The sequence below is a fragment of the Excalfactoria chinensis genome, chromosome Z (genome assembly GCF_039878825.1).
Source record: "Excalfactoria chinensis isolate bCotChi1 chromosome Z, bCotChi1.hap2, whole genome shotgun sequence".
In the NCBI taxonomy this organism is placed as follows: Eukaryota; Metazoa; Chordata; class Aves; order Galliformes; family Phasianidae; genus Excalfactoria; species Excalfactoria chinensis.
The window spans coordinates 18880147-19024325 of record NC_092857.1 but is presented as its reverse complement, the minus strand read 5'-3'; the positions used below and the strand labels follow the sequence as shown (position 1 = coordinate 19024325).

Below are 144179 nucleotides of genomic sequence, written 5' to 3'. Positions count from 1 at the left end.
CTTACTGCTCCATGTTACAATGACATTTTGGCAGATAGGTTCACATGCATTTGTGAAATCCTTTATTTCCTAACTGTATTAAAAAATATTTGCAATGTAAAACAGAAATTTATTCATCTGCACTCTCAAGTAGAGACCACATGCAAATTTCCTGTTCATCTCCTCTTTGTACGGTATTGAATCAGCAGTGTTTCAGCATTAAAGGAATTCTCTCTTTTCCTGATTGCTAAGGTGACTGGCTGTACTCTATTCTTTCTTTAAAATGTATATTATTTTTATATGTCATTATTTACTGTTACAGGAACTGTATAGTACTTTATAGACAAAAGACAAATGGCAATGTTCATAGGAAATAATAGGATGTGCAAACCATTCTGTTCTGTGTTGCTAAATACACATATCCAGAGAAGACAAGACAAGTAGAAGTCAATTTACCTCTACTTAACCTCAAAATTTTAATTAGAACAGTTTTCATTTTCCCAGAGCTCTTACAGTTATTTATCTAGTTGTTAGTAAGAATGTACATGGGGAAACACGTAACTATGTAGTGAAGGTTCTTAAAGCTTTTTACAAAGTTTTATCTAAGTTCTATCAAGATTGAGTTTCATGCTCAGCGAAATAACTTAAAACACTTAAAATCAACGTTACTTGTTGGAAACATTTGTAAGTAACTGCTATCTGGCTGAGCTTAGGGCTGTTTAGTTTACTTGACCAAAAACTACTTGGCTGTCTGGGATGGTGGTAACAGAAGGGAACTCATGACCTGAAGCTAGAAATATCTTCAGGACCTAGTGATGTGAACTCTTAGCTGTTAAACTGAGATTTTGGTTTAATTCTTGTTTCAGATCCTCTGAAAATTTCCAGCCACTCTGTCCTGCAAAAATTCTGTCAGGTTTAACTTCAAGAGAGGTTACTGCAGAATGGACAATGACTTATCTTTCTCTGGTTTCCAACAAAGTCAGAAAAGGACTTTCATGATGATAGCAGTTTCACCCTTTCTTTACATATTTATGAAAAAAAAAAAAAAAAAAAAAAAAAAAGGTGACTCGGGGTTCCTCTATCAAAATCATGCAGTGGATGGCTTCATGAACACAGCCACTTTAATAAAACACCGGTGTATTTACAATCTCTAGTTTCTTTCTTGGTGATGGTTGGTTTCGGGATCAGGTTTTTGTGTGTCTATGTGTATACTGTTTTTGTTTCTTGTTTGTTTGTTTGTTTGTTTTAAAAATAATTTATTATCATGACTGTGTACCTATCGTGCATTAGACATCTTCATAATCAAAAGATTGGGGATCCCAGCTCTTTCCAAGAATTACACAAAGCCACTACCTAAACAAAGCCCACTGGAATCGGCACTGCCAGCAGTTATCTGCACAGAATGGGGCTGAAACACTGAATGCAGTGTTATAAATCTTCCTCCTACTTTAAAACCATTAGTGGGAGTTACTGAACACAGACTCCCGCTTATTTCAGAGTTGACATTTCTTATGAAGAAAAAACCAAAAAAGCAGAAGACAGAGAGACTGATTAAGTATTTAGAGCAACATCTCCTACAAACTCTCCTCTTTCTCCATACTTCTAAAAAACAAGTAAGCTTTTTCTTACCAGTTCTTTCTTTTGGGATCTTGGCACGTGTTAAAATTAGGGCTGTAGTTTCTGAACAAATACTAATTTCATTGCAATTTATACAGTTGTATCCCCCAGATATTTTCCCACAGAAAATAGTTCGGTGAAAGTGAGGATGATAAGAGTACCAAGAAAATATTTCTTGTGTGTTTTTCTGATTAAGAAATGACAGTTGTGTTTACTTCAAATAAATTTCAGCCCATCGGCTTTTAATTGTCCTCACTATTGTTATTTCTGTAATTTGGTGTTGTACAAAAATACCTGCCTACCACAGGGCTCTTTTCCTAGTCCAAGCTGAAGATTTCAGGCTCCAGATGCAATGTTGGTGTCACTTGTTAAACTCCTGCCTGCACCATCTACATCGTAGAAGGCAGGTTTCATACCTGTAATGAGAACAAATGAACAATTTGGGCTCAGAAGAAGAAGAACAAAAAAAAGAGCTGCTGCTCCTGATCCTTGGAGACATGAAGTAATTTGCAATTTAGATGCAACTTTTTCAAAAGGGTTATTTATTTTATTGCAGGAGGTCAGGCACCTGTTTTAAGCTCCAAGGCATCTACTTTTTATTGGAAATACATGCTCACCTATAAAATAAAACAAAACCCAACATATGTCTACCATCCATATACCCATAATGAGAATTTTTCTCTTTTCCCTAACATTTTTATCCTCTCAAATTTACAAACACTTGTGTCTGGAACTTTTAAAGTGCCGCAAGGATCAAAAATAAAAGATTGGAGGAAGATAAACCAAAGAAAGGGATAGAGAACATCCCAAAAGCACAGCAGCAGGTTCAGATTGATTGTCTCCTGACTTCAGCTGTTCCTACCTTGCACAGAAAGAGACTCTGTGTAATAAGTAAGCTCCAGGGATGCATTGCAAGAAAGAATAAGAGAAAAAAAAAAAAAAAGGAAAAAAAAAAAAAAGGAAAAAAAAAAAAAAAAAAAAAAAAAAGCTCACAAAGCTCACAGTAAAATTATAATGCTATGTGATGATGTAAAATTTATACATGAAAAATCCAATTTCTAATAAAGCATAGGTTAGTTAAACTCGGTCTTTATTCCATTATTCTGTTGTCTTAGCTGATAGCTGAAGCAAAGATGGAGGCCATTATGGTCAAGTTTTCCTCAGATGGACCATTGCACATCATTACTACATTACTACAGGCATTATCTGTTTCTTAGCACTGAGGCAAGAAAAGCCATTATTTACTGTTGCTTACAGCAGGAACAGGAGCTAAACCATACAACAGCTGAATTTCTGATTCTCCCTTCAGCTCCTTGAACAGTAAATAGCATGTTTTTTTCCTTATTCATATAAAAACATGACATAGCAAATAAGTTAATGTTGAGACATTTTTTATAAAATGTTTTTATGCACTTTATCTAACATTATAAAAAGGGCCTCGGTTTACAATCTTTAGGTGGAATACTGGAATACTGGAATAAATGGGCTGAAACTTCAGCATAGGAAGTTCCTCACGAATGTGTGCAAGAACTTCTTTACAGTGAGGGTGACGGAGCACTGGAACAGGCTGCCCAGGGAGGTGGTGGAGTCTCCTTCTCTGGAGATATTCAAGACCCGCCTGGATGCCTACCTGTGCAACGTGTTGTAGGGAGCCTGCTTTGGCAGAGGGGTTGGACTCGATGATCTCTAGAGGTCCCTTCCAACCCCTACAATTCTGTGTGTGATTCTGTGTGTGATTCAATATTATTTACTTTTTTACATATTATCACAGTATCAGAAAAAGTTGGATAACACCCTGGAAACCTATCCCACTAACAAAAATGGGAAATCTTAAAACAGCCATTCAGGTTGTTATCATTATGGTGCTCATTACTGTTATCCCTTAAATAAGTTCTTTTCTGCATAACTGAACAGCCGAAAAACCACATCCTGTATTTACCAAGCTGATTCTATGAGAGATATACTGCTTCCTTGAAACAGAACAATGGAGACATCCAATGGACCCTCTTGTTTATTACAGCTGATTATTTCTTTCTCTTAACACTTTTGTCCATTTCATATTACATTTTAACTACACTTCTTGATCACACTCACCTTCTATATCTGCTGTGACCACACACAGTACCTGAAGGCAATGCTGTCATCATCAGAAGCCACTAGCATCTCTGGCACACTGTCTTCCTCTTTTCTCCTGTCAGTCAGTGTACCCTGCACATTTCACATTTCATTCTATACAATACATACATTCCTATTAGAAAAAAATCTTAGTTCCATCAGTAACATCTGCTACACCATAGCTTATTAGTCCTTCTTCTAAGAATCATCTTCTACAGTCATTGCAAACTGCTGTGATTTTTTTTAGCTGACCAGAAAATTATAGTTGCTTCTGTAAGCAATTCCCATTTTTATTATGAATGTAAGTATTTCATAAATACAATACATAGAACTTAAAAACACTTTTTTCCATTTCTAAATTCCTCTGGAGAAGCACAAGAAAGGAGTGCAGTGAAAACACCTCCTGTGTTGCTGTTTGTTATATTTAAAGAATAACTGCTTGAGAAATCTCTTTTGGTCTTTGTTCAAGTAATGCTCTCGATTGTTTTATTGTCTAAAAGCAGATTAAAATTTGGATGTGTGGTTGCTGCTGTGTAGAGGCATGAATTCTTGTCGGGTATCTTACTCCAAAAAGGCCTTCTAGCTGTTTTGGGCATCTCACTGGTTGAAACACAGAAAAAAAGGAAAAAAAAACAAACAAACCAGAATATGACCAAAAATTAGCCAGTGGAGGACTGCAGGTACACTCAAATGAGAAACAGATACAACACAACAGGCAACAGGCAACAAAGGATATGCAGAGCAAAGCAATGGCTTAACTTAAATCTGATACACAGGATAGTGGAGGATTTCAGTACGTAGGTGGGTCTTTGTTCCTATGATGCTACTGTTTCAATTTCACTGCTCTGCCATTAACCTCAAAGAAAATTAACCTTCACCAAAAACATATGTATAAAATTATTGCGCTGTTGACCCAAAACAATTGTTCCACTACTGTATAATTGCAATATAAGAATTTCACTCAGTTTCTGCTCAATCAATACTCAAGGAGAAGTTCATGGTAACTCAAGTGGAAAGGTTTACCTTTTTGAAGATAAATAGAAAACAGATATCTAGAAGTGGATTTTAATGATTTCTAATTCACTGCTCCAAAACTTAGATAGGTCCCTGCAGGCAAATTATTCCTGCAGTTTTTCTGAAAAGCCAGCCACTGATTCAAATAATTTCTAAAAATACAGATACAGAGCACATGAAAACCTAAAGGGCAAAATACATCAAAAACATAGAAATACAAAAGGGAAAATCCATTTCTAGTGAATTACATATCTGAGTGATGAGCCATTCCTGGTCAATGTATCTAACACATAGGTTGCTGGACACATTCTCAAAAAAACTACAAACCCTCTCCCCCCAAAAAAAACAACAAATGTCACCACTAGAAAACTTCTACAAATAGGAAAATATGCTTGTTAAGTAACATTTGTTCTTTGTCATGATATTGAGATAATGACAGGAAATTTTGGGAATCCACATTGGCACGTAAAATCAGCTGCCAGAAGAGTGGCTAGGCCCTGCAACTAAATGAAAGCATGCTTTCATAGAGAGGTGAAGTCAATTATTCTACAAAGAATTGGTTGACTATGTTTGGAATAAGATTCTAAATTCGGGTCACACTTCCATGCTAAAGGATAAAGCTCAATCACTTCCCTTACACTATGGAAACAGGTTGTGGAAGAAAACCATCAGCCTTGCTTTTTCCCCTCACACTATATGACAGGAAGTTTACAAGAAAGATAGTGATTTATAGAAACTGTTTGTACCACATGCCAAGGTGAACACAGTAAATTCGCAGGCACCTAAAAATATTTGCATTTTTATCATAAATTCACTTTGAAATAGGAGCATCTTTTCAACTTTATTGACATTTTACATGGCACTACAAGTATTTAATACAAATATCCCATAAAATCTAAGCAAACGGAAGAGGAAAAAACACTCAGCTAAAATGTCTTACTGTTCTCAGTTTTTGTGCTGAAGTAACAAAAACCTGACTTACAGAGCTAGCAAGCAGATCCCAAGGTAATCGTATCTCGCTTTAGCAGTGAGAGAAGAATTTATTTATACTCATCAGTAACCAAGGGCTATTTTTTAATTCTTCTTCCCTGGTGATAAGTGTGACAGTGCTTTTCATAGGCACAAATTCTTCTACTCTTATTCTTCTTCTCAAATATCACTACATTATGATCCTCCTCAGTGACAAACAGCTTCAGCAAGTCAGCACACCTCTCCTGAACACAATAGTGTGTTCAGCTCTTTTTTTGTTACTGGACAGTAGGAAAGAAAAAATAAATGCATCTCAGGCATGAGAAGCAGGCCAATTTCATAGAAACATAACTACATTTGTTAATAGCAAGACTTAAAAAACAAAAACCACCAATTACAAACCTAGAGTTCATCTGAATATGCTGCTGATAAATAAACCTGCAATAAATAAAGGACTGAAAATAATGTACGCAGCTGGGATTTCAGCAGTTTGCAAATGTTCCTCTCCAAGCAATGCTACTTCATCTCTCTCTCTCCTTTCCACTGCCATGATCTTCCTTTTTCTTCCTCCATCCTTTTAGATTTTGATATTGCCTCACTTTTAAGCTCACAAGAAACTAGGATTTTTCATAACTGAACTCCTCACATCATGGCTTTATGAGTGGCATAAGACTATACAAAGAAACAATATATAGATACTAAATTGTCAGGGATTACTGTCATTTTGGCATACAAATATACTTAAGAAGAGCAAAATTTCTTCCTAGTACCATTCCTTTGTTCTGGAGAGCACCCGCTGGTATTAAATCACATAAAGTTTTGTGATCCCTTCCCATATTTATGAGATGTGAGCAGTCAGAAAATTCATCACTTCTCCATGTTCTCTTTGCCCCCCTGTTTTTCTCTTTACGCCACAACTGATTCTTCAGCTGGCTTTCTTCTACACTTAGTTTCTGGCCTCTGGAAACTATGGTCAAAAAATAAAAATAAAAAATCGAGGAATGGGAACATGCATATATAGGAGATATTAATATAGCTGCCTCAGGGAGCCATGAGCATCAACTGAGACAAAAACTGAAGTGCAAGAAAAATAGTGTAGGGGGGAATGAGTGAAATTTGGTTAGGGCACAAAATCTTCCCAAGAAGGTGCCTTTTGGCAAATATGTTTAATACTCTCTGCTCTTCATTTATTGGTGGTATTTGGGTTTAGCATATGCATCAATATCTAATCCAGTAAAAAAGAGAAAAAATCACGAAAGGCTTTCTTTCTTTCTCAGAGAGGCTACAAGACATTAATATTTTCTACATTCAAAATACTTACTTTATATCACCAGCAGCATTCAAAGTGTATTTGCATAAATATTAAATCTATTTGTCTTAAATGATCCTCCAGGTATGCAAGTGCTTTTCATTTCCAATACAAGTGGAACATTTCCATGACATAACATATTCTTTGTGTGACTTTCAAACTTACTCAGTTTAATAATAAGTAGCCTTTTACTGCTTTCAGCCCTACAGTATAAATACTGACATTAGAAAAATGAGTTACAACATTTCTGCTACATTCTTCTTTCCCAACAGATCAGTCTGGCATCTGTGCCTGCTCTCACCTTTCTATTGTGAAACAGACTTTTAAAATTTGTTTTCTTACTACAAATTCTTTGCTTTGCACATAGTGGGTACCAAGAAGAGAAAGCTCACAGTTGTATAATGGTGTCATAGCAGTCATCACTCCAAAGAGCTTAAGCTTCAGCTGAAGGTGGTTCTATGGTTGCTTGTCTTACCCTGACCACTGAACTCAAACAGGTCTGCTATCTGTCCATATTAACCACTCAGAACCAACCATGAAGAACCCCCAGCAACTGGATGAGTAAGCAACTAAGTACAATATTGCTAGCTAACTTAAAACAATGTGTAACCAAGCTCATAAACAACAGATTTAACTTAGAGGGAAAAGCAATCCAAGCAGTGATATAGAACAACTTTAAAATCTGTAAATTTAAATCAGCAAGGAAGAAGACCTAGAAAAAGCAGATGTTTTTTAAAAAATTACTCCTAACCAGAGAAATGTGATGCATGTAACCATACCATCAGAAAAATCCTTTTAGATTCTGAATTTTCCAAGAGATTGCAGAGACAAAATTTCGCAAAGGAGCACCACAAAAGTGGATTTCCTCACATGTGCAGGCTAGTCAGGAACATCAGCATTTTTTTATTAAAAAATGAAGGTTAGGAGGAAATTTTTCTGTAACACCTAAGAAAGAAACTGAGGATAAGAAAGAATGAATGAGTCTGCTGAGCAATTTCCTTGAGAAAGGATAATTAACACTTGTTCAGAATGATCAGACTACCTTTTTGTATGGTTCATTTCAGTGAAGATGACATTCACCAACATGTACAGCATTTGAGCATCCTATGCACTAGTTTATTTGCACATTGCCTTAGGAATATTAAAGCAACAGATGGAAAATGAAATCAATACCATGGTGAACCTTCATGAGACTGGAATTATATTTAATATTTTTAATTCTTTAATGGATTAGAGAGCCAGATTGTTAAAAGAGGAAAGTTAGGAGAGAAAAATAATAAAAATAGTAATAATAAATTACTATAAGCTTTACGCTCCTGCTACTACTTACGTTTTCATATCTTCTAAATCATAGCTGTCCAACACTTTGGCTTGCTTCAGCTGCATTGAGTGAACAGGAATTTCCATGGACTGCATATAAGATATATAATAAACTTCATGTATATACTTAACAAAAGAGGGAGCAAGAGAAACATAAAACTAGTGGGATATTTTACCTTGTTTTTGAAAAATTAATGTATCAGGCTGATTCAGTGTGAGTGGTTGCCACTCTTCATGAGTTCTCAAGGCATTCATCAGAGATTTTTGATGAAATATTTCTCTGCCTGTGCTTCATCCTTGACAATAATTGTTCACAAATATACATACTGTCAAGAAGTAATGACACGAATAAGGTGTGACTGTGAAGTGAGGGATATTTTTCTTTAGTAAGAGGCAGGTTATAAATGTCTAGTAAAGAGATACGACCAAGTTTTTCTTTGAGTTAAATATTTGGTTGCAATTCTATGTATTTGCAAGTGAGGTAATTATGTCTACTGAAAATGGAGTGGCAGATACACAAAAAATAATGATTTTTTTGAAATCTTGAAGCCTCTTCTCAATGTTTTTTATCAAAATGGAAAGTACAGCTGCATACTTTTCACTGTTCCCAAGTCAGTTTAGTCAGTATATCAAAATGCATGAATTTATTTACCATAATTTGAGCCTGACAAAATTTCAGTTATTTTCTGAAACACAGCGTAGATAAGGTGATTTTCACTTTCACTTGACTTTCACATCTTTAACTCACTTAAATGAGTGGTCAAATCCACCAAAGATGCTAAATCTGAAAGCTATTTTTAATCTTCATGCTCTGACACAAATTTTCATTTAGATTCCATAGAGGACTTGATTTGTCTATTCAAAGTTCTTTTAGTGTTTTACCCAGATTTAGTCACCTTCCTTCAGAAAAGTAAACAACGACCCTATAATCAGCATCCTTACTTTCAAGGAAGTCCTAGAACTGGCTATTCAGTCCTTTGGACTTCACAGAATTTATAGCTTTGATGACAACTCACATGACATTATCCATTATCCATTTTTAAAGCTTTTGCATGTAAATTATCTTGATACCTGATGCACTGATATTTCATCAAATGTGAATTATCGTTGTTAACTGTATCATCTTCTATTAATTTTATAAATAAGTCCCCAGGGCACCATCAGTATCCACACCACATATGTTGATAAAGGTTAAAGAAAATCACTTTAATATGTTGTTTTACTGATTCATAAAAATCAAGAGATTTTATTGTGTCTTCATGTTATATGATTAAATCATAAAATCACAGAACTGTTAGGTTGGAAGAGACCTCTGGAGCTCAACTGGTCCAATCCATGTCAAGCAGGGACACCCAGATCATGACATCCAAGACATGTCTGGGCAGCCTTTGGAGATGAGCTCTTTTTAGAGCTTTTAGGAGGAGACATTCCCAGGTGTTTATATACCCTAAGAGAGAAAAAGTATTTCCGGACATTCAGATAGAACCTCCTTTACTGCAGTCTGTGCCCACTGCCCCTTCTCCTGACACTGGGCACCAGTAACAAGAACCTTATTTTGTTTTCTCTGCCCACCTCCTTCAGGCTTTCACAGATCCGTCAACTTAGATTCTTGTATCTCAAAAAACTGTGTCCATATGGAGCTTCTTGGTACAGCAGGTGTTGCCACAACTATTGCAGATGGCTGTCTTGATACCATCACAGAGGAACTTGGGAAAATGCTGGAAAATAACCCACAGCTTCAGCACAGTCAGTCAGCCCACTCAGATTTACATCACTTAAAGTATACATCTCAAATATCCCTGAGAAGTAAACCTTTCTTTCACTAAAAAGATACAGATGAAATAAAACAGATCTACTCTTCAAGGTATTGGGTTCAAATGCTGTTTGTTTATTTCAAAATTTTCTAATGAAACATGAATATATCATCTGTGGTGGGCGGCTAGAGAAATCTTTGTAAATGGTCTGAAGAACACATCTCTGTCTCCTGTATCAGCCAACAGTCATTCATAGTTTTCTGGTTGGCTTCAATTCGAGTTAGACTCTTCTGCTTGTTCCCCTTGTGAAGAAAGTCTGACAAGTTTTAGAAATGCCCTACAGTGAATGAACAAGGTACAGCTCACTACTTCCACAGATATTCTTAAAATGTATCACATATTCAGGCTGAGCATCCAGCAGCATCTAAATGATGGAAATCCACAGAAGTTTCTCAATAAGCACAAAAAAGATGTCTGTCAACCTAGCAAAAAATGGAAGTAAACTACAGATTGTTACAGATACTTTTGCTTACTTGTCCTTGGCTTTGTGACCTCAGAATTCACAGAGTATACAGGCACATGTTTTCCATGTTCACCATAATTCCTTAGGGGTTTTGTTTGCTTACTGTTGATTGTTTGGTTTTTTTTCTGTTTGTTTGTTTGTTTTTTAACTATTCCCACAGTGTCTTCCAGCAATAGAAGTGCTGCTTTTTAGAGAGAATTTCTCATCAGTTCTGAGTTGGAGTTACAGTTCTGCAGGACATAATTTCCCTCTGCACTTTCCCACACATAGAGAATTAAATTAATTAGAGAATTAAAATCATTATGGGGAATAAACACTTATTTAATGTTTCCCCCCTGAAGGCTTGCATCCTACTCTGAAGAAACTTCCTAAAATTTTAATTAGCCACCTATGAAGATAACCTACACACATATCACTACTGTGTAGAAATGCCTACATACCATGTAATTCCTCAAGACACAGATGTTATATGAGAGTCTGACATACTTCTACCTGATGCTAAGGCTACTGAAAAACTCCAGAGCTCTTCAACATGAAGCCCAGTGTACCTTTCAGCAAAGTATACCACAAAGATCTCATTTACACTTGCCAGGGTCTCTCATTAGTCCTTCCTTATACAGTACCTCAATCAGCTGAGGGTATTTTGTATTTTAAATGGACCTTACAAAAATACTCCAATGGCAGCTTTCATGGAAAACTTACAGGAAGTGCTTAATATAGAATTCCACGGTATACCTAATATGCTTGGAAAATATCTCCATATAATTTTTTAAAAATGTGTTTCAACACTCACACAGAACCAGAATAATCTACCAGACCACTGCTCATTGGTCTCACCTCTAAAATGCCACTTAAATACCCCCAAATATTTGATGGGTACTTTTGTAGCTAAAGTAATCAGTTTTGCATAAAATTGAAGAAAGTAACTATAGTCTAGTCCTTCTCTTAAATAAAATTAAATACTCCTTAATTAAAACCTAATGCAGCCTTTAATTTCCCATTAGAATTGCTCATCAGGGCTGTCAGTAATTGCTTTCTATGAGAAGCCTTTCAAAGGCTTACTCCTTAAATCTGAAATTGCATTTTAGTTGATAGAAAAGCTTTTTTCGTATAATAGAATTTCTTCTAAATAAGTTCACCTGAGACTTCCTCTTTTACTTTTTCCTCTTTCATCCCAGTATGTTCACAGATGCATCACGGAGCATAGAAGAAAATTCATTTTAATTATTCCACTTCTAAAGCACTTATTTTGTAGAGCCATAGTAATGCAATCTTTATCAGCATGTATGAAAGCACCACCTGTAGAACTGCTTGGTAGGTAACTTCATAGTTTTGACTCCTGTTACACACAAATTCACTGAAAGAAAAATAAAAAAGTTAAAATAATACATCGGAGTGACTAAATAAGTAAAAGGTTATATAATTTTGAAAAGTGTATTTGAACACCATTGTGCAGATACAAAGTTGAAGAAAAATCTTAATTATTCATAATTAGCAAAAGAAAGACTCAAATTTTTGGAATCAGTAAAACTCAGTTGCTTTCTGTAGAATAACCATCCTTTCACTGTATAAATAGCACAGCTCCATGTTTTTCTTGTGTTGGAGAACCCAGGTCTGGATGCAATACTCCAAATGAGAGTATGAGAAGAGGGTAAAGGGGCACAATCATTTCCCTCACATTTTTCAGTCCAGGATACATCTGGATTTCTTGGTTGCAAGTGCATGCCTCCTGCTCAAATTCAAGTTTTCATCCACCAGAATTCTCTGCTGAGCACTATATCTACTCATCACTCAGCTAATATTAATGCTTGGGATTGCTCTGATAGAGGTTCAGAACCCTACACTTGACCTTGTTGAACCACGTATTTTTCTCACAAGTCCATCTCTCAAACCTTGATGTTGTCCACAAACTCGTGGATTAAAGCATTCTGATGGAATAAATTTAAACTCATAAGTACCCAGCAAAGTACATATTTTAAGATATCTGTATCCTGGATTAAAGAGGGGAAAATCATATTTCTTCAAAGAAGTTGATTATTTTTCACATATTTATATGCATCCACTGCATAGCTGGTTAATGGAAACCTGTTACAAAGCTTAAATTGTAACAGAGAATTCCACACCTTTCTGAGCTTAAAAGAAAAATGTTAAGTTACACTCTTTAAATTACATTGCCCCTGAATATATTAACAATCCAAAATCAGAGTAATGGTGCAATGTTAGGAAAAAAAAAAAAAAGCATCTTGAGGATTTGATTACTACCATGTGAAGATGAAGTTTTCATTACTCTGAAGCTAATGGGGTGTCTTTCTTACATCTTTCTTCATAAATGTAAGAATTTATATCAGTTGAACTAAAGATAATACTGACCTCTTAGTGGTTTTCGTAGCTAAATGATCTGTACATGCCTTGTGCTATAACATTATTTAAGAAGGCTATTCAATAAACCTAGCCAACGAACATACATTTCCTTCCCTCGTGTACCTTTCCATACTCTCTTCCAAGCAATTTCCTCTTTTGGAAACCCAATCTGCCATCTTCTATCCTCAGTTCTCTTAAATCCCCCTTCAGAATGGCCTTACTTGATCAGATCTGAAAATGCCATCTGCCCTCTTGAGCTATATCATAATTCCTACTTCTGTTAAACCCATAATTTATAAATATGGTTCGTATATGTTGCATCCTGAGATTTATCCTTTTCTCACTTCCAAGAAGAGTCATAGTTAATTCAGTTCTCCCAGTTTTCAATTGGATTTTGTAATGGAATGCAGTGCAGTAAATTCCAGTTATAAGAAAGAGAAGCAAACCTCCACAATCATCCCTCCTACCCTCCCCCCAAAAATGAGTGAATCTATAAATATATAGAATCTATAAATACAATATATATAAAATCTATACTTTAATAATCTCTGAGCAGTACCTAAGCAAAACTTCTACAGAGGCCTGCTCAGAGAATGATGATGGCTCAACAGCTCATGCAAGCAGCAGTAGAAATATTCACATTCAAGAATTCATGCAAACCACAAATAAAGGCATGAAGATTATTCAGATCATTACCTAATTGTCGCCTCCCAATCCGGCGACAAGTTAAGGCTGCCGTGTGAAAGTACCGTGCCTCAGCGCACGGGGAACAGACGGGACTCACACACAGTGCGTAACGCCGAAAGTACAAGTTTAATGTCTCACAACAAACCCTATATAGTGGTACAGGTGACCGCCCCTGTGTGACACTCGTGACCTCCCTGACTCCACCCCAGGTGCCTGCAGGCACCACCTACCCAATACCCAACACCTAATAAACTGCAACACATTGTCTGGAAACCATTTTCTGAGTGCCTAAATTGACTAGGTTTACAATGATTGTCCGTTTTTGAAAAAACAACAACAACAAAAAAAAAACCAAACACATACTTTAGATACAATTTTTTCATAATATTGCATGCACATCATAGGTGCAAGGACACCCCAGGCTTGCTTTCTAGCTTTGCCTGCTATAAAGTACACGTTTATGAAGGATTTAAATGTACATTTTTCCATGAGATCTTTAAGATCTTTATGTAATAGAGATGATTTCTAACAGAAAAACAACACAGACAAGGCAGTTCAAATGGTTGTCAACAAAAATTTCCCCTTGTCTTCATCCAAATCATGAAACCATTTTCCCATGTTTAGAATCTAATCTCTTTCCTTGCAGTCATAGGCAAACAAGGCACAGGAGCCTTGTTTTTAAATAAAATACCTTTGTTCTGAAAAGTTGGTATTGGAGGTGAGAAAAGATATTAGCTAAGGCCCTTCTAGAGCAATGTATTGTTTAACACGTCTATCTGAAGACCTCCATAGTACTACAAGTGGTACACAGTGTGCCAAAATGTGCCAGCAATCCTATTGCAATGCCCTTTCAAGTCCTTCGTTTATTACCTATCCTTACGTTCCATAAGATATAGCCATTTACAAGAGAGAATATTAAACTGTAATTTGTTCTGTCCCACAGAACTGCTGATTTATCACAGTCTACAGCAATTGTCAAGTTCAGTTTCTCCACAGATTCAGTCCTTGCTCCGGTTCCTCTTATATGCCAATAGGTAGAATTCATGAATGACTCTTACGCTGCTGTGTTAGCTTTGTTGTCCTTAAGACACCCCCAGATTTTTGTATTTATTTTATTCAAAGTAGAGTGTTAAAGATATGAAGTTTCAGATGTAAATAGAGACTGTCTTACTGTGCTTCATGGCATTCAAATGACAATCATTATTCATTTTAAAGACAGAATCTAGCACACCCGGAACAACAACAATATCAGCTACTAACAGAAGGTAGTGCTTGGACTTGGATCAGCAATGTTTCCAATGGCTATTTTTAAATTGAGACTAATGTATGCACTGTGATGTTATAAACTAAAACACATTAACATAGTGTAAACATATCTACATTATAAATTATTCAAAAATTAAACCATTCACCCACTTTCCTCTTACATGATGGTTATTTCAATACAGTTACACAAAACTGTGTACCAAACGCATATCTGCACCATCTAGACCTTTACTCAATGCATGTTCTCTTGACAAGTAATCCTCTGTAATTGTATAACTGGTCAACTTCTAAACTCTCTTAACTGGTCAACTTCTGCAACATTAGGTAAAGATAAGCCAGCAATTCTGCTTTTACCAAGAAACAGGACAAGTTTCCAATGTTATTATCTCAGATGTCTCAGTCTGTTAGTTCTGAGGTACTTCTGGCTGAGTTAATACAAAATAACTCCTCCTCCTTGTTCCTTGTTAGGTTATTTTAAGTCAGTTTTCATATTGCATCCTCAGGGATCATCAGCAACAAAGGGATATATCAATCACTAGACACTCTGCAAAGTTAATAACATGGATGTTTTTCCAGTCCTGAATGTTCTCAGAAGATTTGCATAATAGTGTAATGAAAATGAATGATGAGTTGCCATTAATTATTAGAGATCCTATCATTCTGAATAGTGCAATTGGTAGGACAGAAGGAGGGGATGCCATCCTGGGGGACTTGGACAAGCTTGAATAATGGGCCTACATGAACTGAATGAGTTTTAATAAGGCCAAGTGGAAGCTTTTGTGCTCAAGTCAGGGCAATAACAGAGGTGTAGTACAGACTGGGAGAATAATTCATTAAGAGCAGCCCTGTGGAGGGTCCCAGTGGACAAAAAGCTTGACATGAGCCAGCAGCATGCACTTGCAGCTCAGAAGACCAATTGTATCTTGGGCTGCAACAGAAGAGGGGTGGCCAGCAGGGAGAGGGAGAGAATTATCCTCTTCTGCTGTGCCCTCATGATGCCCCACCTGCAGCACTGCATCCAGGGCTGGGGCACCCAATGAAAGAAAGATGAGGAGCTGTTGAAGGGGTCCACAGAAGAGCTGGAGCATCTCTCCTAAAAGAGGGGATGAGGGAGCTGGGCTTGTTCAGCTTGGAGATAAATACGGGGAAGCCTCATTTTAACCTTTCAGTACTTAAATGGAGCCTATAATCAGGAAGGACAGCAACTTTATACACAGGTCAATAGTGATAGGACAACAGCAAATGGTTTTAAACTAAAAGAGTAGAGATGTCGATTAGATATTAGGGGAAAATACTTTATGGGGAATGGGTGTTGAAGCACAGGCAAAGGCTGTCCAGAGAAGCTATGGGTGTACCATTCTTAGAGGTGTTCAAGGCCAGGCTGGGCAACCTGAGCTGGTGGGTGGCAGGCTTGTGCATGGCAGGGGGTTAAAAGTAGGAGGTCTTTGTGGAAGATGAGAAGAAAATCTTCCCTTCCCAAGCTAATAAAAGAGAGGCATGAGGATCCTTCAGTATGAGAAGAGGTGTGAACTGCACTTCATCACTAAGAAAAAAGGAAGAAAAAAAAAAAAAAAAAAAAGCAGATCTTGCTTTTTGCTAAGCATGGAGATGGAGGGCACAAGGTTCTGCCAATCACATGCTTCCCAGGATATGATATTCATAGTGCACATGGAATCTTGTGCCGTACTGTCCCTCATTATGTATTGTGTTCATTGATATTAAAATGTTTTTTAAGCAGAGTAAATAATTCTTTAAATACCTGTTTTTATTGAAATTAAGCTAAGATTAGCATTTTTCTCAGTACTCATGCAAAAGGAAGATATAGAAGAATCCCCTAATACTTACAGATTACAGATTGAGGAAATTCATTATAGTACTTTTCTATACGTGACAACAAATAAATCTATCAGTACTTAGAATCATAGAATCACAAGGTTGGAAAGGACCTATAAGATCATCTAGTCCAACCATCCTCCCATTACCATAGCTACCACAAGCCACTAAACCAGATCTCATAGCTTCTCATCCAGATGCCTCATTAACACTGCCAGGGACGGTGACTCCACTGCCTCCCTGGGCAGCCATTCCAGTGCCTGATCACTCTCTAAGAGAAAAAGTTTTTCCTTATGTCTAACCTAAACTTCCTCTGGTACAACTTGCGGCCATTTCCTTGGGTCCTGTTTGTTGCCTGGGAGAAGAGGCCAAACCCCTCCTCCTCACAACCTCCCTTCAGGAAGTCGTAGAGTACAATACAGACTAAACAATCCCAGTTCCGTCAACTGCTCCTCATAAGACTTGTGCTCCAAACCCCTCACCAGTTTCATTGCCCTTCTCTGGACAGGTTCCAGGATCTCAATGTCTTTCTTGCAGTGAGGGGCCCAAAACTGAACACAGTACTCAAGGTGCGACCTCACCAGTGCTGAGCCCAGGGGGATGATCACCTCTCTGCTCCTGCTGGCCACACTATTTCTTATACAGGCCAGGATGCTATTGGCCTTCTTGGTCACCTGAGCACACTGTCAGCTCATGTTTAGCCAAGCATCAACCAACACCCCCAGGTCCCTTTCCTCTTCACAGTCATCCAGTCACTCTGCCCCAAACCTGTAACACTGGGTTATTGTGGACAAAGTGTAGGACCTGACACTTGGCCTTGTTGAACCTCATCCCATTTACCTCAGCCCAGCAATCCAGCTTATTTAGATCCCTCTGAAGGACTCCCCTAACATCAGGCAGATCAACACCACCTCCCAACTTGGTGTCATCTGCAAACTTACTGAGGGCACACTCAATCCCCTAATCTAGTTCATCAATAGAGATATTAAACAAGATGGGCCCCAGCACTGACTCCCGGAGGACACCACTTGTAATGGGTCACCAGCTGGACTTAACTCCATTAATCACTACCCACTGGGCACGGCCCTCTAGCCAGTTCCTTACCCAAAGAAGGGTGTACCTGTCCAGGCCACGGGCAGCCAGTTTTCCCCAGGAGAATACTGTGAGAGACCATGTCAAAGGCTTTGCTGAAGTCTAGGTAGACTACATCAACAGTCTGTCCCTCATCTGCCAGTCTGGTTACCCAGTCATAGAAGGAGATAAGGTTGGTCAAGCATGACCTGCCTTTCATGAATCCGTGCTGGCTGGACCTGATCCCCCAGATGCCACTCATGTGCTATGTGTTCTCACCCATGATTAATTGCTACAGAACTTTCCCTGGTACCAAGGTCAGGCTGGCAGGCCTGTAGTGCCCCAGACACTCCTTACAGCCCTTCTTGCAGATGGGAGTCACATCAGCAAGTGAAAAGTGTAAAATGCCCTGATGATAACTGATCTGACACTTAAAGGCAGATGTAAAGAAGGCGTTGAGGATCTCAGCCTTCATCTTATCCTCAGTGGTCATGTTTCCCCCTGCATCAACTAAAGGATGGAAATTCTCCTTGGTTCTTCTCTTACCACTGATATATTTGTAAAAGGATTTCTTGTTCTCTTTTACTGCAGTAGCCAATCTGAGTTCAAGATGGGCTTTTGCCTTCCTAACTTCCTCCCTGCATACCTTAGCAACTTCCTTGTAATCTCCCCAGGTAGCCTGTTCCTCCTTCTACTTCTATCTACTTCCACTAATGCTTTATGATTTGTATTCTTGCGGAAGAGCTAACCTACCACAACGGCTCACATGTCAATTTTTATTTTTGTTTAATATAAATTTGAAGCTTGACTTATTAATTGACTTAACATGGAATGAAAATCAAAAATGTGATCAAAACCTGGCTTGAAAGCAAGGGAAAGGAGCTGCACTCTGTGTTTCCCGGAATATGCCCACCATCCTTCTGTAAGCTTTGGAGGCTGGTAGGACATGGCAGTTCCTCCTGAACACACAGTTACTAAGAACACTTGTCATTTTGTGAGAAAGGAAGAAATGTTTTGTAGGAAGCTGGAGATCAAATGCAACACTACTGGAAACCAAATCTTCAAACACAAGCAGCTTTGCACAAATTTTGCAAATCTGGGCTGTCTCAGATAGGAGATCAAGTTACCCTGATCAGGAGGAAAGTGGGAGTTATAAAGCCAAAGAGTAACAGGCAAAGCAGAAAATTGATTAAATAAGCTGACATACAGGGAAATGGTGGGCCATCAGCGGGTCGTTAACTCTCAACAGTTCCTCACACATTGGTGTTGAGACAGACTGTTACAAAGAACAACTGCTCCCAGTTCCACAGCAATCAAAATAATTGACTTACCCATTTAGGATTTTTAGGATAGTAATAGGGAACAGAAGCACAAAATGTAATTGTGTCTGTACAAATTCATTACTTGAATAAAATACGTTGAATACGTTGAGCTGCCTTTATTCCCAGCCCTTCAAAGGAAATGTGCTAGGACTGGAAAGTTTTTGAATACAAGCATCAAAGACACTAAAAATTGTGAAAATGCCTTCATGAGAGGAATAGTTAAACAGGCTGAATTCAAAGTCTTGAAAAATAAGTAATCTTGAGGACATCATCAGGGCCTTTTAAGATCACAGTCACCATAAAGGGAATGGACAGGGACTGACTGTTCCTTCTGTTAATGTAAATGAAATGAGACCATAAAAGGAAGGTGGATGGAGCAGAGTTCAGAAGAAGCAGGAGTGAAAGGTGTCTGCTCAGAAAGCAGATCCTAAATAGAATCATAGAATCATCTTGAAGGGCACTGGATCCAAGAGAGACCCCTGGGGCACACCATTTGTCACTGGCATCCACCTGGATTGGCCAAGCCACACTTTTACTACCGTGCTCAGTATTCCCTGTAAGAAGACTTGTAAGAAAGGTATCAAAGCCCTGGAGTATGTCCAGAGAAGGACAATGAAGCTGTGAGAGGTCTGGGGGACAGATATCGTGGGAGTGGCTGAGGGAACTGGGATTGTTAGTCTGGGAAGAGAAGGCTCAGGGACCACATTACCGCTCTAATATGACTTGAAAACAGGTTGTAGTGAGGTGGAAGTTGTCTTCTTTTCCCAAGTAACTAGTGATAGGACGAGAGGTAATGGCCTTAAGTTGTACCAGGTGAAGTTAAAGTTGGATATTAGGAAAAATTTATTCTCAGAATGTGGCAATTCATCAGAACAGTCTGCCCAGGGATGTGGTAGAGCCGCCTATCCTGGAGGTGTTCAAGAAATGTGTAGATGTAGATGGACATCATTTAGTGAGCTTGACGATGATGGGTCAGTGTTTGGATCAGATAATCTTAGCGGTCTTTTCCAACCTTCCTGATTCTGTGATTCTATGGACACAGAGCTGTTGGAGATCTTTGCTGTAGGATGCCATGAATGCAGGAGTATTAGGTGGCTTCAGGTAGTACCTGAACAATCGTCACCATATATATTGCCTACTACATAAACATAACATTCAGAGGAGATCCTTTGAACACAATTATAGAAGTTGAAAGTGTGTAATGAGAAAGCATAAAGTATCTATACTGTTCTTAGACTTTGCCAGGCATTCACTTGAACAAAGAACTGAAGGTTGGATCTGTAGACAATGGAGTAAAAATTTAAGTTGAAAGCTGTACATAAGAATAATTGGAAAGAATATTAAGAGCTAAACTGAAATCTGCTTTGTTAATTTTGCAAGTGCCTCTGAGCAGTAACGATGGTAGTAGGGCAAACTGCAACCAAATTCCTCTTGGTTGGTCTTCTTGAATCCCAGCCAATAATATGAAAAAATATTTTAAAAACCTACATTCCACTGTCATGTATTCATCCAACTTGTTGGTGTCCCTTAATCGTAAATCTACCCAAGTATTTAAAACCCTTAAAACATCTGAAAGGGTTGTTTTTTTATTTATTAATTATATGGCCTAGTGGGTGAATCAGACAACCATGGTATCAGCCATGCCAACAATTGGTATCTGCCAACCTTGCTCCTCCTTAAGTTTGATAGATTGGCACATACTTGTCCCTCTCTTTACCATGTGCTGTAAGGACTTCAGATATCTGGATGTGCTCTAAAAATTTGAGTTCAATTCTCAAATTCAGTATTTCTCCCCCAGTAGCTCAGTGTAAAAACAGTAGCTACCAGAGACTGGAAACCTGCCAAAAGTTCAGCTTTATACTTTTGAAATGCATCCTCATGGACGAAAGCAAGGAGTAAGCCCAGTTTAAGGTCATGAAGAACACACAGAACTAGAAAAGACTTATGGAAGTAAGAAGGAAAGAGCCTGAAGACACTGTGTATGGAAAAAGATGCAAAGGGGTGCCAGAGGAACACAAACCAGTAACTTGCTGTTACTGGTCAGTCTGGCAAATGCCATGTAAGGAATAAAATATGCCAAGTGACTCCTGACATGACAAACCTCAGACACTGCATTCACTTGGCTATTTGTCAGGTACCTTTGCAGAGAGAACTGCTATGACATACTGTCATTCACAGTGTTATCTACAGTACTTCATTTCTCTTGTCTACCGAGTCCATTGTTCAAATTATCTCTTGTACCTTCCACATGTATAATCTGAGGAAGAGAACAGACCAAATTAAAGAAGCAGTTAGCTCCTCCTTACCATTTTTGAATAAATGACAGTTCTGCCTGGCAATATCAGAACCAAAATCTATATTAAAGTTTCACCAATATCTCTTGGGGTAGCAGTTTCATATACTGAACAAAAAGGAGAGGAAATCAAAGGAGAAAACTGTTATACAGGTTATGAGATTTGCTTTCTTACTGCAAGAGGCTGCCTTTCAAAACAACACAGCCATAAAGTGCAGAAAGATTTGCAAGCTATTTTGTGGATGGAGAACACTTCAGGAATACATGCAGTGTGGAATGCAATTACAGACATTGTCAAACATTTCTGTAAGGGATTTACACTGTTAAATCTTTATATTTTTTTACATCATACCTTAAACACTTTAACAAAATATCTTTTTTTTTTTTTTTTTTTTTTTTTTTTTTTTTTTTTTTTTTTCCTGAGCATTATTTACTTTAAGGTTCTATATTAAAACCTAAGGACAAGAGAACATAAGAAAGGAACATTCATCCAGAAGAGAAAATGTATCATTATTAAGCAGCAAAAGCTTTCGGAGATATTTACAAAACTAAATTAGAGCATGTAATCATTAGACGACAGCAATGGTGAGAGCATGAAATAAGGCTTTTTAAAAATTAAGCCACAGCCAAGGACAAGTATTAACACTTTTCTCTATTCACAACAATCAAAAATTGAATTCTTTTCTTGTATTTGAATATAATTTTTTTTTTTTTTGCTTGAAAGATTTTAGTGAATTTTCCACCCTGCTCCAGTTCCTGGCCACTCCTCTTGAAAGCTTTTTCCTAACATCCAGCCTGAAAAAGGGAAGAGGCAGATTCTTCTACTGTATCAGAATGAGGTTAGCTTATAAAATACATCTACATTTTATTAAAAGAAAAAAAAAATAAGTTTAACTGAAAAGTAAGAATGCTTTCTTACTTTCTTACTTAATGAGATGTCGTAGATGATACTCAATATACCTACTTATCTGTATCACTTAAATTCATGACATCTGTCAACTAGAATCTATTTCAAGAACTTAATTGAAAATAAGGAGGGTTTATTTTTGCAGCCTACTTTCAGGTAAGCTTAAGAGAGTGGAAATAATAACCATGACCTGTATAAGAAACAGTGGGAATTTTCCTCAAGTGACAGGATTTAACAGAATGATCTGTAAGACAGCACATGAAATTGGGCACCTTGAATTAATTGGAGGAGTCTTTCTCTTGACTAAAAATGCAACCCTCTGCTTCCTCTATCATACTTTCTCTAGTAATCCTGATATCACAAATCCACTTCTTTTTCCTCCTTATTATTCTCATAATAAGGGAAATTCATCCTTACTTAGTCAACTTCTGATATACACCAAGTTTAGAATTCTATTTTTGGATTTATGTGTTGTAGCTTCATTAACAAGAATAGATTTTGTCTGCAATTTCGTTGAATCATTCTATCATTAAATAATATCATGGTTTAAGTTGGAAAGGGTCTAAAAGATCATTTAGTTCCAGGCTCCCTCACATAGGCACCTCCCACCAGCTCAGGCTGCCCAGGGCTCCATCCAGCCTGGCCCTGATCAGCCCCAGGGATGAGGCACCCACAGCTTCTCTGGGCAGCCTGTGCCAGTTCTCACTGCCCTCTGGGTAAAGAATTCTTTCCTAAAATGCATTTCTCCTTAAGATGCAGGTTTTCCCCTATAATATGTATTTTCATTTTTAAGATTTTTATGTTAGGTGGTCTAGTTTTGCTCCTGCTTTTGTGTTGTATTTATTTTTCTTATTGATCATGGGAGGAAGGACATAATCTTCTGAGATCTTTAGCTGGCTGACTGCACTCTGCCTTTAAGCTGAAACAACAGCAGGCATGAGTAAACTTATCATTAGTGTCACAATAATATTATGTAACCTCACCAAAATTACATGCTTGAAGAGAGCGTGAAATACCGTATTCTGCATTTAAATTCTGCTGACTTCTAATCAGCCAGTGTAAGACATGCTGTAGAGAGAGAAAAGAAAAACACCCTCAGAGAAACACTATTTTTTTCTAGCTTTTCCCCATCAGCGTTACAATTTGTGTAATCACAAGATAAGTTGCTAGACTGACTGTTTAGCTGCCCTTGTTTAAAAATTTCACTTTCAATTTTATATAAGATGAATTTTTCTTTACATCAGATTTTTTTTTATAAAGATAGTTACATATCTGTCTCAATTATAGTTTCTCGCTCTTATCTCTAATCACTTTTTGACAGTGCTTTTATACAGTAAATGGATATATTTTATATGCAAAGCTCTTAAATAATCCCATCCTTTCCAAGCAAATGACAAAAATAGATTTCCCAGAACTTTCTTTTTCTTGAATCAAACTGATTTTTTTCCTGTTCGTGACTTCAGTCTAACTATCATGAAACCTTTATTGCATGAAAAAACTGCAAAAAGGCTTCCAATTTAGCAGAAGATACTGGGGACAGTTGAAAAAATAGCATTCTGCATAAAAAAATGCAGTAAGGGAAAAGATCCTGCTGCTGCAGGGAGTCACTTGGAGGCAACTTTCACAGAGGAAGAGGAGATAATTCATGTCAGAAGCAAATGAGAAGAGCCTTGTTGGCTGGACAGGAAGTACAATAAGGAGAAACCCATCCTGTCTTACCACAAAACATAAGGCACACTACACACTTTCCTTCCTGCTACCAACCAGGTCTCACACTACTCACCGTTCCTCCACCAGCAGTTGCTTATCCTGAGCTGCTGAGGTGCCACTCTCACGCCAATCATCTTGCACTGTTTTATTTTGAAATGAAGGTTTCAAAGTCCCACCATAGGAAACTTAAGTGTGAATTACTGAGAAAAGAAAAGCATACCCAAGTTCAAATCCCCTGGGAAGAAAGATTTCAGTCTTTATCTCCAATTCTGAGAGAGAAGCTGCCTAGGTAGGACATAAAGGAGGTGGCAGCTGAGCTCTTGGTGGTTGGGGGACATGGTGCATGCACTCTGAACATGTTGCTTTGGAAGTCAGATCTTGATGCCGAGGGAAGGTCATCTCCTCCCTGGATGCTACACTTCCTTCCCAGGTTTAGTTCCCTTCAGAGTGGGAGGTATCAGCCAGCCCCATCAACTACCTCAGAGCCTTGCCATTTCAGTTTCCCCACATTTCCTGATGCATCCTTGCACAGCCTTCATTTCAGCAGCTGTTATGGGCAGTAGTTTTGGAAATCTCACATCTGGCAAAGCACATGGAAAAATAACAGCCTCATGCAAGGAATATTGTTCATTCTGAGGCTGAACCAATCTTCTAGTTCCTCCTGAAATCAAATTGACTAGTAGTGTTGTGTTCTCTGTCATATTCTTGCTGCCAGGTAAGACCTCCTGGACAGTCCTTGTTAATGTCAAGAGGCAGCTGACATGTGGCCAGACACACTTCTGTACAACACCAAACTGCTGTAAAACCAAGAGCTACTGAATGTGACAGTAGGCCATACCTGTTTCTTTCCAGTTCCTTCCAAAATACAGCTGAAGGAACAACAGTACCCTTGACTGGGGAAAGCAATAGGGATCTTGTAATTACCTCTGTGCTGAATGTATTTCAGGGGAGAAAAATGATGTGTTTCATATACACAGCAATTCTGTGGTGAAATTATTTGGTAAAGTAACACTTCAGTGATCAGCTGGCAATCAATTTAGTTGAGTAGTATTGAAAAAAATAAAATAAAATAAAATAATAAAAAAAAAGTTATTAATTGATTTGGCAGTTCCTTCATTAGTTCATTCTCTAAGAATTTCCTTGTAAACTAGCACTGGGCAAAGGATGCGCACAGCATTATGAATGTGTACATGGCTGCAGATCCATTGTTATGATACAGAACAGATAAGGAACAGTTATCTAATTTTGGCAAAGCTTCCTTTTATTTTTTCTTATTTATTGTTTCAAATGTACTTATTCTCCATCAGTCCTGTTTGTTTTCATTAGAAAAGAAAACTATGAAGCTTTTCTAATTAAGTCATTGGACAATCTTTTATTTTAACAACTACAGTAATTTACTATGAAAACAACAAGTCCAGATGGAATTGCATCTTATGATCATGCAGATGTTTGGCACACCCAGTTAGTTTTCATTCTCACTGTTCCTACTCACTGAGTACCATGATGCACAGCCACAGAAATTAAGCTATGCTTACACAAAGATGAATATGTTATTGATGGAATCTATGCTATTGTAACTCTGCTTAATTGGACAACCTGCACATGTTGATATTTTTTAAAGATTGCCACTGAAAAATCCAATTGAACCTCTAAATTATAGTTCTTCATAGAAAACTAACTCTATATTTGCATTTATTAAAGTAAATTAATCACCTTTTGTAGATTCTTCTTTTGAAACTCAGCTCAAACCAGGACAAGCTGAAAATTTTCAACTGTCTTTCATTAATACCATGAAATTTAAGAATTAACAAGCTGTATAAGCTTCAAGATATCAAATAAAATTTCCTCTAATTGTGATCACCAGTACCTTCCTTCTTTCAAAAACTCTTACATGAAGTCAAAAGTCAGATTTTCTACATTAAATACTTATCAGCCTTCTTTCTTGCCTGATAAATTTCAGCAGATTAAATGTTTTGGAATTACATTGTCATATTGTGAAGAAAGCTCAAAATTAAAATTACTGCTCTCACACTTTCTAGAATTTCCCTCTCCTGATTTGGGTCTTTTTCCATTTCTTTCTTTGAAGGTCTTCTTTTTGTTTTGTAGTTTGCCTTCATGCCCATCAACACAGTCCTAATGAGTACTGACTGGCTGCATCCAGTAATAATGTGTCTTGTAGGCTAGGCACAGAGGTAGCTGAAGACAGTTGTGTGATGATATATCCCAAGCATTACAAACGAGTATGTCACTGAGTTCAAACAATTTTCAGTGAGAAAATATTGAGATCTCTCTGAGCTAGACTTGGCCAATAATTATAGCTGCTCTGAAAGTAATGATTGCTGCTTTAAGATGTTGGCACACAACACCTAAGGAGGGTGTTAGTGGTATGGAAGCAGAGGTTGAACCTTACTGAAAATATACTGTTATATTTTGTTGCCACAGATAGCAAGATAGTAGCAAAGGCAAAATGATGTCTGGCATGGAAGTGCATATGAAGCACAGATGTGTCATTGTATTCCTCCACAGGGAGAAAAAGGTACTCTTCAGCATTCACTGATGCTTGCTAAATATTTGAAGAGACCAAACAGTAGATGAGAGTGCAGTGAGAGAGTGGGTGGTGCAACTCAAGAGTGACAATAACAGTGTGAAAGATGAGCCTTGTTCCAGATGGCCATTCACAGCTGTTACACCACAAAACGAAAAGCATCTCCATCAACTCATCCATGTACATCAAAAGATTATGACCAGAGAACTGTGTATCGAGCTGAAAATTGGCTCCAGTGTGTTGGAAATGGTAGCAACAATATTGGAATACTGCAAAGTTTGCACCAGGTGGGCCCCATCAATACTAACATAGCAAAAGAAAGAACATCTTATGCATGTTTATCAGGACTTGCTGAACAAATGTCAGGCTGAAGGTGACAGTTTATTGGATCTCATATTTCCTAGTCACAAAATGTGGAATCAACACTGAACCAGAGTCAAAGTGGCAGTCAAGTTGTTACATGAATTCCCCATTGAAGAAAAAGTTCAAGATACAGCCCTCAGCAGTTAACAGATATGCACTATCTTTGGGGATAAGAAAAGGGTGATCCTTCTGGATTGCCAGAAACCTGGATAAACAAATGACTCTGACTATTGCATTGTGACACTAAACTGAAGTCTCAAACTTCAAGAGTCAGAGCAGAGAAAAAGTCCTTTACGTTTACAATCACAGGTCCTTTACTAATTGGTCTTCACAGAAAGACTATCCTAAAAGTTAACCTTCTATTAAATTTTCATTGTGTGTTGTCTTGTTTTACTTCCAGTCACTGACACTAAGCAGCCATTAGTGCTGAGCTGCTATTGATTCATATATGTTCTCCCATATTTCTAAACAGGAAATATGACATGTTCTGCTTTGAAGAGATCACCGTTCATAAATTAGTTCATATCTTCATAATCTTCATTGGTTGGTTATGCATACTTATAAGCCATTCCACTATCTGCAGCAAAATTTGTTCTAATACTCACTGCCTATAAAATCCTGACGCACAAAAAAGTTCTGAGATTTCGCAAGGAGAAGTGAATGTGGCTGGAATGAATTGCATAATTACAAAAATATTCATAGAAATTTGGTTTCATTATTCAGATGCTATGGTCAGCATCTTCACGCAAATAACTTCTAAAATCCAAGGAGATCACATTAATCAAAAAAGGAGTTGAATATTTTTCCTTTAAGCTCTGCCTTTCTGAATACAGTGTTGACTTTTCCATTCTGAAATTTAAAATCCTAGCTGACAAAAATGTTATTCCTCAATACTAGTTCTATATTTTCCTTCAAGAGTAGAGTTATGAGCCCCTCAAATGCACATGTTCATAGATCAGAACAAAATGCAGTGGAATTATGTCAACATGTTTGTCTTTTTTCTAAATCTTTAATTAAATTTCCATATTTTATAGATTTGCTAAAGTTCCATATTAAGATCAAGAATCTGGTAATGCTTTGTTTCACATATGTTATTGCACATATGTCATACAACAACAACAACAAAAAAAAAAAAAAAAGAAATTCAGGCATATCACATTTATTTGTTTTTTTGGGCTGCTTGCAGTTTCTGAGGGATTTCTAAAGGGATCTTGGGAAATCAATAACACAACTGGCACACATCCCCAGGTTGCATTTCTGCTATTGTAACAAAGGCCCCAGATTATTACAGCACAGCTCAGCAACCCTTGCTTAGCATTATTGAAATAATAGTTATTGAGCTGTGAAAAACTATCATAAAGCTAAAACCAGGCAAGACAAGAAGTGTGCCCTCTGCACACTTGTTCCTGTGTACCTCTCGAGGTCTGTTTTGATGCCATCAAAAGGTTTTAGCTCTCATTTTTATTGCTATTAATTGGTGAAGTCCAAGGAATACAAGAATGGACATTTTTGCTCTCTGAAACACTGTAGAAGCCACATTCTTCTGTAACAAAAAAGATAAGAAAACTCAGACTAAACAGCACTCTATTCAAAATAAATAAAAGCAGATTGCTTCATTTCAGCTGATGGTGACCTACTAAAGTTCAGAGGAATCAGTCAACAATAAAATTTTTCATTATTCATTTTTAAAAGAAATGACTCCATGTTTAATTGGAGCTTAGGCAAGGCCTAGATCCTGTGTCAATGTGCAAGATCAAATCACATGAAAATGATCTTTTCTGAGTTTATGTTTTATGAGAACAGAGAAAAATAAATCAATAATTAAATAAACACATTCTCAGTAAGGAGGTGAGGCTTCTGATTTCAACAGAATTTTTTAAATCTTGGCAACTTCAGCAAACACTGCAGGAAAGGTTCCCTACCAGTGGTCTCGTTCCCTCATCCAAATGGTGTTCTATGTTTTCTGATTCAAGAAAGAGGGCAATTGTAATTCAATGTTTCATCATCACTGTTAATTAAATATATAAATACACAGAGAAGAAATAACTCGCTCCTTTCATATGCTTATTCCTACTGCTGCTGGGAGTGACAGTAATGATCTTTTCCTGAAATTCTCTTTTAAAATATACAAAATCAGGAGGAGGAGACAACCAAGAGGATTTCAATATTATGAATTTCCAAATGAGGTAAAAAAAAGAGGAAAAAAGATAAAATGTGATGAAATCCTCTGAATCTATTATAGGCTGTATGTAATTCTACATTCTTTGGAAAGAACCCTGCAATGGACACAGGGTTAATTTTTCAGTCTAACTACGTACCAAGCTGTCTCTCTCAAACACTATCAAAATTATTTATTATTTTGTGAAGAAATATTTAAAATTTTCTAAAGATATTTTCAGTGCTGATTTCATCAGAATAAGAGGCTTGCAAAAAAAAAAGAAAGAAAAAAAAAAAAAGAAAGAAAACTTCAGAATTTACATTTTTGTCAGTGAGGATTAATATGTATGGGAATAGATCTTCAGTACCTTCTTTTAGCTGATGCAGAGGTGTTTACACTGCATTTTAAGGTGACAATAAGATTAGCTAAAACCCTCACAAATGTCTGTAGGAGCTTTTTCCACACACATTTCAGGTTTTATCCCATTTAATTATGAACTTCAGCAGCCATGCTGGCACTTCAGAATAATTTGTGTATGTTTTCATTAAAACTAAGTTTCAAGGCAGGCTTGAGCCTTGAAAAAAATCCTACAAGATGAGCAGAAGTGATGATCCACAGTTGGAAAAAACAGTCTGTGAAGGATAGTCTGGTGTTCTACAAAACATCCTCTCTAAGTTGTTCCATAACAATTTGGTGTGTTTTGTTACTTTCATTAACTTCTTAATATTTCTTTCTATCTATACAGGCATAATAAATGCAGCAATATTGAAAGCAAACTGTTTAGGAAAAAAGACTGCATCTGAAAAACGGAACTCTTCTAATGACAAATATAGCTCTGTGATGGCCTTGACGTAAACAGAGGGCAGTATTCTACTCAGCTTTCTGTTGTATCCTTTTATCTTCACATCTGAAAACCATGCACATTTTCATATTCAATCTTTCCTTACTTTAAATAGATCATAAGTAAAACAAAGAATTCCTACAATATCTATAACTTTTTTACTTGGCATATTAACAAAGAATAAATGTTCCACTTGGCCAATATTTGAAATATGTGCCTCATAGAAACTTGTTATTACAAAAATTATGTTTCTGTTCCAGGATGCTTAATGAGGTGTTGCCCACAAGTTCATCATTAGGAGTAGTTTAATCAGTTCCCAATTTGCCACGTGAAACAGTTTAGAAGTGAGCCTTTTCAGAACATACATTTGTTTCATTGCATTAGGTTTTACATATGTGCTAGTACCTCTAATTTCTTCAGCCAGTTTTTCCCCAGTGCTAAGGCAAATCCTATTTCCTAAAGAAATAAGAAAAACAACTTCAGAAAACATCAAGAAATTCTTATTAAAACTGAAAATGAGGACTGATAATGGTTAATTTGATGTGTAGGTATCCAAAGGTTTCCTTCCAAATTTACTATAGACATAATGTCAAAAGAAGAGAGCTTTACCAGTGTTTTCATAATGGTTTGGTTCTGGTTTTATTGGCAAAAGGAGTCTCTGAAGCTCTGATTTCACAGATCTGCCGTGACAAGGTCATCAGTCCTTTTTCCACGAGAATATTTATATATTTATATATAAATAAATAAATATTTATATACGAAAAGGTATGATCACTTCATTACCTGACATGGATAACTGAACACAGAAATGCACTTAAAACTTTGACAACTGCCTTTATCAGGACAAGTACAACATATTGCCTGATCATTAACACACAGCAAGGAGTGACCAGTCTTTGAGACTGAAGAAAATTAGTGACAACGTATATCTCCTCCTTAGCATAGAACTTCAGGTATGTGAAGTGCTTTCCATTAATATTACAATTTCCCTGCCCCAAGACCTGAGAGGACAGAATGCCAGGGTGTCAGGGGATGACAGTTGGAACAGGATGGACACTGACAGAAGGCGTTATCTCTATAGAAGATACTTCATGAACAGAAGTAGCCCAGAATTGTTGGCCACTGCTAATCAGGATTTCTCCTTCATGCTTTTCTCTTGCCTTAGGATCTTTAGGTTTCAAGCATAGATCCAGGAGTGATGAGACCCACTGAAAACTGTTTCCTGAGCCTTAGCGATCTTTCTTCCAGCCACCTCATTTCACTAGTTCAGTTGTGTTCTCTTGGAGTGATACTGAGCAGAAGCAAAAAGACAAGCAAAGCTTTCTTCCCAGAAGGATAGGATACATTCATGTGAACGTTTGATAAAAAAAAAAAAAAAAAAAAAAAAAAAAAAAAAAAAAGAACTCTCAGAGAAAAGTAAATGACAAAGCTTTGTTAGCAAAACAGGATGAACATTTTGGGAAGTGATGATTTAAGAAGGCATTTCATTCATCTGTCATCCTTTCTTTTCATTCATTAAATGGGATTTACGTTCTTAAATAATGTCTTACAATTTCTGCATTAAAATGGAGAACACAGATCAAGCTCCCAAGTGATTATTCTCAAAACTTCATTACAATCTTTTGATCCTTGATCAAATTTATGCTGATTTCTTTTCTGTGGTATAAATCAGCTGAGCCCTGCCTAAGTCAAAATCTCAGTAGCTCAGTTTCATGGAAGTTGTTTTATTAGAGAAAGCCAAGGAAGATATGATCTTGAGATAAAGGATCTAGATAAATCTCTGATCTGAAATTACTCCTTCTCAATACTTCACACTGACAGTGAGGCTTTATATATTGTAGAAAACAGTACAAAAATTCTGGACTTGATGATCAGCAGGCTGGAGCACCTCCCCTGCAAGGACAGGCTGAGAGAGCTGGGGCCCTTCAGCCTGGCAAAGAGAAATCTATGAGGAGACCTTATAGCCACTTTCTGGTACCCGAAGGGGGACTACAGAAAAGCTGAGGAGGGTCTTTTTTTAAAGGTATGCAGTGACAAGATGAGGGGAAAGACTTTTAAACTGGAAGAGGGTAGATTTAGACTAGGTATTAGGGAGAAATTCTTTTCTGTGAGGATGATGAGACATTGGGACAGGCTGCACAGAGAGACTGCATGCTCCCTCCCTGGAAGCATTCAAGGCCAGGCTGGATGGGGCTTTGAGCAACCTGGTGTAGAGGGAGGTGTCCTTGCCTATAGCAGGGAGGCTGGAACTACATTATCTTAAAGGTCCCTTCCAACCCAGCTCATTCTATGACTCTGTGATTTGGACTTAATCACTTTGAGGCATTCCTTCAAAACAAAAGGCAAGAGCTGAGAGTCCTTTCATATTCTGCTGCTAAGTACTACCCCAGTATTAACTGTCAACCCAACATAAGGCATGCTTTTAGGGTGTCTAGATTTACTAGCCATCTGCTTTATTAGAATAATATGACAAACATTGCTACGCAAGATAATGTTAATATATAATATAAAATATTAAGCCTTAACATCAAACAAACTGAATCCAATTATGACAGTTCAGAACATTGCTTTGTTTTATGATAGGCTTGAGAACCATCAGCATCTATTGGCTTTTTAGGAAGACAAAGAAGTCAACATTGTCATGATCTGCAGGATACTGATATGTTTCAACCTTTGAATCCCCTTAAATACTAACAAATTTAGAACAGACATCACAAAATATGTTGACTATTAAAAAAAAATAATAAAAATAGCATTTTCTCAAACTCAGTTGTCTTCTATCTCCAACTTTCTCTCTGTGAAGAAGGACTTCAAAAGATGCCCTTGAAAGTTATTCTTTTAGTACCTTGAAATAAATGAGCCATGCTGACAGGACAGCAAAGCAGAAACTGCACCTCCTCCTCCTGTGCTTCACTGTATTTATAAATAAAGTTTCATTACCAGAACTGCATACTTACTCATTTTTATCTAGTATGAAATAAGCAGTGAGTTATCATGTACCAAGAAGACAGTTTAGAAGACAACAGAACCTCCCATCTGACCTGCTGCAAGATGGTGTTTTGTAATGCAGTTTCATTTCTATTCACCCCGTGTGCTCTTTGAAGTCACTGGCCACTATCCCAAGTGTTCTTTTAGCAGTGCAAGACTACTGCTAGTAGCTGAGGGATTTAATGTTGACTACTCAAAGATTTTAATACCTGTATATAGGGATTTTAAAAGCTTAGTATCAAGGTAAGCTTAGCAACATCTGCAATATCTACCTACCATGATAATTTCTACAAATTAAAAGCTCACTGTGATAACCTGGGATGAAATTGGATGTGAAGTCCTGAAGCAATACTGTGCACTAAGTGTAACCTACTCTAGCTTCACCTAAAATCCCACAGGTTACATTATACAGGCCTGTTTACTTTATAGAGAACTCCCCATCCTACTACACATTTTATGAATAAATATGATTGTATTTTTCTTCTGAGAATTTTCACTGAGAGCTAAGTAAACACACAGATTCATTCTGCACTCCCCAGCTAAGGAAAGGACAGAGATGGAGGTAGTCCAGCAAAGGGCTACAGAAATGATAAAAGGCCTAGAGCATCTCCACTATGAGGAAAGGCTGAGTAACCTGGATCTGTTCAGCCTGGGGAACGGAAGTCTGAGGGAGGACATGATTAATGTTTATAAATATCTTAAGGGAGCTGATAGGCAAATGGATGTGGCCAGGCTCTTCTTGGTGGTGTGTAGTAACAGGACAAAGAGTAATAGCCCAGAACTTGAACACTGGAAGTTCCATACAAACATATAGAAGAACTTCTTTGCAGTAAGGGTAATGGAGCACTGGAACAGGTTCCTCATGGAGGTTATGGAGTCTCTTTCTATGGAGACATTCAAGACCCAGCTGGCTGTCTACCTGTGTGAACTGTTGTAGCAAACTTGCTTTCGCAAGGAATGGCCAGATTTGATGACTGTGGTTCCTTCCAACCCCTGTGATTCTGTGAAAAGTAGAGGCTTGTTTAGTATTTCTATATAGTTGCATCACTTGTGATAATTTGAAAGAAATCTTGTCTATACACCAAAAAAATGAAAGAGACAAACGTCTGGAGTGTAAACCTTCCCCTTGACCACTTCAGTTAGAACCATCTTTGATATATCACTCAAAAAGCCTGTGGGACTGCCTCAGCAGACAGCTTGTACCTTCCTCTGAGCTCTATATTTTTCCAAGCACCCAAATACAAAATGGAGTTAAAGAAATTACATCCCCCATTTTATTGGAATTTGACTCCCTAGACAAGATAAAGTTTTGTTAATGATAGCTACTTTTGCTTTTTTTAAGCACATAAATCAATGTCTGTGTTGAGATATCATCTCACAGTAATGACTAGGTCTATACAATTTCCATCAGACCTCAGATAAAATCAAATACAACATTACCAAGCAGGAAAAAATGAACAAGGCAAAATTTCCCAAAGTTTCCTGACTTACCTCAGTTTTGCTTGTACCTGTTCCCTTCCATCAGTTAGATAAGACTTAATCTGTTTTTTGATTGGATTCTGTATACACCTGATTTGTAATACATCACAGGAAACCAAGTAATCATTTAGCACTGACACAAATACTATTTATTTAACTACTTTTAAGAACAAAGGTTTTGCAGACCTTTGAAACTAAAGTTGCTGGTTCAGAAAATACAAATAGATTTTAACTATTTTTTTTTCTCATAGAATCAGAATGGCAACCCAGTCTACCTTGGTCCACAGTAAATGTTAAGTAGCTTTGTTGTCTTGCAGGCTGTCAATTTTGTGAATAAAGAGGACAACTAAGGCCATAGAAGGGCCAACTAACGTTGACTGAGAAATGTCAGAAGGGCAAGGAACTCATGAAGCCTCATAACCCCCAGCACACAGTTCACATCAGAGTTCCCATTAGCTGGGAATTCAACAGTTTGACCTCAGAAGGTGCAGATGAACGCTCAAGAGAGAAAAAAATTCCTTTAAGTGCTTTGCACTGAAAATGGATAAAAGTGAGGAAATTCGGGTCCTTAAGGAGTCAATTACAAAGATTTCCAGGATGAAGAAATACTGAAGTAGGGTTTTTATTTGCCCCTTTAAGTTTTAATTTTTGCATTTATTTTTTATTCGTGATATATCTCAGTATTGGATAAATTACTTATCTAAAAGTGCTTTTCCTAGCACATCATGTACCAAGTGTAGTTTTAAAGAGTTCCTGTTCTCTTTTGTGCCCGTTTATTAGCATAATCTTCTTTAAGCCAGTTGGATACCATATATGCACGACCTTCATTAAGTGTACCAGCCCATGAAGAGACTTAAAGAGATTTGTATTCAGTGGATAGATCATAAGACAATGAAATGTCAACAATCATTTTTCAAGAAAGACAAAGTATTTTATTATACAGCTCAACAATGTGCCATGCAATAATCTTCTCATTATCTTCCTATGAAGGACACTGATGTGTTCTCATTTTTCTCACCGAGATGCATCTTCACACCAAAAAATCCTGAAAGCTCTCCTACATATAGCCATCTGCTGATGAAGCACTTACTTTGAAGTCTCTTTCTGTGAGTGCTTTTGGTTTGCATTTAATGTTTCTTTAATTATTTTAATGTATTATATTTAAACACATGAGTAATATCAACAAGCCAACTCAGGTGTCCTCTTTACTTGGGATTAAGCCTGCAGTTTGGAAGAATGGGCTTAATTTTACCCTCCTATGGGAGAGAAAATTTGTGAAACTGAGAGCAACAATCCTCAAAATGCTCAGAATAATTTCAAACCATAACCAAACAGCAGTGACAAGTTTTCTGTACTGCAAATAAAAGGTGCACCTAATAAACTACTTTTTTTTCTTCTGTTTTTCCCTAAGAAAAAGCCCTTGTCTCCATAAGAAGACATTTAGATGTTAAAATGATCCTTTAAGGAATTCTTTCATTTACACCCATACTTGTTCTTTTGGACTGACTCCTTGGCTTAATCTCTTCAATCCAGGATAGGATTCGAGAAGCCTTCCCAGAATGTTTCTTCCCATTAACAGTTAGGTTTGAGGGGAACTCTTACATAATTATGGAGTCTGTTAGGTTGTATTTCTGTGCAGATTTTTTAAAAATCTTCCAAGATCATATAAAGAAAACAGTAGTATTTTTCATGCAGCTACTATGAAAACGATTCTCCAGTTCTTCAGTGTGTGAATGAGAATGGAAAGTCAAAGCAGAATTTTTTACTCTGTTAAGGACAATAAAGCAATTAATGTCATTTGGAGAGAAAGCACTTCACTGGTCTTTATTTAAGTGAATATTTCTTTGGAAGAAGGCTATACCCTTGTAAGAGCTACTTCTGCACATTGCACTGTGGGGATTTTGTCATCGTCAGAAACATCATATTTCTCAGATGTTTCCTTTAGCTGCACTATGTTCACTATGGGTCAGAACTGTTAAAAGACAACATCCAACAAATCAGCTTCACTGTGAGATTCAAGCGTTACTGCCTTCTCACCTCAGACAGGGTAGTTTACACATTAAGCCTTTGCTTCTACATAAACAAGAAAAATACATTTTCAGAATCTAATTGCATGTGTGTATATACATATATATATATATATGTATTTAGGTATTTGGAAACTCTGTGTTTCCAAGAATATCTACTCAGTTTTCCACAAACAAAAAAAGCTAGTAACATCACTGAGAATTGGTTTTGAAATTCTGCAGTATAGTGTGAATTTTAAATTTGGTGGATTTTTCTTTCAAGTTATTACTGAATGCATCTACACAGAGCAGTCACAACTTTAGCCCTCCAGCAAAAAACAATATATGTGGTATTTAGTAATTAATTCCTGTTCTACCAAAGGAAAAGTTTTTAAGCAGTTGTTTGGTTTTTTTGTTTGTTTTCTGCTATGTCTTCATTACGCATAGCATGATGAAGACAAAACTACATTTGCAATGTGTTTAATGCAAATCTATCAACAACAAATACTGAGATAGTTCAGAATTGTCCTCACCATAATTCTTAGTTTGTATTCTAAACAATCTCTGCACTTCAAGTTGACTTGTTTCAATTGCATAGGACCACTCTGTACTATAGCATGAGGATTATATGAACAAGAAAAACATCTTACTAAATCTATCTTGCATACATCAAGATCTAACAAAATAAAAATACTCTCTGCTCTGTGGTCTGTGCATTAGAAATGAATGCCAATGCATTTTACTCAAGAGTCCACTTAGGTAGTTTGAGAAGGGAGGTTGGACTACCTCTCTCCACTCAAAAGTCTTGCTTACCTACTGGCTACCTCCCAGACTACTATGTTCTCCACTTGGCAGAAAGCTCTTGCCAAAAGGAAGGGGGCAATCCAGATAGAGTGCCTGCTCAAGAATGTGGCTGTTCAGGTCTCTGGATGCTGGGAGTGCCTGAACCTGTTGCTGCAGTGAAGGGCAGTGGGGGTATATGAGTGAAGTGTAAGCAGCTGGATGATCTGCTGAATCTGCTGGGAAAACTCAAGGAGGAGGTGGAGAGGTTGCAGAGCAACAGAGAGCGTGAGCAGAAGGTAGATTTGTGGAGTAATTCCCTGCCACACCTAAGAGAAAGACACCAGGGTTATACACCCCTAATAGAAGTGGATCCCCTGCCCTTCTACCATCAGGCAGAAGAGGGGACCTAAGAGATGGAGAGAAATGGAAACAGGTTCTCCCTTTGGTGTTGTAGGCATCTCTTATTCATCATGGTAAAAACACATCACAAATGATGGTGACCGTTGAAAAACAGTGTTTTGTAGCTGAGAATTGGCTTAATCGAATAGTGCTGTTGTGCTCTTTGTATCTGTTGCAATTTCCATGGAAATAAATGGGAGGTATCACTGTCAGAGCTACCTGCATAGAACCATAGAAATCCATAACTGAATGAAAACTATCTAGGAATAAATAACTATTTTCTAACTCTCTGGATCACCAACCTTTGGACCACCACCAAATAGAGCTAAACCTCTTATCTCTGGCATTTTCATCTCTGATTAAATGATAAAAATGGAGAATATAGTAATAAGTTTTTGCACCTTTTTTAGTATCAAATGTGTTCTCTGTAACTGGTATAACATCCAAGAAGCATGTTGAAGAACAACAAATAAAGGAAACAAAGCATTGCTAGAGGGAAGACAGCTGTTTTCACAACTTCAGAGAAGTCAGAAAGTTCTGGCTAGGAAAAGTACTATTTTCCAGGTGCCAAAGATAGTGACAGACTAATTTACTGCACTTGATAGCCTGACCAAAAAAACATATCAAGCTGTAAGAGATAATACTGGTTCATGAAAGGAGAAGCATACTGACAGAAACTCTAAATAAGAACTAGCTGCTGTTTGTCAAGACTTGGAAGTTTCCCAAGTCCTGTCAAAGTAGGAAAATCAAGTTGATTTCCCAAGGTGTGTAAAAAGTACATTTATAAGCCATTTAATAGCTATTGTCCATGTTATTATCCATGTAATGTTTCAATGTTTGCACCACATACTATAAATGTAAGAAGAAAACATGTCAGTATATATGGGCTTCCCTTAACTGCAAAGAAGCCTGTGGTCTGCATCACAGAACATGGCTGCTGTCTCCATGGCTCTTCAGTCTCACAAGGGAAAACTAACATCTAAAGAAAGACACATGTAGTCATCGTGATGAAGTGTGAGTGCACTACAGCATCTGTTAAAAGGACAGAAGTAGCTGGATAGTTGGTGACTATTTCCTCCTACAGCAAGCAGGAGTAGACAAGGAAGCACATGAAGGCTTCTGTGCAGAGTCTGCTATTTCTCAGCTCATTTCCATAAGCAGGGGATGGGGCACATCTGAAATGTGAAATGGTTTTCAGAAACTCACTACAGCTTGTCAGCCTCACAAAATACTGCCAGCAGGAACTTTGGGACTCTCCCACCAGCTCCAAGTTAGAACTTGAGGCTGAAGTGCTAATAACACCCATGAATCTGACTGTTTTGCTAGGCAGTAAAGGGAAATCCATGTATTATAACATTATAATAGCAGTGTTTTCTTGGGCACCTCCAACAAGCATTCTGCATGTGAAGTGAACATTATGAAAACAGCTGGTTTCCACATGGGCACATCCTCAGTCATAGCAAAGTGATTGAGTGGCAGCCTTATGATTTGATTTTTATTTCAAGGTTTCACTGGCATTTACTTTTAGAAGATGCTTTCTTTTCAAGTGCCACTACTGTCATATAAAAGTAAAGCACAGAACACCCTGCATGTGACCACCTCACACAGTTCTGCATGCATACACAAATTTATCCTAATTCTTTTTGCTTAGGGAAATGAAGGTGGAGATACAAAACACGGATCATTTACTTACCTTGTTTTGCCAACTTATCTGCTGCCTTGCTTATCCTGAGCTGAGTTGAAGTGGTAATGTCATTATGAGGAGTGCTTAAATTCCTGTTGAAAAAAAATAATACTAATAATTTAAAAAATGCTTTCTACTGAAGGCTTACAAATGTGTGAAGAGGGGGGAGGGAACTGAGTTGTTTTCCAGAATTCTCCAGTGCAAAACATTTCTTAGGCCAACAGAACTTACAACATGCTTATTTCTATGTGTATTATGTCTTTCCTGGAGCTAGAACCAGAAAAAGGGTATTCTGACACTAAATTCCCCTTTAGGCATTTCTGGACAGTAAAAGGCAGCACTAAGATTCACAGCACTATACTTATGAGTTCTTAATGCTGATTTTACCTAGCCTGTTTCTAGTAAGTTAACTTTGATGTTTTGCTTTCCCCATATAGCTTGATATGGCATTGGTTGTTAAGACAACTAGCCATTTAAAAAACCAAAGAACAACAAGTGAACATTTGGCAGAGCTGTCTCACTGGACCAAATCTGATTTCTTTTTACAGAAAAGCAGTAAGCTGTTGATAGGCACAAAAAGACAGATGGCCTTGCAGGCTCTGCCAAGTCTTACTAATAATACATCAATGACAGAAGTATGAAAATTAATTTTCGTACTGATAATTTTATCCCTTTGAAATTTGAAGACTCAACAACTGCGAATAAATCTTCTCATACCAAAGACTGACTGTCTGATGCAAAGTTCAGAACAGGAAATACAAGTGCTGTATTTTGAAAGTTCAGTATGCAGTGAAGGTCTGGTGTGATCAGCAAGAACTTCAAATGAAACAAACAAAGCACTGATATTTCTAATCAGTTTCCACACAGCATAGTTTTGATGAAGTTGGAAAAATGTGAAGGCTGTCCTGTTTGTGTTAGAGGGATTTTCAATGTGCAAGAATGACTCAAGGCAAATGAACATGTAAAATTCTTTAGTTCCTTCAAAATTCCAAGCACAACCACAACCACAAGCAACATTCTGGATAACCACGGGTAGGTTATCCATGCCAAAGACTTCAGTTATTCTGCCTCTTTAATACTGTTTTTTGGTTGCCAGTTAGCTGTACAGTTGTGGCATTATTCATCTTTACAGTTTTTCTTAGAGGAGGGTGCTGAGGGAGCCGAAGGAGTCATTTGCCAGGTCCCTTTTCATCATCTATCAGTGTTTCTGGTCAACTAGAGAAGTCCCAGAAGACTGGTGGCTTGCCAGTGTCCCTCTCATCTACAAGAAGGGTCGTAAAGAAGAACTGGGGAACCACGGGCCTGTCATCTGACCTCAGTGACAGGAAGGGTTATGGAACAGTTCATCTTGAGGGAGATCACACAGTATGGGAGGGACAGCTGGGGGATCAGGCCCAGTCAGCATGGGTTCATTGAAGGCAGGTCCTTCTTTACCAGCTTGATCTCCTGACAGCTGAAATGCATCTATACCAATGCACGCAACAAACAGGAAGATCTGGAAGCCATTTTGTGGCAGGCCAACTGTGAATTTCTTGCCATTATGAAAACTTGGTGTGATTGCTCCCACAACTGGCATGCTGCAATGGATGAATACATGCTCTTCAGAAGGAACAGGCAAGGAAGGAGCAGCTGAGGGATCTGGGATTGTTCTATCTGGAGAAAAGAAGGCTCAGGGGTGACCTTGTTGCTTTCTGCAACTACCAGAAGGGACACTGGGATGAGGCGAGTGTCAGCCTCTTCTCTCATGTAAGTAGTGACAGGACTAGGGGGAATGGTCTCACATTGTGCCAGGGGAGATTCAGGTTGGATGTTAAGAAGTACTTCTCTAAGAGAGTGGTCAGGTGCTGGAACAGCTGCCAAGGGAGATGGTAGAGTCGCCATTCCCTTGAGGTGCTCAAGAAACATTTAGATCTTGTACTAAGAGACGTGGTTTAGTGGGAAATATTGATGACAGGTGGATAGTTGGACTGGTTGATCATTGAGGCCTTTTCCAGCCATGGTGGTTCTATGAATATAACCACAAAAAACTAACCTGAGAGCAAATGATTACTGCCATGTTTGATTGTTGTCTTCACCATGTGATGGTAGGAGAATGGTAATGATCTGGTTGAAAGGAAGCACTGAATTAAGACTTGTTAAATTTTGTACAAAATATATAAGTTTTTATTTCCCTTCTTTAGTGTAGCATTATGAGTTCCAGCTAACAGGTATAAGTTCTGAACAGAAAGAAGGGATGGTGTTGCTGTGAAAATGATAGTCACAGACTCGGAATAAATAGGAAAGAACTAATGCACTGTGTATTCCATAATCCTATTAAACTTCCCTTATTGTAGAAAAATGTTATTGATCTCAGCCTTGGAGAAGACCACCAGTTCAACAGAAAAATAGTCCAATGCAGAGCAAAATATCTGACCCAGAACTAAAAGAAATAGCATTTCCAAAGAAGTGTGTATAAGCCATCAGGATTACAAGAGACACAGTAAATCTGCAGTTCTGACAGTAACAGTGGAAGAAATTTGTAGGGTAAAACCTGGCAGATGGAAAATGAGAAGAGTCAAAGGAGAAGAGTGGCACCATTTATTATCTTGAGATTTGGAAGCATCTTATTTTCCATTCTGGTTTTCATTGTTGTAAGCTACTTATATTCTACAAGTTGCCATACGCTGTTTTCTCTAAATTTTGTTTCTGTAAACAGGAAGACCAGGGGCTAGTACATTTGACATCCAGCTGAAGAATAGAGAACTGCTTACTTACTTTCCTTAAAAAGAATCAAGGTGCAATCTGCAGAATATGATAAAATAAGAAGCTCTAAATCTAAGAAGTTAACAGCATTAAATATTCTCTAAATCTATAAAGCTTGTTCTATGAATCTATGCAAAGAATGCTGTTGAAATGAGTTTAATGTCTTTCAGCTGAATAATTCGTGGCTATATCATGTTATATATCTGAGGATTAAACAGAAAAAAATAAATAAACTTGCTCAAGTCATGGACAGCCTTTGGATACAAAATCTCAAAGAAAATCAGAGGAGATGTAAATTCACTTATCTTCTGATGATATCAAGGATTTACAGTGTGAAGTACTTTATTGTTCATTTAAGGGTAAAGTATTAAAATTCTTCAGAGCAGATAATTAAGAACTTGCTTTAGCACACTTCATTAGCTCAAGCATGAATGAAAATCACTTTAAAATATCACATGAATAGTCCACGGCCTCAAGGGACAGATGCAGGACTTCAAGAGCAGCAACAGTCAGCTTTGAGCAGCATTGTTTCCTCCAGCTATGGGCTCTCTCCAATCTCTTCCCACTTCAAGGCAACTGGTTAGTCCCCAGAAATATGGGCTCCTCATCACTGAGGCACATTCTTCAGGAGGTGTTCAGAATTAAATAAGACTATTGAAAATGCAAATTAACAAATCAAAATTTTCTCTCTTTTCATACAAAAAAAATGGAGAGAAAAGACTGATGTCAAGGTAGCATCGGTGGAATTAAAAATAAATTAAAAAAAAAAAAAAACTTATGGGGAAAAAGATCATGAGGATATCACTAGTACAAAGCAAACATTGCAGATTTCTGAACTGACCCCAAGTCACTCTTTCTTAAATACACAGTAATTCCTCACATCTGCAAAATGTACATTTCTATTGGCAGGATACACCTGTCTTTCCTCCATAAGCTGCTCCAGGGCAGTCAGCAGGAATACAGAAGCTCTGCAGCAAGTGTAGACAGTCCCTTGGGCAATGTTTACTTGACATATGTGAGCACTGTTTTTCCTTTACAGCAGAACAAGAGCAAGATGCCAAGGATCTGCCCTCCCTAGTGATGATAACAGAATAGTAGTAGCATTGCTATCAGCAACACTATTTCAGATGCACTTTCTTGTGCATCTAAAGATGCATCAGGAAGGGCACAAGCCAGGCTTTTGTTCCTTCAGCTGAATAAAGCTGCACTGCTTCTCCCATGCTGTGCAAGACGGAGAACACACTCCGGATGAGCAATACTATAGCAGCGCTTTCTCCCATGACTTCATACCTAACTAGTGGGAACATAAGAAATATCTCCTACTGCAGATTGAATAACTGAGTGTTCACGTGAACATGAAAAGGAGAAAACAGAGTTAAAACTGAGGAACCAGAAAGTTAATAAAGCTGAGCACTAATCACACTCATTTGATTTTTTAATTCAGTGCTCAGTTTCTGAAGCTTGTGGTAAAATATTCTTTTAAGATCTACAGACTGAGAGGAACAGTCAGTTGAAAGACAGGATTCTAAAGTGTTATCCAGAGATATTTCAGGCTGCTGGGGAATGTAAACAAACCAACCTCACATCTCTACTTCACTTTACAGGAAATAAACTGAACATTAATTACACATACTATTAGTATTATAAGCATGATGAAAATAACACTGGTTTAAAGTAAAAAATTCAAGGAAATCTGAGATAGTTGTGTGTGTATGCGTGCATGCAAGGTGATAAGGAAAACATATATATGTATAGACAACAAAAATGACAAATTATGAATTGGTTCCAGTTAGTCCTTGCATGGTTAGATACTAACATAATCAGATCATGCTTGATTAAACATAGATTTAATTTGGACTAGCTCTGTCAACTGAAAACTGATCATTACAAAGCAAACAACGAACTCATCAGCATATTTGAAAGCAGAGTGTACAAAATTAGAATTTGATCTTCATAGTTGGATAGCTCACAAGTTTCCCTGCAGGCACACCTTCCAATTATATTGATTTTCCAAGCACACTGTGTACTGCAGTGTTTGCAGACAGCCATTCAAGCTACTCTTATTGATCCTGCCAGTATGGTTGAGTAAAGAACATGCCTGTGAGCAATGGAGGGTCAGGAAGGGCTGGAACTCTGAACCAAACATCTGATCTAGAGCCTGCTAGGAGGACAGCAGCCAGAAGCTAAGAATGAGAGAGACTGGAGCTATAACACTGTATTCATCCCTCTGCTAATTCCCCTGAAACCTCAATATCCTTTCTCGTGCTTTGCACAATTCCCTCTTGCTGTTTTTATTGTTGCTTCTTCTCCCTTAATCTTAAAGGTCAGTAAGGAACAGAGGAGAAACAGCTTGGAACAATATAGACTACTTTTGTCCTTATCTGCAAAGAACTATTCATTTCCTCTTATAATTCCAGCGTACCAGAAAAACGGTAACTTTTTCATTGTTTAGAATGATACTTTACATTTCTGAGGTGAAGAAAAAGAAAAGGCGGTGAATCTTTTAAATGAATTCGATTTTTTCCACGCTGATACCTTCTATCTGCAGGAAATAGGGCAACAATATGATTACTGAATCCCCTTAGTCCTCACTGGTCTAATACTACAATTTGAGCCACGTGAATTCAGCTTTAGAAAGAATATTGAAAGCAAGGGATGAAACAAAATGCTAGCTGGCATCTATTTCCATGCTGTCACATTCCTTCCCTTGTACTGGCACTACCTCAGGAGCAAAGCTTCTCAAAGAAAATGAGATCACAGAGCAACAAAATGAGCTTTCAGCTAAACTGGGCTGAGGATACAGAGGCACAAAATGTATTGCAAGGTCAGCCTGGCTTTTGTCTTACAGCCTTTACCTTGCAGACATCTGCTTTCCGCCCACAGGCCTTGTGCATCCACCTCCTTTGCACATCCTCCTTTTCAGTGTAATAAGCCAAGCCAAAGGATTCACAGTTAGGAGCACCATCTGCAGTGTTAATTTCTGCAGCATCTACATTTATCTGGCAGTCTCACACCTACCAGTTCTTTGCCAGCTGTGTTGGGGAGTGGGTTTTATAAATTATGACCAGAGCCAGGCACAAATGAATACAGTGAAACATAGATGTTTCACCTCTGAATTCTGTTTCTAAAGTTCCTCCCATATGGTTGTCTGACATCAAACAAACCCAGGCAATGAAAAATCTTTTGAACTCATTTACTTCCTTTTTTATACCATTGACTCATGCAATTTTGCTTTTAAAATCAAGAAAAAAAAAAAAAAAAAAAAAAAAAAAAAGCATATAGGTGTATAAAATACGTATTTGCATCAACCAATGGAAATACTAATTACTCTGGATCTGAAAAATGGAAAATATTCAAACCCAACTTCTTACAGCTTTAAGCTTCAAATATCAGCTCATATGAGACTGTGTTTTAAGGAAATCAAATCTGATAAAGGCAAAAGCATTACACATAGTGGTTGTAACCATGAATGTTATTGCACATTTAGAGGCTGTGAAAGTGGTTCCTGCTTCTGGAAAAAAAAAAAAAAAAAAAAAAAAATGGAAAGAGAGAAGGAGGGAGAGAAAAGCACACGTGCATCCTTTATTGCTTTACCTGAAGTTTCTGGTTAATAATCTCGAGACTTGCTGACATAATCTGGTCTGTCAAAACTAACAAACCCCAACACACCAGATGTTCATCACTCAGCATTCATATTGCAAAAAAGCAAAAGGTTTTATTTAGTGAGATCTATATGGTATGGAAAATGTAACCAAAGATCTCAAATTCTGGATGTTGATCTGAAATCCAACAGAATAAAGCTGGCTTGAGAAATTGAACTGAATTCTGACCAGAATTCACTGTAATAAGTCTTCTTCTTTCTACTCTAACTCAGATTCTACATGTATTCCTGCCTTTTCCTGTCCCACATTCACTGGACCAAAGAAGAAAAATCTCACTTCTTTTCACCTGTTTTAACTCACTTTCTAGATATTGTGCACTAGAATACATTAGCATTTATTTTAACTGTACATGTCTTTAGATGTTTTATCCGCCCCTCTCCATTTTTGCTCAATGTGGACACTAAGTACAACAAAATCAAAAAGCTGATTTTGGTTTCATCAAATCTTATATTGCTTTGTGAAACTTCACAATCCTTGGAATCTTCTGGTTAAAATGAATTTATTCTGAGACTTTCAAATAATTTCATAGGGTAACTAAATTAACTTCAGAATGTTCTATAACCTAGGCAAGCATTACTGCAATTCACTAGACAGTGCAAATTAAGAAGAGGACTTTCCTCAGGCTGGATAATCAATAATGTGTCCAAGATCCTGCTCCAGAAATCTCTCCATCTTGGTTATAATTTGTAAACCATTATCGTTATCAGCATTAAGTGAAGGTTTATATTGTTTCTAAATGAACAGCAGTTTAGAAACTTGCAGTTATCTCCAGCAAACCATTATTACAAAAACAGGAGTGTCCACACTGGGCATGGAAGGAACAGCAATTAGCCATCCCTATCGTTCACAAGGTTGCCCTTAAATCTCAGCCTTTAGAACAAAACACGGCATGACCTTTGTACTTTCATGTGTACTTATTTTAATTTTTCATCGTTACACAATCTTCTGTGATACCATCATATCCTCACTAAAAGCCTATCAAGAAGAACATCTGTGATGTCCAAGGTATCAGCTTTTGTTCTCTGAAAATGAAAATCCTGCTATGTATCCAATTCCAAGTCCTCAGCCCTGTCATCAGTCTGTAGATTATTCTCTCTGTTTTACAACTAAGAGAAAAAAATCAAAACAATTGAAAAAGAAAAAAAGAAAAAATTAAGGTGAAGAAGTCACGGGTGTTGCTGAAGTCTCTCTATACTGACAGAGGTTTTGTTTGAGCCTTGTGTTTGGCTCAGAGGCTGAGCACCATTCTCCAGCACAAGTGCAAGTTGTTACTGTGTTGGCCTCCCGAAGACTTTCCATGATCAGAGGTGGGGGATCTCAAGAAATCCCAGTTTCTGCATAATAAGGCCAACTTCACAGCTGACTGGACTGTTCCAGGATATAATAAGACAATAGAGGAAAAGACTGAGACCCACAAACAGCAAGGGAGAGTTCAGCAAAAATACTGTAGAGAATTACATGGAATGTGCTGGTTATCAGTTTCTCATTATTGACAAATTTTTAGAAGTGTAATTTTCTGTTTTAGGACTGGTAGATATATGTGAGTGCAAGATTTACTTCTGCCCAGACAACAACAGGTTTAAAATGTAGAATGAGCTATAACAGTCAATAGGAATAAAGAACTGCATCCATAAACTTTAAGAACCAGTGCACAGATCAGCTCATGTTATCACTGTGGGCTGAGGTTCGGCTGACTTTATTTTTCCTTCCAAAGTTCACCAGCCACAGGGAAAAATGACATACAGTCTGAACATCTTCAGGAGAAATATGTTTCACCTAACTAAATTCTGTCCCTTTCCAGGGACTGATGATGAGCAAAACCAACCAATTTATATGAATACACACCTGCCTTACAGGTATCTATATTCAGACAAGCCTCCTCCCACCCTGTGTATTTGTGTTAAGAGTAACAAAGCTTCCTAGGCATCTGTATATTGAAAAACGATCACATATCTCAAAAGGCTGGCCACAGACCAAGTAAACTGAGAAAATTCCTGTCTGAACACTGCATACAGTTAATCTTGTGTCTGAAAAAAACACTGTGCTAAGTACGACTATTTTCAGACATGTCACACACTGGTTCCAAAGCTATACCCAAAGCTATAAATGTAGTTTCATTTCTCAGGTTTCTGAACAATGACTTTCTAAAAATGCCCCACAACTCACTCTTCATTGTGACAACCTGCTCTTCTCCTCAGTCAGTCTCTTGGGTGGGAAGAAGGAATAAAAAACACTGGCAGTTTGGTTTAGAATATTTTACTTGATAAACACTGCTTTTTTTTTTTTTTTTTCTCTGACAGTAGACTTAACAGACTTGCACCCTTCATCTAGGCCTTAACAATCTAGCTACACAAAATGCATTTCTCCTGGACACTGGTGAAGTTCGTAACATACACACCACACCCCGTGGGGCACTATTTTCTGCTTTCCTGTTATTTCTTTTAACCTCAGAAGTACATGTGAGTGGAGAAGACAGTGGCTCACAATGCCTGATAATTTTTTGACACAAATAATTTCCCAGAGGAACAAATCTACTCATCATGGCCCTTGCATTTACCTCAAAGACATCTCCAGAATTATCAGAAGGGTTCTTATGCTGCTTGTTGCTTCATTAATGCCCAGAAGACTGACTTCTTCTTGACATTTACAGTCTTGCCAGTTTGTGCATTGCTGAAACCTCCCATTGAATAACTCAGAGACATGTTTCCCTAATGTGCTCTCTCACACCACCACATCTGCTAGAAGAAACAGCCTAGCTTTTTAAATATGATTTTCATAGTTTTTCTCTCAGCATATAACAGGGCAACTCAGTGGGAAAGGATATCTCTGATGACAGGAATAAAAGATGAAAAAGAGGATTTATAGATATGCCAAGAATATCAAAAGTCGCCATAAAAAAATCATATTCTTTGCATATTCTGACCAAAGCTCTGAGATCCATGGTGATCCTGCAATGAATTGCAATCTACTTCAGGTGCTGGTGGAGGGCGATGCTAAAATTAGGAAGTTGAATCTGGTGTTTATCTAATTACATGGTTCACCATACTTCAGATGTTGCAGACATAGGCATTGTATCTACCTAGCTCCGAGCAATTCCTTCTTCATTACTGACAGCAGATGTTAATTGCTCAGTACAGCTGGTTAAAGGCTCTTTGTCAAACTCACTGAAACAGAGACAACTTTAAAATTCTGTTCACTGTGATTGTTTGGAATTGTTGGATCTTTAGTTTGGGTTCTTCTGTGGAGCACACAGAGCCTTCTTTGGGTCACGAAGTCATTACAATGCTGCAGAGAGAAAAGGAATAAAAAGCTGCTCTCAGAAACTTTAAAAAACATCTTATAAATTCTGTATTATTAGAGCAATTAATACCACAGAACAGTGTGAGCTGAAAGGTCCCACAAGGATGACAAAGTCAGACTCCTGTCCCCACACAGCACCACCCAACATTGAAACGCTGTGCCTGATAACATTGTCTGAATGCTCCTTGAACTCCCCAACATGGGGCTGTGATCAGTGCCATGGGGACCCTTTTCCATGCCCGACCACCCTCTGGTGCAGACCCAGTCCCCAGCCCCCAGCTGCCCCTCCCCTGTCACAGCTCCATGCCGTTCCTTCAGGCCCTGTCACTGTCACAGAGACCAGAGCTCAGTGCTGCCTTTGGCTTCCTGTGAGGAGCTGCAGATGCCATCAGGCCTCCCCTCTGCTCCTCTGCTCTGGGCCCAGCACACCCAGGCCCCCAGCCACCTCTCACACACCTTGCCCCCAAGACCCTTCACCAGCTTTGTAGCCCTCCTTTGGATGCTCTCCAGTAAGATACCTGACCTTCTGTGTAGAAGTCAAGAACCCTATTTACATACAGGCTGCGTACTACTAGCCTGTTTAAAAGTATATGTTCTCAGAAAAAGAGGTTTCCTTGTAGCTCATAAACAGTACAGCCGTTGTCATGAGGCATTTGCCATCAGCGACTTTTCTCACAGATGAAAAAGTACTCTTATGAAACAGTGTTTTAGAAGAAGGTAGGTGTAAGCTTCTGCATTGTTGTTCCCAATGCTGGGTTTAATTAGCCGAACTGCTAGCAGTCTGTATTGTTACAGAAGCACCACAGCAGTGGTGGAACGGAATGTGTAATATGATGGATTGGCAGTACCTGGGCATAATGGCATTGCCCATATTCAGCTGTAGACTTGAAAAAAAGAGCTCTGGTAAAGGCTGCTAATGTGAGCAAGTCCATCCAGTTTATCCCCTTTTCTCCCTCCTGTGCATCAAAAGCAGTAAACTCTCAGGAATAATTGTCATTACGTATTTGGGAACATTTCACCCCAGAAGAAAGTTATTGGTTCTGTCTTCCCATTCATCTCTTACAGGGATGGAAAACAGTATCATGCTGTTAGGACTCACTATCATCTGTTAAAAGTAATTGTACAGGATTATTCTTCCCACTTCCATGCATCGCTCCTAGATATTGTCATTATCCCATCTATAATGCTTTTGTCCTTCCTTTCTTCAAGCCTTAAGTTGGTAGCTTTGCTCATCTGAGGCTCTGCTGAAGCACAGTGACTATAGGCAGACATTTGCTTTGGTCAAATTTAACAGCAACTAGCTAAACCTGGGGCTGATATACATGCTGCCTCTCAACCCAGAAAAAGCTCATATGTCACAATCTTCTACAAGTTATAGCAATGCATCCAGCTGAGGAATTTGCCTTGATACACCTGGTGTTTTTAGTGGATCATAAAATAACTCTTGAATAAGCATACTTTTTTTTTGTTGTTTTGTTTTGTTTTGCTTTTCAAACAGAAGAGTCTTGCAGTGTTAGCTAGGCTATTTCAGCAGTAACCGTTACTACTTGTGAAGAAAGACACAGCGTCCTACACCTTGGAGCACTAATCAGGGGCAAGGAGAATGTGGAGCAAAAAATAATGTTAACAAGAGCAGTATTAGTCTGCAGTGCCTTAACCACTGCCCATGCACAGCACTGAATGTGCACCATGAAATGCCAGGAGCACTAGCAGGAGCCTTCAGTGCCCAGCATCTGCCCATCTAGGAGGTAGAAGGGATGGCAAAATGGCCAGAGCACATGTATGTGAACAGCAGTCTCCTATGCACAGTATAGAAAGAGCTCCACAAAGAGCCCATAGGAGGAAACATGAAGCAGTTTCCTAATTCTTTCACTGTTTACCCAATCCACTGATTCGGTTGCCTTTGCTGCTCCAGTAAGAGCCTCTTGCCTCAGGAGCAGTGCTCTTCATGCACCATGTCACTGACACAGCCATGGCAGGGAGATGGACATTGAAGTTCAGCAATGTTTATTTCCCCTCCTCGTATTTTCAGAATACTGGGTGAAGGGATCACATATAAAGTATTTTTCATGTATTCTTCAAGTGTTTATGTTGTCTAGATCCATTTCCTTTGCACCTCTACAAGTACTTATCAAACCCAGCACTGTATTTATAACTGGCTTTAGCTTTGGTGAGACACAGTTTGCACTTATGAACTGTAATAACCAGACTGTGGTTTAAGAACATAGCAGGTATAGAAACACCTAAATATCTGTACTGCTGAATCCGGTCACTTCAAGAGTGTTTGTTTCTTAGTGCTTACTTAGACATGAAGCAATTCAAGCTAATAAATTAATGCTAACTCTGGCAGATAGGTATTAATGCTGCATCACTGCAATGAGGGACAGGCCTTATTTAACCTATTCTGATGCTGTGCAGATCCACCTAGATGCAGTGTTCCTGGGCCTATGTGTCAGCACTCTGGTTGTATCTATGCAGTAAACTATAAAATTATTCTGCTTTATTGGTCCCTAAACCAAAGAGGGAGAAAAAAACTCTTTCCATCCCTTACTCCAAGCACAAATAATTGAGCTATTCCCGAGCTACATTTTGCCATTTCACATGACAAAGGACAGAGGAGAGAAGTGGGTGCCTTGGACAATGTATCAATTACCTTAGTCACAGTTGCTGGCAATTTATTTGAGTGACAGTGCTGGTTTATTATTGTGGCATAGCTGCTTCACTCTAAATTGTACCTCCAGATAGAAGGGGAAAAACTCGTATTATAATCTGTGCTATTCATGGGCTCAAAGCTTGTGTTATTTCACCTCAATTTACTACAAAATGAAGATGAGTGAGAACTTGTATTTAACCAGGAACTAGCACACAGAAAGTACCTTCTTTTATTACTGTGAGTTTTTGTTGACTTTTTAAAGTGCAGCTATAACCGTGGGCAAGTGGAAATGATACAGACTGCAGATTATATTTCTTCTGCTGAAAGAGGTGTTAAAGTAACCCTGAGTGGATTTAGAGTCAGTAGACTGACAGTTCCAGAGATCAGATCCCACAGGACAACCTCTGCCTGAAGGGGAAGGCAAATATCCCACTGTTTTGTAGGATCAAATCCACGGTTCAATGCCAGGATTTTCACTGGTTTTACTTGACATCCCTATTTGAGCCACATGGAAATGACCAAAAGCATTCATGTTACTGTAACTCTGCGACTTACCACTGGCATATTATAACCCCTGCAGTCCTGTCCACTTTCACCGTGAGTTCTTAGTGGACTAAGCAAATGCAGCATAATTCCTACTTAAAACAGGTGGACATCATTCACAAATAGTGAGCCAACTGGTAACTTCGTATAGAATCACAGAATCATGGAAAATACTGAGTTGGAAGGCACCGATAAGGATCATTGAATCCAACTCCTGGCTCCACATAGAATCACCCAAATAAAACAGTATGGGTGGTACTTGTGAGAGCAGGATGTGTTCTGCCTTTAAATTTTTCCTCTCTTAAAGACCTTAACTGCAAGAGATATGTCATAATTTCCATTGCTATGGTGTGAACAACCACTCCAGCACTGTTTTTCCTGTTTTACATCCATCTGTATTTACCATTTTCATAGCTCACCACCATACATTTCTTACTTTTGTCTTCACATCAGCTATCATTTTCTTCTATGTCTTTCCCACTCTCTCCTCCATAGCTAACTCGTTCTATCCTCTCCCTCTGTAAGGCAGTCTATTTCTCTTGAGCTCTTTCTGAGGGCATCCTCTGACTACTGCATTTGCCTTTTCCAAGCAGGCAGTTGAGACTATCCCATTCTGAGCCATCCAGTGAAACCACACAGCAGAGAACATAACTGGGTCATGTCCAGTCTGCTGAGAGTCATAGACTGTAATGTGCAATTGGAATAAAATTAACCTGCTGGAGTGATTCTGTGATTCTATGAGGTCCGTGCTACTGTCTCAGTCTTCAGATCAGAGAACTGATTTAAAAATACAATAAATGAAAAGATCCATCTCTGATCATTCCGAACTGCAAGTAAAAGGAAATGTGGGACATTTCTAGAAGCCTGAGAAAATTTCCATCTCAATTTCCAACTACCTGCCAATCAAACTCACAAGATCTTGAACAGACAAGGTTCTCTAATGCAACTGATGATTTTCTAGTTACAGATTTTTTGCTAATTTGCTTATCCTATACACCTGTAATTGCAATGAAGCTTATTAATGATGGCCTGACAAATAGGTGTAATAAGGAGCCAAACAAATAAGAAACAAAAACAAAAAACAAAAACAAACAAAAATGAAACCAACACCAGAATAACTTTTTTTTTTTTTTTCTTTTTTAATCTCATAAATAGAGAAATGCCATTCTAACAGTTATCAATCAAGAGCAACATTATGGAATTCTTTAAAACAACAGCTGATAAAAGAGGTTAAAAAATATGCTGATATGCTCTGTTAGGTTTAAGCATTCTGCAAAACTTTAATTTTGCATAGAAGTAATGAGAAAGGGACAGAACACAGCAACAGCAACTCCTAAGTCTGTCTTGTATCGTTACTTCACTGTTTATAAACATATTTCACACAAAGTGCAGATTAAATCAAGTTATTTTCTCAAGCACCAGTGCACTACATATTTCATTGTGTCTTTGGTGCTGAAGTCACACATCTCTACATACTAAAGCAAGGGCCTTGAACACCAGAGACTGACATCCACTGGGTTTCTCATACCATAATGAAAAAATTACTACTGACTTTATGTCAGTTGCAACACAAACATGCACGTCTGTGTGTGTATAAGACAGTCAGTGATGTGCTCCAATCCATGGCCTGAGCCTTCAAACAAGAGAAGTTTGAAGGATCACCTGGTCTTCAAGCCAGATAGCTTATGAACCAAGTCAAAATGATCCCATCTTAAACTGCTCAATATCAACTCAGATCTCGTGAACAAATTCAAACTTTGTGATCAAATCACAAAATTAACTTGTAATGATGCAGTTCATCAGCCAAAAGCTCAAGGCAAAAACTCTGCTCCTATTCCCACTCTCCCTTTAACCAAATCAGAACTCCTCTCTTTGCAGTAAAACAAAGAGATCTGTACATTTTACAGAGGACCTTTCCTCTCCTTGCTCTTGCTCATGAAATATTGTCTTTAACAATGTTCAGATATCTGTACTTCAGATTACTTCTCATTAGAGATTTTTTGCAACCACCCTTCAGCCTGTGGGAATCCTTACACTCTTCTTAGTTTGGGTCCAGCCCTTGGACCCTAAAGCTCAGAAGTACTCTGTTCAAGCCCAGGAGTGCTCTTGTTTCTTTTCTGCAACAAACAGTATGTAGATCAAGGCCTTCCTCCACAAGATTTCATTCATATTGCCTTCCTTAGGGGGTGGACATTTCCAGTATATTATTTACACTGTATTTTTCCCCTAGACCTCTCAACAATAAGTGCCTTTAGATTTGAATAAGATTGGAATTCTTTTGCAAGTGTGTAAGTGACTGATTAGGTGGTATAAATAAGAGGGACCAGACTCTTCTCAGTGGTGTCCACTGACAGGACGAAGAGCTACAGACACAAACCTAAACCCCTGAAATTGCACCTGAACTTCAAGAAACACTTTCTCTCTGTGAGGACAGCCAAGCATGTTGCCCAGAAGAGGTTGTCGAGTCTCCATCAGTGAAAACAGTTGCTTTCAGTTGGACATGGTCCTGTACAAACTTTTGTAACTGACCTCACTTGAGAAGGAGGATTGTGTTTGGTGGTCTCAACACATCCTTTCTGACAAAAGGCAACTGTATAAAAGCCTTTCTTCTCCATAATTCAGTGACCTTGTTCAAATTCTCTCCTCCGCTCTGTAGCTGGATTTCCTTTTAACCAGCTATACACGAGGGCTGCCTCTGAACACCTCTTGCAAGGCTCATTACTGAGCTTCATCTGCCTTTGTACTGCTAGACCACCCTGCTCAATTACATAACCTGCAGTTCCTACTTCACTGGCATTTTTTTGCCAATTTACTGTTCATCAGCACTTCCAAACCACCAGTAAAATTTAATAAGAACAAGCTCTAATTGAGAACATTGTATCATCTTGCTATAAGCCTTATACCACATTGAGAAGTGCCCATTCCCCATTTGCTTTCCACCTCTAATTATTGAGATGTTAGGATCTCACCTGTGGAACAGCCTTCTTCCCTCACCAGCATCAGTAATATGACAAAGTCCTCCTCCTTTCATTCAGCTGTACTTTTGTCAACAGGCTCCAGCAATCTCAAGAAAGAGGCCCACAGATACTTGCTGATTTTAAGTAGAGGCAATTTTCTTGGGGCAGGAGGGGAGAGAACTGCTGTGGAGCAGAGCCATTCTGTTTGCAGGGTTTCAGGCTGATTTCAAAAGGAAGACAGTACAACAAAATGCTTCAATAAGTGAGCAAAGCTAGGAAAAAAAAAAAAAAAAAAAAAAAAAAAAAGACCCCCATTATCCAGAAACTATTCTGGGTGCATTCTGCATTACAGAAACATTGAATAAAATGGGGAAGAAGCATAGGCAATATATAAGACAACACAGGATTCTTATGGCTTCCTACACCTACAGCTATTGTATTAATCCATCTTCTTGTCCTTGACCGTTGTGCCCAGGGTCTTATATTCAAGGTTTCACATATATATCAAAAACTTGAAAACATATGAGTGCCAGTGAACTGTTGTGCATTTGTTACACATATTAAAAAAATAATAATAATAAAAAAAATAATAATAATAAAAAAAAAGTTCTCTCTGTGCTAAAAGTGAGAAAATGCTTAGCAGAGCATTTTATGAGACAGATGACTAAGATATTTTAATAATAATAAACTCCAGTGAATGTACAGCTTATTTTTGTATGTTTCATTGCACAACCTGCATGATGCTTAAAGATGAGTGAGAGAGCTGCCACAGTGAAGGTGGTATGTTGGGGGTTTCTGTTTTGAAACTTCAAAGTCGTAAGTTCTACATACATGTACAAAACCTCACGTTCATGTTATACGTGGATTTCCAGTTTTCCCCATCAACCTGCAAAAACACCTGTCAAATTTTATTTAACCCCAAAAACTCAGTTAACAGATGGAATAAAGAAAGTAGCCTAATTGAAATAATATTTGTTTTCAAATACTTCAAAGTCTACTTCAGGAATGACTCACGTGCTTCTGGAACATGGCCATGCAGCAAAATATCTGTTATTGCTGTTCTGCAGATTTGGACACTCTCTGAGAATTTTGCTATCAGAAACTCCAGATTTCTTCAGCTGGCATTATAGTTGTCTACAGCATATGGTTGATTCGGTTGCTTTTCCTGAGTAAGTGGGGAAACACATTCTCAGCTTAAAACACAAATACTAAACATCACACATTCTGTTATTCTCCCCAAGTAATGTCAAAGATGTTTCTGGCACAAATACTGGAAAAAATCTGCTTTTAATTCAGTCACGTCATTTAAGTATCTTATCTCTATTTCAAAACACTGCTTCGCTGATCTTTCCTGTTAGGAAGCAGTTAAAAATCACCAAAGAAAGTGACGACAACCCACAATCACAGTCAAAATGACTGATTATTGACTTGTTTTTGCTGTTGTTTCAAGTACTGGTATGAAATTCCATAATGGGGTAAGCTTTCTGGAGGTGATGAAATGCAGAAACTGAAAACTAGTTTCAGTTGGTGAGAAAAAACGCAGGTTCAGCAAATTGTCTCACCTAAGAATATTTATTTTAAATCTTCTGGATTTTTGACATGCTCAGAAAGTGACAGCTTTATTACAAAAGTTGCTGCCATTTTATTAAAAGCTGGTTAAGAAATCTAAAAAAGAAATACAGCATTAAGACTTGGGTCACCTATCAGACATAAGCGTCTGTATATAGATATGGATTTCTTTTTTCTCTTTTTTTTTTTTTTTTCTTTCTTTTTCTTTTTTGCAAAGCCATCATTTATTTATTTATTTATTTATTTTCCTTCCTTTGCAAAGAAAGTGAAAAGGCCAATTACTTGCACTGCTGCAGCCCAGGGGACAAGTTTGCCACCTGCTGACAGCCACTGCTGACTTCAGGCATGAAATGTCCCTCGGCATGGAATGTTATTTTAAAAGTCATACTTTAGTTACACCTGCATGTTGGTAGCAGAATTGCCTCATTTGCAGTTAATTCATTTTTTGACCTTTACAATAATTTTAGTGCCCTCTTTAATAACTGGTGTAAATTGCTCACTTTGTGTCAATCTGAGAGAAAATTCCTTCATGATCAATATCTAAGTAGTATGTGATAGTCCAAGCAAGTCAGGGCAGAAGTATGTGTTCAGCATAGCAAGTGTAGAATACGGAGAATAGAATGATTTTAAACATTTGACCCCAATAACTTTTTAAAGGGAGTCAGCTCAGTTTTGTTTTCCTCTGAGCAAAATATGAAATGAAAAAGCTATTGTTCCTTATGCAGTTTCTACAGCACCAGTCAGATTTGATTATCTCATGATTAGTCATCACTGTTAACCACAGCTAGCAGAAAGATGGCAATCATTAACATTTTAGAATTAGTAATTAATCGTTTATTTTTTGAAGCAGCAGCATTTAAGCAAGACAAGCAAATGTGTTAGGAAAGCCTCCAAAATGCACACCTGAATTGCAAAGGTGTTGCATTTGATAAGATACGGCATGCGTTGTTCAAAGAACACCATGAACTGTAATTTATGAGAATCACAGGAGCTGGGAACTATGCTAGAGTGAAAAACCATCAGGTATAGTAAAAGTTACTGAATGATGTTGACTGTAGATCTAGCAGTGCGTCTGCCATTTGGTCTAAAGAAGTAATACCGTCATTACTGCACCACCAAATAAATGAACCCATCTAGTATGGATCACTGTTATGAGTTATGACTCCATTTAAGACCTTGATCAGCGTTCCTGGTCCTGAGAGAAGATACCCACAATGACCAAAAAATGAAGAAAAGCAGATTTTCATCAACTGTTTTGCTAAGGCAATCACACTATGAGACTCTCTGTTTTAAAATAAAAATTGTGGTCCAACCCTTGGAAAGCAGACAAGGTGGCTTTGTAGCAGGAAGGAAAACATCTCAGCACTCTGACATCCTTTCCTTTGTAGCCTGAATAATGTGCCTGCAGAGTTAACTTCAACAACTCAGCAAGACACAGCCCTTCTTTCCTCTTCTGCTGTCTCCAGAGAGCACTGCTGGAGCCAGGCTTCCTTCTGCAAATTCTTCCAGTTGCATCCTGCCAGTCGGAGAGCTTTACTTCACCTACCTCACAGTGAAGAGAGTTTTCTCAGATGGCTTTCCCCAGGGCTTCTGGGGCGGGGTAGAGCCTTACAGCGTCTCCTGATACCTTGTACCCCTCCCCTTGCCCCCAATCATGCACAGACACTGAGCTCTTATCAGACAGAAAAGGCATGTCTTCAGCTTCACAGCTACTGCTTCTTCTGAAAGGTGAAGTGATAAAAGTTGTAAGACTCAGGAGCTCAATTATTCTGCAGAAAAAAAACCAAAACAAAATAAAACAAAACAAAATGCCTCAATTTACTGTTTTCTTTGACAAAACAAAGCTGAAAATGTGGCAGGAACAAAATCCTTCCTCGGGAGAATTTCAGAAACTGTTTTGTGTCTTCTGTTTCATGCAGTTTGTTGTAGTACTCAGTTTATCCATTGTTTCAGTGCTGAAATGGTACTGTGTGCAGGCAGACACTTGTTTGCATTGTGCTGATAACTGTTTTCAGATAAGCAGTACAGTAATGACAGCTGTTTTAATTTGTAGTCCAAGTCCCAGAGTAAAATCTTCCAATAAGAAAAGCTTAACATCCAATGACAAATTTAACTTGTGCCCTGATGCATACAAAAATAAATTAACACGCTGAGTCAGAAATATCACTCAGAAGGTTAATCACAACATTATTATGTGGTTATTAGCCAAAAGTACATCCCTCACTCCTGACAGTGCCTGTGCTGACGTCAGTTGCACGCACCAAAAGAACCTGCTGTTAGCACTTCACCACATGGGGTGATGTGAGGTTTGAACCCTGCAGAGAACAGAACAGGTCTGGTTCATCTGTTCAAGGTGGTGCTGATGGGTCCTTGCTGGTACAGGTGCTGCATATGGTCCTGACACCAGGCTGTCCTGCCCAAAGCTGGAGGGTGTAAGTAGGACCTTCTTCAGCCTGAGATGTCTGGGAGCACCATGTGGAGATGCACAAGGGATGTTAGTGAAATGTGCTTAAGGGTAACAGGTAATGCTGTGTGACCTGAGATGGCTTTGCATGCTGTGCAGTGATGCCATGCAGCATTAGCACCAGCAGGGCCCAGCAGCTCAGCATGATGTAAGCACTACCGGTGCAATGCCACCAGCTCTGCAGCCCTTTTCACCTTGCAAGTCCTGAATCATCCAGAGCTATACACTGGGTATGCTTGATGCTGGTAAGATGAATGAGGAAGAGACATGCAGGTAATGTACAGACAAATTGCAGCAATTTTTCTAAGATCTCACTGATCCCAGTTAGGAAGTAGGGTTTTGAAATGCCTTTTGCAGACAGATGTGGCCAGCTGCCTCTGCCACGGAAAGCAGGGAATGGTCAGACTTTCTCTGCAGAAAGCTTTTTGAAACTGTTTCTCCCCAGAAGGGTAGTAAAGGAAAAAGATCATATGGTATGAATATATTAACAAGAACATGGTTGACAGGCAAGATTTTTAGAAGCTGATCACCTCTGGAAACAATAAAAAAAAAGCATGTGAGAGTAGCTGAATTCTCCCTAAGTCAGGTAAATAATGTTCACTTCAGCACTGAAGGTTGAAGACCAGAAACTGGAAGGAAAATCTCAAAAAACAGAAGAAACTTTTCCTCTCTGCAACCCAATAGGAAAGCCCAAGGCACACAGAAAGAAGCAGCATTACCTTGCCGTTCCGACAGTTGCCCATCTAACTAATAAATAATTAATACAATCCAAGTCTCAGATCTGTAGGTAATTATTTGAATTGCAGCCATCCAACCTTAGACTTTCCAGTAACAATTACTAAGTACTCTGGTGTTATTTCTTCAATGAAAAAGAAATGAACTGAGGCTCTGGATAAGAGCAGTTTTAAGTCCAAGTACAGCCCCGAGTTGACTGAAATTAGTTACTCATTAACCTCTGAAGACCTTCTCTGCTTTTTGAAAGAGAGATAGAAAGAACTCAGGACAGAAATTAAGAAAATGTTCATAATAATGAAATTGATGACAAAAATAATAAATTCCATCTGTGGATAGGGTTATATACTGACATTCTCTAAAACCTCAACAGATACAATTTAGTGTACAATCCACGTCTCTTTTTATCTGAAACAAATGAAATAGAAATTACCTTCTTTCCCGAAAGAATTTTTCTACTCACAGCTTTATTGCTTTACGACATCCTTCATTTTGTACGGCTGAACGGGGAAACAGTAGCAGGGCAAGGAGAAAGTTATGAAGTGACAAAACAGCCAGCTGCTGGTACTGAATTGCACTGCTGGGTTAGAGGGAGCTCCTCTTGGTATACATTATCAGGCTCCTTACTATCTCCTGGTTTATGGCATAGCTTTGTGAAACAAAAAGCCAGGAATGGTACTAAATCCAGCACTACCTGGTAGTGCTACAGCATATAACATGTATGCAGTCATGGAAACGTTGCTTTGATGAAAGCCTAAGAACATCACTGAAAAATAATGCTACAGTGTCACCATAGTTCCATAGCAACAACAAATTTGGAGTAGGCAGCAGGTTTTTTTCTACCTCAGCAATAGAAGCTGTGGTAGAACATGTTAACCAAGGGACTGGAATAAGTAAAACTAGTTGTAAAGCTACCTAAAACTGTAGTACTCTAGTAACTACTCAGTTTCATTATTCAACATTGCAAGTCCACCTGCAAAGGTAAACATTTGGTGAGTACTTTCACCTTTAAGTCTATTTATGTGTTGCTATCTCATTAAAGGCAAGTTACTCTATAGAAAGTAAGCCACTAAGTCTATTAAATAGATTCTGTTTAAATGTGTTTTGGAACTAGCAATAGAAATATTAACTGTGTGAACATAAATTAATGCAAAGACACTTTTAGTCAATCTTAAGAGGTATGAGGAAAATTCAAGATCACATAAGCTGTAGTGACTAAGTAACGGGAATGTCACTCCTTATAAATCCAATAACGTCAGTGCAGGAAGGCTTCGTTCTCTAACTTACAGGTAGTGCTTCGCAGAATCACAGAATCATTGGAGCTGGAATGGATCCTTAATAATCACTTAGTCCAACTCTCCTGCAAGGAGAGAATTGTGCAGAGCCCTGTCCACCCTGATCCTGAGTGCCTCCAGGGGTTGAAGCATCCACCCTACTCTCTGGGCAACTTATGCCAGTACGCCACCACACTTACTGTAATATAACCAGTCTAAATCTCTCCTCTTTTAGGTTTAAACTGTTTCCCCTTGTTTCATCACCACAGACCCTGCTAAAGAGCCTGTCCCACTCCTTCTTAGAGCCCCCATTTAGATATCAAAAGGCCACTCTCTGATCACCCCAGAGCCTTTCCTCTTCTCTTCTCTTCTCTTCTCTTCTCTTCTCTTCTCTTCTCTTCTCTTCTCTTCTCTTCTCTTCTCTTCTCTTCTCTTCTCTTCTCTTCTCTTCTCTTCTCTTCTCTTCTCTTCTCTTCTCTTCTCTTCTCTTCTCTTCTCTTCTCTTCTCTTCTCTTCTCTTCTCTTCTCCAGGTTGAACAGCCCCATCTCTCTCACCCTGTCCTCATAGGAGAGCTGTTCCATCCCTTGGATTGTTTTTACAACCCTCCTGTGGATGTGCCTCAACAGGTCCATATCTATCCTGTACTGAGGACTCCACATCTGAATGCAGTACTCCATGTGAGGCCTCACCAGCACAAAGCAGATGAGCAGGATCACCTCCCTCACCCTACTGGCCACGCTTCTTTAGATGCAGCCCAGGATCCAGCTGGTTTTTAGGGCTTTGAAGGAGCATTGCTGGCTTGTGTACAGCTTGCCATCCACCAGTAACCCCAGGACATTTCCAGCAGGGATGCACTCCATTCTTTCATCCCCCAACTTACACTGAAAGAAGGGGTTGCCACAACCCTAGTGCAAGACCTTGCATTTGAATTTATTGAACCTCAAAAGGCTCACCCAGACTGGCCTGTCCAGGTGCCACAGCATTCATATATCAAAGCAGAAGGGTGGCATCCTCCACAAGTCTGACACTTCTACATTTGCCTCTTTGAAAGTATCATAATTTGTGGTACAGTTGTATAACTAACAGAGAAATAACAGGGAACAGTTATGTGCTGTTCACAGTTCACTTACAAGGAAACCACTGTCCCTTTTGACACCTGACCTAAGATATCCGTCGCTATAGGAGAACTAAATTAAAACAGGTTTCTCCTTGTTCTCCTTCCCCTTACTTCATTCTGTTGAGAAATATAGGCAAGAATGAAGGAAGAACACTGCCTCTGAATCACCAACAATTGTTAAGATTTCTCTATTGTTTTACTTGAGCCTAGTATTCTCCTTATATCTACAGGGCTTGCTCTAAAAAATCAAATGGGCTAAACAGATTTGGGATATCATTACTTTTATGCAGAGGACACTTCTCAGTAGGACCCACTCACACTACGACTGATAGTTTAAGTACCTACAGTTCAGGTAAACCCTCTCATTTTGTGAGAACATTCACATTTGGCAGCTTTTTCTTTTGAAAGGAAAAAGCAGTATTCAGGGTTTTATTTAAGCCTGGGTAACTTAGACAGAGGCAGGTCTATGAGAGCACATAATGCTTAATAAGCACCAATTAAAAACTGAGTATTTCCTGCTGAAACAGTTCCCTGCTTGAGCAGCTGCAGAAAAATGCTGTCATTTGCAGTTCTGTAAGAGGCACAGAACTCAGGGTAATATTTGATTGGAAATCAGATTCTTCTCTGTGAAATCAAACACTTTGTGTGTGTGTGTGTTGGCTTTTTTCTACCATCAACAGAACAGAAAACAAATATTATTACGCTTATTTCCTCAGACAATTCATCTTTCTTCATATACAGAAAAATAACACACAGAACACCTGGCAAACTGTAGTCAGAAGCCAACTTACATTTATTCTATCAATCTTACAGTGGAGAAACAAAAGAATTTTTTCTTTTTTAACACAAACTATTTTCGGCTTTCAGTAGGCTTTTTCATACAAGAGATGGCTGGAATATTTTTCTATTTTTTTGGAAGTTGAACATACAAAATCTTGGTGCTTTATTTTATTTAGAAGCCTTGTAAAAATTCTTGTAGCTGTGCAACTACTTCTGTATCCACGGTTTCCATAAGTGCATGGAAGCCTTGTTCTCCCAGCAATTCCTGCTGTGCCTTTAGCTTCTCATAGACAAACTGTTGCAATGACACAGTGTGTACAGGGTCCTTTAGGGCAAGCTGTAGGAAAAGAGAAAAAATATATATGTAATGAACTTTAAAAAATACTCTTCAAACACTCATCCCTTCAGTATTTTCTGTTTCAGAGTAATAGGAAAAATGGAATATCTGAATTTTAACAGAGTAGAAGACATTAAACTTCCAAAACTTACTTATTCACTAAATAATGCCACAGCCAAAACTAGTGAAAATGCTGACTGACACCACCACAGGAATATAATGCTTACTACATTATAAATAACTATGTTCACCTATTAGTGGTTTATTATGAAAATTAAAACAAAGTATAGCACCTCAAAACATTGTACTTATCACAGATAAGCACTCTTTTATTATCATCAACTTTCTTATTGTAAACCTCAGCCTTTCCTCTGTATTCCTACCAATACTGTTGCCTTAGCCTTTGATCCCTCACCATTTGATGCTATTCAGTTACTTTACATTTCAAAGGTAAGATACGATCTTTTCAGCATTAGAAAGTGACCCTTCCTTTACTTTTTAAAATGATCTAAGAATATAAAATGGACACAGATAATAGCAGGGTTTTTCACAGATTTCAATGGGCCTTGGATTAATCTACAAATTAGTCACAGGCCTAAGCGTATAGAATAAAAAAGCTACATCCCAAACACTGCAGTAAACATTTTGCAATTTTTACCACATAAAACTTGCTCATTTTGCTTACTGCAATGTCACTTATCAATTTACTTTCCTCAGAATATGAAATCTTGAATTAACCAGTTACTTTCTACCATAGGGTAGAGTAAAAAAGTGATCTGCGACTCAGTGACACTGGAGCTCATGAAAATATGTAGTAAGGGTGCACCAAAAACACCCTGGGTCTATATACTATATGCAGTGAATCACTCACTATCTATTCCCATTTTCCTGGACATATTCACAATTAAAATAAATTATGCTACTATTTGGTAAATGTAGATTACATGAAATCATCATAAAATTCTACAGCGCTGGAATGACATTCAGTAATTATTAGCTAAGCAAAAGAGCGAAGAGAGGAAGCAACGACAGAATAAAGAGAGAGATCGAAGAAAAGCATCCAGACCCTGCACAAACACCAGGAGGTGATTCTTCACACGGACTACAATAGCTTTTCCTCACATTTGTGGCTTTGCAAAATCTTATTATCTTCAAAGAATGAATCCCATTTATCTTTTCAGTATTGTCTTATAAGGTTTAAACTTTTGAGCCTTGCCATATAAGCTGCTGACTCAGCATTTGAACATGTGAGAGGGCATAAACCTCTTGCAGGAATAAAACAGAACAGGAGACAGAAAGCTTTCTTAAATCAATTGCAGATTCTCTTTAGGTGGTTCCTCATCTTCCTTTTTTCACTTCAACTATTTGTTCCCACCAGAGGTATCTGTTACTGATTGTTGTTCTGAACATCACAGAAATCGTGCGTGCTGGTGCTGATACAGAGAGGAAGAAGATTCCAGTGCAGGTGGATGGAAGTGGTCTCAGGTGTTCTATTTTTAATCCTGTTTTTCAAATCAAAGCCTATTGGTGCTCTTAAAGCCCAGTGTCAAAAATAACCACTGCTAGCAACCTATCCAGATGATCTGTATCACTTGTGCTGCTGAAACCAGGACAATTTGAACTTGCAGAAGTTTTCACAAATGCAAAGTTATCCGGAAAAATGTGTACTGAGTGTTATCATCTGGGATTCAGAATGAATTTACAGCAGATTATCTCACCAACTAGCCTTTACTTTCTTTAATAGCTACGAGAAATTGTAGAGAACAGAGAAAGAACAGACTAAGCATTTATAGTAGCTGGAAAAACGACAGAGAAAGGTCAAGACTGAGCTGTATTGGGAATAATCAGCTACTTAAGGCAACGAGATAAGTAAGATGAGCCTCTTGTAACAGAGCAAGAAAGGAGCAAGGATTTTCTAATTCAAACCTAGAAAACATGTACACAGATAGGCCTAGATTAAGAGACTACAACAGCTTCCTCTGCATTCATTTTCACGTACGACAACATGTTCTATGTAAAACTTAAAAGGAACAAAGGCTGACAGCGTGTTCAAGTTGCAAATTAAAGATCAGCAGATGGAAAGTCACAAGCAATTCCTTCAAGAGAAAAGGAAAGCAAGCAGTAATGCTCAAGGAAAATGACTTTTGAATGTAAAATATAACATGACTCGTGTCATTACAGGTTATGGACCCTCACTACAAAAGCACAGCCACTTCTCTTTAATTACTGACAAAAATAGTTAAATTACCCAGCTGGCCAGTGAATTCATATTAAATGCGATCCCAGAACTTCGCCTTCACCAGGACACTATACTGCTACACTGTATCATTTAGGATGAAAGAATGATACTAGCCACAGAATAACAAGCTCTTCATTCTTCCCATGTATCTGCATTCATGGTAGCCCATATTAAAGCTACCATGTGGAAACTACCAAACACACACCCAAACTATTAAAGTCTACCTGCTAATATAAAATTAAGAGGAACTCACTAAAAGAGTTAGCCAAAAGAATATACAGCATCTCAGTATTTTCAAAGAACACTAAGAACACAAAAGGAATGTAAATTCAAATTCATTCCTTTAAAATCTGATTACCAAATCCAATGCATACACATCTATTTAAATCTATATTCACAGATATCAGTCAAGTGAGCCTAGAGATCTTTCAATAAACATATCCCCATCCATGTATATTATTTTAACATGTGACATACGACATCTATATCTCATATATATCTGTACAGATATGATATCTGTAGCTAAGGTATCTCTCTAAATAAGATGGATATGTACCTCAAGAAACATCAAAATCACTAAGGATGAACACCATCATTCTGAAACAAGCATATAAATTAACTTAAACCTGTAAGTCGGAAGAATACCAAATTTAACCAGAGATTGAATTACAGAAATATATATTTTCTTTAAATAAGGTACTTCAAGACGCCAGGAATTTCTTGTAATCACCACTGCTAGCTGAAGTGCGTGTAAGACATTCTGCAGTTTGTTACGAAGGGATCTGTTTATTGATCACTATTTAAAAGAGAGCCAAAAAAACCAAACCAAAGGCAGACAACAGTTTAACAAAATGAGGTATGTCAGAAAGAGTAACTGCACAACAGGGAGACACGCATCTACTCTATCAACCAGTTCAACATTTTGCAATTACCCAACACCAAGATGATCAGACCGATTTATTCTACAGCATTCGTGCACTGAAGTTTTCTATGCAAGTGAGGAACCAGTTTCCCTGAACTCTTACAAAACTGCTTCAATTGTGAAAGATCCATAGATCAGGTCAGAAGCACAATCTGTGGAGAGGTCCACAGAGAGTTCTCCACAATAGAAAAAGGCTTTATGCAGGCATACAGCTCTTCAGGCAAAGCACACAGTTCAGTATAATAAGAGTCTGTTTTAAATTTGGGAAACTTGATCAGCTTCAACATTTTGTTAAGATTTACCCTCCTGCATTTTTCAAGAAACCCTCTTTGCAGTGTTCAGATCCTGTGCCGAGATTATATTTATTCTGATAACATTTTCTAAGACTCAAAAGGAACACAAAAGTATAGATGCTGTGGCTACAAAGTCTGACATCAGAGCCTTTTCTTTCTTTTGATTCATGAGGTGAATTCAAAAAGCAATAAATGAACCAGGTCTAAAGGCAAAGAATTTTGTCTGGGATGAGCACATTACCCATTTAGTTCTATGACTGAGTAACATTTAAAGCTTACCAATTTTTTCCTTTTGTCTTGTTCTGTGGGAGGCTCCTCATCTTCTGTAACTTTGGGTTCTTCAAAATGAGACAGCAGCAGGCAGCTAAGAATGGGAATAAAAATAGCTTGAGTACACACTGTCATTAAAAGTAACTTTAAGGCATTACTAAAAACACAGGATGCAATCAATTATATACACTTTGTTCTTAATTGAGAATAGGAACTACGCTTCACGGGGAAATAGCTATCCTGAAATGATGACATGGATAAATTAAAACTTATATCTTTAGGGATTAATGCAGGTTGAAAAGGTTCTCCAGCAAAGCCATGTACCAAAAACACAGCAGTCATCAGACTTCCAAATAAAAATGAAGAAATCAGGTTGTTTGTGAATGTTTGTAAAGTTGTTTGAGCATCAGAAGTTTTGACCTAATAATCTGTCTGATATTTTTGTTTATAGCAGTGCAAGAAAAAGGGCTTCAGGCTTGCTTTCAAAAACCACTGTCCAACTGAGACTCACTGAGCGAATACAGATATTTCATTAAGTTTCTAATGTAGATGTATTTGGGGTCAGCTTATGCTCAAGCCAATGCTATCATTTCATTTGTACTGTTTTCCTTGTGCACGTTTACCCTTGTTTCATCCTTCATAGACTGCAGCTCTATATTGCTTCAGCCTTAACTTTCCCGTACTAAAAACACCTGTTCTTTTAATCTTCAGCCTGAAGTAGTTGACTATTATGATAATCAGTGGTATACACAATCAGTCTTTTTTCTGTCCCTGTTCAAGCTTAAATACACTCTTTAATGTGAAGACAGACAACAGCACACGCTACTCCAGATGTCTACTTTATTTACTTTCAGATTACTTCAAAACTTTTAACATGAATGTCAAATCCTTTTGAACAGTTCATGTGGCATCTGTCCACATAAATATGTCCTTATTTCAGTGAGCCTGTATCTTCTAAAGATAAAGCAGTGTCCAGAGTTTGGAATGCATAATGACAAGTTCTACTGGTATTCATGCTTAAAATACAAAATTAATCATGATAAGGTTTTGTTACTTTCCAACACTGTTAGAAAGTAGCACGTTTAGAAAGAGAAGGGATTTTACTGCGTTGACTCTGATGGAAATCAAAGCACAGCATCAAAGCATATTCTCAGTCTTTGCAGTTAAATCTTCTACACTGATAAATAGAGCAAAATGCTGAGTGGGTCAGCCAGCATTCTGCAAGAATTTTATTGGCATAGTTCAGGTTTAGTGTGTGTGGACCATTCAGACACTCGTGAGCAACCCATCTGTTTTAAGGAGAGATTAAATTAAAGCATGCATGTGGACTATATCAGCTGGCTTCAGGGCCTGAAATGAATCCCTTAAGTATCTAATAAATATTTCAGGTATAGTCCATTTTGACACCAGGAAATCATCTGAAGATTAGAAAATGTTTGATTTTTAGCACACAGAAATACTGTTATTAGAATGCATCATGTCTGTAGGGATATCCTGCAGAGCACTTACTGTTGTTATTTTTGCCTTACTGCTCTTCATTCTAAAACTACATAATCATTACAGAAGAAAACAACATTACAATCTCTGTCCTAAACACCCCTCATTCAGTGTTTTTGACTTCTCCAGATTTTCTATAATTCCACTAACAAGCAGAGGACGAATGAGTGTAGTGCTGGTGGCAGTGCATTCTGAGCGGCCCAGGGTCCTGCCTACATAAACAAGCCCTGCTCGCAGTTCAGAAAATTGCCTTTTCAGATATTCTTCATAGAGGCTGGTATGTCAGGTGGAACACCGACTGGCAAAAACTTCCTGAGGAGTGGATTTCCAAGTACCTTCACACCACGGAGAGCTGGGTACACTGGGTACATCCATCGTATGTGACACATTTAGGGAATAATCTTAGTTGATCTTAGACATTACATTCAAAGAAACTCTTGGCTCAAGTAAACAAAAAGCAAAGCTAAGAACATTCATATTTTAAGCCACCATTTAATAGATGGCCTGAATGATATAAGATCATAAATATATAAAATATAAAATTAATTTCCATCTTACACTGCCCCCAACCTCCCAGAGTATTCTTAGGACCAAAAGTTTCCAATCTGGCTATAACACCAACAATCACAAGAACTGACTCATATTAGCACATCTCAACCACCTATGGAGTTTTCCTGTCAAAACACTACATATTCAAAACTCCTACTATTGTAAAACCCCCAAATCATCATTTTTCACTTACTCTTTGTAAGTTCCTGTTTCAGGATCTTCAGTCATAACATCATACAGACCTTCCAACGTAACGTGGATGATACCACAAAATTTATCTTGGATAACACTGGAAAAGAAAAGGAAAGTGTCTTAGCTTAAGTAACTGAACAGGGAATTTGTTCTATAACTGTAAGGCACATTTACCAAGTAGCGTTTTCATTGCTCACCACTTAGCTGAGCATGCTATCAAGCAGCTAATTCCAACAATTTATTATTATTAGGTAAGGCACCTAAAGTTAGCAGACTCACGATTGAAGCATTTTTATTAGAATGAATTGTCATGTGTCACTGAAAATTTAGAAAGGCCAGAGCACTTGTTTCTGCTTCTAACACATTTGCATATTCTGTAGCATCACTATTTGATGCAAAAAGAACAGCATGTAAAGCTAGCACATTCCTTCTTGCTTTCTCTTCAGCCTCATGAGCATTTCTTTAATCTCCTGGTCAGCTTAATGACATTCCATAAGGGAGTGAAAGGTAATTCCACCTACGGAAGCAAATTTTCTTAATTAGAAAGGTAGAAGCACATTTCAGCTCTACTTAAGCACTGCTAGCTCTTGTCATTTGAATTACCAGACCAAAGAAAGCTGGTAGGTATCACCAGGGACTGAAAAAAAAAAAAAAAAAGGAATTAAATATGAGTATCTTCCCGTCTTCAGAAGCTGAAGGCCAGGTAGGATGCTCTTAGTGTCCCAAATGACACCAATCTCCTAAATCATTTAGACCCACTTCCTTGTGAATTCTCACATCTGTAGTGTGAGAAGGGCACGCAACCACGACCTCCCAAATTCTAGATGAAAAAGCAGGTACCAGCAGCTTCCCATTGCTCTGATTGCTGTCACTTCTGCCCAGTTCCCTGCTATTTTGGGTTTGCCTATCAGTGCACAGACCCCCACTCTGTGAGCTACAGATGGGTTAAAGGCACTCTGCAAGTGAACAACAGTTTCAGCTATTGGCAAAGAAATGGAAAAGTCTGACCAGTGATGGTAAATGACAACTCTTTCATGCTTCACTGCTATTGACTAATGAGTTCAAATAGCACAATTGTGGAATTTCTGGGTTCATTTTCCCCAGAGATGGCTGCTGCAGACATACAAAATCGCAAATACATAACAAACTGTGTTGCAATGGATGCTTTGGGAAAAAAAAAAAATAATAAAATAAAATAAAAAGCCTATCAAGTTTTGAATATTAAGCATATAAAATATTTCCTCTAAATTTGCTTTGATAAGATTATGATTCACCTCGCGATCATTATGTTTTCAAATGTAAACTCTTCATAAATTTTATTTAGCTACGGTCAGTTGCCAGGAGTAGAACTGCATTCGAATGCTGAAACTGAAACTCCAGCACTTTCAGGGATGAAAATAGACGGAATTTTTGTTCAGTCTGACCCCTTGTTGTTGCCACTTACATCTTAGAAAAGATTTTCTTCCCTGGCCAAACAGCTTCCCTACCTCCTCCAAAGCAGAAAGCAAATAATCTACAGAAAATGACCAATGCCTGTTTAGCAGCCGGTAGAATAAGTCCTTAGAGTTATGGATTTCTTCAGTTCAGCTGGATTCCTACAAAGCACACCTACCTTCATTAAAGATCTTTTCCCCTCATACTTTTTTTTTCTTTTTTCCCCTTTAAAGACATACATCTAGGAAAATCCCCATTATCATGGTTAGTATTTTCCACTGTAAGAAAGAAAACAACTGTCCTCACAATCCTTTCCAAAGAGGACCTAGGGAATTCAATCAAGAACAGTGCATCTCGGAGGATTACACTGTGCTCTGTAAGTATGCAGCATTTTAATTAATAGTATAGTTGCTATCAGCTACCTGGTAGCTAAATTTGTTCCTCTCAAGCCACATGAAGAACACCTCATTGCCACAGGAACTGCATAATTTTACTTGGAGAGGAGAGAGGAGAGGAAAATGTTTAACCCAAAGTAGGCACAGTCTCTTCATCTGCTGCAGGTGCTAATTATGGTCAATCTACACAGTGAGGTTACATTAATTAACCAAAATATAAAAATGTAAGTACAGTGCTCATTAACTTTTTCCCCCTTTTCTTCTTCTTCTTCTCTGCCAGGCTCGCAGACAAATAGGAAAAGTACACAGGGAGAGAGGCCCTTTTCAGTTAACTCATGTATCCAGTGATCTGAGACAAACCCACAAGAAACAGTGGCTAAAAATTAAAAATACAGTTCCTGATAATTAGCTGCAAAGCATGCTGAGAAATCAGAGTTTTCTTTACTTGGAAATGCTCTTTTTATCTTAAGTTAGGGATATTACTTTAGTTCTTTTTGAAGTGAATAATAGAAATGCAATGGTAATTTTCCAGAGGAAAGCAGTGCCACAGAATACAGAAGGCCTTTCAAAATAAGCTAGCAGCTACCTGCAGTTTTCAGTGAAGATAAACCATCTTTTCCCCTTTTTTCTCCTTTTTCTCTTGAAAGGAGACAGTTTCTTCCTATCAGACACACCCTGAAACGTTTATCAAGTGAAAAATCATTAAACAATAGAACTATTCTTAGAAGCTGAGACATACGCTGTGGGGAAATAAAGGCAGCCTATGCTTACCATGATTTGAAAAAAAAACAGTACCACAACAGCAAAAAAAAAAACAAACAACTTGGGCTGAAGTTCAGCAGCAGCAGCACAATGAGATACCGGGTGTCATTTTCATGGAAGAAAAGGAAAGAGCCTTGCAAATCAAGGAAATCTCTTTTTAGAAGTCTAAAATTAGACTGGCTGTTTTAAGAAACACACTGGAAAGTTTTTAAGGGTGGCTTCAGAAAAGAAAGGGACAACATATTTTGCTGAACTTTTGTTGCAAAACCGAACACTTGATACTGTTCATACAGAAAATCTCAGCTCAGGATAAAGGCAGCATTTAACAAGTTCCACCTTTCAATTACGTCTAATCAAGGTCAGCAGCATAACAAGTAGCAGCATAAAGTTATAACTGATTTTCTAACTACCCTAAAGTCCTTTAAGTTAGCAGGACCAGAATTAGAGGTTTACAGCTTCCATGAAGTTGTTAGTTGGGACTTAAACCAGTCCAGGATCCAGTTCCAAAGATGCAGTTAACACCTTATTCTTCTAATCACAAAAGGGATCTTTTATATTACCTACTTAAAACAATAAATAAATAATTGCCTTTAATTAAAAAAAAAAAAAAAGCACCAAACCTATTTATGAGAGCTCAAACACGACTGTTTCTCACTTTTCTCACTTCAAAGTTTGCATATTCTGTGAGATAAAAAGAAGGTCTGCCATTTCCAACCTATTCTAGGTACCCACTCAAAATTTTTACCCAGTGTTTCCTGCAACAAATAAGTACTTTGCATTTCAGTTAAACAGCATCAATGATAACAAAGTGTGAGTAGTACGTAAATGAAATAGTCTTCTTGTCTTCTATAAATCTTTCTTGGTCTATCACAAAGGGAGAAAAGATTCTTACTGGTATGCATGCGTACTTGCAGACATACCTTTCTCTTCTACGCATTAAAAGGAAGTAGCAGAAAAGCAAAGATTTTTCTCTTTTGCCAGGAATAAGCAGCAAAAATAGAAAAAGGGAAAAGTTTCATATCTTTACAGGTGTTAATTCAAGACAGATTAATTAATTGTTTATTCTTATTTCATTAGCTATGGGAAGAGGCTGAAGGGGACAAATGGAGTTTAGTTTACATGTGCTATGAGCAATGTAAATTATTTTTTATCCTCCTCTAGATGCTGCGCAGTGCTATGGACTTCCTAAAATGATAACACCACATCTAAGACAATATTTCTAGGGGAATTCTATGGCTGACCGTACACATGATAATGAGCTTTACAAATGAGAACCTAATAAGGGACTGTGACTAAGTGGAAGCCTATAGGCCATTTTGCTTCATGTGGACAGGCACTACTTAGACTTCTGAATTCTCTATTCCTCGATGATTTAAACAGACATATATTCCATACACAGACATAACGTTCCTGTTTCCTAGTTAAGTAGCTTTAAGTAGAATGACCATCACTCCTCAGGTGCAAATAAAGTCTGTTACTTCTGAAGACAGCCATATAAAACTCAAAGTTTAGAGATGAAGAACTGAAGACTAACAGACCTACTGGCATAGAATTACACATAGTGCAGCTGTTATTAAATGAGAACAAAAACAACCTCAAACACAAAAAGTCCAATAAATTTAACACTTGTCAGAACCAATTATGTAGGCAGAACAAAAAGGGGTTAAAGTGGAAAGCACTGCTGTATCAGAGTGAAAAAATTAAGCATGAATTTGAGAGTAATAGTCATTTTCTCCCCTCAGAAAAGAAACATACAAACAAAAAAATTCAATACCTATGTCTACAAAAGCATATATAAAACAAAGTTTCTAGTCACAAAAGTTAAAACAGTTTAAGCTTTTGCCCAACTAGCAGAATTAAGTGTTCCATAAGACAGAAATATTTCACCTAGTATACATTAAATTAGAATAAAATAGAGTGCTACAATACAATGAAAGTAATATCAATAAAAACTTAGGTTTTACAAAGGTATAGGAAGCAACAACAGAGGCACACAGTGTAGACTTACATGTTCACACCCATTATAGTACAGGCAAGGTCTACATTTTTACTGGCAGCTGAAAATATCCTGTCCTTCCTGGAAGTGCACTGGAAACAAACAAACAGGCTGACATGCAACAGCATGGCCATGCACATTAGTTATGCTGGAAGAAGGCTGACTGGAGCCAGAAACCCTATAGCATCCCACACATCTGAAGAACACTCAGGTCTCCAGGCTAGATCTTGGGAGTGTAAGATATTTCTGTGCAAGTATAAAGCTGAATCAATACCATGACTATCAAAACACTGTCGTGCAAAATGATGTTCCTGTAAATTGAGCTGCTGATATGAACCAAGTGACTGATGCCTTTAGGATACATACTTACACCTATAAGATTAAGCACTATCTAGCTAGTTGAAAACTTTATGGGATTGGACCATTTGAAACCTATTTCTGTAACTTGTTCCTGTCTAAAGTTTGAATTACTGGAGTAACAAAAACCAAAACCAGAGAAATTCAGGCTGAAAATGAACCCAGAATACACTAGATGTAACCTAACAATAACATAAACAGAACATTGATATTCTAAATAAAAATGAAAAAGTTTAAACAAATGCAGACTACATGGTTTGCATAATACCCATCATTTTAAACACAGTCCTAGAATGTAGCCTTCTGTAAGAAAACATATTTTGACTTAACACTCAAAAATACACAAATACTTAAGTATCCTCAGTAGATTTCTTCAGTTTATAGCCCTCATCTGGACAAAGACTTCCTCAAACTTAACTACATACATGAAAATGTCTTTTTACAGACAATAATTAAACAATTCCATTATCAGAGATATTATAAACTTCACCAATTTCTGAATTCAACATTTAACTTCCACATGAACTCCTAAGAAGTTACAACCACAAAATGATAGAGATGCACACTATTAAAAAATCACCTTTTAATATATTCATTATACAGACTGAGTACACAAATTTTTACGTTAAAATGTGAGATATGAACAAAATTTTATCACTTTTTATTTTTATTTATTTTTTCATCAGGAGTTTCAACACACTATCAGTGAATATGTTCATTTTTTAACAGTAAACATTAACTGAGGCAGAAAAGAAACTGAATGCAATAGATACATTAAGCATAGCTCTGTTTTCTTTCCCCAGGGGTTTCTTGGCTTCATGGTCCTGCTACATTGCCTTTGATTTCAAGTGAGCTACTTAATTACTACAGAAACTTAATACCCATAAGTACTGAAAAATAAATAGTAAGTACATTCTTTCTACTGAACACATACTTGCGTTACAGGTGAAAGAATCCTACAACAGGAACACAGGTAATCCATATCAGTTTTAAATGACATTTAATAAAAAAAAATAAAAATAAAAAAAAAATAATAATAATAAAAAAATCAATAAACTTAAGAACACCAAGAAAGCAAATAAACCCAAATTATACTGTTTTCCACAATTCTATCAACCAGATGACTTTTTTTTAGAAAAATCGAATTCTTGACTTCTTGACATTTCAGATTGCAGTAAAATTAACATCAAATTATCAGAGGTAAATTATAGTGATGAATGTTCAAACAATATGACCTGTGCCTGACTTTCAGATGCTGTTCGCTTGAGCAGTCTAATTTGGTCCAGCTCTGAATCTCCCACTGAATTTTCAGTTAGAGACTGCACTGCATCATTTATGTTGTATCTGCCAGGTTGATAAAAACCATAATATTCTATTCTCTTCTCCCCTGAGTTTTCCAGCACCTTTAGTTTCTGTCTAAAGTGAATGATTTTGTAGGTTAGGAACAAGATCACAGCACAAGCCAGAACAAAAAAGGCCAGTAAAACATCAAAGCCCTGATTTAGCTTTTCAACCTGTTGTGTACAAAGTACTGATGTCTGTAATGATACAGGAGCAGTATCTGTTGGAAACAAACTTTTTACTTCTACGGTTCCGGTTACAGGTATAATCTGTGCTGGTATTTGTACTGGTAAAGCCGATAGTATCATGGGTGCCTGTGAATGAGTTTCAGCAGCAGTGTATTCTCCATAAGACAAAGAGCTAGCAGATGTAGCTGCAGTTCCCTCCCAGAGAGTAATGTATTTTGTATCTGCCTTAATAAACTGCTCAAATGTTCTGTGCCTGTTTCCCTTATGCCAAGCCATCAGCAAAGTGGAAGGACTGGGATGGGTACCTGCAGATTCTAGATTCCAGGCTGCTTCTGGGCTAGCAGTGAGGCTACTGCAGTTTGCAAACTGAGTCCACCTGACGTAATGCAGAGGTCTGCCACGCATGCTGAGGGGATTCTGACAAAGAATTTTAGCAGAAATGGGAGATGATGCCAGCCACGTAAGTAACCCAAGCATTTTGCAACTACAGTTCCAAGGATTATAATTTACGTGTAGATGAGTTAAAGACACTAAGGGTTTGAGCACTTTAGGTTGCAATTCTGTAATACTGTTAAATGCTAAATTGAGAATTTTAAGTGACTGCCCCATTTTTTCAAAGACCCCATCACCAATACTGGTTATTTTATTTCGGTCTAACTGCAGATACTTTAAACTGTTCAAAGAAGTAAAAGTGCTGGAATTTATATTTTCTAAGTCATTATAACTTAAGATTAACTGGCTAAGGTTGCTTAACCCAAAAAATCCATTTACAGCAATATGTTTTAGCTTTGCACTTTTTAAAGACAGATATCTAAGCTTGTTAAGTCCTTTAAATGCAAAACACTGTATTGATCTAATAGGATTGTGAGATAAAGAAAGTCTTTCAAGATTTCTGAGCCTTCTGATGGCATTTGATGGCACAAGTGTTAAGTTGTTACCTTCAAGGAACAAGTATACAAGGTTTTCAAGATGACAAAATGCTGCATCTGATATCCGTGAAATCCTATTATTGGCTAGGTTAAGTGTTTGAAGATTTCTCATTCCCAAGAAAGTTCCACTTCCAAGGATACTGAGACGATTTCTTTGAAGTGTTAAATATCTAACAGAAAGGAGATCACTAAATAATCCTTGGGGAACAAAAGCTATTTGATTATTCTGAAGGTATAAATAATGAAGATTGGAAAGACCTTCAAAAATTCCTGGATCCAGGCGTTTAATATTATTGTTATTTAGATGCAAGTAGCAAAGTTTAGGAAGATCCACAAAAGCCTTTGGGTGTACATATGAAATACTGGAATTATCCATGTAAAGTGCAGCAAGTTTATGAAGGCCTGCTAATTCATTTGGAATGACACGAGATATATTATTCCCACTGAAGTATACAAGAATTGTAGTTTTGGGGAAGTTCCGAGGGATGCTTGAAAGACCCAAGTTACGACAGGTAACTTGCCTCCCTGTGCAGAGCTGGCAAACAGCTGGACAGCCAAGAACCTCCTTCTGAAGCAGCAACAAAAGAAAACCACTAAGGAGATGCAGGAATGCTCCTGTGCAGGGTGAAAAACTTTGTAGTCCACACATATCCCTGTCTTTGGCCTTCTCACTCATTTCTGACTTTGCTAGTAGAGATAGAAAAAAAGTTTATGAATATAGTTCATTTGAAATCTTAGGATTCTTAACAATAATACATATATATGCACATATATATGTATAAGTTTTACTTTCAAGATTGGCATTTTAAACACATTGTCCTATGAGGCCAAATAAGCAATTTCAAAGTAAAACATAAGTTTATGAACTATATGGAAAAAAAATTCAAAGTAAATGAAAAGTGAAACAAATCACTGCCAAAATAGCAGATGATTTTACGATACGATCAGATGATTCTATGATTCAGCCAAAATAGCTAGAATATACTTAACTGGTCCCAGAACAGAAGCTGCCAAAATAACAGCTTCTAGTAAATTCACAATACTGAATACTAGCTAGTTTAAGTAGTTAAAAATGACAAGGAACTTTTCCAATTGCTTTCAAGTAAAGTGCCAACAAGTTTCCTTTCATTTACAGCTTGAGTTTTGCCTTTTATAAATTTGAATTACATTCAAAATAAGCAGAAACAACTCCTTACCCCAAATCTGAAGTTCATTATTTCTGTTCCTTCACTGTTTTGCAGTTTGTTGGGCTGTTATCAGCTGCCAATACCCATCTGCGAAAAGCTTGGAAAACTGATACTGCTGTGTAACACAGCTCTCACATTTTGCCCCTGGATTTGCAACTGTTCATTCAGGAAACTAAGTAACAAGTAGTTAAAGTGAGGTTGCCATGGATACAGGAAACTGTCAGACAGGAAGCCATTTTATCTGTGCTTCAGAAGTATTGTTGGAAAGGAAATCTCAGCTAGATGTTTCTAGAAAACCAAGAATTATCTCAATCTGTAACTGCTACTCAAAAACAACAACAAAACACACACACACACACACACACACACACACACACAAACACAAAACTTTTTTAAAGTAGGAGAGCTCTAAAAAGATTTGTCAAGATAGTTAGAGATTACAATAAAGCATATCTATTTAGAACAGTACCACTGCAAATAAACAGCAATTTATAATGTTCCATCTGCCTGCACAACAAAACGGCTCTTCATGCAAGTGCAGTATTGCAAAATGGAGAACAGTGATGTTTGGAAGGCAGGGACTGGAGAACCACTGCCACCGCACCTCAGCTGTGCCAGCCAGGCAAACCCCCCTCTCAGCCAAGCCAGGAGGCCTTGAAAATCCTGGATGTGAGAATTTTGTGACATGTCACTGTGTGGAACATTTACATTACGTACATGATTTACATATAGATTTATGCACATGTATATTATGTATTTACAATATATTTTTAACTTGCATCTCAGACTTGACCAAGTCACATAGCTAAGTTTCATTTCAGGCCATGTTTTTTAAGCCAGCTATCTGTGCAGCACTATGTATGCCATAAAAGCTACATCCTAGGTTCATGGCTTCAGTTTCCTTCAGCGTCCCTTGTGCAGATGAAGACTTAGTGCACATGTATACTGTAAGTAATCCCCCCACTTATGGACCAGACATTACAACTATTTGATGATCTTTAATCCTAGCAGTGTTAATTTCTCTTAAAATATCTAATAGAAATCAAAATCACTAGAACCAGTAAGATTGGTCAGTGGTCCAATTTAAGCATAGCCTGTATTAAACAGAACTCATAATCTGCAGAGCATTTGGTTCTTTACCCTGAGACCATTAAGCCAACGGGAAAACAGACTGTTCTTTGGAATTAACTATAATTTTCAAATTTGACTTTTCTTTTAACATGTTTTACATAGCCAATTATGTAAAGTGGAATAAATAGGCGTATTATCATCAGAACACCGAATAATGAGACAGCTATGTACAGTCTCTGTGATGATTAGGGAAACATCCAAACTACAGGAGAGATTCCTTCAAGTATTGGTGCCTGAGGGGGAGGAGGGGGGGGGGGAAGGAAGTCTTCATTTGCTGCTTCAGTAACTGAAGCTTTCTGTTTTCCACTGGGCACTGTCGGACTCTCATACAATAGCAACTGTAATTGTTATGAAGGGGAGACACAGAAGCTGCAACACGAAACTGATCACTCAGCAGAAATGTTCTTGCTTAATAAACTCACAATACAAAACACACATGCAAACATGTACCACAAAAATTAAATAAATAAATAAATAAATAAAAATTAGAAACAATCTTTGTAATTTAATTGCCTTTTTATACTTGGCAGTAATTGCTTTTCCCATTGAGGACATATCTCCCTTTCATATTTCTTTCATAATTCTCCCATTTGATTTCCCTTTAAAATCCAGAGAAATGACAGAAGGGGCTTATGAAACTATAAGTTCACTTGGAAAGTAAATTTCCCACCTTGCAGTAAGTGGTTATTGTAGCTATAAAAAACATTTGCTACATGAACCAACAAGAATAAACAGAGTATCCAAAGAGGAAGCCTGTGAGGAAAATAGTAACAAAAAAAGAGTAGCCATCAATGAGACACATGGATATGATGTGCTGAAAAAACTCTTACCTGTGGCTCCAGCCACCACTATTCACTACAGTATTTAGCATGCTATTCAAACTAGACAAGAATTAAAAATACAGATGCAAATTAAACATCAAAGACATAAAAAACGTGCATTAAATAATTCCTAAATTTCAACCACTGTAACTAACTTTCTGGAACCTGATGTGGTTCAACAAGGGCAAACTTAGGGTCATAGAATCATTGAATGGCCTAGGTAGAAGAAGGACCCCAAAGATCATCTTTTTCAACTCACCTCACCATATGCAGGGTTGCCAACACCAGACCAGGCTGCCCAGAGCCACATCCAGCCTGGCCTTGAATGCCTCCAGGGATGGGGCATCCACAGCCTCCTCGGGCAACCTGTTCCAGTGTGTCACCACCCTCTGAGTGAAAAACTTCCTCCTAATATCCAACCTAAACCTTGTCCATCTTAGTTGAAATCCATTCCCCCTTGCTGAAGGACAAGGAGGGTCCTACACCTGGGGAGGAATGACCACATGTGCATCAGTACAGGGGATGACCTGTTGGAAAAGAGCTCTGCAGAGAAGAACCTGAGTGTCCTGGTGGACAACAGGTTGGCCATGAGCCAGTGCTGTGCCCTGGAGGCCAAGAAGGCCTCCAATGGAATCCTGGGGTGCCATTGGCAGCATAGCCAGCAGGTCAAGAGAGGTGAGTACATGCAAGTAAGCACACATCTGACTTGATAAATAAACAGAAAGACGGAGCATTCAAAAGTAGGCCCGTCTTTTTCTTCATTGGGATGACGTAAGCAGTTAAGTAACGATTTCTGACTTTTAGAAAGGAATATCTAACAGCTCTACAGAAGTATATCATACTAGGCATGTTCTTGCCATTTCCTAACATTCCATATCGACAGCTTCATGAAAGTTTTTCTAACAAATTACCTTTAATGAATGACAAAGAATAATTAACTTCTGTAATAACCTAATGAAGATTTATAATTGCATGTTATAAGTACTTGTACTCACAGAATGTCAATTATAACTGCCAAAATCATACTGGGTGACATATCAGATTTGATACACTGCAAGAAAATGCAGACATTCATTTACATGAAGATTAGATATGAGTGGAACAAACCAGAAAAATGTCTTTGGCTTTTAACCTTTTCCTCACAACAGTTTTTCCAGATAAGTACATTTGAACCCATAGAAGTATGAACACTGGAATACTATTCAAGCTACTCAAGTGCCAAAATTGACAAAGAAAAACTATAAGAAATTCAGAAGCTCAATATAACAGAAGTTGCCTCTATTTTGGAGCCGTACTACTCATTCTACATTGGTAAGCCGAGTGTGAATGATCATTAAAATTAGTCAGCTGTCTTGAAAGGCACCTCCAAGAATTCACAGCACAAAGAAATGAATAGCAGAATAAATTTACAGGCAAATTCTTAAAGAAATAATCCTCAGAAACAGTATATAACTGGAAGAAGCCTATTAAGAAACTACTACTTTCTTACTCGAATCTTTGAGTGACTGCCTTTGAAATCTTTAGTATTTTGACTTAACCATTTGTTCTTTTTCTTTCCCATTAACCACCACGAACAGCATTACATGCAAATAACACATCTTTCCCTACAGAGTATTGCAAGAATTTTTAAGAAGAAATTCAGACATACGACAGCTTCAATTGACATACTGACAGAGTAATCAAAACAACTGGCAATAGAAATAATCAGACTACTCTGCATTTGAAAGCATCCACTAGGAATCAATATTAACAGGTAATGGGTTACAAATGTCAATATTCAGATACGGAAAACTTATGTAGACAACTAGTCCATTTTATATGGCAACCTCTTCATGTATATCCCAATGCAAGTTCTATCTTAAAGTATTCACTGACCTTCCATTATGGCTTCCATTATGGTTTACCCTGAAGTTATGATGAAAGTTTTATGGGCCAACAAGAGAAAAAAGCCTCAAGTGTTGGAGTTTCCATTTGTTGCTCTTTTTTTTTCCTCTCTCTCTTTTTTTTTTTTTTCCCTTAAATAGAATTCACAGCCTTTCACTGGTCAGACTTTGGCCAGAATAACAGAAATCAGCTGAAGAACACAGACATCAGAAGTCAGTAAAAACCTTCAGGGCTTCGCAACCTTATGAAACAAGAACAGATCACAGAGCCATTCCACTCTGATATGGTCCAAATCTGCTAAGAGCAGCTGGCAACAAAATAATATGTTGTATTACATTTCTTGTGCTTTCCCTCTTCCAATGAAAGCAGATCAAATAGAGTTTGGATCCCTTAGAAAGCAGCTTGGACTACAAACTGCAGATATGCACAAGGATATTGCTCAGTGTAAGCAGCATTACAGCTAACAGTACAACCCACAGCAACCTCTTCTCAACAGGCAGGCCAGTACTGTGCTCTCAGACAATGTGATGGGAATTTTCTTCTAAACTAGTGTTACTCTGAGACCAGAGAGATCTCGCAAATGCCTTCAATGTAAAGAAAAATGCTGTAGTTGAACAAGTAGCAGGCAGTGGAGCAGCCTTTACTGGCAGATATCTAAGAGACTTGAAATTAACTTTGCAAGAATCTCTAACAATTGAAACTAGTTTGAAAACAGATGTAAAATTATGACCTAGATTTCAACAGCTTTCAGTAAAAGCAGTGGTGGTAATCCTCTTTTCATGAACAAAAAGCATGGCAATAATGACACCAGCATTATTGCCATATAAGAACAGTGCTTATCTTTCAATATGGTGCAACAAATTCTATCCATGATTACAGCTAGGGAACTCATCAAGCTAACCTGATTACTGTTACTCTATTTTTCCCAGTCTGCGGCTTACATTTCCTAATAGAGGCTAAAACATCCCATTTGCTTCCTAATACCTTTCAGCATAAGTTGGGTTCTACCAAGATATGCAGTTAGAAGAATAAAAACAACTTCTGATTTGCAAAATAAATTGTAAACTACCTGGAATCACAGTGTTCCAAAATGTTGTAGGAGAGCTGCTCTGAAAGTAATACCTCCTATTTTATTATTGCCTCACATTGTCAGAGGCAGATGTTGGCGGTAAAGCAGTAGATGCTGAACCTTCTCACCAATACCCTGTCACGTGTTGTTGCTGTGTGACAGATGGCAGCAGAGGGGCAGACCGTCAGAATGGCATCTGACATGGAAATGCGTATGAAGCAAGGGTGTGGAACTGAATTCCTCCATGTGATAAAAACATCACCCACTGACATTCAGCAATGCTTGCTGGATATTGATGGGATTGAACAGTGGATATGAGCACAATGAAATAGTGGGTAGTGCATTTCAGCACTGGCAACAGCCACATGAAAGATGGGCCACATCTTGGATGCCAGGCACAGCTGTCATACGACCAAATGAGGAGTGTCTCTATCAGCTCAACAATGCTAATCAGCAGACAATGACCAGGGAACTGCGTATGGTGCTCAGTATTGGCTTCAATATGACAAACAGCGGTGGCAATGTTGGAGTATCAAAGTTCGTGGCAGCTGGGTACCAGGAACACAAGAGAAAGAACATCACATGCAAGTTTGTCAAGATCTACTTATGCAATGCAAAGCTGAAGGTAACAGTTTCCTGGATTGCATCGTTACTGTAGATAAGATGTGGTATCACCTCTAAACAAAATGAATCCTGAGAATGGCAACATGTGAATTCCCCATCAAAGAAGCTGTTCAAGGAGCAGCCCGCAGTGGGCAAAGTGACATGCACTGTCTTTTGAGATAGGAAATTGAAAGATCCTTCTGGATTTCACAGAACTCAGACAAATCAACAACTTTGACTGCCGCATCTCAATGCTGACAAAGGTGATGGCTCAAACTTCTGGAGTCAGGACAGAGAAGGCAGTCTTTCTCTTACAGCACAATAATTCCAGGCACCATACAAGCCTGAAGATGATTCAGCACATTACTAATCTTGGCTGGACTGTCCTAGCACATCCACTATAGTCCAGATTTGGTGCCTTCTGACTTTCATTTTATCAGGCAATGATTTTCCTAAGAATGACACCATCACAGCAGCTGTGAAACTGTGGGTCACCTCCGCTGGCACAATTACTACAAACACAGCATGAAGACTCTCGTTCATTGCTGCAAAAAGTGCACAGCTAATGGTGGTGACTATGCTGAAAAACAGTGTTCTGTAGATGACAATTTGTTCTACCGAATAGTGTTACTGTGCTTTTAACATCTGTTATAGTTACCATAGAAACAAATTCAAAGCATTACTTTTGGAGGGACCTTCATCATTCTGATGCTACACAGAGGGACAAAATTCACATATTGATTCCGTCCGTGGGTTTATAGGTATGAGAAGAGGGACAATTTAAGCCACTCTGATATTCAGAAATAGAATGCTTAAGAAATTTATCTTAAACTGTAGCCCCTGCCACAGTGGTAATTTACACCACTACTCCCAACCATGTTCAGTAGGCAGTGTTTAAGGGACCAAGGGCATATCTAATCTAACTCAATGATACGTATGCTATTAAAAGAACACTCTTGAAGCTCTGGGATAACAAACAACTAAGATTTTAGGCAACCAGAATTTGACTAAATCTGAGTAAGAATTAAGGACATTTGAGAATGTACTCATCCTCAGGACTACTGCTTGCTGTGGGCTCTCACATCTCACATCCTAGTTCTGATTCTCCCCTATCAAAGTCCTATGCTTTTTGAAATAAAAAGTACCCAATGTTTGAGCTATTGTGTGCCTTCATGTATTTTCCTCCTCAGGTGCCGCGCATGGAGAGAACATTACTCTTTAAGTGTAGCACTGCTGCCTAAATCTTGCTGTTAGACACTACAGTTATTCAAACCAGAAATCAGATAAAGATTCTTTAAACAACAAAAAAAGAAAAGCTATAAAATGAATGTGGAGAATGGCTCAATCAAAAGATTCTAACAATTCCAGTGGTCAGATTCAGACAGCAAAAGCAAACAATTAGGTAGCATTTGATTTACACAAAAAAACCAAACATTTAAAACCAGGAAATTACTGCTAAGTGAAAAGGTGCTGCAACACAGAGCTCAGGAAAGAAACACACCACATGTTTTTTTTACTTCTTTTCTTTTTTTTTTTTTTTTTTTTTTTTTTCTTTTTTTTTTTAATATGAACTCCTAAAGCCTACCACAATGTACAGCTGTGAGCAGGAAGATAAACAGGATGCTGGACCAATGGACTACACGCATACAGGATAAATGGAAGGGGTCATTGCTTACAACTTAATGATACTACCTACACCAAAAACCTACAGTTTAGCTAATAAACTCTCACTTTATAACCGACTTGAGCCAACTAATTGACCTGAGATTCACTGTGAATTGCAACTGCACTGTAGCTACTTCCTATCATATCCCATGTTTTAAATCCTTTGTTCTGTGTTCTGTTAAGAGAGCAATATACTTAAAAAAGGAATTGATTTCTGCCATACTTCTCTTAACTGAATAACAAAGAAAGCTTTCACTTCACCAAAAATGCAGAAAGTCACAAGTCCATCCACATGCGTACATTTGTGAACTTGACCACTAACTAGAAAACTACCTAAATACAGTGAATGAACACTATACAGTTTAGGGGTACGATATCAGTCACCAACATTTTATCTCTGAAGTAATTATGTGAGAGAACAAAGAATGTGTTATCTCCATTTTCAACTCCATCTTCCCCACTTTTGTTTATTCCCTTATTTTCCTCTAAAATAACCCAATATTTTTTAAAACAGCTCTGGCTATACTTTAAAGGAAGCAACTGGGGAAAGAAAAAAAAAAAAAAAAGAGCAAAATCACAGGAAGTTCTGTGTGCAGCACAGATGTCCATATTCCCTACAGCCAAATCTCAACAAGCCATTGTGAACAGTAGCACTGATGAGCATCAACCCTGTAGGAGTGAGCTGAGAGTGGAAATGTGCTTTGCAGCACACAGAGCAGCACACAGCAGCATGCTTGGCTTTCCTGAATGAGCCAGTCTTGCTGCCATCCTCAGGACACAAAACCTGCTCTGCTTCGGCAGCTGAGAAATCTCATACTTGCTTGGGATATATGAAGAAATACCTACTTGGGAATCCAATTAATAAGGTATTTCAAAAGGAAAAAAATACTAATCTTTTCTTGAGAAGGTTGAATATCCTGATTAAATGCTGTATTTTAATATATTATTGCTTAAGCAATGCAAACTGGCTTGCAAAAGAAGTGAAACTTTGAAAAACTTTGTTTTAACAGAAGCATGAGATGTGAGATGCAGCAAGCATATGTAATGTACCCTCTATGAAATGCCCAGAACAGTGACTCATATTGTTCAGTAGAAAAGAACAAGCACTTGACAAAATCAATTTCAGGTACTTCATCTGAATTTATGTTTGGCTCTGGTAGCCTATTACTTGTCCAGTAAAATTTTTATAGCCTCTACAGAAACACGTCCAGTAAAAAGAATCTGTTTTTACTGGGGAATAAGCATTCTTAAGTAATTTGAACATCAGAAAAATAAAACTGCCATTCGCAGAGGTTTTATTATGTTGAGAACTGCCAGAAGTAATTGGCTCTTGCAGCAGGAAATTCAGATCAGCTTAAAGTAGTTCACAATAACAACGTTATCCAAACAAATTCTTTTTTCCTTCCTCTCTATGAAAAGCACTTCATTGAAAGATGGGTATGTATTCCAGCTACTTAAATTTTAGCTAACATCTCATAAAGATTGTTTCAAATATGTGATAACATTTACATTTACTGAAAAACAAAAGAGCTTTCTGAAAGCAGTTGCTTGGTTCACTTTTGGCTAGATATCTATCTTGATGATCTGGGGGAAAAATGAAAGCTTCATGTGCACACTAAGAGCAGTGAATCAAATCTCTAAGTTATGCACAAAGACGTTCCTCGATTTTTTGGAACTGACTACATAATTCTACAGCTTTACAAACATTAGTACAACTTCAGGATTTGTAAACAACACCTAAGTTATCATTGGAAAATACTTTGTATTTCTCAGGAAATTTGTCAGACTAAACAAACTCGCACAATATTGTATTTCTGACTTTTAAAGCAGACAATACTTAGCTGAAAATAATTAAAAACAGAACTCTTACCTGAACAAGAATTACACAAGAATCCCATTGGTGACAATACAAACTCAGAGTAACACAGTTTAGAACTGTCACTGAAGAAATGCTATGTGCCTTTATCCACTAATGACCAGGTCAAAGGGCATCAGTATCAGCTGCTTGCTATACAGTGCAAAAACGCTATTAGCTTTCCATAGCAACTCTTCCACTCAATGCATAAAGTGGAAAAACAGGATGAATACTAAGAATACTAAGTCCTCAACTTGAAGCAGGACTGAATAAATATTGTTCCCAGGAAAGGACACTAAAAGACAAATCAGCCGACTAAAACAACTACAGACGAGAGAAGCAGCTAGTCAAATATTAACATGAGAATGTGCAATAAAATACAGTGCCATTTCCTCACTTTCGCTAAATGACATTTTCAAAGAAAAAAGTTACAGGCACACTGCCATGAGGCTGCACAGAAGGTAGGCAGTATGACAAGTCTGTATTTTAAGCATCTTTAGCCCAAATAAAGATGTAATAAAACTACTTATAATTGAATATGAATTTGTAGCATTGTGAAAGGTCTTACAAACCATCTTAAGCAGCTTCAAAGCATTCTTTTAATAGCATTTCAAATTCTCTCACCTATTCAATGAAGGTAGAAGTGAGATCAGTGCCAATGCAGAAAGTTTTCTTCTCTCTGGCTGAGTGATGTTATCCATCCGATCAACCCACATTTCAATCATGTTACCAAGAATCTGGCCCAACTGCAATGAGAAATAATCATAAATACCTGAGAGAAGCTGCATCAACAGATGTACTTGGTTTTGCTTCCTCTTACTATTTACGATAGTGCTCACAGGCCCTGAACCCCCTTATTATTTGTAACCTCAAAGTTAAAATTAATTCCTAGACAGAACATAGATTCAGAATGCCAAATCACTCAGTTTTCATAGGAGAATCTCAGAACACAAAAATTGTTGGGTTTTTTGGTGTTTTTTTTCTTTTTTTTTTTTTCCAACCTTTATTGGTAGTAATTAAAAAATTTAAAAATAAATTAAAAAGATTCTTGACATCGAGTGTTTGAAACCCCAGGGTAAGAAAATTAGTAAAGTTTTCTTCAACACACAGCAAAACACTTTGGGAAAGGAACTTGAGTGAAAATTGAGAATGCCGAACCAACTGTTCTAGGAACTATCACAGAAGGATCAGCAAGAAACCATTATCTCCGGTGCAAATCCCTTCTGGATAGGACAAAAAGAAATTTTCACCCTATGACATCACACAAAAGAAAAAAGCTTATTGGGTCTACTATGTGATGCAGCAGGAAGAGAATTTAGAGACTGAATAAAGTGTAAAACTTGTTACAACATGTTCATAAGAAGGAGCAAAGCAAGAGAAAGGGAATGTGCTTGGACTGGGGAAGAACAAACATGGAAAGCACAGGGAAAAGTTCTTCCACATTTAAAGAATTAGACTTTGCATGCAATCCAGCTGAAACAGAAAGACAAACATCCTTACCTCCTGGCCTGATTCACACGCCATCTGGTTCAAAAGTAATGAAAAAAAACTTGCATTTTGTAGAAGAACTCTACCCATGACCCCCAGATAAGTAGACATCAGCATTGGGTATCTCTGAGACGAAAATAAACCAGAACAAATAGCATTTAGTTCAATTAAATATTAAAAAAAATAATAATAATAACATACACCACAAGAAAATATGTAAAATACTTGTAGGCATCCTTTACGTAATTTAGATTATAAATTACAACTTGAAATTATCTGAAAACACAATATTGAGCAGTCATTACTAGAAAATTTCCTGACACAGTACGAAAACTATGGCAAACCAGGGCCTGCTTCTTCCAAAATAGCTACCACAACACGCAAAGTGATGTTACTTTATATTAAAAAACTTACATCTTTTTTTTTTTTAAAAAGCACAACAAAATGCCTTAACATCTACATAGAATCTGGCTAAATAATACTGGTGGAATCATAGCTCCTTTTCAGTTTTATTAATGAAGGAAAAGCAAAATAAAACTTGTGGCATTTCACTAAAATACTGAGAACTAAAAAAAAACTACTAACGTACTTTTCTTTGATTTTTCTATAACTGCTTTACTGTGTATGAACCTTAAAAATAGCTGCCAAAAATCCATCATATGGACTTGAACTAGAGAAAAAGAGAAATTTAATCATGGGGAAACTGCACTGGACAAAGGAAGGTACATCTCTGTTCAACAGGAAAAGGGAAGAAAAGTTAAAAAAAGCAACTCTTACCTCTCCATCTATAATTCCCCTGAATACTGATGGAAGAAGAGGCTGAAACATTTGAGGACCCAAAATAGGATTTACTTTTAGGACATTTTCCACAACCTTAAGAATAAAAATAAGTCAGACAAAAAAGTGCATATAAAAATTGTAATTGAAGCTTTCGAATTGCATATACTATAAAGCTCTGACTGGAAGTTCACTGCTGACTGCCAACAAAATACAAAACTGCTGAAAGTATATTCTACTTAGGTGTAAATACCTTTTATGTTATGCTTTGGTAGTCCTCTCTATTTTATAATTCAATTAGAATTGAACAACCTAGATTGGCTTTTTCCAACTTCCATAAATTCAGTGACATTCACAGACTAAATCAAGTTACTTGCATACACAGTTCTTGTTTTGTGGCTCCAGTGTCCTCAAGGTTTTGTAAGGATAGCATAATATTTGCCATACTGGGATTGATCATATGGCTGTTGAAATGTGCTGCTACCATGCTGTAGAGAAACCTGTTTTGATAGGGGTAAATGTCCTCACTAACTTCCTTTCTTTAGTAATCTACATAAAGTGGGAAGGATCTCATGGATTCTTTAACTAAATCCACCTGTAAAGAGGACTCAAATTACTTCAGAATTACATTAAGAAAAATTCCATGGAAGCATATGACTTAAAGAAAGCATTGAAAAGATGGTAACTTTGTATTGTAGGAACTGCATATCAGATGATTTATAGATTTATTTTTATTTTTTTACAGTGCTGTATTTGGGATCACACTATCCTTCTCTGGTTAAAAATAATGCATGTAAGGTCTTTTTTTTTTTTTTTGGGGGGGGGGAGTACTTAGCTCCCAATATACACATTTTATACATAGTTTAAAAAACTCCAATATAACACTAAGCATTAACAAGCTTAAGTTAAACAAACTGTTTTCTTCCACAAGTTCTATATTCATCATATTTTAAAATATTGCTTAATTCTGACAAACTCTTGCATGAATACGGATGCTCAGAGCTGCAAATCTAAGTATTTAACATCTTCTCTGTACTCTACCTTCAAAGCTTGAACTTGACCTTCAGTAGTTATGTCCTTTAAGAGTTCACAAAACGATCGACACAAGTCAACAGCGTATGTCTGAAATAAAAAGACAGATATAAAACATATAACAGCTCATTTATGTATACATTTCAAAACAATCTCAGTGAATTTTCTTACAGACAAGGATTGAAAACATGGCATAATGAATCTTGTTCATTTCTCAACAGAATTTATGATCATAACTTTAACCTGTTAAACTCAACACATTTACTACTCTGCAAATGACCTTTTCAGGCAGGAAACTAATTAGTCACGGTAATTCTATTCTTTCTGAAATCAGATTTTATTGGGTGTTCACCATGTGCGATAAAGATGAATCCAAATGGCATGCTTATAAATACATAAACGAACAAGTGAATAAATTTTGGTATATGTCCAATGGTTCTCAACACAAGTTTAAAAACAAAAAAAGGAAAAAACAGTCATTCGACAGTAAGACTACAGTGACATTTATAATATGGCAACATACCTGTAAAAACTCAGTCGATGATAAGAAAACATAGGCGTTGATGATCTTAAAGCAATTTTTGAGGTTTTCTGAACTCAGCTCTGGAAAATAAATAAAAAACTAAATATACAATTCAGGAACTTGTAGTCAAAACTGAAATACCACTAAAATAGTTGATTTCTAAAAAGGGTTTTTCCTATATGGCACGGAGATGCCAGATGACCACAATCGGGAAAAAAGAAAAATAGTTGTTAGATTAAGCACCATCCATGTTTTGTCTTCCTGCCAGGAAAATCACATAAAAGATTATCAAGTGCAACTATCGTTCTCTCGATGGAAGCACAAGAAATCCTGGAACTTCAAAACCTAATTCTAATCAAGAAAAAAAAAAAAAAAAAAAAAAAAAAGAAGTTTTGGTTGTGGTAGCTGGCTAAGAAAGACAAAACAAATGAAACAGAGACCCAAGAGATCTGCGCTTATTGAAAAATCATCTCTCCTCTTTGCATCAATATATCTGAGTGAGTAAATGCTGAGCAGAATGAGCGAAGTAATGATTTCAGGCCTGATCTTCTCACCCAGATACCAAATCAAATGGTACTGAACTAAAACACGCTGACTAAAACACACTGGACATTAGGCCATATCTTGGGTACTTCAGTAAGGAATGCACATAGATTTAAGAGATGGTATACAGCAACAGGTTTTAAGAAAGAGAGGACAAAACAGACGTCCTCAGGCCACATCTGAAACACTGCTAAAAAATAAAAAAAAAAAAAAAAAATCACTCCAGAATAAAAATGCAATTCATAGCAAAACTAAAGTTTCAAACTTTCACAGTTAGTTTGATGCTAGTGCTGACAGACAACAACCTTCACTGCTTGAGAACAAAACAGAACACCGGAACACTTTCAAGAGCTCGCTACATTTGCTTAAAAACAGTCTGAAAGAGAGATTATTCTTAGCGAATTAAGCAGAGTCCTGTTCTGCAACCTTTAATTAACATTCTGGTTACAAAATATTAATCATAAAATAAAAAAAAATAAAATAAAATAAAAAAAATCAGGGAAAACAGGATTTTTATAGAAGTTTATCTCAGAATTCTTTATCAGATTAAACAAGCACCAGCAGCTGGCTAAGACCTGATGTGTGTTTCACAGCTTAAATGCATGCAGTCTACACAAAACCATGGCTTACACCTACTGATGTATATAATGGAAAAATTTCCACAGAAAATACTCTATGACAGAAACTACAGTTGGTTTTCCACTATAACACTGGAAAAGTTCTAAAGAGTTTCAACAGTTAATTCTCTTTATAATCAGAAGGAAAAGAAGACAGACTTCAGTTATCTGATATGGACACTCAAGAACTCTAAATGCATAACTATTTTAATAGTTCAGCGTTTGCATAGGTTATGCCTTGTTATCTGATTTGAAGGGAGATGAATTTTTAAAAAGTCCATCCAACACTTTCATCAAAAGATTCCAATATATCAGCATTAGTAGTACTTTTAGTAGTCCTCATATACTCTGCTCTCATGAGATCCCACCTGCACAAAGTTATGCTCTCAACTGAAAGTGAAAAGCTCTTTCAGATGTCTTTGGAAAAGAAAGCAAACCTTCCCAAATAAACTACCTTGTTCTAACAGTTACATCACTGCAGTGAGAAGGATGGGACGGAGAGATTTTTTGTAAATGCTCTGAGTTTCAGCTACTTGTGTAGTGGAGAAACTACTAAATAACTGCTCAGTCTTAGTTCTAACTTGCAGAGTCATCAGTGAGCAAGATATTTTCAAAAAGGATCTACATGAGGGATACTAGAAATACCATAGTTTTTATAACTAAAAAGTTTTACAAAAGTATCACCTCGACACTATGTTGTCATATTTACAATAGGTGGAAGTGGTTCAGCCAGATTCCCCTGATGTAAACAACAGAGAAGTGCAGGTCAGCATGTACCAGAATGGTTTCTGTTTTCCAGGCAATGCGTGCACTGTTTTGGCCCATGGAAATCAAAACGTTTGCTGGACAGGATGTTCTCTGTGTTTTTAAGCAGAGCAGGCAAAATACTCCATTAATCCACATTAGTAAACTCAGCAAATTTTGTGTTAAAATTTTTAGTAATTCTTTAAAAATCTCAGAAATGAGAAAACTGAAATTTGTCTCTTTAGTAGAAAGAAGCTTCAAGCTATTTAAAAACAAAAACAAAAAACAACCCACAACTCCAGCAAGTACATAAAAATATTAAAGAAAATACAAAAGACAAACAAAAACCTTATTCTACCTCTCTGAATAGTTAAATTTTTGCTAACTCCTCAGGTCTTGCAGCCACAGCAGCATTATTTAATGCATGAACACTCCTGATGGTAGGAAAAAAAAAAAAAATCTCAGAAATTTTATTTGTGAAAGACTCACCAAGAAGGGCTGACATGTTCTGAAATATTCTTAGGAGCTCGGGTGTAAGACATGGACTATTCTCCAGCGTCACTAACCTAAGAATAAATGAAATACTTCATAAAACTGATGAAACGCATTAAGCAATTGCTTTGACAGATGTAAAGAATTGTACCCTCTCGGAACCACAAATAACGTGTAACAATTGCTTGAAGCATATTTCAAGTGTATTATCAGTTCCTTACAGCCTGTGTGTTCATAGAGGCTTGGCTCTTGCCAAGAGCAGGAACACTGTTCTGACATGTTTTGCTATTGTAAGGACAACACATGCAGTGCTACACACTTCCAAGGAACAGCTATGGTGGCAAATAGCTCAAGTCTTTAATTTTTTCCCCCACATTTTTTAGGTCTAAAATAATGCATTGATCACCATAAAATGACAACTATATGGTCCCACAATTTATATCAATTTAAAATCCCTCTCACTTGAGAAGAATAAGTATGTTTATCTTACTCCATGCTTAACACCACAGCAATGTATTCTAGTTTGTGTTCAGAGCCCAGGCGTGGGATTACTGTATATATAAAACATTCTATCACAGAACGGCCTGGGTTGGAAGGGACCTCAGGGATCACGAAACTCCAAACCCCCACCACAGGCAGGGCTGCCAACCGCCACATTTAATAGTAGACCAGGTTACCCAGGGCCCCATCCAAACTGGCTTATGCTATGTAAATATCTTAGCTGGTCTTCTGTTCTTCTTTTAAGAAGCAGTCAGAGTCCCACCTACATCTGCCAGCTCCAATGGCAGTTTTGTTGTTACTAAGTGATGGGTGCCTATCTGGGTCCAGGCTGTTTGGTAGGGAAAGTCTCTATGATTATGCAGCAATAAGAAACTGGGCTAATTAATACCTGTCCAGGGCCATGTGTGGGCCACAGGTTGGACATGCCTGCTTTGGAACATCTTAAAATATCATGTATACAATCTCCAGTATAAGCACTGGAATAATCATCTCAAGATCAGTATTAGTAATATGGAAGTCCTGATCCGGTACCTTAAACCTTGTCTTAAATATTGTGGACGTGATGCACTTCAAAGTTGCTTCCCTCTCACCAACAGTTCTGCCATACATAAAACAGATCTTCTAGGGGTTAGGCATTGGAACTACAAGTATTTATCTACAATTCAGATCTCAGGAATCTCTTGTTACTTCAAGACAAACTCAATATATTCTTACTTGACTGGAAAATTATATTTTTCTGAATTTGGACTAGAAAACAGTTTCTTCCCTTTAGAGGGTCAGCTGCATCAGAAACATCAGCAATTAGCCCTGTGGCAAGCAGATTGTAGGACCATCTTTTATCTTCAGCCACCAAAGAGCGGGAGACCTGTAAAAGGAGCTTCTGCATTTTAATCATGATACTGAACTCCAGTATCTCTTTCATCAACCAGTTCTGACAGTGGGTCACTGCGTTCAACTCAAGCATGTCAAATTGTTAGTTTAGTAAGCACTCTGGAGTGTCAGCTTTATCTTCCTGTTCATTATCAATATAAAACCATAGCTTGCTATGAACTAAATGAAAATGGATCTCCTACTGAACTAGTTGGATTTAATCATGTTTCTTTTTATTGACTTCTTAAACTCAATTCTTCTGAGAAAATATATGATGCAACATGGTGTTGAGCTAAGTTATCCAGAACATACACAAAAGCTTTAACTGTATTACGAGTTACATTCCTTCTTTTCTTCTGGGGATATATATAAAAAAATTAAATGCTTAGAATTCGGAAAAGAACATCCTTACCACAACTCCAATCCATCTTCCAGAAGATAGACATGTGGAGGCTGGGAAACATCTGTACTTAGCTGAATAATCGGAAGTAGAAAAGGATAGAGATTTTTGCTTTCTGCTCCCAGGCCCTGTAAAAGTAAACAACATTTTTTATTTTTTTTTAAAGGTTAAATGCTTCAAAAACCTTAACCTAAGCATTTTGAGAACAGAAAAAAAAGATCTGTGATATTGTTCTATTCATATGTGTAAACATCCATTTAAGAAATTAGACCCTGAATTTCAATTCATACATGAAAACGTTTGACCTTTCTATCGACAAGTCTTCAGTTGCTTCGTTTGTCGTTTTGTTTTTGAGAACAAGCAGCTTATCAACAGCCTGCAAGAAAAAAGTTCTAAACAAAACCCTCCCCTAAATAAGATTTGCTGGTCGTACACTTTCCCACAGCTCACATATATAGCAAATGAGAAAATGCCTACGCTACATTAAAAAAAATCAAGAAAGAAATTTATCTTTGGGCCTAGGCACAGTTTATAACTTTTCACATATTCTCAGAATCAGGCGGAGGATTTACCTTTGTTCCTATTGCCTAACAAGGATTCACAGATTTATAACGTGTTTCTGTTTGTTTTTATTGTTGTTTTTTTGTTTGGATGATTTTTTGGGGGGGCCGTGGGGAGTTCAAGGTAACCACTCATAAACCGAAACTCATTTTATGAAGGTTTGAGCTCTTAAATTGGAAACAACCAGTCTTGTAGTATCACTACTTAGGAAAACTGATCCAGAAAAAAAAAAAAAAAAAGTATCTGAATGCTACTTTTGTGCAATTACTAATAGTTTTTTTCAGATACTTGTGAACTATTGTTTTTCAGTCCAGACTTTTGTAGAATAATATATTACTATTGATATTGTTTCAAAAAACTTCCATCTTTAGAAAAAAAGACAACAGCGAAGTAAAAGAATCTTCCATAAATACATTCAAACACTTTTGGCCTCCTTATAGGCCAGTACCAAAAAGTTTCACAAGTTACGTAACTCAGAAAAACACATACTTTGTTTGAACTACCTTGGCTTTTAAGAGAACAATATTTTTTCCCTTGATAGGTAATGCTCATTGGTAATAATCACTTGCTACTCTGTTCCTGTTTTTGAAGACTACTACTAATATCCCCTCAGCCAAACCCTTCCCCACGTTAAACACCATCTACACATTCTGCATCTTCCTGTGTTGATACTGGTCTACATTCTACAACCCCTTTTCAATCTTTGCTAGTTCTACTAAATCATTTTTGCAATAGGGTACAGAGTGGAGAAGGCATACCACTCATAGTAAGGAAGTTCTTAGTAGTATGGATTCTGTAGGCAATATAACCACATATTGTTTTATTCCTTAATTCTTTCAATTAACTTACTACATTTTACCCATATTTTTATTGCCAACAGGATTGATATTTCTAGTTATTTCAAATTTAAGGATTATTTACTAATAACCTGTATTTTTTTATTCACAGAATAGAAATTCATTTCGTTTATTTAACTACTATCTTTGGATAAACCAGCTAATAATTTTTATAAGCCTTTCTTATTTGTTTCTGTACGTAAAGCACCTGTGGAGGAATTAGATTATTTACAGTTCTGAGGACTAGAATTTAGAAAAGTAGAAGAGTCACATCACTAAAAAACATCAGAACCAGCAGATGGATTAGGCTGCTAAAATTGAATATGCTCAGGTATACTTGGATTGGCAACATAAGGTTGAATTATTTCTAACTCTGTGAGCCCATGGTGCTTCATGTCATCAAGGAAAAGATGTGATGCATAGATGGCCTTGGGATAATGGAATTTACTTGACCATGAATGCTATTGCACAGCTCATCTGTGAATGTGAAACATGCTGTATTTAGGCAAGCCAAGCAGAGCAGACCTTTTTGGTTTGGAGGAGGATGACTAAATTACAAATACAGGGATGCCTGACAGGTAGATTACATCAAATTCACAATGGCAAAAGTCATAAAGGTGCTTATAGTGGTGAAGGCAACCATCAGATGCCTGGAAAAATATCTCATGCCCCACACCACCACCTGAAACACTACCCTGGGTCTTAAAAAGCAAGTGTATGGGCAACTATAAACAACTATAGGTGAAACTACAGTGTGGTGAGGTGCTGGAACATGTTGCCCAGGAGCTTGTGGATATCCTGTCCATGCAGGTATCCAAGGCCACGATGAAAGGCGTCCTGGGCAACCTGGTCTAGGACTTGAACTAGCAGTTAGCAACTCTGCCTGTGGGCAGCTGGAGGTGCTGGAACTTGATGATTCTTGAGACCGCTTCTGACCTAAGTCATACTATGATTATGTGAAAGTCAACGTTTTTATACAGCAACAATGTATTCTGGCAATAGAAAGTTTAATACAACTTGCTGAAAAAGAGATCATCAAAAATCTGCAGGAGAAAAAAAACAGTCTGAGAATCACTATATTCACTTCTCTTCCCAGCATTATTACTTTATTATTATTGCACCTAGATGTACTTGTTAACAAAGGCAAGGCGATAGTAGCCCCTGCTGAAAGACATTTTGATAGCTCCGACTATTCCATTTTAAAACATACTGAAGAAAGAGGAGATAGCCAAGTATGCTCAAAAATGAAGCTTGGGATGAATTCTCAAAAGAAATAAAAAAAGTCTGAAACAGACATACAATTGTACGTAATACAAATCTACTATGTAACAAAGTAGGTTCAAAGCTGCTGTTATCTCTGTTCCATATAACACAAGCACAAAGCAGAAGAGAACATAAAAGCTGGGAAATTTATGAAGAGATGAGGTATTTTTTCCCACATGCTACATAAAAATAAAAAAGCATATGGAGGCTGCACAGTAAAAAGTCAATGGTAAAAACAGAGTTAACAACAGAAGGGTCAGAATGCTAAACACAGAAGTTGACCCATAATTAGTTTATGCCAAAGGCAACTCATAAAGACATTAAGACAAAATGTCAGAATTTAAACAAACATTTGGTGGTAAGTTGAATTAAAACCCAAATTTTAAAAAGCCACACTATAGCTTCTTATGGTGACCCGTATGTTGACCTGTGATTTAGAAACTGCTTATTTTCTGCAGTTTTTTTAAAGTATGCAACCAAAAAGGAATGCTGAACCCCCAAAAGCTGAATGGAATACAATGGGAGAAAGAGATGCACCTCCACTGCAGAATCAAGTCTGATTCATACACTCTGTTTAAGAAGAGACTGACACTTCTAACACCTAAAGGAAACAAAGACAGAACTAGCTGCTTGATAGACAATAAAAGAGGCTGAATTCTAAGATTACAAAATCAAAATTTCAATCCTCCAGAACACATGAAAATTCGATTGTAGAAGTACATTTCCTGAGTGAGTCTCAAGAAGCAAAACCATTGAATGCTTAACATTAGCCATTATCACCTCTGTTGTCACAGTCTCACGTTTTTATTTTAAGAATGAACAGCATTTAGTAATAGTCTTTAAAACCACAGTATATCTGAACATTATATATTTATCTATATAAATACATATGTTAAAAGCATGATATACACAAACCATAGGCAAGGCTCCTTCAGGAATACTGAAGGAGACATTAGAAAATTTTGCGTGCTTTTGACACCTTACCTGAACAAGATGGATTAAGGTAGTTAGAATAGCACAACGTAACATATTGTGCTCCTCACTCTGTTTCCAAAGAAGAGGTAAATACTGAACCAAACATCCTACATAAGGTCGTATCTGAAATTCAATACATAAACATTTCTTAATGTGTGAAACAAGGTCATTAATTTATCCCCAATGTTGTTTCTGATATGTAAGAGCTACTTTTGTCACAGTAAAAATACAATTGCTTTAATTTACTTCTCTTTCCTCTTTCTAAAACACTGCATTCTTTACTTTACAATTGAGCTAATTTCTGACTGCACAATGGTTTAAATACAGCACCCAGTCTATAGCAAACTATTGATGACAGTAATGTTTATGTAAAAAATAGGAAACAATAACTTAAAACTGATAAATTCAGTAAAATTATAGATCAGGCATAAGACTTGACAACTGGAATAGAAAACAGCAACTTCTTCAAAACTGCAAGAACTACATTACAATAAGCAGTAGAATTTATTCTGTACTCAAAAAGGTGAGTCAATGCCAACATATAAATGTTTTCAAAAGATTACTAATGGGGAAAAAAAAATAAATCAATATTAGACAAAGGATAAAGAGCTAAAAATTAGAAGATGACTTAGCAAATATTACAGGCTTCTACCATAACTAAAACCAGCCTAGCAACCAGTGATATTTTTCTACTAATTTTGTACAAGCTGAAAAAAATTTTAACAGTTCTCTGTGGTGTCAGTCCAAAGCTAATGCTGTTTGAAGTCTGGAAAAAAAATACCTGTACATTGACTCTTTCATTCACACAAGACAGAACATGAAGAACATGCATTTTCGTGTCACATTCTGTTACATCTTGAAGAAGCTGAAAGAGCAGCGTAAACATGGATTCCAAATACTGTAAGAAAAAGAAATAAAGCATTAGATAATCAAAAATACAGTTGCTGATATTAATTGGTAGTATTTCAGTGTGCTAATAATACAAAGACATTTATGAACTCTAAAAGACAATCATAAGGTGTGCAAAATGTTGTTTTTTCAAAAATGCAAAATTAATATTCACAGCATGAACCAGATAAAGAAATCAGATACTCTGTTATTTAACAGTTCAAATATGTAATCATTGTGAACATACATCATTTTCATGTTTCAATAAGTATAACCACAACTTCATTCTATGAGGCTGAACACCAACTCTACAGAAGGAACACACTGTTCAAATCAGAGCAAAGGTATGGTCATCCAGTTTGGGGATATATACATATATATACTTTATATGCATACATACATAGATAAATGTATATATATATATATACACATATACACACACGCACATATATATATACATGTGACAACAGGAAATTCTAATCATCACACAACAGAGAAGATTAGAATTGTCTGTTTGAATACTGCACATTAAAAACATTAAGAGCAGCAGTATGAATCTTTGTGTTTTGCCTTACACAAACTGTAAGTAAATGCACACACACAAACAAAATGGGAAATTACATTGCTTTTCCTTTGTAAATGTATCAGCTCATGAAATCACATACATATAAATGATCTTACCGGTAAGAACTGGTCAGTTCTGAATTCAAAGTCATCTACGGGTAAACAGCCATTAAGGAAAGTAATACATATTATACATAGATGGAAGACTCCAATAAGCAAGCAAAAATAACAAAGAAAAAACGGCAGTAAGTTTAAGGCTACTTTTTTTTCAGGAAATATGAATTTCTCTGTTAACATCTAACCAGCTTCTTTGTTAATAAAAGGATATTTAACTTCAGTGTTGTAGCTGTCTCAATACGGACCTGAAAGACAAAAGCCAAGATGCATCATTCTTATGTCCATTAAGCTTTCTGGTTCTCAGCACAGTATCTGAAAATCTGTTGTTTTGATGATTCAACTGTTGTGCTTGTTCTATAATCCTGTAAAAAGATTTGCTTAGTTTACTCTGACACATTTCTTTGATTTTGTTTTAGAATCCTCTCCAGTTTACTTTGCACCACTCAGAGATACCACCTGGATAAAGTGCTCAAGCAAAATCACAGAGGTCAAGAAAAAACTAAACAAAATATCTAGCCCATGGCAAAAACTTGTATAACGTGGAAGGAGTTTAATGGGAATTATCACATCTTGCTGTCAACTTAAAAAACAAATAAATAAATAAATTCAACAAGTGGCACTTTCTTTCTTGGTGGATGCTTGGAAAGCTCTTGTTTTCAAGACACATACTTGACAAAGCTATCCTTGCTGCTCTGCTGAAGCTGTATGGAATCCGAGAACTCTGGATTGCCAACTAGTAATAATTAAAGAACAAGCTAGCCAGTTTTTTCATTTTCAATTGTTTTCATGGGATTTTTGGTCTTCTTTGCTGGGTAAATGTTAGCTCTGTTTAAAACAAAGAAATAGGAATGCAGATTCTCAGCTTAGCTTTACATGATGGTAAATGGAAATCTCTGCTTGAAGCTCCAGAGTTTTATTCAACTGGCTTAGCAATCAATGCTGTTTACCGTATTTGGCCAGCAAAGAACAGCTATGTCGATGCTTTAAAAATATTGTATTTCTGCACTGACTGTATCACAGAATAACTGTTTTACCTACACAAAGTATCTGCAAGTCAATAAATGACCTCTCACAAGACACTTCACACCTTTGTTTAAAAAGAAAAACAACAACAACAAAAACACAGATTTGCTTCTGACAGTCATTTTCCCACAATTATCACCTAGCGAGCATCATGACATTTGGTTTCACGATTGATCATGAAAACCCAGAAGTGGACACCCCCAGAACTTCCCAACATACTATTTTCTACAAGACACAATATACTTCAAAAGGTAGAGTTACAGAGTTTTCAACAACCTTTACAGAAAGCATGGAATTTATGTATCACCAGTGCTTAAATAACAGGTCCAGCAGAAAACATCACTTATTTACACTCACCACTAAGTCTTGGTCTTGAAGCAAGTTACGAATTGCCTCATATAACATAGGCCTCAAGTCTGATTTGAATTTTACTGAAATCCACTGTCCAATCAGCCAAATTACTCGTCGACGTATTGGTTTATATCTCAAAGTAGAAGGAGAAGAAAAAAAAAGTAAAAAAAAAAGGTATTCATTAACTCTCACTTGCTGTTCTAAAATAATTTGCTGAAAAAAAAGAAATCTGATAAGAAACAATTTTCCCAGGGCGATTATTAGAACATTTGTGTTTTGTTTTTTTTAAAGACCAGTATTTAACTTGCTGACCTAAAGAGTTGGGCAGGACAAATCCTACTGAAGGTTTTTAAGTAACAACCTATTTTGCATCATTTAATGTATTTAGCATTTTATATAATTCTTGCATCACAAGTCATGAAGACATCAATTTAAACAACTTACTGAAGTTTCTTTACAGTGAATAAATCTAGTTTATTAAAAATTCCCATAACCATAAGATAATTGACATAGCACACCTTCAGAGAGTATGGAGTTGTCAAAGTAGCATATATGCAGCACTTCATCAAAATGAAACACAAAACTAGTGAGGAATAACAATTTACTCTTGCTTGAGACTTACTGAGTGATGGTGAAGCAGGAACAATTTCTTACCAAGTGCTGCTGAAGCATGTCTTTTACAAGAGATCGCCTTACTGACACCTGTCCTGACCTACTATTTATTTAAGCACCTGTGACAAAACAACTTTCTCCATTCTTGGGATACTCATGCCTGATATGCAACCTCATCAAGTTTAGATAATTGAAAAAAGTATTTTATTTTATTTTTTTCTGGAAAACAGTCTCGGATAGTTTTCAAACCACTATTATTTAAACTGAAGTTTTAAATGTGATTTGACAGGAGTACATAGCTATCTGCCAAGAGCAAATGTTCTCAGCTCTGGTGGTACTTGTAGTACAATCCAAACCTCCAATCTGCATTCTTTATCATCACCCACTCCTTGTAGAATCATAGAATAATTCAGACTGGAAAAGATTTAGTTAATTACTGACTGCTATGGTTGTAGTCAATAGTCTCACTATCACTCTCACAACAGCTGAAGATATTCACAGAAAACAAAATGCAACAAATTCTCTGGTCACTGCTAGCAGCCCCCAGGTTTTCATCCCCAAATTTAACCTACCTGGTGATTATCATACTTGCATGCAATGTGACAGTCTGTGGAAGGGTAGATCATACCCTCTAATCTGAACTGCGCATCTATTCCTGAAGGTGCCATTAAAGCAGCGCTTCTAACATGGCCCCCTTTCATTACATTAGAATCTTAGAATCATAAAATCCTTACAGTTGAAAGGGATCTCTGAAGGCCATCTAGTCCAACTCTGCTGAAACTGTCAGGTAAATCACAGTTAGATCAGGTTGCCCATGGCTTGACTTGAATGTCTCCAGGAACATCAACCACATCACTGGGCAACCTGTTCCAGTGCCTCACTGTTACAGAATTTTTCCTTATATCTCACCTAAATCTATCATCCCTGGGCTTCAAAAAATTTTTGCACTGCACACGCCGCATGTGCTGCTCAGACCTTAGCAGTGCTGCTCTCACCACACATTCATCAGCAGCCACACAACCCCAAGGTAAGAGCTGCCTTTGTAGTTTCCAGTTAGGATGGCAGTAGGAGTTCAAGCAAGCAAGGCTTCAAAGTTATAGACTCACCTCTACTGTAAGCTCCTGTCCCCACAGGTATTTCATCCTGAGCTATCACAGATCCCACCCAGACAGTATATTCCTACTCTAAATATAACTAAATCAGCCACTGAGGATTTCTGCCAGTTTTCACTTATGCTGGGGTATACAGATAGATGCCATAAATATGCCAAAGCCAACATGAGCTACAAATACAATTGGCAGCTTTATTCAGAGATGAGTGCTGTTAAAGCACAGCAGCAAAGGATTAAGCATATGTCTTAATTTTCTCCTGTTCTCCTGACATTTAGCCAAAGCACTATAGTGCTTGACCACCAGTGGGCAGCAAAATGAAGCTGCAAAAGTGTTTTATTAAAGGAAGTAAGACTAATGAGAAAAAAAAAGGAAAACATTAGGAGACGCCAAGTAAACAACTGTGGTAATTATTCTACAACTCTAAATCAAGTTTATACAGCCAAAAGTAAGTAATTTTTTTTTAAAAAGTGTATTTTAATGGCAAGTATTTTAATTTTCTTGAGCTTAGAAGCATCTTCCACTGCACACGAGATTCTACTGTGTTTGCAAAGAAAATGCTTAAAACTGCCGTTTACAAATAAAAAAAAGCCAACTAGTAATTCTCACTGCTTGCAGAAAATGACTTAAAATTTATTGTACCTCCTATAGGCATTAGCATATAAATTAGTTCAATATTTCATTTTACCAGACTTAACAGTTATCTGAATTTTCAAACAGAAGAAAAATAGCAAAGGTTTTCAAAGGACATTAGGGTCACTTTCAATGACTTTAATGAGAAAAATGAAACCTAATTAATCAGAGTCAAAGGGTGATTTGGAACCCACCTGATAAGACCACATGTAATAACATGTAATGTCCTACCCGACTGAAGAGTGAAAGCTCAAGGTACAGGGAGGAACGCTATTCTTCTATACAGTTGTTGAGATAGACAGAGACGTCTGTCTATCTCTGCTCTGAGATGCCAAAAGTAATCTTTCACAATACCATATGACAGATACTAACGAAAAGAGGTACTCATAAGAAGATGATCCAGTTGAACAGGAATTTGGCAGGAAATAAAACCCCTAGTAGACGGGCACTATGATACACTTTACATAGAGTCAGCTTCAATTATTTACAGTTGTCTAACACAACTCAAATTTGCCCTCACTTCCCTACTTTATTTCTGGCAGAATGAACCAGAGTGCAACATATGGCTTATGCTTGAAGAGAATGGAGTGCAACAAAAGAACAAACTGCTACCTTAGCTAAGATATTCAGAGAAATCACTTCCACAGACTTCAATGAGACTTGGCTGCTTAAAAGGCTATGGGAACTCAGAGGGCCTAACTAAGTACCTCTTAAACAAGCAAATACAATTTTCCTGAGAAAGCTTAATCAAGTTAAACAGCTGAAAGAGGAAGACATATAATATCTTTATAGAACATGGACAGTGGACCTGATAACACCTTAAATATTATTAGCAAAAGGCAAGCTTCATAACCACATCAGTGGCTGTTTACCTATTTATATTTCATACTCTGGTCATTTAACAGATGTGTTTCAATACTGTTCATTTTTCAAACATACAATAATGAAGCACTGTATCTTTCCAATTTGTATCAAGAATTCATGCTTATATGAGGAATATGTAACAGTCCAAAATATTTACCTGTTATGAGAAACCTGAAGTTCTGCTAGTAGTTGATTTTTAAACCACTGATCGAAATCCACGCTATCAAATAGTTCATAGGCAGCCAGTCCAACTGCATTATACACTGAAGAAAAACAACAGTTATGCTTATTCTTTGCTTAAATGTTTCATTTTTCATTTATTTATAATCAGGCTAATTTAATTTATATATATATCTTATATATCATATATATATATATATAATACATATAAATAAATTATAAGATATATATATATATATATAATCTGACTGAAATAAATGAAAACAAAACTAACAAATATACTCCCAAGAACACTACCAAGAACATGGATACTTTAGCAAAAGGTATGACAGAAGAAAACTTATGGTTTACTGAAAGCAGTTAAAAGCTCTACACACAATGAAGAATTCATTCTCTTGAGAATGGCTCTGTTACAGCTCTCAGACAATTCTTTTGACATAAAATACCTCCGTTTAAAAAATGGCTAGAATATCTTCATGGATGTTGCAGTTCATATAATTCATATAATTACTTCTATTATATGAATAGATCTTCATATAATCTTTAAGAAGTCAAGCACATACACAATAGCAGCTCTGTTCCTTCAAAGGTAAAGCAAAATTTAATTTACCAGCATCTTTAATCAGTATAGCACTGGTATCTTCCAAGTTGGTGGTTCCTACAAGACAAACAGTTAAAGAAAAAGGTGTAACTACAACAATGCCAGCAAACTGTTTTTTGAGTTTATAATTGAACTAAATATGCTGTAAACAAAGGCAGCTTCACTACTTTTAATTACAATTCAGCATTTCAGTTCTGACATTTTTTTCAGTGAATGTACTGAAATAAGATTTGTTTTCATACAGTACTTTTAACTCATTTTCTCAGAGCTGATAAACTTCAATAGCAACAAAAAGCCAGAAGGTTGTATTTTAATGAGCAGACTCAAAATCCACAAACAACAAAAAACTGTGTCTACCATGTGGTACTACTGCCAGCTGTCACTGCCTAGACCTAACTTCCACATACTACATACAACTGAGGACTTCTGCTTAGAACGCATAATAAACATTTTCCAGAGCCTTAAAAATTAATAATTTCTAAATATCATCCAGTACTTTAAATCTCAAATAAAAAATATCTAGGAAATACTACTAGGGGCATGGGAGCAAGAATCGCATGCTTGAGTACATCTCTTAGCATAAAAGCAGTATCTTTAATTCTTGGAAAACAAATTAACTGCCAAACCTTTTGTAATGAGCCTTATGCCATTTCCAGCATAGCAAAACATCCAGAAACTTACAGACACAAAATGCATAAGAAAAGATTCTGGATGTGAACTCAGATATACTCATTTTCTGACTGTATTTTCTATTTAATAGTAGGTACTAATCCACTCTGTAGATGCAAAGCAATATAGTAAATAAAGTACGATGCAACCTTACAAAATCTAACCCAAAATGATATGACAAAAAGTGACAGCTATGATTTTTTATTTTCCACGGCCACTATAAATCATATCATTAAACAAATAAACAAACAAACAAACAAAAAGCTTGAATCATTTCTTAGCATACGAAGACTTCAGCTCTTGTACAAAAATGGCTAAGCTTTTAGAGTAAATTCTTCAGAACTGGAAAGTACTCTTGACTCTCCAAAGAGAATAATTTGAGTTTTCCTTTTAAAAGGTTTATTTTTCCCTGACTTCTGCATAAACATGGTAGAACTAACATAAACAGCCCTGCAAGACTGAAAAGGAAGCTCCCTGTTAAAAACAACTTAAAAACTTCATTAAACTTGATCAATCATTCTCAAGAAAGCCTGAAAGCTCACAGGCATAGAAATGCTTCAGCCACCTAGAATTACCTCTACCTATACACACACTGCATTTTCCTCACACTAAGTTTAGCAATCTTAGAATACTAGCATGCTTTCAAAAATATCTCATAAATGCACTCTGTAACATCAGATATTAGAAGGCAAAATTGTGTCACATTTCACAGAAGCTGATAAAGTGTTCATAAAAGGCAAAGAATGCTACATTTTTTGTTCCCGTATGTTTTAAACAACTTACCTTGTAGACTGTGAACCATTTCTAAAAGTACAGGAGTAAGAGTCTGATTATATTCATGGAAAATATCAATAAAAAGAACTTCCGTGCATGGCTGAAAAATCGAAAGAATCTGTTTCAGAATCAAATAAAGGCAATTAAAATGTATTTTAGGCTAAATTTTATAAGTGCCAAATATCGTACATCAAAGGTGATAATTTAAGATGTAATATACTTTACAAAAAAACAGTTTTATATGAAATACCATTTGGTATTATACTGTGATGAAAGTGTCTGTGTTAGCAAGCTCTGTGGTACAAGAGTGGATTGGTGGAATAAAACAGTAAGAACTGAGAAGCCAGCAACTGTAGATACTTCAGTTTTCTTTTCCATTATTTTTTGGGTTTCTTTAACCCTAGTTCAGTCAACTGACACGATTGCATACCTGCATTTTGGAAGACACTAGATGTGCAGGGTTGCTTTTTCTAGTTCTAATCTGAAAGTTACCAAGCAAATAAGCTTTGAGTTCTCTTTGCAAAGCATAGCATAGATAACAGGGAGATTCACTCCAAAAGCACACCTGGATCTGAACTAAAAGGTGCAGATGTATCTAAAACATTCTTCATTCATCACATCTGATGAAGTCATTAATGGCAACATCAGTTACCACCTTAAAGAAGAGACAACTTCTACTGGACTTAATAACCATCACATAATACACAATGCAAATATTGAAGGAAATTCCATGCTCTAAAATGGGGAAAAGTGCATAGTTTCGAGTACGTTCTAAAATATTTCAATACTGGGAAACACATTAAGTTAACTTATACTAATTCAAATGAAATTTTAATTTATTATTAAGTATGAGCTTATCTGTCCACCAAGTATCATCTCTCCCAGGGAAAAGTGAATTCATAGATGTCAAACATTGTATTTCAAATTGAAACACTCACTCTGAGACTGTACTTCCAAGAATCTCCTCCGGTCTCCTCTACAGCTATTATTTCACAAAGAAAAGAAGGAAGCATTATTTCAACTGTGGTTCAAATAAAATTTAGTATTAAGATACGGAAAAATAACAAACAACTGATAAATCTCATATTATGGAAACAATATGAATGAAGCATTTGTCTATGTATGAAGGAAAAAAAAAAAACAACAAACAAACAAAAAAAAACCCACCAGCTAATATAATAGGAGGTAATTTCTAGAGGCTATGTGCACATGGAACTCTTAAACAAGTATCCAAATAAACTACAGCCAACTACACAACATATTTCTTACTGAAGCCTTCTGGGTCTTCTTCCCACATTGTTAATTCTTCCTCTGTCAGCAGAAAATAGTGAGTGACTAATCTCCTACATATCTCCATTAGTGTTGGATAAGTGAAAAACGCTGTCTTTATCTTATGTGCTTCAAGAGTTTCAGGACTGCTATCTGAAATGAAATGCATAAAAGTCCAGGTTACAATTAAACGGCTTACTGATCAAACAGCACAATTTAGATTGACTTTGATTATTAATAGCAATTTCTACTTGCAAAAATTGGATTTTAGAACACTTTAGTGAATTATGGAATAATACTGAAGTACATAGGTAGTAAAATACACCAACATTTTGAAGGACTTTAGATGTTTGGCTTGCATAGTCCTGACAACACAGTGCTCAGGAAACATTCTAAAATTTGAAAGAGAATGCTAAATGCTTTTTCGTTTTGGGCAAATGACAAACTACTATGGAATTTTTTAAAAAATAGGAATATCATTCAATGCTAAAGAGAACTACTTTTCATTATTTGTTTACAGAGGTATGTATGTAGAGTCCAGGTGCAACAGTCCCACAGAAACAGATCATAAACGTTTGCTTTCCACTGCATCCCATAAATTCAAAGCGTTCCTGTATTTCAGAGTTCCAGTATTAGATAATTACAATGCCAAATCATTTAATTGAACTTTTCTCAAGTTACCAAGACATATTAAGCTATTTGATAAAAATTGCCAAATTCCATACCTTCATACTTTTAAAAATGACTTCCACAAAAACTAAGACAGTTAAAGGAAAGATATTAGCATTCCTCATAATTTGAAATGACCTCTGCAAGTCAATGCCCATATACTTTAACTGTCAAAATAAGAATTACCAATACAGAGACAGAAGCACTAATTGCCAAGTATTGAAGGATCGAGTCCTACAAAAGAATGCCTGCAGGGAACTTAACTGCTGGCAACTACCAGCAAAATATTCAAGATAAAAAGCAGTTTTAGTAAATAGCAGTAGTACCTTCAATATATTTGGATGGCTTGTAAGCATAGTTTTTTACAATCATCTTGATGAGATTCATGCACTGTACAATAAAGCGCTCAAATACAACTCCTTCACCAGCCTCTGTGAAAACATAGCTCACAGCAAACTCCAATGATCTCTGAATTAATGGTGTAAATGAAAAAGGATGTTGATCCAGGAAGTCCAAAAGCTAAAAATTAAGCAAGTAGAGGAGCAGAAAGATAAATCAAATGAGGTTTTTTTGCAAGTTTCACAATAAATGCTTTCATAGGCTAATTATCAAAAAACTAGGAGGGTTCTTCTCACTTATATTTATGAAATCACAGAAAATCCAAATTACGTACAGATCAGTATATGTGCTTAATGAAGAGTTAATTTCTCCATGAAATTCTTGGCTCATATTCAAGATGATCATTTTGTTTAAGAAATAATACATGTTTTAAACTAGACCAGCCTGGGAGCAATGCAGTTTATAAAACATATTTGACACATTTTAAACCCGTTCATTAAATACAACAGATTCAAGTCTGGCAGAAGCATTTCTGAAAAAAGGGAAGGGTACTTTATAACAAAGAATTTGCAGTACTCTCCCTTTCTTTAAGAGATTTCAGACCTACTGGTTTTAAGAAACAGACATAATTGAATAGGGACTCACTATTGAAAACTATTCAGCAACCACAGAATTTACTTACCACTTTAGTGAACAGAATTATAGTCTTTTCTAGACGATCTCTGCACACATTTCCCGTCCGTATATTTCTACCTGATAAATCAGATATTCAACAACAATCATTTTTTTCAGGCTCATTCATTTCTGGATAACCATATTTCAAGACATTAATACTGAAGAACAACTTGTATTATTTGTAGTTCAGGGATTATAGAAGCCAGAGAAAAGTTTCTAGCAGAATAAGCTCAAAGTTATAAACTGAAAGTCCTGAGTATGAAAAAACTTATTTAACCATTTCCTCTAATTTGCAGTGAAATTAACTGTAACTGATATGAACTGTACTACAGTACAGCTGAACAAGCGAACAGCTGAACACAAAAACACTTGTATTTCAGAATAGTAAAAAATAACATAAAATTACTTTGGCATCAAATGCAGTGGCAGTTTCCATAAGCTTTCCTAGAAACAAAGCTCAGAACTCAGACCAGCACCTCTCATACAGGCTCCTGCGCCAAGTACTTTCATTTGAATATAAAAAACTATTTCTATTCAGTCTTTGAAAATAATTTGCTGAATCCAAAAAGAATGTCCTGACAAGTTTCTATGAATTAAAGGCTTACACTGTGGATGAATGGTGCTGAATGCTGCTATCTTAAACCACAACTGCATGCATCTGGTAACTTCCTTACAGAAGAAGCAACAGTAGCCAGCTACGCTCATGCTTCTGTTGACTGTGCTAACTTACGGTTGTCTATTCTATTAGGTATAAAGCACACATGGCTAAATTTATTCATTATTTCCCATCTGATAATTGCCAAAATACATGGCAGACTCCAGGAAATATGAAAAACATAAAACTCTCACAAACAGCAAGAGAATTCAAGATCATCTGAATTTTATTAGCATCTCTGCATTTTAACATTTGTATCTTGTCTTTCCACCACTTAGGGTATTTTTTTTTTTCTCTCCAAAATAGGCATTACAACAGGTATATTTTCGGTGGAATTAGAGCAAAACTTATACTGACATCTTTCAGTTTCAGCACCATTTCAAGTAACAGTTCAGTACTCAAAAAATATGGTTTTGATATACAAAATTGATATAACTGCATTATACAAATTCCAGTTTTTAACTAACAGAGGCAGAAACACTGAAACACTTACTGCACTCCAGAAATTGTTTTAGCCGTTCAAACAGCGCATGTAGAAAACCCTGAAAAATATAAAAGTATATGATTAAGGATTAAGCTTATTTTGTAGTAAAACATGAGAAGACAATTAAACTGAACCCAGTTCAGACATGTCACCAGCTCAGACATCTCCTGATCACTTTTAATTCAGCAATTAATTACAGTGGACAAGCAATTTTCCCATGAAACACATAATTAGGTAGCTATCAAACTGCATCTAAGCTGACCTTGTTAGTACCCCATAAACAGCAAAAATGTGTATGCAAAAATACAGATGTATGCTTTACAATCTTTCCTCTTGAACGCAGCATCTAATTGGATGCATACAACTGCTCTCAACTTCTGAATGTCCTTCAGAGAAGCAGAAGGAGTTTGTGGAGAAGGGAAAAGTTTGGGTTTCTTCTTTTTTGTTGTTTTTCTGGGTTTTTTTTGTTTGTTTGTTTGTTTTCCATAGATGGGCTGCATAGAAACATTCATCTTGTACTCAGAAAATATCAGTCATGGACAAATATGACATTACATCGATCATTAAGTGAGAACATTCTTTAAACCAGACATGCCCAACCACAGCCCAGCCTCTGCCACACACCAGGTCCCCCCCATCCAGCCCCAGGCACATACCCACACTGCTCCCCAGCAGCCAAAGAGCAGTGTGCAATGAGTGCTGTTTGAGAGCATGGGGAGGGCACAGTGCAGTGTGAGCTCGAGTTATAGCAAATCAGTGTGTGTGTTTCAATTCATTGGCTGAACACAGTCCTGTGAACAGCAAAAAATAAAAAATAAAAATGCACAGCTGCACTTTCCATTTTGATAAAGGAATTTGAGAACACGTTCCAAGATTGTAAAGAAATAAAATCTTTTTTGGGCAATTTGCAACTCTGTTTTCAGTCAACATAAATAGACAAACTGGGCATTTTTAAATGGAGTGTACAAAGCTGCAACCAGACATCCAACTAAAAAATCTGACCACATCTCTGTACTTTCATAAGCCCCCTCTCACTTATAAAAGTAAAGAGACATTCCTCACTTCAGAGTCAGCCTCATTCACACCATCACTTCTTGGCAGCATATTCCCTTGTGAACAACTGTTCTCAAGGTTGAAGTACAGGAGTAGCATGGAATCAAAAATCTCTGACCTTGAGAGCTTACTAACAATTGCAGCTACTGCCATCAAAACAGGGACTGATGCATTAATTTTGCACACAAAAAAAGACACCACGTGTCCCACTTGTTCGGGGCTTTTTTTGTGCAATTTTTTTTTCAATAAAAAGTATTAAAAATTAAGGTAAGTTTTGTTACTTTTGTATATGATTCATAGCATAAGTTTATGATAGCTGCTCCAAAAGTAATGCCTGCTATTTTGTTATATTGGCCCAGAGTATCAGAGGTGGATACTGGTGGTGTGACAGCTGAGGCTGAATCTTCCTGTCAATATTCCATTGTTATGAAGCCATAAGACAGATGGCAGCAGAGGGGCAGTCTGACAAAACGGTGCAAGTACGTATGAAGCAAAGATGTGTCTCTAAATTCCTCCACGAGGAAAAAATGGCACCGACTGACATTCACTGGTGCTTGCTGAACACCGATTGAGACTACACAGTGGATGTGAGCACACTGAGGTGTTGGGTGGTACATTTCAGCAGCAGCAACAGCAGCAGGTCACTTTCACTAGTGCAGACTGTTACAAGCACACCATGGAGGCTCTTGTTCATCACTGGCAACAATGCTTAGCTGATGGAGTTGACTAGATTGAAAACTAATGTTTTACACCTGAGATTTTGCTCTAACAGTAGTGTTACTGTGCTTTATCTGTTGTAGTTTGCAAGGAAATTAATAGGAGGTATTACTTTCAGAGCAAACCTTGTGTTATGTGTCCCAAGGCAATTTCTGTTTGGTCAGCACAGCCCAGGCAGCCAAAAGGTTGCACAGGCATGCTTAAAAATAATCTTTAATCATGTTCTAAGAGCTGAAACAATAAAAGACGATTTCTAATGTAAGCATAGGAACAGATGAATGTTACTCACCATCACCTCTACACTTCGATGAGGTTCTACAAATCCATGGACTGTTAGTTTACGAAGAACTAGAAAAAAAGAAATTATTGGGTAGATATTTCTCAGCCCTTGCTCCAAGAGATTTCAGAACATGACTAGTTGCTGTGCACTTCTTCCAATTCTCCAAATAAAACATTAATTTTGGGCTTTCAGATGGTCCTACCACACATAATATGATGATAATCTCATTGAATTATTTTAAAATTCAATATATTAAGTGAAAACTAATTATGAAAACACAAAATTAATGAATCATCAAGAAGAATTCTACAAAAGTTTTACATATTCACCCATTAAGGAGATGGTTTTATAAAAGAAACAAGTCAGATACGGCCCATACATCTTATTAATTTTCTCAGGCTTTTTACTGCCAGAAACCCAAAGCTGCCCTATGCCACAACCTCTGAAATGTCTAAAAACTGGTATCAAACACATCACAAGTATGCACACAAATATTTCAGTTCCTCAGTGCAAGAAAATGCAGTACAGATACACATTCGTTTCACTGATAAATCCTTGAGCATCAAACTAAACTGATCTAAAAATCTAAACTGATATGGCTATACCTCTTCACTGATCCTAAGATGAACTTAACATAAACTTATCAATCAGTTTCCTCAGTTAAGTGCTTAAAATAAGACAGACAGATGCAAACACACACAAAAAGATATCTTGTCACTTCTCCCACTTTCTCATCTTCTAAACTTTGATTTCTTCCCACAAGCATATCAGAACAGTGCATACAGAGGAACAAAGGTATTTCTTCCCCTTCCAATAAACCATCCTCATTCTGCCCTGCTACAGGCATGTCAAAAGAGGTCTGTTTACTCAATAGGCATGGATCTGTTATGTATCACTAAGACTCTTTACCAGAGAAGGCTTGATCATTTGATATAAAGAGAACTGTATCATAACATACTTAATATCATTTGGTATTATTACCTTTCAACGACAACAAAGTTCTTTCTAATGAATTTGAGGCAGCAGCTTCATTCCCAGTGCAGGCCTGCTGTAGGAACGTATCTGTATGATGATTCCACAAGGAACATGCAAAGCTATAAATACCAGATGCAAGCTGAGAAAGGAAAAATCAACAATGTATTTAATTTCCTGGATCTGCCTACTATGATAAATTTGTAAATTTTAAGGGCCAGTTTAGACTTAAATTATTTACTCTACCTTCTGTATAATATGGACAACAGTGTTACACTCATTCCTTTGTTGTACTGAGTCGTCCTAGACCAAAGATATTTTCCAAACTTCTTGTTTGGAAAAAACTTCTTGTCTTATCTCAAATATGCTATGATGGATTCTGCCACTTCCCAAACTACTACTTTTGCAGTAGTCTAGTCAAACTTTAGAGGCAACCAAACAAACGAACAAACTATATAAGCCTCCTTTCTTACCTGATTTTCATCAATTCTAGCTATAGAATAAGCTTCAAAAAGCTGAAAGCTCTCCTGATTGCCTCCTGTCTCACAACATTTAAGCAATTTGTCTCACAGCATAGCTAACATCTGACTCAGCTTACTCTGGGAATACAGGTAGGAGTTGCATGTATATGTCTAATCAAATAGTATTGAACAATGTCTACACAAACTAATTTTTATGATAACTGCAAACTCCAACTTCAACTCATACAATTTAAAATATAGCATGGCTGACAGCATTTAGAACTAATTACCTTATTAACAATAAGTGGTGGAAGAGAATCACAAATACACACACTACCCAATAGGAGAACCCATCACATTTTTTTACATTTGAAATCATTTAAATATCAATCATGTACTGCAATAATGCAAATTATGAAGATCTAGTCACAGGGTTACACTGCCTTAAATTTAGTCAATGAAATAAGTGAAGATTAACGGTGGTAGTAATAAAAGAAGAACAAACATAAAAGATTATCGTACATGAAAACTGCTCATGTGAAAAATAATGGTAAAAATCAAAGATGAAAGACCTGTTCACCGTTAGATCTTGTAGGCTGCCAATGGCCACAAGGATTCATACTGAAGGTGTCCTGTTCTGGACCATGTCTCAAATAGTTGGCAAAAAAAAAAATTGTAAGGAAGGATATCGCTAATGTGTCTTTATAGAAAAAATACTGCAGCTTCTACTACTTCAGCTCTTCATGTACTATTGTTCCACACTGTTCTTAAACTACAAAAGATCAGATGTGGCAAACACTACACAAATAGTCCAACCATTACCAATATTTCCCAGCTAAACCATATTCCTCAATGCAACATCCAAACATTTCTTGAACACTCCCATGGTCGGTGACTCTACCACCTCCCTGGGCAGTGCATTCCAATGCCTGACTACCCTTTCTGAGAAGAAATACTTCCTAATGTCCAGCCTGAACCTCCCCTGTCGCAGCTTGAAACCATTCCCTCTAGTTCTATCACTGTCTACACGAGAGAAGAGGCCAACCCCCAGCTCACCACAACCTCCCTTCAGGAAGTTATAGAGAGCTATAAGGTCTCCCCTGAGCCTCCTCTTCTCCAGGCTGAACAATCCCAGTTCCCTCAGCCGCTCCTCATAAGGCCTGTGCTCCAGACCCCTCACCAGCTTCGCAGCCCTCCTCTGAACACGTTCCAGGGCCTCAATGTCTTTCTTGCAGTGAGAGGCCCAAAACCGAACACAGTACTCAAGGTGCAGCCGCACCAATGCCGAGTACAGGGGGACAATTACCTCCTTGTTCCTGCTAGTAACACTGTTTTTGATGTAAGCCAGGATGCCGTTGGCCTTCTTGGCCACCCGTGCACACTGTCGGCTCATGTTCAGCTGTGCATCAATCAGTACTCCCAGGTCCGTTTCCTCAACACAGTCCTCCACAACATTTTGTTTTTGTTTTTTTTCCTCCACAACACAATAAAACCAATGTTTAATTTGCTACATTCAGTTAATCACGTCACATCACTGCCTAACTCCAAATATGACTGCAAATGCAGCTAAAGACAAATCTGCATTCTAAACAGCAGACTCTTACAATGGAAAATGCAAACTCCATGAGACAAGATCTGACATTTTCATTTAAATCCTATTCCAATTAATCTGGAGAAAGAAGTTGATCTCACAAAAGCCAAATCATCACAAACACATTCCAATTGACAATAAAATCCAGCATTTTTTAAAGACCACTGAGTTCCGGATCCAGAACACTCTTCCAAAAACTGTGCTGGTTTACATATTGTAGGATCTGTTTTGTGATATGTTAACAAACACCTGATTGTACAAAGATTGTGCTGCAGATAAAACTGTTTCTTAATACAAAATATTAAAAAGCCACTCAAATGAGATTTAAAAAAATGAATAAAAGTTTGAAATACATTTATTTCACATAGCAATTTACTTTCGAGCACTACATATGGTACATATGTCCAAAGTAAGCACATTTCTACTTCAAGGGCAGATGCAAAAGTCCACATAACTGCCATTATTTCATTTTCAGCTCACCAGAGGGAAGTGAAAAGCATGTAAGACAAGTTGTTTTCTTATGCTGTACATCACTGAATCATGTTACTTACATCGTAGAAAAGTTTCCTGTCTGCAGCAAGTCGTTTGGAAGCCAGGGTCTTCGTAACATGATAAAAGGTAAGTAACGCTCTGTGCTGTCGAAGGTCATCTTGGACCTTCACAGATTCTAGAAGTGTGGGTATAAGTTCTGGCCATTGCCTTGGGCAGTCCACCCTGGCAACTTTAGCAATCAGTACAGAGATCTGAGTTGCTATCTGAAAAATAAACAAAACAAAACAAAAATCAAAACAATACACAGGTACCATAAAGTCAATGACCATTCAGGAAACAAACACTGCAGAATTTAACAGCCATACAAAACCTCAATTAAAAACAAGTTAATTTAACAAGTTTTCACACCTTTTTTTCTTTTTTTTTTTTTTCTAAAGCTGTTTTAAAGTGCGCAAAAAAAACCAAACAAAACTATTTCAACTTTATGATTAAATACTAAGAAAAATGCTAAACTGGAAGTAATGTTTACATTTTACATTAAGATCACTAAAGTGATCAAAGTCAAGACCTAGCTTAAAATACTAGCCTATAATTCCTTCTAGAATCTTGTATTTATATAAGCAATAATCCATTAGCAGAAGGAAAACCGATTCATCTAGCATATGAATATTTAGAGCCAATGTTAACGGCTCAAAACTCAACAGTAACTCCTTATTCTAATCAAAACAGCAGCTTAGTCACTTTAAATTATGTATGACTAGACGCTATCCCATTGAATCTTTACTGTGTTTATTTAAGTTCTCTTATGCAATGATTAGACACGGGGCAGCAATATTGCCTAATTGGGTCTATGCGGCAGCATTCTCAACAGCTCATTCCTGCTACACCACTGCCACCACCCTTCCTGATGCAGTTACTCTGAGAGACAGATCAGTGCACAGACACATCTGAAAAAAGAAAGTCACTAAGGAGGGGGAGTGGAAAAAGTCATTTTTGGGCTACATCCATTCCCTGAACTATCTCACCACATGTCTGCATAAACAGCAAAGGGTAACAAACTGTCACTGCAACCAGCAACGGAACAAAAAGCAAAACTAAGCAATAACAGCAAAAGACAAAGAATACTGAATTATGATAGATATACCAACTCAGGTATTAAATAGTTACTCATCACTGACCTGATTCACTGGTTCATTAAAGTTGGCAATAAGTCCAGCACGCAGTGTTGTTTTTTCTTCTTCAGAAAGAGCACTGTCAGGATACATTTATTAGAATATAATTTCATTTCCAACAAAACTCAGTAATCCTTATTTAGACTTGTCACTACTGTTAGACACAGAACTTAAACAATTACTACAATTTGTGCACTGTAGTGACGGGGTGAAGACTGTCAAACTAGAATATATGTTCAAAGAAAACGGTGTGCTAATGTAAACCATGAAGAAACCAACCATTGTTTTTCAACTACCTCAAGGTATGTGAAGGAAAAGTGAAACACTCAAGTATTTACAAGGTCTTCTGGCATCAGGTTTTACTGTGACCTACACAGACCCTACTGGTAAAAGAGAAGCACAAAGTAAGATACAGAGCTATACTGAGACAAGGAAAACTATACAAAGTAAAAACTGAGTTTTAATTATGGAGTCAGTGTACAGTTATCACTGAACAGTTGTGACTCAAGCACTTTCATTTACTGACAGAAGAAAAATTTCCACAGTGCTTGTCTTTCTGTTGTGTTTGTAATTACACAAACACAGCACGTAATTTCCAAATATGCAGGCATAATCTGAATCGTTTCTACAGCATAAAAGACACTATTAATGCACCTAAGAAATCTAACCTCAATTAATTACAGCCTGCACATTTCAGTGATTGCAGAGATCTGTCACTTTAAGGAACAGCAAACAAAGAAAGTGTTTCAATTGTTCAACTTTATGATTTCCATTATTTTGTGAGCTCACGAGGGTCCTTGCCTTAACTACTGTCAAGCATACTAAATGGACATCCCAAAAACAGTAAACCTACAATTCATTACAATAAATAAAAATATTATAAGTTAGCTTCAGCATTTGCAAGCAAAGGAAAAGAAGAAACACCTTAAATACAGTAATTTATGATAAGCAAAGTAGACAGAAAGCTAAAGAATTTAAGAAATTAATTAGGATTCAAGTGGTAGAGTGCATCTTTATGTGACATACACACAAAGTCTCCAACCACTCACAGGAGCACAGAAGAATTTACTATCCACATAGTCCAACACTGACATCTGCTGGATACTAGAACTTCAGCTACTTCTTTACCCACTGCAGCGTTCATAGACGTAACCACAGGAAACAGCCCTTCTATTTTCCTTTAATAAACTGCAACAAAAGACTACAACTCTAGACAAACTAGAAGCTATGAAGAGTGCTTACTACTCAATAAGCTATCTTACATCTGTGCTGAATTACACCAGAGGAAAAACTAAGTTCTCTAAGGAAGAATTTCCAGGTCTCAAAGCCTTTAAGTTATAGCCTTCCACAATTTGCAGTTTTGAAGCTTTTTCATATGTTACTGTGTTTGTGGCATGGGAAAATACCTACCACAGACTTTTTTTAAACTTATACATATTTTTAGAATGTATAAGTTCATAAACTATAAATTTAAATCTGATGCTACTTGAAATTAGCATTCAAATGAAAGATATAATGAAGGTTGCTAATCAATCAGTGATCAAATTAAAGAACAAAGTCCACAAAGGACAGGAATTCATAGTAATTATATGTGAAATCAACAATATTTTCAGGAAAAATAAACTCGTAATACCACCGAGATTCAAGAGAAGCTATTTCTGAAGAAACCCAAAAAGCACAAAACTGTAAAATAAAACAATGTGATAATACTTCCAAAAGACAGATCAAATAGTGCCTGAAAACAGGCTATTACTAACCAGTAATCTACTCTGTAGCAGTCCAGAAAGTTGCCTGAGAAAATGACATTCAAAGGCCTATCACTAGAACAACAACTTGTTGAAAAATGCTGGTTTAAGTCTAACACAGGTAAAGAATAAGTAGTCTGAATATGACAGACAAACATGTGCAGAAAGCAATATATTTCAGAAGGATTATTTTCTCTTTAAAGAAGTTTTGACTTAGTATTCTGTAACTATTAGAATGAAACACTATTCTACTTTCCAAATAATTCAGTTTCAACTTAATATATGTCTTCCCACTATGGAGAAGTAGCAGCTGTGAAGCCACAAACACTCAGAAGAAACAGAGTGAAGTTAGTTCTGCTAGAAACAAGGAAAACTTGAGCACAGTGCAATAGAGGCATTTAACATACTGTGACTGTTTCTGGAGACAGAAAGTCCTTCACATGCATTAAGTGTTCGAGAATCATTGCTTTAAAAGAAACCTTCTTTAGCTCTGATTTACAAATGAATTAATAGGTTATATGAATAAGGTTATCTGTCTAAAAGAACACTCCTCAGAAGGCAATGGGACCCTGGCACAGGCTGCCAGAGGAGGTGTGGGTGCCCCATGTTTGGAGGTGTTCAAGGCCAGGTCGGATGGGGGCCTGGGTAGCTTGATACAGTGGGTGGCAATCTGTCCACAGCAGGCGGTTGAAATTACATGGTTTTTAATCCAAGCCATTTGATGATTTTATGAATTACATAATTCTGTAGTTGTAACAAATTATAATGGCACTGCAACTTTTAAGTAAAATATTCAGTGCTTAATACTGACTAGACTCATAGCTTCTTTGGAGAACTTTTTGTCGTGTATTGTCAGAACAGATATAACAGGAGAAGAAAAGGAAGACCAGAATTTCCTATTGTTAGCTACTACCTCCTTCCCATGCATATAGTTCAGTGAGAATTCTGAATTAAATGAAATCCACACAATTAACCTTCTCAGGAGTCTTCATACCTACAATATCCGCCACTATCTGAAAGTCTAAATTAACCTCATAATGTTACTTCAAAACCAGCTGACAACAAAACACACTTGCAGCTCAGTTTTTTAAAATAAAACATGAAGAATTTTATGAGAAGTAATATGAGAGCAGACAGAGCCCCAACACTGTTAAGTTTTATCAATTTCAGCACCAAATCCAAAACAGCTTCTATATACAAAGGAATCAGCTGATTATTGGTTGGGTAAGTGTACCAAAACCTACTGCAGGTTAAGAGAAAGGTAGTCAGAACTTACTGTGGTGCAACTCGTCTCCAGTAGCGATCGATTCCATTTTTAAAATACAACACAGCCAACCATCTGACATTCACATCCAGGACATGATTCGTAAAGATGTTCTGTTGGTTGTGTAGTTTTTTTTAAAGAAAAAAAAAAAAAAAAAGTGATCAAACAGAAAGAAGCTGCATAAAAACACACACTGGCACATGAATAGGCATGTAGGGATACAAGGAAAGCTGTTCAGAGCAGCAGCTGCGGAGCAAGATAAACAGCAGGAGAAGCAAGGACACCTCTGGAAGGAGAAGGGACTCACAGCTCTGACTGGATATGTGCCTACATGGACAGTTGAAAAGTGTTTGTAGAATGCTTTGTTGACATGTAAAGGTGGTTGGGAAAGTTATAAGGGTGGATGGGAAAGTTAGAAAACAAAAACTTGTGAAGGCATATAAGCATATAAGAACTTGTAATAAACGATTTGGATCGTTCACATCTGAGTCTGTGCCTCAAACGCTGCATAGACACACACATGCACACATCATTCTGTGTACAAGAGTGCATAGAAACAAATCGCATCAGTCAGCATTTGACAGACAAGCAAAATATGTTACAACTAATTTTAAGAGCTTACAAAAATGCTCAGTGCTGGCCCTAAAATGTAATTTGTAAAATGTAAGTCTAATGAAGAATGTAAATATAATTCTAATCTCATCTGGTAGAACAGGGTATTAAAAGGTAATTACCAACACCAATGAATTATTACACTCTTCAACAAAACAGAGATTCTGACTGAAGTAAGCAATTATTCTGCATTGTGCGAAGTTCCAAGGCCTTTCAGGAGATTTCCTCATTATTCTTGACCCATGCCAAGAACCTTCCTGACTACCAATATCAATGAAAACACAGTGAACTGGTAGGATAGAAACTGTCAGTTTGCCTATGCTTGTGTTTGAAAATTAGCTTCAACTGCTAAAGACATACATATACATATTCATTCATACACACACTCCTACACACATGTATGTACACGTACACACAGATGCATACAAATGCACACAGTAATTATTTTACATGGTGCTTTTGAAAATTAACTATACAGGAAGAGCTGAAATAAAGGTAAGCTATGGAAACTTAAAACAAGTACCACAGTGGACAGCAGCTTTTCTGCTGTGTCCACTGTCACATTAAGTTGGATATTAGGAAGAACTTCTTTACAGAAAGGGTAGTTAGGTACTGGAACGGGCTCCCCAGGGAGGTGGTTGAATCGCCATCCCTGGATGTGTTTAAGAGCCGTTTGGATGTGGTACTCAGGGATATGATTTAGCAGAGGGTTTTTAGAGATAGGGCACTGGTTAGGCTGTGGTTGGACTTGATGATCTTCAAGGTCTTTTCCAGCCTGGGTAATTCTATGATTCTATGATTAGGAAAAAGGTGACTATATCAGATGGATATTTCTTGAGGACACGAGACATTGGTGCCTTCTTTAGTGAGTGTAACTTTATTCTACACTACACTTAAATCAGTTCACTTCAGAAGCCCACAAAAACATGAAAACCACAGGGACTCAGGTCAGCAACTGTGTACCACGTTCGAAGAAACTGTAAATATGGCCTTCAAAGAGGTCAGAAAAATGTTTATCAAGCGTCTTCACTATAAATTCAGAACTTAATTGCACTTCTCTCAAATTCATTTTCTATAATAATTCCAACTTTCTAGATATAATACTCAAAACGACAACAGAAAAGCCACAAAGCTCGATCATTACAAAGTAAACACAAGCCAATACAGATATCGATTCAAAACTAGCAACCATTAGATAAGCATCAAAGGTTGTAGCTGTAATGCTGCCACAGAATTACAGGAACAAAGCTAAACAATAAAAACTCATAGAACTGGCAAAGGACAGAGCCTATTTCACAAAACAAACAAGCATTCTAACTGCCTTTCCATTTCTATTCATCAAGAGGTATGTAACAACTACAAAAGAAGTATAAAAACGCATCATAACATCTAGGTACTACAAACTGTAGATTCAAAAGTACGTTTCATCACACATTATAGTTTTCTCTATTCTTTTTATCCAGAAAGAGGTATCTGTCATCAGTAATCACATTATTCCCCTTTCCCATAGGGACTGAATGTCTTAACAACTCTGCATTTACAACCACCTGCTTTACCCTTGCTCCACCAAGAAGATACCGAATACCTTTTCTTCTAGACAGTCTAAGTGCCATAATGAAGTTAAACAAAGAAGAAGAGATTCTCTGCTTCTTAGAGAATATGTACTTCATCACCTTGCATCATATTAACAGATCTGTTTCATCAACAGTAGCGGTAAAAGAAGGTTCTCATCTTTCCTATTCCTGGAACCTTACTAGCAACCAGGTCATCTAATCTACCTAGAAAACCCTCTATCGCAGACAAGAAGGAAATCAATACTACCTGGGCATCAAACTGAATACACTGAAGGAGCTTTTATTCTATGAAAACTGTCATAATACGCATCACCTCCACAGCAAAGGTGGTACTGCCTTGGTACATACCAGTGTTACCACCTCCTTCAGCAAGGGTCCTCCTGGCCCTCTGCTATCTTCTAATATCTCAGAACATGCCAGTAGCAGGTTTAACACTAGAGGCTCAACCACTCATGACACTAGAAGTTCTATTTCCCCCTTTACCTAAATGACTAGCAATCAAATCTCCTCAGCAACAGCAAGAACAATGCCAAGCACATCTTGTGTAAGGACACCAGCAAGCTGGACCATGACAACTCAATGCCACCCTCAGCCAGAGGTCACTATCCAACACTATTCTAAAAAGCCATCTTCAGCTTGCTGATGGTTTAAGAAACAACACTTTTTCCACTGTATCTTACCAACAATACAGAGTAAAAGCCTGGCTGTGTCTCCCACTGCTTCAGTTGTTCCTCAGCTGGCTTCAGCACTGCAGTATCTTGACTAGTAGCTTGGGTCAAGACTTGCAAAACAATACTGCTTGCACTGTTGAGATCCATGAAAATCTGAGAGCATTTAAAAAAGAAGAAAAAACACTTAAGAAAAAAAGACAGCAAATATAGACTGGTAATTTCTATGCACATTCTCTAAACATCCTGTACTGATTTTTTATTAGACTACATAGTGTAAGATAACATCACACCCACTCGTAAGCAGTGTCAAGGTACAGACTGATTAAACTAATTTACTTTCAGAAAATTCTCCACAGTAAAAGCAAGCATAATCTATAACTATGAGCATGTTTACTAGATTTGAAGGATTAGAGAAAATATTTTGATATTGTTTGCCTTGTGTGAAGCACAGCAGACAGCAAACTGCAACTAGAACTTCAGAAGCAAGAAGGTAAAACCATGAGGTTACCTGAAACAAGCGAGACGCAGAGTATTAAAAGCTATTTTCTGAATAAATTTGCCCCTAAGAAAAGGTGATATATTTCAGATAGTTAATTTCTGTAATTCATAGCATCTCTAAGACCTCTAAAACCAGCTACTCCAACTGTCCATCTAGAATACAAGCATTTTATGTCAATTCAAAAGAGGGTGAATTGTGGAATTCTACTTAACTAGAGTTCTAAATGAAAGGGAATTTTCCTCAACATATACATATTTACTATCTATTTAGCATACAATAGACCAATCAGACAAACTGAGAATGTCAACTGCTTAATTTCAAATATAAATACATACTTACACCATTTAAAGAAAAACAAATTCATTACTCTCTGGTTGACACAAGGCAGAGATTACATTTATAAGGACGGCAGAAAAAGAATTACAGTGAAATAAAGAGGAACATATACAGAAACAATTAAATCTGACAGTGAGCATAGCCAGTTTTCTGTCTATAAAAGTTCTTATTAATAACCTATGTAAGCTTATTGCAATACAGATCCGATTTAAAATATTTCTATACTTAATTTTCTTAAATAAACAACCAAGCACACATTTTTTTCTATGAAAAGGCTCAAGAATTTGCCTTTGTTCAATACTAGAAAGCAAAGTTTACCATTTCAACATTCACACAAAAAATGAGGTGGAAACTTGCCAGGATGATATTAAGAAAGTCACAAATCAAGCCTTATTCTGAAACAGGCCTGAAATTTTAATTTTTGAGAAAGACATCATCCTAACATCAAAATAAACAAACAACAAGATTAAAGACCTCACAATTTACATCCTCCTTAATGAAAACAGACAAAAAATTGAATGTTTTCAGGTTAAAAACCTCACAGATAAATTAAAAAACAAACAAACAAACAACATGAACACTCAAAACTAGTAACCACTAAATAATCTCTTAACAGCAATAACTAAAAAGAACAAACTTTGCATACAATATATCTTTGTATATCTCTGCTTTAACTGCACTGCAAAGCCAAACTGCTTCCTCTTTCTCCTCGACTACTTGTACCAATCACTTTAACCTTCATCACCTGGCAGATCCCCTAAAAATTTCCTACAATTATGAAACCATAACGAATTTAAACACCCAAATCCTCAGCTTCCTTCTTAGGAGACCATCAATTTCCACAGAACCAGGACTTTGACTTATACAGTAAAATCCAACTGGAACTGGCTTTCCCTTTGTGGAATAGTGCCCAGAACAAAGAATCAGTGTCAAGGTAAAGCTTTGATGTTATACTAGAAGTCTTGACAGGTTCATTTTTCCATTTAAAATAATCACTAAATGATAAACCTGCAAATAATGTTGTTGACATCACAGGGAGAATGAAGAGATATTTAGGTGAAATAATGCAATGTTTTTATTTTCTGCAGATATTTTATATCTTGAACACCTCAGTCTGTCTGCCTCATTGAACAGCCAAAATTCACCAGGAACAAATTGACAACGCAGAAAAACAGGATTAACTTGAAAGGAAAGGATCACAATAGAATCTCAATTGCAAAGCACTAACATCTTCAGTAAACTAAACTCATACTAAGCATCAATAAAATGTATATTCAGATTTTTCTGATATAAACACTGCATAAAGGAAGTTTGTCTAGCCTAGCTAACAGAGTTTCACAGAACCTAAAAAAGGCAGAGATGGAAAAAAAGGGAGAAAAAGAAGTAAACGGGAAAATCTGAGAGAAGTGGGCACAGAGCTTGCATTAAGAAGGAAATCACAGCTCAATTCCGGCAAGACCAAGATTATACTCTGTATTTGAAGTGACTTTGCTTGTTTCTATTCAAAAGTCAAATTATTTTCATTCCGAAAGAAATACATTCTTATCCCACAGTCCTACACCACTGAACAAGCACCTAGTAAAAAATAACAACAAAATAGCAATTCGTTTCAATGTGAAATGAAACCCCCCCCACCCCCGTACAGAACTTCTAAAAGTTACTCAGTTTGCAGCGTGTGCAACTATCTAAACAAAACATTAAGTAATTTCTTGAACTTGAGACAAATTGATTTTAGACCAGTAACTCAGTATCCTCCCAACAGTGAGCTGCCACAGGAAAGCTGCCTGCCTATCAACACTGATTCTGCAGCACACATCGGGACATTTGATATCAATATTCAATGCAAGAAGGACACAGGAAAAAAAAAATAATAATAATAATAATAATTTAAAAAAAAAGGCAGCCTGCCTTTCTTTTACCTCCTTTCCTGGGAATGGTGTGATCACTAAAACTTTATGTGCTTCACCAACAACAGGTCTTGTCAGATGACTGACTTGCTGAAGTTAGTACAACGCAGATACCCACCAGGATTTCACCATTTTCTTGTTTCAAATTGATTACCTGACAGATATAGATAACAAAAACAAAAAAAAAAAAAAAAAAAAAAAAAAAAAAAAAAAAAAAAAAAATGTTTACAAGGCTTCAAACATTCTTGAAAAAGTTTATAATTTCACTAAAAAAAAAAAAAAAAGTTATAAAAACATGGGCAGGCATTGCTGGAGGAATGACCTTAAAAGGTCAGAATAAAAAGTTACTTACCTGATTATTTTTGTCTCTGAGAAAGACCACACCAGATGCCCAAGTAAGATTATCAGAAGAGGACAATCCTTCAGTGCTATTTCCTCCACAAGACTCTGGTTTGAGGACTTACTAGATATAGGGCATCTGAATTTAACAGCCCTCAAGATGTCTAGTCCTCCACACACAGGCACTGTCGACTCTGATTCCTCAAACAACATTGGATGAGGCTGTCACGAGCAACTTAACAACTACAAAGGTTGAAGATGGGGCAATTTTTGTTTACAGTTTATAAATAAAATCTGTGCTAGCCCTTGCATTCTTTAAATGCCTGAAGCTGGAGGAAGGTGAGTATTCCAGTTCTTTTCTCGTAACACTGAAATACATTCAAATTCTAGAATCACGTTAGCTATGAAAACAAGCCAAGAACTGCTACATATCTGCAAATGGACCAAAAATGTTACCAGAAAATATTTAAAACCTTTGCTTTTTCCATACTCCAAAGAATCAGCATAGTAACTCACACATACCCAAGGAACTAATTTGTAGAACTTTGTTAATTCAATGAAATATTTTCCACCATGATGAAGTACAGAAACAGTTTCAGTTAGATCCTCTGAAATCGATAATATTTCACAAAATACAGTGTTCTCACTGAAAATAATGTTAACTACATAATGGACGGCTTTAGGAGGAACATGGCAAGTGGCTTCAGGAGTGTCATCACTTATGGATGGAGAACTTATGAATAGAGGTTGAGTACTTGTTCAGTCTGATAATGTGGGAGCTACAGGTTGGCTGAAAAGACACCTAAAAATGACCACAAGAGGCACATACAAAGAGGGCAAGAATGACTCTTCAGGTTTATGCGGATGACACTACAGGGGCTAAAATCTACAAGCTGCAGATTGGGAGATTCAACTAGAAACTTAAGACTTTTTTTCAGCACATTTGTTTTGAGGAAAACAGGAAAAACAAAAGTTCTATTCTGAACAGACACAAGAAACAGCAATGGCTTGTCTTTTGAAAAAAATACTTCAGATGAAAGATAGCATTGCTGTCAGTGTTCCATGCCATCAGCAGTGTCTGCAAGCATTTCAATTTCAGGAACAGCTGGCAATTGTTCCAACCTCTCTCCATCATCTTCTTATTGAGCTCCTTTTCCTGAGGTTATAGTACCTGTATCAATCATACTAGATGTTCATGTTCCTACTGAGCAGCAAAAACAAACAAAAAAAACTACAAGTATTGTAGTTAGCAACTACTCTAACGACCAGAATCACCACAACTGCATGTTAGTCCTTAGGAAGACTTTCAAAAACAGCTCATTATTTCTTTATGTTAATAGGAAACATCATCTACATTTTGCCCAATTATAGTTGTAATAAAGAAGAAAAATAAACACATCTTTCTTAGAATGAATTTTGGTAGACTAGAACTCACAACAGAATTTGCATACGCACTTATTGGTACAGTGGAACTAAAACCCAGACCTGAAATAAAAATCAGCTGACACAGGGGAAAAAGAAAGGTGGCAGGGCAAAGAAAGAAGGTGGAACAAAAGAATAAAAGCAAACTGACCAAAAACTCCTTACAGGAGGTACAGGCAGTAAGAAATGATAGTGGGACTATTCAAAGGAGGTTGGTTGGACACAGCTCAGGAAAAACAATGTCACAGGGCTCAGCACCAACAACATAGAGAAAGGAGAAAGGAATGCATGAAGACAAGGAAGAAATATTTTCATCCTTTATCAGTAAGGTTTCAAAGAATCACAGAATGGTTGAAAATGACCTTTACTAACATCTAATTCCAACCCCCCTGCTATAAGCAGGGACACTTCCCTCTAGACCAGGTTGCTCAAAGCCCCATCCAGCCTGGCCTTGAACAAATCTAGGGAGGGGGCATCCACAGCTTCTCCAGGCAACCTGTTTCTGTGTCCTACCACCCTCACAGTAAAGAATTTCTTCCTAGTATCTAGTTTAAATCTACCCTCTTCCAGTTTAAAGCTATTTCCCCTTAACCTGTCACTACATGCCCTTACAAATAGTCCCTCCACAGCTTTCCTGTAGGCCCCTTTCAGGTACTGAAAGACCACTATAATGCCCCCTCAGAGCCTCCTCTTCTCCAGGCTGAAGCCACAGCCTGTCCCTGTAGGGGAGTTGCACCAGCCCTCAGATCATTTTCGTGGCCTTTGTCTGGACCTGCTCCCACAGCTCCATGTCCTTTCCGTGTTGGGGCCCTCAGAACTGGGCACAGTATTCCTGTTGGAGTATCATGGGGCATAATCACCTGCTGCCCATTCTTTTCCTGATGCAACCCAGGATACGGTTGGCCTTCTGGGTTGCAAGAGTTCATTCCTGGTTCACGTTGAGCCTTTCACCAACTGACACTCCCAAGTCCTTCTCCTCAGGGCTGCTCTCAAGCCATTCTCCACCCAACCAGTGTCTCTGCTCGGGATTGCCCAAGGACCTTGCACTTGGCCTCTCTGAACACCAAGAGGTTGGTATGGACCCATCTCTCAAGCCTGTCCAGGTCACTCTGGACCAAGATAGCCTCTGGATATCCCTTTCCACTAGTACATTAACCACACCACCCAGCTTTGTGTCATCTGCCAGCCTGATGAGGGTAAACTCAATCCCACTGTACATCTTGCCTGCAAAGATGTTAAACAGTACTGGCCTGAGAGGAACACCACTTGTCATCAGTTTCCACCTGGACACTGAGCTGCTGACCACAACTCTCCTCAGAGTTCTGCCAGTTCCTTATCCAGCAAGTGGTCCACCTGTCAAATGCATTTTTCTCCAATTTGGTGGCCAAGACATTGCATGGGACAAAGTCAAACACTTTGCACAAGTCCAGGTAAATGACATCAGTTCCTCTTCTTTCATTAACGCCGTAGCTCCACCATAAACGGCCACCAAGTTTGTCAGGCACGACTTCTCTCATGTCATTAGCAATAGGACTAGAGGGAATGGTTTCAAGCTGCAGCAGGGGAGTTTCAGGCTGGACATTAGGAAGTATTACTTCTCAGAAAGGGTGGTCAGGCACTGGAATGGACTGCCCAGGGAGGTGGTGGAGTCACTGACCTTGGGGATAATTAAGGAATGATTGGATGCTCTATCGAGGGACATGGTTTAGTGGGAGCTATTGGTGACAGGTGAACTGTTGGACTGGATGATCTTTCAGGTCTTTTCCAACCTTAGTAATTCTAAGATTCTACAACTAGCCTTTGGTGACGCCATGTTGGTGACCACCAATCACTTCATTTTCCACATGCATTAGTAGGGCCTTCAGAAGGATCTGCCCCATGACTGTGCCAGGCACACAGGTGAGACTGACTGGCCTACAGTTCCCTGCAAGTTTGTTGTTTTTTTTTTTTCCTCTTCTTGAAAATGAGGGTTATGCTTCCCCTTTTCCAGTCATTGGAAACTTCCCATGGTGACTTGACTCACACAGCCCATCTTATTCATCGAATTTCTTCCAAATTCTTCTCACCTTTACCATTTCATAAACACGACCAAATACTTCACAACAAACTAGCACACAACAGCAGACATAAAAATGCAAATTTCAGCCTGCTTTCATGCAGAGGCATTAAACCAATTATGAACTGCTTAATTAATCAAATCAATTCACACGAAACCATTCCAACAGACAGTTAAAACCTACATCTGTTATGTTATGCTTTTAAGAGCGTACATGTTCATTCTGGGCAATAAAAGCCTTTAGAACGGCATACATACAGATCTATGGCACACAACCTCCTGCAGAACGGCACAACGATAGGACAGGACAGGCGACGACACAGGCGAGCGCCGGAGCTCCAGGAAGTCGAAGCCCCGGGGTGCGCGCAGGGCGGGAGGCGCTCCCACACACCGCCAGCGCCTCTCGGAGCGCCGTTTCGAAGACGGGGACGCTCGAAGGCAACCGCGGCGCCGTGACACCTCGCACGTGCTGTAAGGCAACAGAAAGGGGAGGCGGAACTCACCGCAGCCGCGCCGACCCCCTCCGCGCGACTTGGGGAGAAGCTGCTTTCCCGTCGGCTGTCAGCCTGCGGGGAGAAAACAGCCATGTGTAAAGGTGCGGCCGCCCTGCCCCGTCCCGCAAGACGCGGTTCTCCCCTCGACGCTCCCCGGTCGGACCCATTCCGCGCGGTGCCGGCAGCGGCCCCGGAGACTGTGCGGGTCACACTGTGGCAGCTCGGAGCCCTCGTCCCGGCGGCCCGCGGCAGCGGTACCGACACCGGCAGCGGTACCGACACCGGCACCTGCCCGAGTCACAACGCGCCGGAGAGCCGCGCACGACGCCGCGCAACTTGGCGGCTCGCCCCCGCCCGGCACAGGCCGCTCCCGCCGCTCGTCCCGCCCCGCTCCCTCCCGCAGGACGCCGCCGGTCCCTACCGTCCCTACCGTCCCTACCTCCTCCACACCGCAGCGCGCCGGGCCCAGCACCGACCGGCCCCGCTCGGCGCCGCACCCCCTCCCAGCCCGCCCGCCACGCCACACCACGCCACGCCGCGCCGCGGGTCGCGGAAGGCCGCCCCGCTCCACCCCGCGGCCCGCCCACCTGCAGCCCGTCTCCCCGCCCTGCGTGTCGGAGAAGCGCCCGCGGGACGGCGGCGGCGCGGGAGCGGGGCGCGGCTCGGCGGGGCGGGGCGGGGCATGCGCGCGGCCCCCGCCTATTCTGGAGCTCGCGCCACGCGCCGACACCCGCCGCGGGAGCTGCGGCGCCCCGCCTTCCCGGCGCGCTGCGCTACGTCATCACGGCGCGACGTCGACGGGCTCTGCCCGCCTCAACGTCGGGCAGGCGTCGTTCTGCTGCGCATGCGTGGCGTGGGCGCGGGCCGTCCCGGGTGTGAATGGAGAAGGCTTACGCCTTGTGCGCAGCGCTGTTTGCGGCGCGGAGCGGGGCGGTCACGGCAGAAATTCATGCCCTGCCTGGCGCTGAGCGCGTCGGCTCCCAGTTATCTCGTTGTGAGAATGAGAGATGGCGGGAAAGCCGTGACGGGGCGGCCGCAGCTCCGAACGCGCCCCGCACCCGAACGGCCGATCCCGGCACCAGGCGGAGCAGCGCGTCCCTCCCGCCCCCACGCGGCCGCCGTAGTCCCGCGGTGACGCGCTGCCGCCGCGCTGCCTGACGGGAGCTGCCGCCCCGCCGCCGTCCCGCGGCCGCCGCACGTGTTTGCGGAGCGGAGCGGTGCCGCCATGCCCAAAGTAAAGGGAAAGAAGCGGCAGCAGCTTCAGGAGGGCCGCGCCAACGGTGAGTGCCAGCCGGGAACCGCGCCGGCGTTCTCCCCTCGCCGGTGTCGGCGGGGACGGATCGAAGGGGTCGTGGGCTTAACGGGGAAAGCGTCCGCGCGGTGCGCCGGGCTGACGGCACGGTCTGTCTGTGCCGCAGGTATCTTGTTCAACACCAGCGCCGGGCAGCACATCCTGAAGAACCCCCTCGTCGTCAACAGCATCATCGAGAAGGTGCGTGCTCCGGGGCGCTGCCCTTGTGTTGGCGTGGAACCCGAACGGCTCTGCCGTCCCGAGGTCTTCAGCTCAGAGCGTTTCGGCAGCGGGTGGGAGCGCTGGGACTGCTCGGCCTGCGGATGAGGAGGCAGGTCTTTAGAAGCCGCCCGCACGTGGGCCTGGGCACCCTGCTCAGGTTGGGCCGGGTGGACCCACAGAGCTTTGCCGGCTTCAGCCCTTCTGGGGGGTTCATTGAAAGTAACGGCGAGGCCGTGCTGGTGTAGGTGTGTGTGTGTCCAGGAGAAGCGAGCTCCCACCACGCCTGATGCGCCTCACAGCTGCCAGCCCGAGAGCTGAGGACTTCTCTCAGTGTGCTGTCAGGGATCAGCTGGGGGAAAGGATGGACTTCAGAGCTGGGCTCAAAGGCAGAAGTCAGGAATTCTTGCTTTAAAAGCTCACCTTGATGCGTTTTTGTTTCCTGTGTCCTATTTGTGGCTGTGGAGATACCTTTCTGTACTATAGTCCTTACATTCTACTGTATTTCTTAAAAACGGTGGCTGCTGCTCAGCCATTCATCTAAACATCACTTATGTTAACTTGTAGGGTGTTTTTGTTGTCATTGTTTTCCTCCTTTCTCTTTCTAAGCCACGTTCATATTTCTCAGATCGTGCTTTTACTGAACTGCACATGCCTTCCATTTGAAAATTGAACGACTACTAGAAATTTGTTCTAGAATAATACTGAGATGCTGTTTATTCTTAGGCTGCGTTGCGGCGTACAGATGTTGTTCTGGAAGTAGGCCCTGGAACCGGTAACCTGACCGTAAAAATGCTAGAGAAAGTGAAAAAGGTAAGTGTGAATTTCTTCCCGTACTAAATCATGTTATGGCTTAGACTCTGGTGAGCAGGAGGGTTTTTTGCTACCTCATCCAGGTAAGTAGGACTATCTGATTTGTATTTTTTTCAACACTTAGACAAAAGCTCACCGGAATTATGTTATTTTATGTAATTTGTGTATGTCTTTGTCAAACTACGTTGCTGGTATCAACTTGTTTTGTATCTCTTGCATGTTTTCCTGATGGCAGGGAAAAAAACGCATGTAGCCTGATGTAGAGCTGCTTAATCCTGTAGCAACACCTGCTTGTACCTGTTTTACAGTTGTAATTTTAGTCTGAGTCAGGAGTTCAAATGAAGCATTGCAAATATATACGTTATTTTCAGGTTATTGCTTGTGAAATTGATCCCAGACTTGTGGGTGAACTTCAGAAACGAGTCCAGGGCACGTAAGTATCAACAGTGGAAATTATGTGAACTTAAAGCAGCAGAGCTGCTTTGGCAAACACTAGCAACGCGCTTATTTGAAGGTAACCCCGGTGTTCTGTAGGTGTCTGGCAAACAAACTTGAAATCAAGGTTGGAGACGTCTTGAAAACAGACCTGCCGTTCTTTGATGCGTGCGTAGCCAACTTGCCTTACCAGGTATAGACTAAATAATGTGACAATTTATTTTTATTTTTTTTTCATAATCGCTGGGAAGTTGTACTGATATTGCTACTCTTTTCCTCAGATTTCTTCACCGTTTGTTTTCAAGTTATTGCTTCATAGACCCTTTTTCAGGTATGTGGAGGAGCGGAGTTCTGGATTGCCAGGTAGAAGAAAAAACCTCCCACGTTCTACAGATATTCCTAAAAATTTTTTTAGTTCTCAAGATTATCAGTTTGGTGGCTCAAGGCCACATCAGAATTATTTGTTAGTTTGTTTTTTGTAGTCTGGAAACTGCTAATGCCTGTAGATTAATGCCAATGTGTTGTGCATAAGGAGATGATTTAGTCCTGGTGCAAGTGGGAGTCCAACTGATGAAATCAAGAATTGCTGCTGTTTGGACTAGAATTGTGACTGATTGTTATTCCAGAGATAAGCAGTGCATGGTAGTATTTTAGATGCTTCCCTACATTAGGAAGTAAGGGTGATAAGGGTAGAACTGAATCCAAGACATTTACTGTTGTCTGTAAGGTGTAAAAATGTAACTGACCAGATACTTCGGTGTTTTGTTCAATGTGTCATTGACAGACTAGTTTTAGTGACATTACTGGTTAAAGAACTTGGATTTGAAGGATTTGTCATAGAAGTACTCAAAATTATTTGTTAGCTGTGCACAAAACTGTGAGACTAGTCCCTGTCTCTGGTCATCATCCACTTGAAAGGATCAAATTCTGTAGCAGCTCTGAAACAATTTGGCTGGTTTCACTGAAGGCTTTTCTTTTTTTTTTTAGCAGTCCAAGCTAATTCATTAAGCAAGTGTGTGTGTGTGTGTGTACTCTTCAAGTGCTGAGCGGGGAAAAAAACTGTGTTTTCTAACTGCTGATTGGCTTTTGACTTAAAAGTTGGTTAAACTTAAAATTTCTTTGCTTGTTTCTGTTTCTCCCAGGTGTGCAATACTTATGTTTCAAAGAGAATTTGCACTTCGTTTGGTTGCAAAACCAGGAAGTAAGCTATACTGCAGGCTTTCTATTAATACTCAGTTATTAGCTCGAGTGGACCATCTGATGAAGGTGTGTAATTCTGCATTACATAACAAAGCTATAGAAGAGAAAATTATGTTTCTGTGAATGTGAAGATGTGCAGCTTAATCATGCAGCTGCTTAACTTCTAACAGGTTGGGAAAAACAACTTCAAGCCTCCTCCTAAAGTTGAATCCAGTGTTGTCAGAATAGAGCCAAAGAATCCACCACCACCCATCAACTTCCAGGTGAGCATCATGTACTTTACTAACAACGTAATGTACTACTTATTATCTTGCATGCAAGGCAAGGAGGTGATCCAAAACAGCCAGCGTAACTTCCCCAAGGGTCAGTTGGATGGAATTCTAGGATGGAGTGACAAAATCAGTGAACAAAGGAGGGGTAGTGATGACATCTTCCTGAAATTCTGCAAGGCCTTTGGCATGCCATCATACCACATTATTATCTATAGATTGGGAAGATGTAGATTTGAGAGGGGGACTGTTCAGTGAAGGAACTGGGTAGATGGTCACAGCCAGAAGGTCTGTGTCCAGGTAGTGGCTGATGTCTTACCCACAGACATCTTGGGATGAGTATTCTTCAACATCTTTATCAGTAATGTAGAAAGTAGCATTCAGTGTACCCTCAGGAAGTTTGCAGGTGATTCTGAGCTGAGTGGTGCAGTTGATACAACAGAAGGAAGGGGTGCCATCCAGAGGGAGGGACCTGGAGAGGCTTGAAAAGTGGGCCTGTGTGAACCTAAGGAAGTTCAACCAGGCCAAGTTCAAGGTGTTTCAAGCAATCCCAGATATGTGTGCATACTGAGAACTCTTTGAGAGCAGCCCTGAAAAGAAGGACCTGGGGATCCTTGTGGATGCAAAGTTTGACGCAAACCATCAGCATGCACTTGCAGCCTGGGACACCAAGTGTATCTTGGGCTGCATCAATAGGGGTGGCCAGCAGGGTGAGGGATGGGAATGTCGCCCTTTGATCTGCCCTTGTGAGGCCTCAGCTGGAATACTGCATCCAGTCTTGGGGCCCCAAACACAAGAAGGATGTAGAAATGTTGGGATGGGACTGGAACAGGGCCACAGAAATGGTTGTTGTCATCTGAAGACAACTTCAATGCTCCTCCTGTAAATACAGGCTGGGGGAGCTGTGTTTGTTCAGCCTAGAGAAGTCTATGAGGAGACCTCCTTGCCATCTTGTACATAGGCAGATAGGAGGACAATGGTTTCAAGCTAAAGAGGAGATTTTAGGTAAGATGTTAAGAAATTCTGTGCTCAGAGGGCACTGAGGCACTGGCATGGGCTTCCTAGAGAAGCTGTGGATGCCCCATCTAAGGAGGTATTACGCACCATGTTGGCTGAGGCCTTTGGGTAACTGATAACATGGAAGTTGTCCCTGCCTATGGCAGATGAGTTGGAACTACGTGATCTTTAATGTTCATTTCAACATAAGTAGTTCTATGATTCTGTTTCTGATAAGACTGAGATAATAATTCCATATCAGTTACAGAGTTGCAACTCATAATGTACCTTTCATAGTGCCATCGCAGAGATTCTTCTGGCAGATGACTTTGTAGTTTATGATAAAAGGAGTGTCTAAGAGTGTCTTCAAGTGAGTCTTCACAGTTTCAGATACTACAAGATAGTATTTTTGGAGTTTATTTTTTAAATACTTTGATCTTAAAGACTTTTTCAGCCTTGTTCAGCACTAGCCAAATATTCTTGAAGCATCTTGCATCTACAGCAGTTAAAGTTCGGCCTGGAGTGCTGGCCACAGGAAAGAGTAAATTGTTTTATTGAGTGAAGTATTTTTTTATTTCTTCTCCTCAACTTGTATTACTTTGTTCAAGATTGTATGAGTTCTCATGAAATTCTTGAGAAAGGTACTCTCCTGAAAGATGGTTCAGTATTGCAGAATTGTCAAGTGTTTATTCCTGATTGTAGCAGCTGTATTTTCCTTTCAGGAATGGGATGGTCTGGTAAGGATAGCTTTCGTTAGGAAAAACAAGACACTCTCTGCAGCCTTCAAGTAAGTAAATTCTATTTGAGGACAATTTTTCCAGCTTTGAGAGCAGCTCATGTGGCTAACCATTCACTTTGTGAAAATTCCTAGCAGTGTTAAATGCGTGCCATTAGAGTCTGGGATAGACTTTGAAGGAGAGTTTATGCTGAGATCACAGACTCTTACAAAATGAAACTTTTAGCAGAAAACTCTTTAACAGGCACCTGTTTAAAAAGAACAACTCTATGTAATCATTAGTTTCTTTTTATAGTGAAGCCAAACAGGCAAAAAACTAAAGATCAGCTTTCATTCTAGATTTACATCTCTTTTAGGTCAAGTGCTGTAGAGCAGTTGCTGGATCACAACTACCGAATTCACTGTTCCTTACATAATGCAGTAAGTTTTAATACATTACATTTTAAGCCCGTGTGCTCTGACCTAAATTCTAATATTATAAGAATAAAAAATTCACAGTGGAAAGGCTCAACATGTCAAAGCGTGTCTGAGCAGATTTTGGAAGGGAGGAGTTTTACTTTTTTCTTAAAGTAAGATCTGAAACTGTTATTAAATTGCAGTGAAAAAAACCTAAGTCTGAGGAGATTGTTAATGCAGTGGCTGTACATGTCTCAAGGACTGACCTCACAGCCTGCTATGAAAACTTTGTGTCACCTTAGCAACACTGTTAGTGATTCATTTATAGTGAATGAGCTAAGGTATAATTTCAGGCGCAAGAATACAGTAATCCATAGGGGGAAAAGAAAAACACAGCTTACATTGCTTAAAAAGTATATTCTAAAAGCAAGAGAAATAATAAAAGATTTAAATTAATATTTTTCTATGCTTTGACTAGAGAAGTAATTTGTCTCCTATTTTCCATTGACAGGAAATACCTGAAAACTTCAAAATTTCAGAGAAAATACAGACAGTCCTAAAAGATACAGGTTACTCTGAAAAGCGAGCCCGCTCCATGGATATAGATGATTTCATTCGGTAATTCTTTTCTCTTTAAGTCATCCTTTTAAGCTTCTTTAGATTCCACCTGCTTCTGTACCTATGCTGAACAGATTAATATTGGGTCACAGGAAAAGTAGTATCCCTACGTTCCACTGAATACCAAACACTTTTTTTTTCCCAACCTGAATGTGAAGCACTTAAGCTCTGTATGTATATTAACTGCTGCTTACTGTATTCATAAGCAACCAGATGAAGATCCCTACTTCTGTAACGTGTGTACTAGGCACTTCTACCTCTCTTTTAAAAATATCTCTAATAACATAATTGGTTAATGTCATTTTTCTGCAGGCCCTTACCTATTTTCAGGATTGGGCCTTAATCTATACCATAATTTGGGAATATTAGTAATTACCTACTATACTGTGCTCTAGCTTCTGGCTATTAACTTTAAGTTGGAATGGGAATCATCTGAAATTCCTACCTGTTTGTCAGCATAACAATCAGTGCTGTTACTGCTCTCTACAGAGATGTAGGAAACCTGATAGGATGCAACGTAAATAACTGCAGTAGAAGTATACCTGTATCTCTAAGGTGGCAGACTTAGTAGTAACTTCCAATATAAGGTGTGTAACAATTATTGCTTATATTTAATTATGGATGTCCTGTCTTCAATGCTTGCCAGTAAGCATTTCTTAATGACTTAATCCGCTGCATAAATTAGGAGAAATTGTGACATGAATATCTCACTTTTTTCAGACTCTTGCACGGCTTCAACTCAGAAGGCATCCATTTCTCATAGACTTTACCAGAAGATCTCCTGTACTTACTTACGTATGCCTTATCTAATCCCAAGTGGCTGAAAAGGGAGAAGCTCTTTTCACAAATGCAGCAGAATACGGCATTCACATTTTGGTTCCTACTAAGAAGAATATGTGCTATTTTATCACAGACAACAGAATTGAAGATGCTACTTCATATTTTAAAAGTATTCCGTTCTTTTGCGGCTGAAGTGCTGGACTTCCACACAAAACTGTATTTCTCAGTATATTCTTTGACATGGGGATTGATGCTGCCATAACTTAAATCTGTATTCTTCAGTCATGAACTTCATCTTGTTATCTTCCTACAATGTGATATAATGTGATCTGGCAACAAAAATGGATTTGTAGTAATTCCAGTTAAATGCTTGATTTGAAATGACCACGTCTTCCATTTGTCCTCCAGGAGCCAATGGCATTCCAAGTCTGTTAGTAACTTAATACTGTTAAAGAAATCCCAGTAATTGCTTTTCAGAAGCAAGAGCATTTGTCTTATGGCTTTGTATGAGTTAGGAAAACACTGCCGAGGCAGTAACATCCATGTTGTTTCCTTTACCATCTGTCTTAGTGCTTTTGGACCTTTGTAGGAATTGGCAGAAAATTACCAGCTGACGGGCAGTCTTAATTTAGTCAACTATAAAGTCAGGCAGCTACTCTGTAAGAAAACAACATAGATTAAATCTTTCAGTGGGCTTCAAAGGATGACTTGTGCATCCTGAGTCAAGCTGCTTAATGTTTTGATGACATGTTTGTTGTCAAGGACTAGGCGTAGCTTTCCCGAAGAAGCTTGCATTAACTCTACACAGCAGCCATAATCCACTTTGATCTACGTGCCCTCCTTGGTACCCACTATGATCTACAGCCTGGCTGCATCTCTAGTTTTGTGCAGACAAATAGCAGGGAAGCAACTGTTTCTCATGCAGGATGTCCCAAAATGGGGTGCAGTGTTAGTGGACCTGGTGCTCAGTAACTCAAAGGAGACAATTCAGAAGGTTACGTTTGGAGACTGTCTGGGCTGTAGCCTGGCATGGTCTGTGATCCTGAGGCATATGGGCCTGGCAAAGAGCAGAGTCAGGACCTTTTACTTCAGGAGAGTGAACTTACAGCTTTTTAAGGAGTAAGTGGATGAGATCCCCTGGGAAACTCTGCTTAGGAGTATAGGAATGGAGCAGAGCTGGCAGCTGTTTAAGGACAGCTTTCTGAAAGTGTGGGAGCATTCTGTTCCCCGGGCTTAAAGTCAAGCAGAGGAGGAAGAAATGATACCAACTTCTTGGACTTCTGTAAGAGATTTGACTGACTTAGTTCCACATCACTGCATACAGGCCTGGGGCCCCAAACACAGAAGGGATGTAGAGCAGCTGGAGTGTGTCCAGAGGAGGGCCACAAAGTTCAGAGGGCTGCAGCACCCCTCTTACAAAGGGAAGCTAGGCTTGCTCAGCCTGTAGGAATGAAGGCTGGGGGGAGATGTAATCACAGCCTTCCTGTACTTGAGAGGAGACTTTTTATGCAGGCAGATGGTGATAGTTAAGGGTGAATGGATTTAAATGAAAACAACAAAAGATGGGCAACCTGATCAGATGGGTGGTGTCTGCTCACAGCAGCAGACTGGTAATCCTTAAGGCCCCTTCCAACCGAAGTCATTCTGTGATTCCATTTCCCAATATTGGGATGTTTTGTTAGAAACTAAATTAGCTGAAGAAACTCAAGTAAACTCACTGGTGTTAGAAAATAATCTAAGGGTGTCTTAACTTTTTGGGTTGCCTGGTCCACACTGAGTGGACAGGAATTGTCTTGGGCCACATATAAAATATATGCACTTGTACATCGACAACAAAGTATTTTAAAATATTTATCAAAACATAAAGTGAACAGTAGCAACATAAAAGTATTGAGGTATGTGACCCAGTATTTGTGAAACTAATGTGTCGCCTTAATTCACCGGCAATGGCTGCAATTCTTAGTGAGCTCTCAAGGCATTTGTCAGAGTTCTGTGATGAAACTTTATACTTTCTATGTTTTGTTCTTGTCAATGGTTGACAGGCTGGTTCGGCCCAGTTCCATGACTCATGGGGCAGAAAGACTTCACAAAATCCACACCCCCAGAAAAGGGAAACAGGGGACACCAAAATAATTAAAAACAGCAGCAACGATCTGAGCAGAAACAAAGTAATTTACTGAATATGGTATCGGAATGCAAGGTAACACACTATAACACAATATAATTAGAACTGAAGCTAATAAATCGAATATAATGAGGGAAAGACTGTTCAAAACGCTGTAGGCCTCACAGTAATGCTGAAGTGATGCGCGCAGTTGGGACGTGCAGTAGTGAGGAGACGTGAAGGAGAGAAGAGTCCAATCAGGTGACCCTACCAGGAGTTCTATCTCCTCTCTGAGCACAAAACCCTCTGGGGAATGGAGTTCTTCTCCAGGCAGGTACCCGGACCTGGAGCATTAACACTTCAACTCCCATTGCATTACATGATGTTAAGATGTGGAATACCGGTAATCAAAAATCATCAAACCATGACATTCCACCCCTTATTCTATATCACTACATCATGCTTAATATATACCAACAAACCGTAATTAACAAGGATTAAACACACACACACAAAACCCATATATATACATGGAATTACTGACTGCACTCCCCCAACATCAAAATCCTTTGTGATACACACTGAATATCCCCATTTTTCTCCATCATCCACGCAGCAGACCCAGGTCCCTGGGCAAAAACAGAAGAGGCTAAACCTATAAGTATACATGGAATTACTGACTGCGCTCCTCAAACATCAAAATCCCTTGTGGTACACACTGAATATCCCCATTTTTCTCCATCACCCACCAAGCGGACCCAGGTCCCTGGGTGAAAACAGAAGAGGCTTTCCCTTCCCGGTAGCTGGAAGGACCCAAACTGCTTTTCCCAACATGTTCTTTACATGTACTACAGGGACCTTATCTCTCTTGGCAGTATGTAGGGAGCTGGCTGGACCATCATGATCAATAGACCCTTGGGTGTTGACCAACCAGGTGGCTTCTGCCAAATGCGTCTCCCAGTGCTTAAATGTTCCACCAGCCATTGCTTTCAACATGGTTTTTAACAACCCGTTGTATCGTTCAATTATACCAGAAGCTGGTGCATGGTAGGGGGATGATAAGCCCACACAAAGCCAGGATCTTTGGCCCAAGTATTTACAAGGGAATTTCTGAAATGAGTCCCATTATCAGACTCAATTCTTTCTGGGGTGCCATGTTGCCACAGGACTTGTCTCTCAAGACCCATTATGGTGTTTTGGGTGCTAGCATGGGGTGCTGCATGTGTTTCAAGCCACCTAGTGGTTGCCTCCACCATAGTAAGCATATAACACTTAATCACTGCAAGATCATGGCAAGGTGATAAAATCAACCTGCCACGCCCCCTCATACTTCTATTTTTGCCATCACCCTTCCCATCAAAGAGGTTTCACCCTCTTGGTTTGTTTAATTATGGCACACATTTCACAGTCATGAATAACCTGTGCAGCAGCATCCATAGTTCGGTCCACCCCTCAGTCACTAGCCCATTTGTATGCTGCATCTCTTCCTTGATGGCCCACCGAGCTAGAAATAATTCACCCTTGTTCTGCCAGTCCAAGTCTATTTGAGCCACCTCAATTCTGGCAGCTCGATCTACTTGATGGTTGTTTTGTTGTTCTTCAGTAGCCCGACTCTTGGGCACGTGAGCATCCACACGGTGCACCTTTACTACCGCATTCTTTATCCGGGCAGCAATGTCTTTCCACAGTTCAGCAGTCCAAATAGGTTTATTCCTTCTTTACTAGTTATTTTCCCCCTCTGCTGCAACCACCCCCATAAGGCATTTGCCATCATCCATGAGTCAGTATAGAGGTAAAGCATTGGCCACCTCTCCTGTTCAGCAACATCTAAGGCCAGCTGGACAGCCTTTACCTCTGCGAATTGGCTCAATTCTCCTTTTCCTTCAGTGGCCTCTGCAACTTGTCGTGTGGGGCTCCACACAGCAGCTTTCCATTTGCGATGCTTCCCTACAATGCGACATGATCCATCAGTGAACAGGGCATATTTCATTTTCTGGTAGTTCATTGTATGGTGGGGCCTCTTTAGCATGTGACACCTCTTCTGATGTTCCAAACGTTTTGCCTTCAGGCCAGTCCATGATCACCTCTAAAATTCCTGGACAATTGAGGTTCCCCATCCGCACTCGTTTTGTAATTAGCATGATCCACTTGCTCCAGGTGGCATCGGTAGCATGATGGGTGGAGGGAACCTCTCCTTTGAACATCCAGTCCAGCACTGGCAGTAGAGGTGTCAGAAGGAGCTGCATTTCAGTACTGACTACTTCAGAAGCAGCCTGAACCCCCTCATACACGGCTAAGATCTCCTTCTCAGTTGGAGTGTAGCACTCTTCAGACCCCTTATATGCTCGACTCCAAAATCCCAGGGGTCGGCCTTGGGTAACTCCTGCAGCTCTTTGTCACAGACTCCAAGTGGGACCTTTCTCTCCAGCAGCAGTGTAGAGGATGTTCTTTACATCCTGTCCTGTCCGTACTGGCCCCAGGGCCATGGCACGGGCTACCTCATTTTATCTGCTCAAAAGCCTGCTGCTGCTCAGGGCCCCATGAAAAATCATTCTTTTTCCATGTCACATGATAAAGGGGGCTTACAATGAGGCTGTAGTTTGGAACGTGCATCCTCCAAAAGCCCACTACACCCAGGAAAGACTGTCTCTTTCTTGCAGTGGGTGGAGACACGGCAGTGATTTTGTTGACCACATCCATCGGGATGTGACGACATCCATCCTGCCACTTGATACCTAGGAACTGGATTTCCTGTGCAGGCCCTTTTACTTTGCTTCGTTCAACAGCAAAACCAGCAAGCAGAAGGATCAGGATTATTTGCTCTCCTTTCTCAATAACTTCCTTTGCTGCGTTGCTCCACACAATAATGTCATCAATGCACTGTAAGTGCTCACCGCCCTGTTCCAGTGCAGCCTGCATCAACCTGTGGCAAATGGCTGGGCTGTGTTTCCACCCCTGGGGAAAATTATTTCAGGTGTACTGAATGTCTCTCCAGGTGAAGGCAAACTGTGGCCTACATTCTGCAGCCAAAGGAATGGAGAAGAAGGCGTTAGCAATGCCAGTGGTGACATACTTTTGACTCCAGTTAATTCTAACATGTCCAGCACAGCAGCACTCAGTGGGGGCGTGACCTCATTCAGCCCACAGTAGTCTACTGTTAGCCTCCATTCTCCACTGGCTTTACACACTGGCCATACGGGGCTGTCAGAAGGTGACTGAAAAAAGTTTTTCACAGATCTAAGTGCTGCCAAAAAATGCTGACACGAGTGAGGCATGACTGTGAAGGAAGGGATATTTATCTCTGCTAAGATAAGGCTTATAGAAGTCTGGTAAAGAGACAGCTGGATTTCTGAGTTGAACATCTGATTGTAACTCCCTGCATTCCATTTGAAAATTTGCAAGTAATGTCTTGAAAATGGAATCACAAGACGTTGATCTTTTCAACAGTCTTGAAGCCTATTTTCCAATTCTTGTCTGAAAACAGAAAGCACGGCTACTTATTTTTTGCTGCTGATAGGATTGCATTCAGCCAATTTATAAAATGCACATTACTTGCTGTAA

The 144179-nt window shown here is 38.2% G+C and overlaps 3 protein-coding genes across 6 annotated transcripts; 1 reads left to right on the top strand and 2 right to left on the bottom strand.

Annotated features, from left to right (window-relative positions):
* Positions 1-63078: 63078 nt before the first annotated feature.
* On the bottom strand, positions 63079-131862 carry IPO11 (importin 11). Of its 4 annotated transcripts, none has more exons than XM_072359850.1 (32): positions 131656-131862; positions 130526-130833; positions 126463-126604; positions 123718-123861; positions 120864-120964; positions 117849-117921; positions 116730-116933; positions 114136-114268; positions 113164-113222; positions 111114-111162; positions 109973-110043; positions 109278-109470; positions 108283-108435; positions 107952-107995; positions 107023-107113; positions 105580-105627; positions 104947-105052; positions 101578-101704; positions 100409-100442; positions 100198-100238; positions 99410-99526; positions 98638-98751; positions 95006-95121; positions 93220-93296; positions 90827-90906; positions 90313-90393; positions 89272-89367; positions 88507-88620; positions 87631-87752; positions 69391-69486; positions 67161-67245; positions 63079-63427 (listed from the first exon to the last, which is right to left on the bottom strand). In XM_072359850.1, exons 4-32 carry the CDS (start codon positions 123853-123855, stop codon positions 63263-63265), a joined length of 2928 nt encoding a protein of 975 aa, XP_072215951.1. In that variant the 5' UTR covers positions 123856-123861; positions 126463-126604; positions 130526-130833; positions 131656-131862; the 3' UTR covers positions 63079-63262. The 4 variants fall into 4 exon arrangements, with proteins under 4 accessions (XP_072215951.1, XP_072215949.1, XP_072215950.1 ...); XM_072359848.1 differs by having other exon boundaries at positions 130771-130833; positions 131656-131858; XM_072359849.1 differs by lacking the exon at positions 131656-131862 and adding an exon at positions 131349-131487.
* LRRC70 (leucine rich repeat containing 70) lies at positions 74905-78140 on the bottom strand. Its single transcript, XM_072359856.1, has 2 exons — positions 77988-78140; positions 74905-77478 (listed from the first exon to the last, which is right to left on the bottom strand). The coding sequence occupies exon 2, from the start codon at positions 77465-77467 to the stop codon at positions 75539-75541; it is 1929 nt and encodes a 642-aa protein (XP_072215957.1). The 5' UTR covers positions 77468-77478; positions 77988-78140; the 3' UTR covers positions 74905-75538.
* A 25-nt stretch (positions 131863-131887) lies between the features above and the next one.
* Positions 131888-140792, top strand: DIMT1 (DIM1 rRNA methyltransferase and ribosome maturation factor). The gene is made up of 12 exons (XM_072359857.1): positions 131888-132041; positions 132180-132253; positions 132998-133084; positions 133456-133517; positions 133619-133712; positions 133801-133850; positions 134662-134785; positions 134890-134982; positions 136707-136771; positions 137077-137140; positions 137628-137734; positions 138455-140792. The coding sequence occupies exons 1-12, from the start codon at positions 131987-131989 to the stop codon at positions 138495-138497; spliced, it is 918 nt and encodes a 305-aa protein (XP_072215958.1). The 5' UTR covers positions 131888-131986; the 3' UTR covers positions 138498-140792.
* Positions 140793-144179: the final 3387 nt, after the last annotated feature.

Coding starts and splice junctions, on each gene's coding strand:
- LRRC70 (XM_072359856.1), bottom strand. CDS start 77,467: ATGAGTGAGAAGGCCAAAGACAGGGATATGTGTGGACTACAAAGTTTT.
- IPO11 (XM_072359850.1), bottom strand. CDS start 123,855: ATGGATCTCAACAGTGCAAGCAGTATTGTTTTGCAAGTCTTGACCCAA. Junction 100,239..100,408: donor AGCTACAACACTGAAGTTAA/ATATCCTTTTAT, acceptor ATGGCTGTTTAC/CCGTAGATGACTTTGAATTC. Junction 90,907..93,219: donor GAACATGTCAGCCCTTCTTG/GTGAGTCTTTCA, acceptor TTTATTTTCCAG/AGCTGAGTTCAGAAAACCTC.
- DIMT1 (XM_072359857.1), top strand. CDS start 131,987: ATGCCCAAAGTAAAGGGAAAGAAGCGGCAGCAGCTTCAGGAGGGCCGC. Junction 133,085..133,455: donor TGCTAGAGAAAGTGAAAAAG/GTAAGTGTGAAT, acceptor CGTTATTTTCAG/GTTATTGCTTGTGAAATTGA. Junction 136,772..137,076: donor ACACTCTCTGCAGCCTTCAA/GTAAGTAAATTC, acceptor CATCTCTTTTAG/GTCAAGTGCTGTAGAGCAGT.